General features: G+C 43.8%; 3 protein-coding genes, 1 long non-coding RNA gene and 1 pseudogene across 5 annotated transcripts; 2 read left to right on the top strand and 3 right to left on the bottom strand.

Moving 5' to 3' along the window:
• Window positions 1-4,109: 4,109 nt before the first annotated feature.
• LOC112933226 (E3 ubiquitin-protein ligase RNF138-like) lies at window positions 4,110-5,270 on the bottom strand (annotated as a pseudogene).
• A 20,428-nt stretch (window positions 5,271-25,698) lies between these two features.
• GLB1 (galactosidase beta 1) lies at window positions 25,699-107,871 on the bottom strand. 2 transcript variants are annotated; one of them, XM_072726343.1, is made up of 16 exons: window positions 107,686-107,871; window positions 86,127-86,296; window positions 84,498-84,648; window positions 83,882-83,942; window positions 81,804-81,898; window positions 74,868-75,048; window positions 72,184-72,242; window positions 70,807-70,928; window positions 70,685-70,725; window positions 65,960-66,072; window positions 52,227-52,301; window positions 49,948-50,037; window positions 46,540-46,653; window positions 45,069-45,200; window positions 43,628-43,882; window positions 25,699-26,319 (listed from the first exon to the last, which is right to left on the bottom strand). In XM_072726343.1, the coding sequence occupies exons 1-16, from the start codon at window positions 107,776-107,778 to the stop codon at window positions 26,050-26,052; spliced, it is 2,022 nt and encodes a 673-aa protein (XP_072582444.1). In that variant the 5' UTR covers window positions 107,779-107,871; the 3' UTR covers window positions 25,699-26,049. The 2 variants fall into 2 exon arrangements, with proteins under 2 accessions (XP_072582444.1, XP_025872165.1); XM_026016380.2 differs by lacking the exon at window positions 107,686-107,871 and adding an exon at window positions 86,711-89,740.
• TMPPE (transmembrane protein with metallophosphoesterase domain) lies at window positions 95,078-107,360 on the bottom strand. The gene is made up of 2 exons (XM_072726344.1): window positions 107,163-107,360; window positions 95,078-105,656 (listed from the first exon to the last, which is right to left on the bottom strand). The coding sequence occupies exon 2, from the start codon at window positions 105,545-105,547 to the stop codon at window positions 104,204-104,206; it is 1,344 nt and encodes a 447-aa protein (XP_072582445.1). The 5' UTR covers window positions 105,548-105,656; window positions 107,163-107,360; the 3' UTR covers window positions 95,078-104,203.
• Window positions 107,872-108,240: 369 nt separating the features above from the next.
• Window positions 108,241-117,394, top strand: LOC140594432 (uncharacterized). Its single transcript, XR_011995212.1, has 3 exons — window positions 108,241-108,378; window positions 117,144-117,189; window positions 117,285-117,394. It is a non-coding gene; the product is annotated as an uncharacterized lncRNA (long non-coding RNA).
• A 55-nt stretch (window positions 117,395-117,449) lies between these two features.
• CRTAP (cartilage associated protein) lies at window positions 117,450-143,751 on the top strand. Its single transcript, XM_026016435.2, has 7 exons — window positions 117,450-118,292; window positions 120,617-120,766; window positions 123,596-123,767; window positions 128,669-128,797; window positions 133,129-133,274; window positions 134,614-134,697; window positions 142,898-143,751. Exons 1-7 carry the CDS (start codon window positions 117,777-117,779, stop codon window positions 142,949-142,951), a joined length of 1,251 nt encoding a protein of 416 aa, XP_025872220.1. The 5' UTR covers window positions 117,450-117,776; the 3' UTR covers window positions 142,952-143,751.
• The last annotated feature ends 428 nt before the right edge of the window (window positions 143,752-144,179 follow it).

Here is a 144,179-nt window from a genome sequence, read left to right as displayed (position 1 = left end):
TTCCAATTTCATCATACAATTAGCTTTTGAAGTACGCCCATAAAAGGACCATGGTTTTGATGAACAGAAGGGAGGAAGGACATTCTAGTCTGATGGAAAGGCAGGTAGTGTTAAGAGCATACTGTGTGATCAGGGAGTGGTGAGTGGTCCGGGTAGTTAGAATATGGGGGGTAAGGGAGGGGGCGTAGCAGCAAAGCAGGGAAAGGTGAGACCAAAGGGAAATTAAAGACCTAAGGAGCAGCAGTTTTGAGGCTGCCTCCTGCGCTAGGCTTGAGAAGTATAGTGGATTCTAGGGTGTGTTGTCCACACCCCCTGTTCAGGACTCAAGTGCTCACAGCTACCAGGAGCATTGACGGTCAACAGCTCTCAGCCAGTCTCCTTTGAGGACTGTCCTCACTGGGGCAGTTCATATCCAGTGTCTGGATAATGAAGAAGTATAAACACTGGTCCTCTTGCCTTCATTTGGGACCACTCTGACAGGCCGGTCCAATTCTGGAGCTCTCTGGAGCTCTCCATAAGATTAGCTGGGGCCTCTGTTGCAGCTACATTGCAATGCAATTTTTCCTGTTGACTAGTCTTGCTTCCTTCATGTTCTCAGAGGTTCTCTTGTTCCCAAGAGGACTCCCCATTAAATCCCCTGTTAGTCACAGAGTCACAGAGTCTGTTTTTAGGAACCCCAGTCTAAAACGATGATCACATATAATATAAGTGGAAATTGACCTCCCAGGTGTGGGGAAATGAGAAGGCATGATCTCTGCATCGGGATGTCCTTCCATCATTGCCCTTTGGCCATCAACCCCATCTGATCCTTGGTTCCTATGTTTCCATTTGTCACTTGCACCCTCGCTCCCGTAATTTGCCTGCCTCACTCCTAGAGGCATCTCCCTCTTCACTACTGTTATGGTCATGGACCGTCTCTACCCTTGGTTGTACTACAGCCACCTGACCCGTCAGTGACTTCTGGTTCAAATGAACCAGATACAAGCTCCACCCAGTTTTGTGGTCACAATACTTTACTCCTTAAAAGCTTATAATGGCTCCAAATTCCCCTTTCAGAAAAGCAGAAATCCACCAAAGGATTCATATATTGAAACTCAATTCAGCTTCATTGTAAAGTAGATAAGGTTGGGTTTACCCCAAGAAACTGAGGTTCTGGGGAAACAGTATTGTAATCATGCAGTAGACTAACTCCACCAACAGTAACCACCACCTAACTGCCTAGCAAAATGCCTAGCACAGGGTAGTTCAATTATTTTCTAGTGAATGAGTGAATTCCCTTATCTCTTCGTTAAGCCCAGTATAGATACTGGCAATTCAAGTTTCTATTTCACTACACAAAGTTCAGCAGCCCTCTCTCCAAAATCCCCACTATGTTTCTAATAAAACTTTGGGTGACAGAGTTCAAGATTGATTGAATTGCCTCCTACTTCCAGAAATCAGTGGGTGTTCTTTGGGTCAAAGATTACTTCATTGAGACTTTTGCTATGAGCATAGTAGCAGAAGTCTGCATTTTCACCTTCTCTAGGACCTATACAATAACAGCAAGAAGAAGGAATTAAAAATTTAAAAAGCCCCCAAACTCCATTTTTTAAAATTCTTTTTAAGTAGGTTCCACACCCAGTGTGGGGCTCGAACTCACCACCCTGAGATCAAGAATCACATGTCCTACCGACTGTGCCAGCAAGGTGCCCCACAAACTCTATTTTCAATCAAACTTGGAGAGAGAGAGACTTTTCAGACTTCAAAATATATGTAACGGCTACTAAAAGCGGCCACTACGAGGCAAGAATTATGTGGAGAAGATGAAGAGAAGAACAGTCAGAGGGGCTGTGCCACAGACTTTAGAGAGCCTGCGAACACACATGTCCTGAGGGAGGGGCACATCATGAGGAGCAGGAGCTGAATACAAACATGCTTCCCAGTTCAGAGCTAGTCACTAAGAAAAGTAATATTGACTATAATCAAGATGGTATAGAAAGGTAGGAATATAATAATTTATTACCATAATTAAATATATCTGTCTCAGCTCAAAATGCTTCCTAGGGCACTCCAAGGTATTCCAGCTAAAAACGGAAGAGAAGAAAGGTGCTATCACTTCTACAAAACGTCACACTGAATATACTTGCTCCATGCTTAAGAGAAAGAAATCAGTGGTGTAAAGATTGGAAAAGACAAAATACCTAATGCCCTTCAAAACTGAATGTCAGGGATCCCTGGGTGGCGCAGTGGTTTGGCGCCTGCCTTTGGCCTGGGGCATGATCCTGGAGACCCGGGATCGAATCCCACATCAGGCTTCCGGTGCATGGAGCCTGCTTCTCCCTCTGCCTGTGTCTCTGCCTCTCTCTCTCTCTCTCTGTGACTATTATAAATAAATTTAAAAAAAAAATTAAAAAAAAAAACTGAATGTCATCAAAAACAAGGAAAGTCTAAGAAACTGTTACAGCTAAGAGGAGCCTAAAGAGAGAAGACAACTAAATGAATTAGTTCTGGAACAGAAATGAACATTAGCTAAAAACTAAGGAAATCTGAATAAGGTATGCACATTAGTTAATAATAATGTACCCATATTGGGTCATTAAGCATAAAGTATCCTGCGGGGAAATTGCAGGGGGGTATATGGGAGGTCTCTGTACTTTCTTCACAATTTTTTGTAAACTTAAAACTGTTCTAAGATATAAAGTTTATTTTTTAAATTGGAAAAGAAAAGACAAAGTATCTCTAGTTGTAATGATAGTATTAAATAACTGGAAAGCTCAAGAGAATCATCGGAAAAATATGAGTAACAAGATAATTAAGTGAGTTAATAGGGGAAAGCGCTAATACATAAAAATTGTATTTAGATTTGCAAATAACCATTAGTTAGAAGATGTGATGGAAAAACAGACCTGCATTTTGAAAGAGATTAGAAAAAAAAATCCTAATTAAGATACATATTATGTATCTGAAATATATAGGAAATAAATATATGAAAAAAAACCCTGCTTACAACACTGAACACCAAAATGATCTAGATGAAAAGGCTTACATGCTCTTCTGCAAGAAGACTCAATGTTATAAAAACATCAGATCTTCCTAAGTTAAGTGGTTAAGTTCAATGTTATTCTTCAAGACACATCAATGATTCTGTTTAAACTACATACCTTGATTTAAAATTTCCTGTGAAAAAATAAAATAAAATAAAATTTCCTGTGAAAATAAACAAAAAAGAATATTCCGAACAGAAGAGCAATAAGGATATTGATACTATAAATTACTGTGTATATTAAATTAGTTAGTTAATTAAAATAGTATGGCAATGGTCCAGAAAGTGGAGTGGGACAGAATAGGAAACCTGGTATTAAAAAAAAAAAAAAAGGAAATCTGGTATTAGATCAAAACATATATGGGAACTTAGCACATTAAAGATGGTATTTTAAATTAAACGGGGAATACAATAAATTTCTTATTTAAGGAGAGAGCCAAATGGACTGTCATTTGAGAAAAAAAATTAAGCATGATTCTTTCATCACACACATGGTTAAACCTCAAAAAGATATTTAAATGTAAAAATTGGAACAATAAAAGTTCTAATAAGAAAAACAGGAGAATTTCTTCATAATTTTCGCACAGGCAAGGTCTTTCTCAAAATTCAGAAGGCTTAAAGAAAAGATTAATAAATTCAACTATGTGAATATAAAAATATGCATAACACAAACATCACCAAAAAAGAAATCAGAAGACAAACAACAAACTGGGGAAAGTGTTTATATGCAACTGAACTTTTTTCCTAGTAAGTAAGTGGCACATGCATGTTTATGCCACTTTTCTCAGTACTTTTGTATATGGTTGAAGTATTTAATGATAAAAAATTAATTAATTAACTTGTGTCCATGCTATGGAATGTGATGCTATTAAAAAGAATGCTTTCCAGCTAGATACTTACTATCATGCAGAAATGTTCATGATGTATTAACAGCACTTTACTTTATTTTTTAGACTGAACTGCTTTTATTAATAGACACAATGAATTACTGAAACAGTGATTTTATGTGGTTTTCCTCTTAAAGACAGTACTTACAGGTACAATGATGCAGAGATGTCTATAACCTTCAGATGTCTACTTGAAAAGTTCAATATTGGCTCTCCTCATCTGATGATTCACAAATTCTCCATAATCAGACTGATGTCTTAGATTTAGATGACTAATGAAATTTTAAACAAAAATTTTAAAAAATATTTATTTATTTATTTGAGAGAGAGAGTGGGAGCAGGGGGTGGAAGGATGGAGAGGGACAAGCAGATTCCTCGCTGACACAGAGCCAGAGGCAGCGCTTGATCCCAGGACCCTGAGATCATGACCTGAGCTGAAATCAAGAGCTGGAAGCTTAACCAACTGAGACACCCAGGCGCCCCAACTCAGGAAATTTGTAGTAATCTGGCTAGAATCTCCCCCAGGAAGAGACACACAAAGAGGACACATCACAGGAACTATCTGAAACAGGCGATAATAGTTACAATGATCCAAGTAAACACTGTCTGGTAAGGTGTGATTCTTGACACAAGGGACACTTAAAGGTGGGATGCCCAGAAGAACTTGTATTCTTGGGGTGCCTGGGTGGCTCAGTCAGTTAAGTGTCCCACCCTCGATCTTGGCTCAGGTCTTGATCTCAGGGTCATGAGTTCAAGCCCTGAACTGGGCTTCACATGATGCCTGCTTAAAAAACAAAATAAAACAAACTCATTAGGGGTGGCTGCTTGGCTGACTCAGTCATTTGAGCATGCAACTCGATGTCAGGAGTCATGAGTACAAGGCCCAATGTTGGGCATGGAGCTTTTTTAAAACATTTTTTTGGGGGGGCATGGAGCTTAATAAAAAAAGAAGAGCTTGTATTCTCTTGATAAGTTTTTGTGTTATCAGATGTAGATCTCTCACTTTTATTACTGTTCCCTACTGAATCTTAAGAGATCTGAAATTTTGGAATGCTAGAGGAAACATCAAATTCATCTTATAAGATTTGTAATGATGTATCATGTGATAGAATTTAATCTGTTTTGCAAAGCATCTGCAGCTACCAGAAAACTTCCTCTTGATAATTTCAAGGTCTAAGGCCAGTTCAGGACTCTCTCTCTTCTAGGCACATTTCTATGACAGAGGGGATGATGTATTCTGTTTTCTCTTATTGCAGTCAGGAAACATCTTCTACAGAAAACATGCCGACAAGCCAGGTCCAGTAGAAATCAGTAGAATCATCTTTGGTGTGGGATGTGGCCATGGAGAGCTCCTCAGCCATAGTGGTGGGGGTGTTGGAGGGAATCAAGGCAATGGTGGCACTAGATGCTCTACTCGAACTATTAACTGCATTTAGAAAACCTGGGCAGATAAACCTCAAACTTAATTCCTAAAATGTTAGTCATTACAGAGTTCTTTTCTCCAGATTTATCAAGCTATTATTGATGTTAGCTATTTCATAGAATGAAGAATTTTGTTTTATACATTCCAGGCTTATTTCTTTAAACAAACATGGATTCCTTTCATAATCTGCCAAAAACAATAGAAATATTTCCATCTTAGAAAAAAGAAGATCTTTGTGATTATGGAAAGCTGACTAATGAACCAAAGAGAGATACCCTAAAAAGGGGGTCTCACAGGTGAGGTGTGCAGGTGGATGCTCTTCCTGATATGACGCCCACCTACAGAGATGTCAGTGCATTGAAGAAGATGCTGACGTCAGTCCCAGGGATGTAGCAGAGTTCATGGTGTGAGATATGTACAAGATAGCATTAGGAGCCTGCAGAATGTTAGCTTTTTTTGATCACACAGGAAGTAAATGAGACTATAATTGGAGCCCAACTAGGCAGGAAAAACATCTGTCATTACGCACTGTACAGCCTCCTATCCACAGTTATCTCGGTTAGAGGGATTCCTCCTAATTTTGATGACATCACCATGAAAACATCATATGCAAACAAAGTGAGCAGTGGTTCAGGTGATGCATTTTGTGGTCCAGCTGCGCTCCTCTTGGGAGAATAACTAAGGAGGAGTTAGAGAAGGTTTGTGCAGTAGACAAAGAGTGAGTTTATGAGGGAACGGGTTCAAACTGCCCTGAAAACTTCTTGAGGGTCACAGAATTGCTGAGTCATTCACTGGGAAGACTTCTAATTAAGGTGAAGCGAAGTTCATTGTTTGCGGGTCTTCCTGTTTTCCAAAACTTACTGAGATGACAGATAACATGTAATAAGAGAAATTTTTTAAAAAGATTTTATTTATTTATTCATGAGAGATACACAGAGAGAGAGGCAGAGACACAGGCAGATGGAGGAGCAGGCTCCATGCAGGGAGCCCGATGTGGGACTTGATCCTGGGACCCCAGGATCATGCCCTGGGCTGAAGGCAGGCGCCCAGCTGCTGAGCCACCCATGGATTCCCAATAAGAGAAATTTAAAAGATTGTTTTGTACAAAAGCCATTTTGGAAAATAGATTGACAATTCTTTATAAAATTGAATGTATACCTACTCTGTGATCCAAGGATTCTACACTCAGGTATCAACTCAAGTAAAATGAAAACACCAGTCTATTAAGAGACTTATTCAAGAATGTTTATAACATCACGGTTAGTGGTGAAAGACTAAATGCCTTCCCCTTTGTAAAATCAGGAACAAGACAATACATCTGTTCTTGCCCCTTCCATTCATATTGTACAAGAGGTTCTTGGTAGAAAAAAAAAAAGGCAAGAAAAAGAAATAAAATGCATTTGGATTGGAAAGGAAGAAGTAAATCTATGTCTATAAGATGACATAATCTAAGGAATCCATAAAAAAGTATTAGAACAAATAAGTTCAGCAGATTATAGGATACAACATCAATATACAAAAATCAATTACATTCTGATACACTGATGATGAATAATTCAAACATGAAATTAGAAAACAATTCCATGTACAAGGACATAGATAAATTTGACAAAAAGAAAGTACAAGATACATGCATTGAAAGCTAGAAAACACTGTGGAAATAAATTAGAGAAGCCCTAAATTGATGTAAAGACATTCTGTGCTCATTGATTAGAAGATTTGGAATTTTAAAGATCTTTCAAAAATGTCAATGCTTTCTAAATTGATTTCTAGATTCAGTAAAATCCCTATCACAACCCAAGCTGGCTTTAAAAAAAATTTTTTGGTAGAAATTGACAAGCTGATTCGGCATAGCAATGAAGGGGATCCAGAAGTGCTAAACCGGCTTTGAAAGAAAATAAAGTTGGAACACTCACACTTCTCAATTTCAAAACTTACTAACAGGCTACAGCTACTGTGATTAAGACAATGTAGTATAGCATAAGGATAGACATATAGATCAAGGGATTAGAGTTGAGAGTTGAGAAATAAACCATCATGTTTATGGTTCATTGATTGTTTGACATGGGTGTCAAGATAATTCAGTGGGGGGTAAGAATGGTTTCTTTCAACAACTGGTGTTGGCACAACCAAATATCCACTTCCAAAAGAATGAAGTTGGACCACTACCCCAGCTCCATACACAAAAAGTTAAAAGACTCCAGATCTAAATGTAAGAGCTAAAAGTGTAAAGTTTTAGAAGAAAACAAAGTTATAAATCTTCATGACCTCAGGTTAGGTAAATTTATAGAGACAAAAAGTCAATGAGTGGTTACCTAAGGCCAGGAGAAGAGGGAGATGGGGAGTGACCACTAATGGGTATGGATTTCTTTTTGGGGTGATGAAAAGCTTCAAAGTATAGATTGTAGAGATGGCTGCACAACTCTGTGAATATATTAAACATCATTGAATTGTGCATCTTGAATGATCTAGTCAAGTATACCACTCAATAATGTAAATGAAAGAATAAGTCATTTACAACATTGATATGCCTCAGAAACATTATGTTAAGCAAAAGAAGCCAAGCACAAAAAGACACATATTAAATGATTCTACATATATGAACAGGCAAAACTCATCTATGGAGAAAAAAATTACAACAGTTGCCTTTGACAAGTAGTAGAATATCAGTTGTGAAAAGAGTACAGAAGAATAAACTGGTGGTGAAGATTTCCTGTATCTTATTGGGTACTGCTGATCTAGGTAGATACATTTATCAAAATTTATTGTACTATATACACTTTAAAATACGCATATTTTATGGCATGCAAATTATACATCAATTAAAAAATATTGCAGAAAATTATAGGATTAAGTGTCTGGAAGAACTGGGAAATGAAAGCAAAGTGGCAAGCAAAGCTGATGCCTCAAGTCTGCTGGATCCTGGGACCTAAAGTTGGCAGTAGCTGCCAGAGTTCTGATCCTACAGAGTAACTCTGCTCCATACGATGGTGGGGAGGGTTTGAAGGCAGAGGCTGTATTAGGGCAGGGCTACCTCACTTCTGAAAGAAGGTGGAAGAACTGCTGATTGGCAGCTGTAGGTCTTGTAACCTGGATGATAAATACAAACGCACAACTAAGATTTGAATTTAAGCCCCAACCGATGATCCAAAGTGTGATACCCTCAGAACTGTAAGATTGGAGATTCAAACCACCAACTTAAGACTTAGTTGTAGGCTGTAAATCTAACCTACTAACTGGTAGGAGTCTTAAGCTGAATTCTCTAGGAGTAGAGTCTTAGACAGGGGTTCCAGAGAAAGCAATTTACTAGGGGCACCTCTGTGGGGAAGGGAAGAAGAGAATATTATATGGAAGCCAAAGAAGGTAAGCAAAGATGTGTTCTGTAGTAGGGTTCTCCAGAGAACTAGAACCAATAGGAGAGGGACACCTGGGTGGCTCAGTGGTTGAGCATCTGCCTTCAGCTCAGGGCATGATCCTGGGGTCCTGGGATTGAGTCCCACATCAAGTTCCCTGCATGGAGCCTGCTGCTCTCTCTGCCTGTGTCTCTGCCTCTCTCTGTGTGTCTCTCGTGAATAAATAAATAAAATCCTTTTTTTTTTTTTTAAAAAAAAGACCAGGGATCCCTGGGTGGCGCAGCGGTTTGGTGCCTGCCTTTGGCCCAGGGCGCGATCCTGGAGACCCAGGATCGAATCCCACGTCGGGCTCCCGGTGCATGGAGCCTGCTTCTCCCTCTGCCTGTGTCTCTGCCTCTCTCTCTCTCTCTCTCTCTCTGTGACTATCATAAGTAAATAAAAATTAAAAAAAAAAAAGACCAATAAGAGATCTATCATCTATCTATCTATCCATCACCTATCTAGAGACTTTTCTAAGGAATTGGTTCATGTGTTTATGGAGGCTGACAAGACCCAAAGTCTGCAGGGTGAGAGCTGGAGACCTGGAAAAACTGATGGTATAGTTCCAGGCAGAAGGCCTGCCAGGCTTGAAAATCAGGAAGAGCCAATGTTTCAGCTTGAGTCCAAAGGCAGGAAAAAAAAAAATCAATGGCCTATTTTGAAGGCACTCAAGCAGAAGGAATTTTGACTCTTTTATTCATGGGATGGTCAGCATTTTTGTTCTGTTTGGGTCTCCAGCTGGTTGGATGAGACTTACCCATACTAGGGAGGACAATCTGCTTTTCCCAACCTAGAGATTAAAATTTGTTTTGTTTTGTTGTTGTTGTTGATGTTGTATAAAATTTAATTGAGGTGAGTTTTAGAGATTCAAATGTTGATCTCATCCAGATATCTTCACCAGAATGTTGACCAAATGCCTGGATGCTCCATAGCCTAGTCAAGGTGACACATAAAATTAACCATCACAAGCTCCCTGCATTGGCTTGTTCCTAGAGGGCCCCTCAGACACAAATTGTACCACAGAATTAATCCCACTTTGAGGCAAAGGGTCTGGTCTTTTGTGTCCCCATGTTAGTGAGGCATCTTCCTAATTAAGCCAAGAGTAGCTCTCTCGGGAAGGGAGCATCTAATGCTCATAGCAGTTGGGGGGGAGGTGCACACTGGCAGGCAAAGGCTTCTGGGGGGGGGGCACCAACAACATCCTGTACAGAGGTAACCTCAAAATTCCTATACAGGGATGGAGGAGCACAGAGAGACAGGCAGAAAGAAATCTTTATAACAAACTAATAGAAAATTTCCCAGTGAAAATGAGCATGAAAACCAAAATTCCATAGTCCAAGGAAAAAATACAATTATAAAACAATGAACAAGAACAATAATCAAAACAAGAGTTCACTTGAGATGAACTCAGTATAATAGAATGGTATAGAAAATGCTTCTAAATAAATAGGCTAATTTATATTTTTGAGGAAGTAATAACACCTACTAAAATAACAAAAGATTCTAAAACATTTACTGACACCAGGAAGGGCTGATCCTACCAGAAGTGTTAAAAGAGATACACATGGGTGTCAACAGTAAACTTCCTTTTAGAACTGAACTTCATTTCTATTTTGTGACCCCAGTTCTCCCAAAGCTGAAGACATAATCTTAGTCAATTCAGTGTCCCACCTACCCCTTCTTTCTTCAATGGTATGTGGCATCACAAGTTTGGGAAAGGGTCTCTGCTCTTCATTATCTTTTGGTGTCACTACCTGCGGAGGTGCACTTCATCCTGTCTGAGCCTCAAATATCAATCCATGAAGTGACCTGCTGAGCTGACCTGCCCTTGCATCCAGGACTTCTGCAGCCTATTTATCAGACCCTTTGACACTCCTCTTGTAACAGGAAATATTCCACTTTCTCCTGCTTTACTCTGAGGCCTCAGGAGGCTTCGTGAGCCTGCCTAGACCTTCACTACTTCATGCTGCTCCAGCTGGCATGGGCAACTTTCTATTGCTCTCCACTCCATATCTGGCTCATGGGAACCCTTGGAGGTGATCTTGGTCCATGTGCAGATACTCATGCTGCCTCCACACCTGCATCCTGAGGGGGAGCTCAGGGATCTTGCTTCTTCCCCAAGCTGGGCTGTGGGAATGATGGCCTAAAAAGCCCCATTTGCTTAGATATCAAAGCCCTGGGGGGGATTGTATCACTCTGCCTAACCCCAACGGCTTGGGCGTCGGAGGTGGCAGTGCTAGGACTCTTCTCAGGACTCCGGGATCCTCACACAAATCTGACTGTTTTGATTTCCTTATGACTCTTTTCCTACTCTCTGTCAGCCCATTGAAGCCACTTGCCTCTGGGGCCTTTTCCAAAGAAGTTGGACCTGGAAGGGCAAAGGTGGGCATGTGTCATTTCAGGAATACAGACAGGACATGCTTATTTTAAAAATTATTAGAAATTCAGAGGTGGGGGCAGCCCCGGTGGTGCAGCGGTTTAGCGCCGCCTGCAGCCCAGGGCGTGATCCTGGAGACCCTGGATCGAGTCCCACGTCAGGCTCTCTGCATGGAGCCTGCTTCTCCCTCTGCCTGTGTCTCTGCCTCTCTCTCTCTGTCTGTGTCTCTATGAATAAATAAATAAAATCTTAAAAAAAAAAAAAGAAATTCAGAGGTGGGAGTAAACAAAGAAGAGGAGAGAAGATAAAAGGATGGGCAAGCAATATGGATGGTGGGAGAATGTCCTATGAAGATTGAAATATCCAGGGGCACCTAGCTGGCTCCGTCGGAAGAGCATACAACTCTTGATCTCAAGGTTGTGAGTCCAAGCTTCACATTGGGTGTAGAGATTACTTAAAAAATAAGATCTTTAAAAAAACCCTGGAATATCTAATATTCAAAACTACTGAGCTTATGCTGTTGTAGTATAGACCGCCCCTTGCCCCCAATCTCTTCAAAGCTTCTATAAAGTTCTAAAGATAAAAAGGTCCGATGTGGGTGAGGTTTTTGTGAAACTCAAGGGACTCAGCTCCACATTTGAGTCAAGATACTGCAAAAGGGTGTGTGGGATGGTGAGATCGTTCACGAACTGAACTAATTCAGTAGAAGCAGAGGCAGAATGTCTAGCCAGAGGAAATTATGAGAAAATCAGCCCTCCAAGGGTTCACAGAAACTTGGGAAGGTTTTAAAGACAGATCTTATCTAAATTTTTCAAGAGAAGGACACCTGCCCTCACATCTGTGCTAGATATGCCGGAAGGAAAGCTGGAGCCATGTAGACACCCTCTTAATCTGTGGACAGAGTCATGGCCTCACTCTTTCACCCATGAAGTATTGATTGAGAACCTACAAGGGGCTAGATGTGCTGGACTGGGTACCAATGATACAAGAATGAAACCACATGGAACTTGCGTGAGGCTCTCTTAGCAGTAAACAAACACGTACACTATTATGGGCTACCTGCCATAGAGAGGGATGTAACTGGAGAAAGAATTAGCAGCCCCTGCACAAACCAGCTGCAGGAGAACCTAGCTCTGGGAGGACATGTGGGAGCTTCCTATCTACCCTGTGCATTTCCCCTTCAGGGCTCACAGAATGTTTTGCTAGCGTGGTCCAAATCTGGAAGTCTGCACTTCTGACACTGTGTCCTGGATATTTATTCACAAGTCCTTTGCCTAATTAAACATGGGAAGTTTCTCGTCTTTGTTGGTTATTGTGATCATCATGAACTACTGCTTTGTGAGCACAGGGCTACCCTGCAGAAGCTCCACGATGACCACGTTCTGACACCAGGAGAGTACAGGTGAAGTATTAGGAACAGTATCGCCAAAACAGGAAATTGCCCATCATCTCAAAAACCTTTGGGGGAGATCACCATCTTAGTGTCCAGAGTTAAGACCAAGAACTTAATATCTGCTTCTCCCTCTGCTCTTTTTGGAGAGGGGCCTCAGTCCCAAAGAGACTGTGAGATTCTCAGCACATTTAGTGTGGAGATGCAGGGGTTTTCAGAGATTTTCTCCAAGTGGAAGTTGAAAAGAACAATTCTCCCCCACCATTTTACATAATAACAGCAATCAAAATAAAATAAATAAATGTTATAAGTTTCAGGAGTTAGGGAAGGAAATAAGCTCATCTATTGTAGATTCCTACAACAGAGGAATTCATGGGCTTCTGACACAGAAGGAATTTTTTAAAAAAAGATTTTATTTATTTATTCATGAGAGACAGAGAGAGAGAGAGAGAGAGAGAGAGAGGCAGAGAAACAGGTTCCATGCAGCGAGCCTGACGTGGGACTCGATCCTGGGTCTCCAGGATCATACCCCGGGCAGAAGGCGGCGCTAAACCGCTGAGCTACCCAGGCTGCCCACAAAAGGAGTTTTGTAACAAAAATTCCTGCAAAAAGTTTAGCTTTCTACTTCCCTTTCTTTTTAATGGGTGAACAAACCCAAGGCAAACCCAACCCTACTCTTGGAGACACCTCAGCAGAGAGAAGCAGCTCTGACCAGTGGAGGCCTTGCTTGTCCCACCGGAAGAAAAGGGAGAGAAGGCAGGGGAGAGGAGGGCAGGGGGTTGGGCCTGAGCCCTGAGCTTTTTCTGTGCTGTTGACTGGCTGTGTGACTTTGAGTCTGCATTTCCGCTCTCTGGACTCAAAGTTCTTGGCCTTCGTGATACAGATTGAAATGTGGTTATTTGGGATGTCTGGGTGGCTCAGTTGGTTAAGCATCTGCCTTCAGCTCATGTCATGATCCCAGGATGGGGAACCTGCTTCTCCTTCTCCCTTGGCTGTTGCCCCTGCTTGTACTTTCTGACTCTCTCTTTCTCTGTCAAGTAAATTAATACAAAATCTTTAAAAAATTTTTCTTTTTAAATAATAAAATGTGGTTATTTATTTTTTTAAAGATTTTATTTATTTATTCATGAGAGACACAGAGAGAGGCAGAGACACAGGCAGAGGGAGAAGCAGGCTCCCCGGGGGAAGCCCAATGCAGGACTCAATCCTGGGACCCTGGGATCATGCCCTGAGCCGAAGGCAGATGCTCAACCGCTGAACCACCCAGGTGTTCCTAAAATGTGGTTATTTTATTTTGTAGTTCCCGAAGTTCTATTTAGTTCTTTTACAAATCTGTGATGTTTCATCATAGTTTCATGTCCTACCAACATTGTTTATTGGTCTTTAAATATCGTATTTATTTTAAAATATATCTCATAATTTAATATGTGAATCCTGTATGGACCTGTTTCTGCTGGTTCGAGTTTATATTGCTTTGTTTTTGTGTGTGTATTTGATTATATTTGACTGCTCTTTGACCCTGAAAATTACTTGGGGGATGGCCTAAGATGTGGGATGAAGGTGCCCTTATTCCAAAGATGATTTTGAGTTTGCTTCTGCCAGACACAAAGGGGAATTATCAGTATTGCACGGGACTTCGGCTCATAGCCCAATGTTTATTGGACAACCTCAGTGATGCAAGTTTAGACCCCAGATCTGCACAAGGGCTGGCCTGTGCTCACAACCTCAGGGAGAGGTTGGATTGGTTACTCCTGTCTTGCTCCAATCAAGGCGCTTGTCCCTACGTCCCCTAGGACTCAGATAAGGGAAGATGATTTCCATTTGTTCCACTCACTCTAAAGATCAGAGCCAGCCAGTGTAATGTGGGTCTGGCTCCTATGGGACCTCCGAGGCTTGAAGACCCCTGGGCCTCACGAAGCCACCCAAGACAGTTTCCAGTTTCTCCGTCAGCTTACTTTGGATCGCCAAATGCAAAAATGTCTCTGGATGATTTATTTATCTCTTTCTTACCATCCCATCAGCTTTTCAGGGCTCTATGATAAAAGACTGTTCACTTCTCTTTCTATATTTTATTTTATGCATACATGTTTAGGATTGGCATATCTCCTTGATGAAGAGTAATTTAATCATTTTTATGGTGATTTTTCTGTTCTTAAAGATGCTTTCAGAATTATTATTATTATTATTATTATTATTTTTTAAAAGTTCTTTTTTTAATTTTTTTTTTAATTTTTATTTATTTATGATAGTCATAGAGAGAGAGAGAGAGAGGCAGAGACACAGGCAGAGGGAGAAGCAGGCTCTATGCACCGGGAGCCCGATGTGGGATTCGATCCCGGGTCTCCAGGATCGCGCCCTGGGCCAAAGACAAGCGCCAAACCGCTGCGCCACCCAGGGATCCCCGCTTTCAGAATTAAAGTCTGGTTTTTGTTGTTGTTGTTTGCGGGGGGCTGTCACCACACTTTGGCAACTTTGAGAGGAATGCTCTGGCTGATGGCTGCTTTGTCAGCCTGGGTCCCAGCGTGAAAACAATGGGGAACTGAGAACCCTCCCCCCAACTAATTGTCAAAGGATGTGTAGCAAGAATGAGAAATGATCTTGTTTTAAACTACCAGGATTTGGGTGTCGTTTGTTATGTAATATAACTTAGCCTATATTGACTGATACAGAAATATTCAGCTAATGCCTCAAAAATGTTATCCTCATTACACAACCATATGAGACACTTCACATCAGGTTCCCTGATACCTCTGCACGCCGTATGTTCTCAACATCATCCATCCCTGTCACTCACATGTCTGGGATTGGCCTTGTTCTCTCGTGGCTCTGGCTATCTGGAAATATGGGCAACTCCACCCAGGACACTCTCTCCACCCTTCAGGCGGCCAAATCTCATCCTTCTGGACTCAGTTTAGAGACCTGTAGCAGGGGCAGATGATGCCTGCCCAAATATCCATCGGGGACTGGTGTACCCACTCTCTAGCTTCTGCAAGCACTGGTTGCAACCTCACAGATGCTCTTTTCCCTCGTTCTTGGCTATTATTCATAAGTCCCCCAGAGCACAGCTAGTTCCTCTCCCCCATGACAGCCTGCAGCCAGTGGCTGGCTGACATGACATTGGATAATAAGTTTGGCCTCCCCTGACTCAGGGTGAGACCAACTTGGTGGTACAATGAATATGTGTGTTTCTCTGGAATTAGCAGCCTAAGCTGGCTTGCTGACCAACCTCAGACATAGGAGTGAGCCCATGCAACATTAGCAGAGCCTGGCCCAGATCGGAAGTACCCAGCAGGATTGTGAATTAAGGAAATAGTTGTTTTCTGCTGAAGTTAGTCTCTTGGCTTATCTTTTATTTCCCTGCCCATGTTTTTCCCTCACTCCCTCTCTCCTCAGAGCATCCTCTCTATAAACTGCAGGCACTGGAGCCCTTGTCTTGGGTCTTGCAGTATGACAGTGTCCCCGACTGCCTGCCTCTGCGCTGTGAACCCCTCCTGAGCAGCTCTACCCCTGTACTGTTCCGGTCATGGTGCCTGTTTCAACACCTGTTTTCAGCATGCATTGGGTCAGTCTGTTTACTCACCTCTCCTACTAACTATATATATATATATATATATATTTTAAAGATTTTATTTATTTATTCATGAGAGACACAAAGAGACAGAGAGGCAGAGACACAGGCAGAGGGAGAAGCAGGCTCCATGCAGGGAGCCCGATGTGGGACTCGATCCCAGGTCTCCAGGATCACACCCCGGGCCGAAGGCGGTGTTAAACCACTGAGCTGCCCGGGCTGCCCTCTCCTACTAACTATAAACCTCATGAAGGCCTTGTTTTATTATTATTGCTATTAATAGTAATCTATGTTGTTAAAAGAAGATTGAGAGGGACAGTGGCTCTCACTGGGTGGCTCAGTGGTTGAGTGTCTGCCTTCACCTCAGATCGTGATCCTGGGGCCCTGGGATCGAGTCCCACACTGGGCTCCCCAGAGGGAGCCTGCTTCTCCCTCTGCTTATGTCTCTGCCTCTCTCTGTGTCTCATGAATAAATAAATAATCTTAAAAAAAAAAGATTGAGAGGGGGGCAGTAAAGCAGTTACCATTTTATCCTCAACCCCGCGTATTCATTAGGTGCTCACTGATAGTTGAATGAATGAATGGAATGGCTGTTCTGGATTGAGCAAAGTGTTGCAGAACACATTGGAGATTAGTAACATTCCTTTAGAGAGTGGACCTTGGAGACTTTTCCGGTGCAGAGACTAAGGACTTCAGTGATAGAATTTCTGAAAAGAAGAAGGAGTAAATTCAGTGTAGAAAAACATGGGAGCAGAAAATGGCAGAATTTTGTTACCAGGAGAAACAGGGGCATTTGAGACTAAGATGATGTCGAAAGGTTCTACTCAGTGAGGAGGGGCTCAAAGTCTGGTTCACTACCACTGTGTGATGTGCACATTCTGCATATGCTATCTGTTAACACACAGGCACCAAGCACACTGAGCTTTTTAAGAAAATATACTTTATTTATAATTATTTGAGAGAGAGTGCACTTGTGTGAGCTGGTGGGGAAGGGGCAGAAAGAGAAGGAGAAGCATACTCCCCACTGAGCAGGGGGCCCGCCATGGGACTCTATCCCAGGACCCCGGGATCATGACCTGAGCCGAAGACAGATGCTTAACCTACTGAGCCACCCAGGTGCCCCTACCCTGAGCTTTTACACCAGGGTGGAGGAGGTGGTTATTCTCAAAAGCATCGCTCTGTTTGAATACCTGAGATGGGAGGGTCCTTCCTAGCTGGTAAGAGGCAAAATTCTGATGTGCAGAGTGGAAAAAATCAGATTGTCATCTCAGTCTCCTTTCTCCATCCTCCACTTCCGTCCTCCTGAACAATCAGAATTCCGTCTTCCACTGGGAGGTTTCTGTAGAGTTTGTAACAAGACTGACTTGAATCTGTAAACCTTAGGACAGGGTCTGGAAGATGGGTGTGTTCCAATAAACACCTGTCTATTAGCAGCTGATCAGAAATCACAGAATCTTTTACTGGAAAGACAAAGCCAGTCCTGTACCCAACTATCTCTCATCTTGTTTTCTCCCTCTAGATCCTTAGTGCTGCAAAAATTCCATCTAGTGAAAAGATTTGGTGTGTCTCTTCTAGGCCATCTCGATTTCAGAGTACAAAACCATGAAAGATTCATCAAGGTTGCTGAGGGCTCTGAGAGCAGCCTGGCTACCTGTGGTCCACTAAAACGATCTCCTCAGTGTGCTTGCTTGAGTGCTTTGCTGTCTTTGTTCTTTGCAAATGCATGTGCTAGTGTTTACTGAGGATGGCAGAGTGTGGACAGATGAGACCCATCACCAACAAAGAAAGTTCCGAGGTGTTTATCATCTCAAGGGCTCCAGCTGACGTCAGTGAGCAGCTTCTCTGGGCAGGTGCCCTCAGCCAGTGTCAACTCCAGGGAGTGCTCCCTCCAAAGAACCAGAGAAGCGACAGTCACCATGAGAAGTGATAGTGGCCATCTGACTCTTCAGCTCCAACCCATGCCATGTCTCTCTGCTCACCTCTTTCAGAGAAACCTGCTGCTCATGGAACCTTTCAGCTCAGTTCCTGGGGGGATTTGCTGAGTGTGTCAAAGAATTAAGACCAGGCTCTATTGAGGAGGGAGGCCTGGCATGGAGAATTCCTCGATTCCTGACCTGTGTCCACTGGGATCCCATACGTGCGGGCCATCCTGCTTTCCACAAACATATGTATGATGGTGGGTCATTGACCAAACCCTGAGGCCACAGCTCATACCTGGCCTCTTGGCAGCCCAGCAGCCTAGCTGAAGTAGTGTTCTGTGTTTTGAGTGTTCTCAAAGGGAATACAAAACTGTCTTCTTGCAGCCTGATCAAGCAAGGCAACCTGTCTCTGGAAAAAGAGTGGGGGGATGTGTAGGTCAGAGACTTGAATTTTAGTTTCAGTCCCCATAACTTGGGGCAAATGACAAGATTTCTTACTTCTCACTCTTCCTAAACTACAAATTGGGCTGCATATCACCTGGTTTATTTCTTCAAAAGTTTCTTTTAAAGATCCAGTGAGATACTGTATGCAAAATCAAACATTAAAATCTGTTATTCTTGTTGTTGTTGTTTTGTTACTATTATTAAAGCGCCATCAGAGTTTAGGGCAGGAGCCTAGAAAGGTCAGAGGATAACAGATATACAGACAGTAAATTCAGGACACTGCCATCTGGGTGGCTCTAATCCGAGGGCTCTAATCCCTGCATCTCTCTCTAATCCAAACTCTAGTCGGACTGGAGAGTTGCACAGCATCAGTTTCTGGGATTCTTCATAATCTCTCCAGACTCTGGATCTCCACAGGTGCTGCTTCCCTTCTGGAAGCACCTTCCTCTGTCTTCATTTTTACTCCTTCTCCTCCTCTTACTCCCCACCTGGCTCAACTCCAGGAAGCCAGCAACCCACACTCTACATCCAGTCTATGAATAGATCCAGGTATCATGGCACTCCAGTCTTGTCCTGGCCATTACCCCCGGCACAATGTCACACTGCCCACTTAACACATGTCTGTGCTCCCCGAGAGGCAAGGACACGTCCTGCTCAGTAGCACGGGGTTTGGAGTAAGTACTGAATAAACCCTGATTGAGTAAACGAAAAAAAAAAAAAGCCCGCTCTAAAGGTTAAAGCTGAGGAGCACCTGAAATGATCAGACCCCAAACCCTTGGATTCCAAAGGCCACAGAAAAGAGGACAGATGTGCCGTAGCAGCCTGAGCACACTGGGAAAAAGCTTCCATTGCTTAGTAAGAATTAAAGCAAAGTAGAAGTACATTGGCCACAGGGCACCTCTTGCTCAATCTAAATCACAAGAGGTGACCAAAGATAATAAAGGGGGAAACCAGACTGACCTTTAAGGGCAGTGCCCATCATCTCGCAGCAGCATCACTATGGCTGGTGTCTGCTTTACATAGTGGGTTTCTAGTCTGTGTTCAGAGTCACAATGTCACTTTAGTTAATACCTCATGGGACCACCAGAGGCCAGGTAACCTGCCAGAGAGAGGAATTCAATTCATTAAACACAGGGTAAATGTAGTTCCTGTGGACCAAGCACATTGCTCTGCCAGTGGGGGCTTGGGTGAAGGGTGAATGGGACTCAGCTCACACTCTGGGGGTTCTTAGATGTTTAGTGGAATGGACAGAAATGCACAAAGCTGGCTGTGCTACAACCCAGCACCGTATGTACCTGTGAGAGGGGTTTTTGTTTTGTTTTAATGGCCACACATTCATTGTCCTTCCTCCTATGGAGTGGTGGGATCTCTGTGCCCTCCCCTTGAATCTGGGTGTGCAGCAGAGTGCAGTGGAATGGTGTGACTCCCGAGTCTGGGTCTTATAGGGTCATGCAGCTTCTGCCTGGTTCTGCTGGAAAGCTTCCTCACTGGACACACCCTCTCAGAACCTGGCCGCCACCCTGAAGAAGCCAGAGCCACATGAGAAGGGCACACGTCGTTGCTTTAGTGATAATCCCAACTGAGCTTAGACTTTGAGTCATCCCAGCCTAAATGCCAGATGTGAAGGAAACTCCAGATGATTCCAGTAGCCAGCAGAGGCCCCACCTATCACAGAGCAAAGACAGGCCAACTTACTGCCTCTGTCCAGATTCTTGATCCATAGAATCACATGCGTCACAAAATAGTTATTCTGTGCCACATAAAGAAACTTAATTGAAGTGCCTAATATACAATAACAGACCACAAGCAAAACAGTACACATGATGAGAGGTGCCCTTTGGGCTAGGAATCAATATATTTTCACTAGAAAGCTCCCCTCCCTCCTTCTTCTTCCGTATAGGTTTTATTACCACAGAGCTGGAGCAGGGGTTGAGTCCTTCTTCAGTCTTGGAAGCTTTCCTATGGTGACTAGGACATTACTCAGTTCCTCTTGCTTCTTCTTGGTGTGGATGTGAGTCTGGACCTTTGCTTGATGACCTTGAGGGCCCACTTGTCCTTGAATGGCCCCACCGTGCATTGCTCGTAGAGGGCAAAGCTGAACCCCTGCTGAATCATGTCCTGCATGAACTTGGGGTGCTCAGTGAGGAGCTGTGGGCCGCTGTGCCTCAGCTTGCTCACATTCTTGGCCATCTTGTGGCCCTTGTTAAGACCCATGGCTGTGGGGTGGCACAGAGCTGTGGCCGCTACCTTTCAGTGGCTACTGTGGCTGAGGGGCCCTGCCTAGGTTTTGAGATTGGGAGTCTTTTCCATGGGGGGACCACCCTCCGCCCTCACTGCCATGTTAATGCTGGGGTGTCCTGACAGATGACACCCCTTTGCTTTCTGTGGGACCTCCTCTCCTGCTACCAGTCTGTGTCCATGTTTTATACTAGAGTGTCACCTTCCCCTTTGCATCCTTTGGCCAAGCACAGCGCCTGGTCAGGAGAACTAGGTTGAAAGGGCTCCAGGAGAAGGATGGTGTGTCCTGGAGGGCATCTCTTCTCACCTTGTCCTTCCTTCAGGCTTCCAGATGCTGGCTTCCCAGCTTCTGTGGAGGAATGGCGAGGAAAGAATCCAGCTGCCCTCCAGGAAGCCCCTACGACATGGCAAGTGCCTTCTGAGGTGCTTTTATGATTCTTGCATTGGATTTAAAACCCCTGAGATGGGGACTGACACTTAGGATGTGGGGAAATTGAGGCTTCTAAGGGAATGGATTGTCTGAGGCCATGCCAGTGCTAAGTGATGTAGTGGGAACAGGAACCTGTGTCCTGTTTCAGCTGGGGACACAGTGCTTCTGCTTTGGGAATTCAGAGGACTGAGGCTCGTGGGTGGCTCCCTCACATGTGGGAAAGCCCCCAGGGATGAAGGTAGAGTGACTGCCTGAGGGGGGATCTGTTCAGAATCTGCCCGGGGCGTTTACATGGCTGCTGTGTGTCCAGTTAACAAACATCACCGCCAGAGGTGGGGGGGCGAGGGATGACCCAGGAGGAAAAGCTCAGTCAGACTGAGCTCAGGGCCAGGGCTCAACCCCAGAGCCGTCCCCTCCTACGTCTGGACATCGACTGGACTTTCCTCACAGCCCACGAGTTACGGGCTCACATCAGGCATCTGCTGTGCCACAGACCAGACTGAGTCCCCTCCTGGTGACTAAAAGAGGGATTTCAGAAAATGACTTCTTTCCTCCGAAGGCACGAAGCGAAGACCACACAAGGCCATTTCCTATCTGTGTCATCTGACAGAGGCTACGTTGCTTGGTGGGGAAACAATGAAAAAAACCCAAGCTCAGATGAGCACTGAACAATCTCATTCTGAATAAACTGAGTCTGCTGAGAAGCGGGGGCTGCCAAGTTGACAGAGACAAAAGGAGACCCGTGAAGGGGTGGGGCGGGGAGGAGAGGGCTCGGCAGCTCCGGCCCCGCTGCCTTTGGCTCGCTGGCCTCGGAGGAGCGCCCTGCAACTGCCCGGCAGCTTCCGCAAACGCTCGACACACGCAGGACTACAGGGCTCCCACGGGGAGTGAGGACACAGGAGCCGCGGAGAATTGTGCGTGGAGGTTCGCACCTCAGTGCTGGTAGCGGCCCCACCCGGGAAACAACTTCAGAGCTCAGTGCCTGGCATCGGCAGACGCACGGTCTTGTGTCCGCACACGGCCCGCCAGCAGCCAGACTCCTGGGCACACGAGGGCACGGACGCACCTGGAACACTGGACGCGCGCGAGAAGGCCGGCCTGGAAGGCTGCGCACGGCCATCCCGGGGTAGGAGACTCCAGAGACGCAGCAAACAGATCAGCGGTGCCTGGGGTGGGAGTGGGAATGCAGACTTCCTGCGCCACAGAACTTTCTGGGGTGGAGCGCCCTAAAGCTGGACTGTGGCAATGGCTGCACAGCTGCAGACATTTAGTAAAACACATCAAACCATACCTTTATATGGGCAAATTTTATGGTATGTAAATGACTCCTCCATAAAGCTGTCTACTTAGTTTTTAAAAGGTTTTATTTATTTATGAGAGAGAGAGAGAGAGAGAGAGAGAGAGAGAGAATGAGCATGAGCAGGGTGAGGGGCAGAGGGAGAGGAAGACTCCCGGCTGAGCGGAGAGCCTGATGCAGGGCTTGATCCTGGGACTCTGGAATTGACCTGAGGTGAAGACAGATGCTTAACCTACTAAGCCACCTGGGTGCCCCTATTTACCTATTTAAGATTTTATTTATTTGAGGGAGGGAGGGAGAGAGAGAGAGAGAGAGAGACAGAGAGAGAATGTGTGCACAAGGGTAGGGGGAGGGTCAGAGGGAGAAGCTGATTTCCCACTGAGTGGGGAGTTGGATGCATGGCTTGATCCCAGGATCCCTACATCATGACCTGAGTTGAAGTCAGATGCTTAACGGATTGAGCCACCCCGGCACCCCTGATAAAGCTATTTACTTTTTTCTTTTTCTAAAGATTTTATTTATTTGAGAGAGAGTGTGAGCACAAGTGGGGGGAGGGGTAGAGGGAGAGGGAGAAGTAGATTCCCTGCTGAGCAGGGAGCCCAGTGTGAGGCTTGGTCCCAGGACCCTGGGATCATGACCTGAGCTGAAATCAAGAGTCAGATGTCTTTTTTTTTTTTTTTTTTTAAGATTTTATTTATTTATTCATTAGAGACATACACGGAGAGAGGCAGAGACACAGGCAGAGGGAGAAGCAGGCTCCATGCAGGGAGCCCAGTGTGGGACTCGATCCCAGGACCCAGGATCATGCCGTGGGCCGAAGGCAGATGCTCAACCACTGAGCCACCCAGACGTCCCTCAAGAGCCAGACACTTAACCAACTGAGCTACCCAGGCACCCCCATATGTTTTTTTTAAAGATTTGTATTTCTTTGAGAGAGAGAAAGAGGGAGCACGTACAAGTGTGAGCAGGGGGAGAGGCAGGGGGTGGAGGAAGAGGGAGGATTTCAACCACTCCTTGCTGAGTGCTGAGGCTAACATGAGGCTTGATCCCAGGACCCTGGGATCATGACCTGAGCTGAAACCAAGAGTCTGTTGCTTAACTGACTGAGCCATCCAGCTGCTCCAAGGTGCAATGGCATCACAGCGGGCACCTGCGTGGCTCAGTCAGTTGAGTGTCTGCCTTTGGCTCAGGTCTGATCCCAGGGTCCTGGGATCTATCCCCACATCAGACTCCCTGCTCAGCAGAGAGTCTGCTTCTCCCTCTCCTTCTGCCCCTCCCACCCCCCACTTGTACTCAGGCTCTCTCTCTCTCAAATAAATAAAATCTCTTTTTTTTTTATTAAGATTTTGTTTATTTATTCATGAGAGACATGGAGAGAAAGAGGCAGAGACACAGGCAGAGGGAGAAACAGGCCCCACGCAGGGAGTTGGACATTGGACTCGATCCGAGGTCTCCAGAATCACCTCTGGGCTGAAGGCAGTGCTAAACCACTGAGCCACCAGGGCTGCCCTCAAATAAATAAAATCTTAAAAAAAAAAAAAAAAAAAAGAATGGTATCATAGGTGAAACGTATGCCTCTCTGAGGTGGTCTGGAGAGCTGGATGGGACATGGAATCCAGGGTGGTACAATCTATGTTATCAAGAGCTGGTTTCCCAGAACACAACACCTTGGATTCCCTCACACTGACCAAACACTGGCTTTGGATGGAGACAGACTCAACTGGACTTGCTGCTGCCTGAGTGTGGTTCTGAAGATGGGGTGGATAGAATGGAAGAACACACTCTCGCAAGGAAACCCCACTTCACCACCTTTGTCTTCTGGAGCCTTGACAGGCTGTATCTGGGACAGTGGAGGCAACTGCCAACACACATGATGTTTTATTAGGAATGATCTCACATTTCTTTCCAGAGCTTTTTTTTTTAAATTTTTATTTATTTATGATAGTCACAGAGAGAGAAAGAGAGAGAGAGGCAGAGACATAGGCAGAGGGAGAAGCAGGCTCCATGCACCGGGAGCCCGATGTGGGATTCGATCCCGGGTCTCCAGGATCACGCCCTGGGCCAAAGGCAGGTGCCAAACCACTGCGCCACCCAGGGATCCCTCTTTCCAGAGCTTATAGCTGGGTGCAGTCCTAGAGTATCTTTTATAAGTTGTTAGTAACTAGCAATGAAAGGAGGAGTAAAGTAATGAGAACATGAGTCCACGCAGACCCTCCTTCGCCCTGCGATATGCCTTAAACATCAAGTGCAGAACATCTAGACAAAAATGCTATGGAAAATGGTCCTAAATAAAGTTCTGGTCTCAGTTTGTCTCAACCCCGGGCTGCCTCCTACAGCTGGCTCAGTCAGCCAGAGCTTTGGTACTCCTTGGTGAGTCTCACATGTTTGTTATCAGTGTCTATGAGACAGGGAAAACAGCTAGCATGAAAATATGTTGTAGATTAGTATCAAAAATCTTTCCTTTCTTCCTCCTTTAAAAACATTTACATCTTTTCTGTAAAGGATTTAAAACATGGGTGAGCAAAAAAGAAAAAGCAAACTCTCGAATGCTTACCACCCAGATACAATCAAGTAACACTTTGGTGTGTGTTGTTTCAGTCCTTTCCCGTGGGAACATAAGCATATATTGGTATTATGTGTGCAGTGTGTGCCTGGACGCCTGCACCAGACTACGTGCCTTCAAATCCTTTCTCTACCATTTACAGCTGTGTGGCTGGGTAAATCAGGGAAGATGATGATGCATTTCCTCAGTTCTTGTGAGGGACGAGTAAATTAAACATATACTGTGCTCAGAACCGGGCATGGTATCAGACAAGAGCTCAACAAATGAGAGCTACTGCCCCATGGCAGGGCATGCGTAGTCTGCAATCACACGTCCCTATATATCCATGTATGTACCCTCACTCACGTGTAGGGGTGTCTACCAACATTCGTTCACACCTATGTTGTGTGGATAGGTGCAGTTCTTATGTCTAAACACAGAGAGCAGGACCGCATTTAAGTAATCTGCTTTTTTCACACAGCATATCATGAAAATATGACATATCTACATCATCAGTTTAGTGGCCACATAGTTGTCTCCCTGTGCAGAGGTGCCAGACTATGTACAGCCTCCAGGCTGGTCATTTAGGTTTTTGCATAATGGTTTTGAGTTGCATTTATGGGCCACCTAGTAGACATCACAGAAACACAAAAGGAAGTCAAATGAGGATCAGAGAAGTAGTAGTCCACTAGATCAAACCAAGACGATTTTCCATTCCTTTGAACCGCAGTTAGTGAAGTGGCTTATTCGACCCACTCAAGTCTAGTTATGATTTAAATCAGAGCCTATAATTTAATATCTGCTCAACATGCAAAACAGTATCATCATTGAATACAAATTTTATTCAACAAAAAGACAACATGATTCCTCCAAAATAAAAATCAGGAACACCTTCAGAGCTTCCATTCCAAACTGTGTGCCACTGCCCTCATCATGCACTCATGGTGGCCCCTGCCAGTGGAGGCTTGGGCACTACCAGGCTGCCTGGAAACCTCAGGAGAAAATGCACATTCTAAATCTATTTTCCAGTTGAACTTTCCAGTGAGTGTTGGCATTACACGGGGGGATAGGTGAGGTATGTGCAAGGCTGAAACTCCCAACGGGTCACAGTGTTTCATCATCAGACATAGTCCAGTCTCAAGTCTCGATAGGACAGGTCTGGAGGGGGATGACCAGGGGTTGGAGGGGCACCGATAACCGGCCTGTCCACAAACTCCACGGTGCACACTTCTGGGCCACTGTCACCACAGGGCGCGTGCTCCAGTTCCAGCACCATGATGGTGTTTGGGGTTGATGTCACCAGGATGTGCCGTGGCACAAACAAAGTCATCTGGGGGCCCCGCGCTGGCCAATATCGACCGAGGTTAAAGCCATTAATCCACACCTGACCCTGAGAGAGAGGGAGAGAGAAAACCATCAATCCCAGCTGTACTGACAGTCCTGAGGAGTCTGATGCACGGGGCAGGAGAGGCAGGAAATGCCCTCATCAAGGCACTCTCTGGCCACAGACCAGGCCTGACACCCCGGCTCCCACCAGTGTTGGCTCCTCTACCTTGCTGAGATGACTGGCCAAGTTGGGCAGGGGCTGGAAGGCAGAAAAAAACAAAAAGTTGCCCCAAATCCCTGTTCCTGCCTCAGGAGAATATATGTTCAGTTCTTCTGACTGGTCAATATTGTACAGTACTGGACGGCACTGTGGCAGTTTCACCAGGTTTCTGAATGCTGTCCTGGGTCCCGGGGGACTGCTGCCCCCATATGCCAGCCCTTCACTGACTTCACACAGAGGAGAACTGCAGAGCTGTCCCCTAAGATGATGAGCTTTCCTCCTTCACTCCCCTTCCCAGAGGCAAGTCTTAACCATGTTGTCTGCATGCACTGGATGAGCACAGGCCCATCTGCAGCAGCTTGGGAACATGGGTTCCAGGAGCCACTGTCAAACATGGTGGGAAGGCCATGCTTGCTACCAGGAGCAGACATGATCCTACATACTTCCAAGGCCATTTCTGCAAGTAGAAACTCCCTCCCTCATAAAACTGAGAGCTAAGAAACCCCTAAAGAATAGGGTCCCCGTTTGGGTTTGTCTACACAGCTTTCACTACACGTGCTAGGGTTTGCTCACAGTTAGGACTTAACAGTTGGATGAACAAGTTGCATATTCTATTACAAAGTGTGTGGGGAGGGATCACACATGAGAAAGACAGAAAATATGAATATATGGAGATGAAGGAAGGAAGGAATAGAGGCGAAGGAGGGAGAAGTAAAGAGACTGCTATCCACAGTGGCCTGAACATACTGGGGCTGCCCTGGAGGTGCAGCCATGGTGTCACCTGCTGAGCCCTGACATCACCGTCCCTCGGCATCCTTCATGATACAGCTGCAGTCACTCACCTAGAGTGACTCAGTTGCTCACCTTGAGTATTTTTCAGCCTCCAGATGCCCCTTTTAGTGTCACTCCCTCTGAATGTCCTCCCTGGGTTCAAATCTTAGTCCTGCTACTTCCTGGCTACCAGACCTCAGACAGGTCCCACCCACGCTGGGGACTGGGGCCAGTAGAAGGGGGCAGTGCTGTCCAGTGGGCCGCATAGTGGCTGGATCCGGCCAGGGCCCAGGGAGTAGCAGTGCTCCTCACATTAACATAAAAAAGATCTTGGCACTCAGAGGCCTAGAAAAGGAGGCCAGTGATTGAAAACCATCTGTCTGTTGAATTAAGTCATTTAGAGAAAGGATGACAGTTTCACGGTTCTCAGAACTATTTTACTCTTGTTTTTACCGCGGGATATGCTATCTCAATCCTTCCTACAAGGCATCGGCAATGACAGCCTTATCAGGTTTTTATCAGCTGAAGATCTGCCGGCACCTTGTTTTTGCAGCCGAAGAGAAGAGCAGCACTTTACTTTCGAGGCCCAGGGGGAGATGAGTTCAAAGGGGGAGCAGTGCGGGGGCTCTGAGCAGCGCACACGAGGGGTGGCCTGTGCACACATGCTTTCCCAAATGTCCTGACCAAAGCCAAGCCAACTCCCAACCCAAAGACGAGGGAGATGATGTGGAGGACTGATCCCTTCTCTTGCTTAAAATTCCCTCTTTTGAGTAGCTAAGGGACTGTCCCTCACATCCCTTGTGCCAAACTGGAAAACTGGGAACCATTTCCCTGAATCCCCTTTGCCAGAGGGTTTGGGGTTAAAGTTGGTCAAAAGAGGACCCTGCCTGAGATTGGGCATGTGGAAGGGAAGCTGAGGCCATTGCTCCTGGAGGGTTGTCTCAGACACACGGCTGATGGAACCAGGGGCATCTGAGCCTATCCTCGGTCCTCCGTGTCTGGTTCATCTTCCTAAATGCTGCCTTGCAGATGTGCTGCCTCACCAGGCAACAGTGCCAAAGCCCTCCTTGTGAGCTCCCCAAAGTACCATTCTGGCAGCTAGACTTGCTTCTGAGAGCCCCCGGGCCAGCTTGACCAACATGGCAAGGCTGCTTAGTGGTATAACCCTGGGATGGGGGAAAACTAGAGGGGGTGTGCAAGGTGAGATGCCCACATACTGGAGAACTATCTGGGTGGGCGAGGAGGCAGAGTTCATACAGGAGCAGAAGGCCCTCAGTAGGCCACAGGTGATCATTTGGGGTAGAAAAGAATAACTAGAGTAGGAGGTGCTGTGTCCGGAATTAAGGAAGCAGTTAGGAGAAAAATCCTATCCACCTTGATCAGCAATGAGGAGTGACAGTTTGGGGTCATGCCTGCCTGTCATAGTGCAGCCTGTGGAGATATGAGTATTCCCTAGTAGGAGTGAGACCTCACACAAATGTGCGATGAGCTACAAAAGTGGAAGTTGGAGAGAAGCTAGGGACTCAAAGGTAGACCACCTTGCTGCTGGGCAGAGCCTCGGTTCTAGAGTTAATCAAAGAAGTGTGGGGACCTGTGAGGAGGCTGCAGGAGTCTGAGACAGCATTGATCATGACTTTCTCTAGAAGACTAATAAAGCTCTCTATTAGATTTATCTAATAGAGCTGTCAGGGAAGAGAGAATCAGAGACACTGTAGTCTGACAGTGTGGCCTTGGTTAATTCTAGAAAGCTATGAACTTCTTCAGGACAAAAATGTCTCTCCACTCCCAGCTCCTAACAGAATGGGCCTTAAGTGAAGTTTAAGGTGGCTTGGTTGCCCTTCCAGGACAGGAGAAAAACATTTGTAAAGAACCTCCAAGGAATCTGGAAAGAATGGGTTACAGGCCCACAGCTCTGAAGCACTGCAGTTCAACAGAGCTTTTTGCAATGATGGAATGTTCCACATAGCCCAACATGGCAGCTGTGTGCACATGGCAGTGGCTACCAAGGGCTTGACATGTGTCTAATGTGAGGAGGAACTGAATTTTCACTTTTCATCAATTTATATTTAAACATCAATAGCCACGTGTGGCTAGCACAGCTGTGGAACAGCGAGGTACCTGGCATTTCATTGTCAGACCACAACATCTCTGCTGCAAAATGAAAATCAGACGATTTTTGTGCGATCTTGCCTCCGACCTCCTCCCCAGAACCCTGTGCCTACTTCCTTCCCATCCCGTCTGCGCTACCGTCCCCCTTGCCCACTCGGATCCCCACGGAACTCCTCCCTGTCACCTGGATGCATCACCTTCTCCCTCCTGCAGTAACTGTTCCCAGATCCCAAGCCTTCTGATCTCAACCCCACCGTCACTTACTTCCTCAGGGAACAGGAGCCATGGTCATCCTCCTCAATCCTGTGCCTTTCTGTACAGGTCACACACTATCCCCTCAGGATCTTTTTTTCCTCCTACTTATTGTCATTGTTTGACATTTGTATCATTTGATTATTAGCTTATCTGCTCTTTCCAGCATAGATTCTATGAAGGGAAAACTTTGTCCATCTTGTTCGCAATGAGACTCCCAGCACTCAGAAGAGTGATACTCGGTATATAATCTAACAGCACCTATTAGGGAAGACTGGCTGATAATTAATTCTGCCTGGGAAGAGATTCAAGGAAGGGGTGACTTGAAGTCCTACTGAAAGAATATTCCACGCTCTTCTGCTCCCACCTTAAGAACCTTAAGAATTTTAGAGAATCCTGTTCACTGGAAGAAAAATAAAATATTTGCATTCCTCCTTGATTAGCACTGTGATTTTTTAGTTGTAAAAAATTACTTTAAAAGAATCATGTTTAAAAAGATTCTATCAACGGGGATCCCTGGGTGGTTCAGTGGCTTGGCATCTGCCTTCAGCCCGGGGATGGGGGGGGTGGGGGGGGTGGGGGGGTGGGGGGGGTAGGGCGTGATCCTGGAGTCCCAGGATAGAGTTCTGCATCGGGCTCCCTGCAGGGAGCCTGCTTCTCCCTCTGCCTGTGTCTCTGCCCCCCTCTCTCTCTCTGTGTCTCTCATAAATAAATAAAATCTTAAAAAAAAATTCTATTAAAAATATACTCACTCTGATTATTGCTTCTCTTTAAAACGTTATGTTAAAGTTATTGGGGGTAGGAGGAGAGTGTGCACATGTTAGTAAATGTGATATAAATGTAGACTCACTCTCAATACAGAGAGCCCCACTGGGGCCAAACATTTCTAGGGTGAATACCAATGGCTTCTGGGGCTTCCTGGGGCTGTCCCAATTAAAATAGTTCTATGACAAAGTCTGACTTTCTCTGACCATGGCTTGACCCCTGGTGGAGTCCCCACTCTGCTATTATCACCAAGGTGATAATAGATCCAATAAATGTTAGGTTCCTGGAAATGTGTGACCTGCTTCTTTGTTAATCAGACAAATGTGTGTCTGTCTGTTTTAAAAGTTCTCTAAACACAATTCTCTCCTAAGAACTTAAAGCAAAAATTTCAATGCTGTTTTAAAGTCACAGTTTAAAATTTTTCAAATTTGCTCCAGTGTTCCTTCAAAAACAACAAACTCTGATTGAATGCTGACTTTGTCAAACTCTGAAAGAAGTCAAAGACTATTTGAGGACTTAAAGTGGAACAGACCAAGGTCCATTTCTCAAGGTTAAAAGGCTCCCATTACACAGGATAAATGAGTAATTGTGATGTTAATTTGGGAGAAAGAAAAGAAAAAGAATTTAAAAAAAAAAAAGGTAAAATAGGGAAGGGCTTGCTTAGATAAGATGGTTAAAGAGATCTCACCACACTGCACTGCACAGAGAAAAAATTAATTCTCCCCTTTTTTTAGATCCAAAAGGGTCTGCAGCTGATGTAAACCACCCTCCCTGCTTCCTCCTTGGTCTTGGAGTAATAAATAACTGTATGATCTCTCTGTATCTTATGACAAATCCAACTAGAATTAAAGCGATGAAAACATAAAATATTAGCATAAAAGATGAATCACTTCTTCCTTTTTTCAAATCCCACACATAAATTCCTTTCCTTCTGAGGCCCCAAAGTTCTAGCCCTGCTTGACCTTTTTAGGAGCACCTCATTTAACAGTGGGCATCATGCAGTCTCATGTATCTGGAACAAAGCTAAGAAATGGTGAGCAAAACCTGATTCCAGGCAGCCTTATATGTGTTACAAAATAACATGTACTAAAAATTGCAAAGAGAACCACCCCCTTCAACTCAGAGCCTCTTTATACCTAATTTGTTTGTTACTAAAGTTTGTCACTAAATTTTTGTTACTAAATTCTTAAAACATTTAAAAATTTTATTTATTTATTTTTAAAGTAAGCTCTCTGCTCAACCTGGGGCTTGAACTCATGACCTCAAGATCAAGAGTTGCATGCTCTATAGACTGAGCCAGCCAGGCACCCTACCCTGTTTTGGTGCTAAATTAATATATATTGGTGGAAAGAAATTTGATGATCTAGTTTCCAAGCTTATTGGACTTATGACTAGGAAACAATGAATTAGGTGGAAATAGAATTTGTAGGAGGTAAAAATAACCATAAATTGAATTAGGCCATTTAAAAAAAAAACTTAAAAAAAAAATTGAATTAGGCCAAAAAAAGTTTAAAAAGCAAATCAGATTCAGAATGAAAGCAGGGTCAGCTGTGCTAAGACTTGTGACAGTTTGCAGAAATGGCTACAGTTCTCTGCAGCTCCCCCTGTCAAGAGACAGAATCTGTTCCTCCATCCCCTGAACCTGGCTGGTCTAGTGATTTGGTCTGGCCAAAGAACATGGGAGAAGTGACTTGTGATTTCCGACTTGGGCCCTAAGAAGCCTCACATGCTGGCATTCTTCCTTTGAACACTGCCAGGTGTCATATGAACGAGTCTGGGACAGCTTGCTGGATGATGAGAGAGACATGGCCCGATCTCCTCTGTCACCTCAGTGGACAGATAGCTAACATCCAGGAATGCAGCCTCCATGCTGACCAGAAGGGCATGCCCAGCTGAGACCACCAGCAGAATGGCCCTGTTTGCCAATACCTGCAGTGATGAGCTGAATGAATGGCTGTGACTTTAAACCACTAAGGTGTGATGGTTTGTTATACAGCAAAAGCTAACTGATACATATCAAGGTGTATTAGCATGCTACTTTTCAGTAAAGGAAATGATGTTTATAAACCCAATTTAAAAACCATAGAGTCATTTTCTAGTATTCAGTTCCTCTTTTACTAATCAGTCACCAGATCCTGTCAGTGCTGCCTAGTGGTGTGTGTGCCCGTCTCGGGGTGGTTGTAAATGACTCAGTAGGAGGACACACGTGAGCACCCAGCACAGTGACATGCAGTAAGCTCTCAATAAATGCAGCTGCTGGTGTTATTTCTCAAGGAGGAGCCCTTCCCACCACCCCCATTGCTACACCAAAGTCCTAGCTTCATTCCTTTTCCAGGGGCCACGTATCCAGCAGAAGAGCAGATGTCAGGGCTAATGAGGAGGAAGAGGTCTGTTTTAGATGGAGCGAGTTGGAGATGCCTGTGAGAGTGCCAACGGCAGGCCCACACTGGTGGTTGGATGTGGGTCTCTGGGTTCTCAAAAGTGCTTAGTTGGAGCTGGGAATTTGGTTGCTGGTACATCCATGAGGATGACATCCCCTGGAAGTGTGAGAAGGGGGTGCAGGATCAAGTCCTAGGACTGCGGCATAGAAGCTGACAGAGAAGCCTGGAAAGGAAACCCTGGAGGAATTTCACACAGAAGTTAGAAGAGTTTCCAGGAAGGGAGTGGTTACTCACATCAGACGTTACTTGTCAAGATGTTAAGTAAGACGAGGCTTGAGAAATGGCTGGGGGACATATCAACATGTGGGTGCTGGTGGTGTTGGTGAGAACAGCTTTGGAGGAGCGTGGGAGCAGAAGGTAGTTCCTCCCCCATGGCACTCCACTCGGAGTTAGTCCTACCAGCTGAGTCCTTTCCCAACAGCTCCAAACCTGGGACAGGTACCCCACCTCTGCATTCCCATTACAAGCACTGAATATATATGCTTTCTTTTTTTTTTTTTTTTAAAGATTGTATGTAGGGGGTCCCTGGGTAGCTAGGTAGTTTAGTGCTGCCTTCAGTCTGGGGCATGATCCTGGAGACCCAGGATCGAGTCCCACATCAGGCTCCCTGCATGGAGCCTGCTTCTCCTTCTGCCTGTGTCTCTGCCTCTCTTTCTGTGTGTCTCTCATGAATAAATAAATAAAATCATAAAAAAATAAATATTGTATGTATGTATGTATGTATGTATTTAGAGGGAGTGTGAGCAGAGGGAGGGGCAGAGGGAGAGAGAGAATCTCTAGACTCTGCACTGAGTGTGGGGCTCGTTCTTACAACCCTGAGATCATGACCTGAGCCAAAATCAAGAGTCCAATGCTTAACTGAATGAGCCATCCCAGTGCCCCTGAATACATACTTTTAACTTGCATTGCAGCCCACCTCCCAATTTGTACAGGCTTCTATGTATAGACTCAAGACCCACAGGTCTTCTATAGGATGGCCATTAGGTCTGGCAACATAGAGGAAATTATTCCACTGCACTGAATGTAGCTTTACTTATTTATTTATTTTTGCTAAGTGCCAGACTTGATGGCCACTTCCTTTTCAATGATTAGATGATTAGTAAGTACTTGAGGCTGAACATGTCTAAAACAGAGCTTCTGATCCCCACCGGCACCCCGCCTGCCCTGCTCCAGCCTTCCTACCTCAGAAACTAACCACACACTCACCCCTCCCATTACATGTAGCCTCAAACTCTGGGGTCCTCCTTGACTGCTTTCTCTGGAACACCTTACAGTATCCTTCAGCAAACTTTGCCTTTTCTTTTTGTTTTCTTTCTTTTCTTTTCTTTCTTTCTTTTAAGATTTTATTTATTTGAGAAAGAGGGTGAGAGAGAAGGAACAGGGGTAGAGGCAGAGGGAAAGGGAAAAGCAGGCTCCCTGCTGAGCAGGGAACCTGGTGTGGGGCTGGATCCCATTGGGATCATAACCTGAGATGAAGGCAGATGCTTAACTAACTGAGTCACCCAGGCACCCTGCCTTTTCCCCCCCTGCTCTGAATCTTGCACTTCACTTCATTAGTACCCAAGCAGTTTCTTATAGGATTGCCACAATAGCTTCCTACCAGGAATTCCTGCATCAAGTCTTGCCCTCCTATAATCCATTCCCACTGAGAAGTGAGCTTTTATTTTTTTTTAAGATTTTATTTATTTATTCATGAGAAACACACACACAGAGAGAGAGAGGCAAAGACACAGGCAGAGGGAGAAGCAGGCTCCATGCAGGGAGCCTGACGTTGGACTCGATCCCCGGTCTCCAGGATCATGCCCTGGGCTGAAGGTGGCGCTAAACCGCTGAGCCACCCGGGCTGCCCGGGCAGTGAACTTTTAAAGTCAGCTCTTTCATTGCTTACTCGCCACCATTGGAGTGAGAAGCCAAATTCACCAGCCCTGACTTGGCCATCCCCTTAGCTAGCCCCTCTTCTCCCACACTCCCCCCATCACGCATGGGATTTTTCTCTTTGTGGGCCTTTGCACTTGCTGCTCCCTGGCTCTGGAACGTTCTTCCTCTGGCTCCTCACATGGGTGACTGAGCACCATACTTCAGTTCTCAATGGTCACTTTCTCCTAGAGGCACGCTTGACCACTCCTTAGGTGATGGTTTCAAAATATGCCATTCTTAACACTTCTCCCTTCAAAGGGCAGAATCTAATTCCTATCCCCAAAACAGGGACTGGACTCAATGACTCTCTTTTAACTAACTGAATGTGATGAATACTATGTGACTTTCAAGGCTAGGTTATAAAAAAGGGTGGTTTCTGCCTCTTTCTCTTTCCTGGATGGCTCTGTCTGGGAAAGCCAGTCGCCGCCATGTCATGAGGACACTCAAGCAACCTATGGAGAGGCCTGTGTAGAGAAGAACTAAGGCCTCCAGGCAGCAGCCAGCACCACTGGCAGCCATGGGAGTGAGGCACCTTGGAAGTGGGTCTTCCTGAGCCAGTCAAGCCTTCAGATGCTGTAACCCTGTCTGACAGCTTGACTAGAACTTCACGAGAGAGCCTGCTCTAAAACCACCAGGCCAAGCTGGTCCCAAATCCCTGATCCACAGAAACTGTGAACTTAATAAGTGCTTATCATAGTTTTAAGCCACTAAATTTTAGGGTAAAATTTGTTACACAGCAATAGGTAACTATTATACCATATACGATAGCAACATCTTCACCTCTGTACCTTACTTTACATCACATCATCACGTTTAATTTCTTCCTACTTGTTACCAATATCTGAAATTATAGCATTCAATTTTTGAATTTATTTTAATTTATTTTTTTAAAAAATATTTTTATTTATTTATTCATGAGAGACAAAGAGAAAGAGAGGTAGAAACAGAGACAGAGACAGAAGCAGGCTCCATGCAGGACGCTCGATGTGGGACTCGATCCGGAGACTTCGGGATCACGCCTTGAGTCAAAGGCAGACGCTCAACCATTGAGCCAGCCAGGCGTCCCGTGAATTTATTTTTTATTTTATTTTATTTTTTATTTTTTTTCCGTGAATTTATTTTTAATTCAAATTATAGCATTTAATTATGAAGTCTTTCCCTGTAGCAATGCCCATGCCTATCCTGCTCACATGGTGAATGAAACCACCTTTCCAATTGTACTTTCTACCACTCCCTTCCTGACTCCTTCTGGGATGTTATCTATGACACCAGCAATTCTCTGGATACCAGCTGCAGGTCCAACAATTCAATTATGACATCATCTACCTAGAGCTGGGATCAGATCCCGTAAGACTGCCCTTACTTCAGATGCCAGTTGCAAGTCTGGGGCACCTATACTTCTGAACTACCAGCTACAACTTGGGGGTTCCTGTAACCACCTCCTTGGGTTCAATAATTTGCTAGAATGGTACACAGAACTCAGGAAAGCATTTTACTTACATTTACCCTCTCCAGGTGTACCTTCCATCACCTGAATTTGTTTACTCACCCAGAAGTTCTAGAGTTTTTACAAAGCTCCATCTCCAGCCCCCAATACCTACTCCAAGAAGTCAGAAGTTAGGGGGTGGAGCTGAAGAGTTGCAATCATTTAACTACTTGGTGTTTCTGGTGACCAGGCCCCACTGGCACTAGAAAGAACAAATGATGAGGGTGCTGGAAATTTCAAAAGCAAGACACAGAAATAATTTTAATTTATGAAGGGATTTCTGCCAGCCCTTTGTTAGAAATTCTTTTCTTTTGTGATTTTTTTTTTACATCTTGAAAGAAGGAATATTTTTTTCCTTTAAAAAATAAAATTACTTTTAGTCAGTATTCTATTTTGCTTCTTAGCTTTCAGAGAATAATTCTGGTTGAGAAGAGTGGGACATTACTCCAGCCCTCTCCTCATCATGCTCTGTTATGCACCCAACCCTACCACGAGTGGCCAACACATGCGGGAAGGCAGTGGATATTGATACGAGACTTATGTGCACCATATGGAGGAGAGATAAAGAACGCCAATCCACTGCATTGGCAGAACACTTAAGGTATGGCACACATGACACAGCTAGAACTCCGCCTATCTGAGGGAGCTTGTGGGCAGATAAGAGTTCTGTGCAGACAAAATGCTGGCCTGTGTCTCTTGGAAAGAGCAAAATTTATGCCTGACCACTTCCCACTGAAATCCCAGTTTGATGGTTGGGCATTTAACCAGAAAGCCATATCCTAATCAGAAGTGATTTCCTTAATCTCATGAATCACCCTTATCAGTGACTTTGTTCACTAAATCAAGGCAGTCTCTGTCAACTGAAGAGCACCAGCGCAGAGGCTGGCACAGGGCCGCAGAGGAGGGTGCAGGAGGGTCAGTGTGTCCAGAGGCAGGGTCTTAGGAATGGCTCCAGGTTCAGATGTCATTCTGTCCAACCCTACCCCTATCCCTCCACCTGCCAAAGTGCTCATTCTCCCAAAAGTCAGAAGAACTCAGTGCTCTGTGGAGGATGAGTTCTCTTTGTTCCACATCTGCTGATTATTCAGAACCTCAGGAGCTGGCCTAGGTCTGTCCTCATTAACAGGGACCACAGTTGACCAGAAAATAATAGAAAACAGTATGCACTGTTTTATGTGTATGTCCTCTGACCTTCAGACCCATGCAACCCTGGTCTACAAATCCCATGGATTGGCCCTCTTGTCTGCTTTATTGAGATATACTTCACACACCATACAATTCACTCAAGTGTACAATTCAGTGGCTGTGAGAACACTATAGAGCTTTGCAACCATTACTGCAGTCAATTTTAGAATATCTTCATCACTCCAAACAGAAACCCTGCAGCCTTTAGTATTCACTCCCCATCCTTCCTCCCAACCTGTCCTTTCCCTACTCTAGGCAACCACTGATTTTTCCGTGTCTATAGATTTGCCTATTCTGGACATTTCATATAAATGGAATCTTCCACATGTTTGGTTTGTGATTGGTTCCTTTCATTTAACACACTTTCCAGGCTCATCCAGTTGTAACATATATAACTACTTCATTTATTTTTACTGCCAAATAACTTTCCTTTACTATATATATAATAAACATTTTGTTTATTCATTCATCAGTGGATGGACATTTGAGCTTTTCCACCTTCTCATTGATTTTGGATAATTTGGGATAATGCTGCTGTGAACATCTGTGTATTAGTTTTTGAGTGGACATGTGCATTAGATGGGCTTTTGGGGTTCTAAGCCTTCTGACATATTTGTAAAGGGCGCATGTCTATGGACCTTCCAAACATGAAGGTGTAGAACACCCATCAGATTGACAAAATTGGTGCAGAGCCCCCGTCTGCACAAGTTCCTCATCGGCCTTGCAGGTCCTGCACCTTGCTGCCTGCCCTTCCATGTGGGCCTGCAAGTTGGGCAGATGTGGGGCTCAGGGAGCAGTTCCACTACCTACTTCTGCTCCTCATGCAAGGTCCTTACCTCTCCTTGACCTGCTCACCTGCAAACTAGAAGTAATGACAGGACATCCCACTCCACCTGCTCTTTTGGTGATTACAGAGGTAGTGTCTTAAAGTGTTGAGCACAACGCCTGGGTCAGGCACTCTTGGGTGTGACACCTTTATGACCTTGGCCAAGGTGAAACCCCTTAGACTTCCAAAGATGTCTGCTTTTCCATTTCTGCACCTTTGCATCTATCATTTTTCCACTTGAGATTCCCTCCCTGAAAACCTCCCTCTGACTCTGGGGAAGGGCTATCCACCTGTCAGGTCTGCTTCACTTGAGCCACCCCACTCTTTCATCATCCCTGTCATGGACAGGTTGTCTTTCTGCTTTGCATCTCCTGAAAGTTCTTTCTCTGAAAGCACTAAACTGATGCCGCCTGGTGAACAATGGCTTTCATCTGCCTTGGCCCTGTATCCACAGCCCCTTGCAAAGCCTCTCATCACCAACAGGGCTGCCTGAGGGCCTACACTCCTCCTACTTGCTTTTTTCCTGGGGTGGGGGTGGGGGGGTTGCTCAGCAACACAGCCACCTGTGCACCCTTCCACCGGAGAGAATTTACAGAGCAACCAGGTCCTGGGAGGTGAGCAGGATGGTGAATAAGCTGAGCACTTTTAACAAATGCCCTTTCTGAAGCTGGGTGGGTGAAACCGTGGTGCCAGCCTAAGTGTGATGAGCTCGGGTGGGGCACTCAGGTGGGCGGGGATGGTTCTTTCCTGGACTAGAGTCTAGGAAGGTTTCTTAGAGGAGTTAATGCTGGTCTTGGCAGGTGAATATGTGTTGGGTAGTGTGAGAGAGTAAAAAAAGCATGAACAAAGGACACATGTGACCCAGCAGGATACCAAGAGGAACAAGGAGACAAGGAAACCTGGGAAAAAGGAGGGAGCAAGGGAGCAAGAAGAACAAGATTGCTGGCTAAAGTGCAAAGATCCAGAGAGGGTCTGACTTTGCTTCTGGGTCTCAGAGCACCCAGACGGCACTTCTTGGTGGGAACCTGGAAGGTGACAGAAAAGACTGAAAGGCTGCTAAAATGCAGGATCCGGGCCTGGAGGAAGAAGGTGTGGAGAGGATTCAGAGCTCAGACTTCCTCCTCTGGCCACTGGGCAGGAAGTGAGGGTACAGGCAGAGATAAGTCTGACAGGAAGCTGAGGGAACAAAGGAGTTACACTTGATAGCAGTCAAGGAGGGTGAGTGGGTGGGGAAGGAGGCTGGTGGCTTGGCTTAGGGGAGAGGTGAAGGTTAGAAAGACCAGCTGGGGAAGGGGGAAGAGAGACCAAAGACTGCTAGGCCCATTGGGGGCCTCCAGGGCTGGAGAGTGCGGGGATCAGGGGCCCTGATGAGCACTCTAGAGAGCCCCCCACCTCCTGCAGTACTCAGGAACTGGTGAAGGAGCACAGACCAATGGTGGACCCACTCAAAATAGAGAATGAAGGACGCCTGGGTGGCTTAGTGGTTAAGTGTCTGCCTTCAGCTCAGGGCATGATCCTGGGGTCCAGGGATCAAGTCCCACATCGGGCTCCCTACATGGAGCCTGCTTCTCCCTCTGCCTATGTCTCTGCCTCTCTCTCTCTCTCTCTCTCTCTCTCTTTCTCTCTCTCTCTCTCTGTATCTCTCATGAATAAATAAATAAAATCTTTTAAAAAATTAGAGGATGAACAAGGAGACAGAGTGGAAGGTCAAGGGGGCCGGTTCTTTTTAAAAAAGAACAGGGATGATTTCTAGGCTGGATAGGGAAGAGCGGTGGCCTTAAGGGTGGAGAGTTTCAGGTCATCAGTAGGATCCAAGAACAAGCTGGGGAGGCATGAGAGTTTGGGGGATAGAAACACATAGCAAGAGACAGGATATCACAGCTCAAGATTCTGGAGGTATGTTCACCAAGATATACCATAGGCTCGGTCATGAAACAAGTTTCAATAAATTTAAGAAGACTGTGGAACTATCACCACAATTGAATTTTGGAACATTTCCAACACCCCAAAAAGAAACCTACTACTTGCAGTTATTCTCCATTCCTACCATCAGCCCCAGACAACCATGAAGCTACTTTTGGTCTCTACAGATTTGTCTTTACTGAACATTTGATATAAATAGAATCCTACAACATATGGTCTTTTATGCCTGGCTTCTTTTACTTAGTGTGTTTTTTCAGACTCATCCACACTGTAGCTTGTATCAGTAGTCTGTTCCTTTTTACTATGGAACACTATTCCTTTGTATGGATATACCACCTTTTCTTTACCCATTCATCAATTGATGGACATTTGAATTATATCCAGTTTGGGGTTATTATGAATTATGCTGCTCTGAATATTTGCATAGACGTCTTTAGGTAGATAAAGGTAGATTTCTCTTGGGTATACACCCAAAAGTGGAACTCCTAGTCCTATGGTAATTCTGTTTAACCTTTGAAAAAAACCTCCAAAACCATGTTCCAAAGTGTTTGTGCCATTTTACATTCCCACAAATGATGTAGGAGGGTTCTCATTTCTCCGTATCCTTGCCAACATTTGTTATTGTTCATCTTTTATTATTATAGCCATTCTAGTGGGCGTGAAGTAGTATTTCACTGAAGGTTCTGATTTATACTTTTCTGACAATTAATAATGTTGAGAGCATTATGCATCTTTTCAGGTACTTAGCCATGTGTATATCTCCTTTGGTGATATTTGAACATTTTTTGATTGGGTTGTTTACCTTCCTATTATTGAGCTGTAAGAATTCTTGATGTATTCTAGAAACAAATTCTTTGCTAGACATATGATTTGAAAATATTTTCTCCCAGTCTGTGGTTTGAGTTTTCTTTTTCTTAATGATTTCTTTTGTTTTTTTAATTTTTTAAAATTTTTTAATTTTTAAATTTTTTTAATGATTTCTTTTGAAGAGCAAACATTTTTAATTTTGATGAAATCCAATTTATCACTTTTTCCTTAAGGATCATGCTTTAGGGTCAATGTAACAAGTCTTTGCCTAATCAAAGGTCATTCAGGTTTTCTTCCTTCTTTTAGAAAAGTTTTATAGAAGAATTAAATTAGAAATCAGTAAAAGTAAGATATGCTGAAAAAAACCCCACAAATATATGGAAATTAAATAACAATTATCTATGAGGGTTTTTTTTTTTTGTTTTTTTTTTTGAGAGAGAGAAAACACAAAAAGTGGAGGGAGAGAGGGAGAGAGAGAATCTTAAGTAGGCTCCATGATCAGCACAGGACATGGGGCTCAATTCCAGGACCCTCAGATCATGACATGAGCCAAAGTCAAGATTCAGATGCTTAATTGACTGAACCACCCAGGCACCCCCAAAAGGGCACTTCTTAAGCAAATGTGTGCATCTTTTATCCTCTATTCTTCCAGCTATTTACCTACTTTTCTCCTCTTCTTCAGAGTCAAAATTCTCAAAATGAATGTTTATATTCAAGTATTCAAATTTATGTTCACAAGTTTGTTTCTTTACCTTATACTCCTTGGGAGTATATAGTACAGCCTATGGATGCTTTGCTCCACTGGCATATACTTCCTGAGGGTCCCAGTGAGCTCCTTGTTACAAAATCCAGTAGAAGAGCTTCTGTCTTTCTCACATTCATCCCCTCAGCAGTACAAATGCCGGTTTTCCTTCTCACTCTCTGCCCACCGTGTTTGTACCCCTTTTCTTTTTTTCTGTATCCTTTCTCCTCAGAGGATCTCCTCCAACCCATGTCTTCAGTGACCATCCATACACAGATGATCTTATACATACATTCCCAGCTCAGATCCATCCTCTGGCTTCTCCCTCCACAGATATCACAGCCTTCTTCCAATATCTTCTCTCAGCTATTCTCAAAGGCCTCTCAAACTCAATCTATCCAAATCCAACTCACAATCTCCCCCTCCTAGCACATGTCTTTTTCTGAAATTTCTTCTTTCAATAAATGGTACCATCTTCTCAGCCACCAAGCTGGAATGTAAGAGTCATCCAGGATATGTCCTTCTCTTTAAATCCTGATATCCAATCCATCATTACAACTCACTGATTTAACTTCACACATCTCTTAGATAGTTGATATTATCTCCATCTTGTCTACCACTATCCTAGTCTCACACTGAGACTATGGTCCAGCTGCCTAGATAGCTTCCCAAAATCCACAGGTACTCTCACCCAACCCTATTCTGCACCCTGGTATCAGAGAAGCTTGTCCCATCACAATCACATCATGGCACTCTCCTGCTTCAAAGGCTCTCAACACAAAGACAAAACTTTAATGTAGTTTAATTGGCCTAGTCCAATCTCATCTCTACCAACTTTCTAGTCTCTTCTCTGAACCACACTCCACACCTAAACCCTATATTTGGGTCCTTTACCAGTTCCTCATGCTCCTCATTCTCCCTCTAACCACATGGCCTTTGCACATGCTATCTTCTTTGCTTGGAACAAGTTTCCCTTCCCCTTTTGCCATGTTAATTCCTTTTTTTTTTTTTTTTTTTTTGTTAATTCTTTCTTATCCTTCATATCTTTGTCAAGCATGACTCTCACAGGAAAGGCTTCCCTGATCTCCCTGACAAGGTCAAATGCCCCAATTATTATCAACTCCTGTATTTCTTCTTAGCACTTATTGCAGCTGCAGTCTTGTCATTTAATTTGGGTGATTATATGATATGGGTCTGTCTCCCCAACTAGTGTGTAAGTTCCATGAGGGCAAGTCCCATAGCTGGTTTGGTTCATCGTTGTATCCTTAGCACCCAGCACAAAGCTTGGATACATAGTGGCCACTGAAAAATACTTGTTGAATGAATAACTGAGTCATGGTAAGGTCACCCTGGATGAAAATACGACTGAAGAGAAGAAGACAACAGTGAAGGAAGACATGTGAACACCTTCAAAGAATAAAGGGGGGGGAGGTGACCAGGCTGTAAAATGGCCAAGGAAGAGCTGAAGATCATGGAGATAGTGGTGGATGCCCCCAGGGTGCAGGGCTGTATGAAGGTGGGGTGTTGTGGAGTGTAGGGGGAGGCATGGACAAAAGAAAAATAAGTTCTCCCAGTGATTCATCCCTTTGCTTGGACCAAATTTTCTTCAAGATAAAGAGAAAGTATCCCTCATAATCAGTGTCCAAAGGAGCTATGGTTTTTCTTAAAGGAAGGAGGAAAGCCATCATTTTCTCAAGGAAGTTGTCAGTCAGTGAAAATGGGGCAGATGCTATACATTCAAGCTGGCAATTGCATTCCTGAAGATCTGCCATGGTTCCACTACTGAGGAATGGGTAAACTAACACAGAAAGCCCCCACTCCCAAACTGTTACACAACATCTCATTAGCAGTTCTTTTTTATTCCTTATCAGAAGCTAAAAGCAGATGTTTGAGACCTGAATTAAAACACTTTCCATGAAGACACGTACCTTGGTCCATCCAGGAAACTGGATAAAGGTGTCCTGGGGCAAGTCTGGGATCCCACTGGGAATAGAGAAGTTCCCCATATAAAAGGCCGGGAGCATGTAGTTAGACGAGCGGTGGGCAAAGGTTTTATTATGGCGGCCATTGTTAGGGCCATGCCAGCCTCCCAGGTGGCTGCGTACTGCATCCTCAGTGTCCAACGGGAAGATCATCCAGTTTGTGAGGATACTGGACCCAAGGGTCAGGTTAGAAATAAGGCCCTGTAAAGGAGAAACTGAGCAATGAGCTAGGGTGGGAAGTAAAAGGCTTCAAGTGTCTTTGTGTCCCTACGCTGAATTCTTGAGAAGAGCAAACCAGGACATGAAACACCAAGAGTAAATGAGACTCAAATTGTGTGTGTACAATTTGAGTCTCATTTTTGAGCCTGAGGCCAGAGCTTTTGACTCCATACCCCCAATCTTCAGTGTTCAGTTCAGAGTCATTGCTGGATGGAAGGAATGAGTGGAGTCAGGAATACAGAAGAACATTTAGCCACTGTAGGAAGGGCTGGGGGGACAGACTCTGCCCCTTCATATAACCAGGAGCATGGCCATTCCATTGGAGTGTGATTGCCCTGCCTCTGAGTGGCACCAACAGGGTCAGGGAATAACCCCACACATGGGTTTTGTCCTAGAGAGGGGGGTACCCTCAATCTTTCCATGTGGGGGCCTTCTCTCCTCTAGATGGTGAGCTACATGGGAGAAGCCTGTACCTCAACATCTTTGTCTGCAAGATGCTCTGCAAGGCACTTTGAGGCATGCAAAGATGTCAAAGTGCCTTGCAGAGCATCTTGCAGAGTATGACCTTACCAAACATTTGCTGAATAATGCTCTAAAAATGTTTTCCTCAGGCAAACGTTTGGGCTGGGGCTAGACACCTGGACACAGGGTAACCAGGAGGGGTAAGAGAGACCGTGCACCAAGCGAAAAGCCTTTCTATTATTCAAGACTTCGTCCTGGATTGTCCACATCCAGAAAACAGAGCCAATCAAATACTAAGCTGGCTTTTTCAGCAACAGGGTATCTTTTGAAAGCTAGGTGGGTCTTTAAAGCAAGGGAGAAGCAGGGTGCAGTAGCTTCCTCCTTCTGTTTCTTTCTACAGGGTGACTGAACCTGAACACAAGAGAAGGGTTCTCTTTGCAAAGCACAACTTTCTCATCACCTGCAGAGGAAAACAGGTCTTCAAAATAGCCCAACTTTGAAGTTGCAAAACAAATTACCGTAGATTTACCTGCCAAACTTGGCAAAGTGTGCATGCTTTTAAAAATCACTTCTTTGTGAACAGGGCTGGAGGAGAAGAATGTATATATGAGAGTTTTTAAATGGGTTTGCAGAAACTTCCTTAGGTGGCACAGGCATGGCCCCATCAACCTTTGAACCTCACTCCTGACAGTGGGGCTGCTCCTACCTTAAAATCATTGATATATCTGCCATAGTTCACACGTCCCATGTTCTCCACCAGCAGGTCCAGAGTGGCTCCAGCCTTCCCGGTTATGTTCAGAGTGATGACATTACTTCGCTCCATGACTCCCTGGGGCACCTGTGGGGTTAGAGACCAGTGGGAATTAACTGGTGTGAAAAATGCAGCAGAACCCAGCTCCCTCAGCTGTCACACTCATTTTGCTGTCTTGAAGTGTCACTGGACTCCGGAGGCAATGCTCTGAAAGCCCCTTTGCCCAAATCACCAGCCAGGTGATCAAGTTCCTCTAAACACTGCTTCCTAAGCAGGCGACTCACCAGCTACAGCTCAGAACAAGGGAAGATCTAGGCTGGCTTCCTCTGCTTTGGGATGTTTTGCTGCACATCCATTTTTAATAGGAAAGGAATGGAGAAAATTCAAGGAAGGGATTCGATTCCTATCACAGGAACTGCTTTGTATTCTTACAGCACAAAAGGCAATCATAAAAGGTGGCTTCTAAACAACGTGGAGAAATGAGACAAAATCAGATAGATGAGATAAAATCAGAGAGTTAGGTGGAGTAGTCTCACCTCAAAATACCTGATAATGGTGCATTAACCATGTAAATTGTATAATAGAGTGAGAAAAAAGCCAGGTTGTTGTTGTTGTTTTTTTTTTTTTTTTAGCAGCAACATATTCCTGACTTTTTGAAAGGGGAAGGTTTTGTTTTGTTTCTTTCTTTAAAAAAAAAAAGTTACATTGATCTGATTGACTACAATTCAGTAAGATGACCCCTAAAATGGAATTCAAGAAACAACTGCTAACACTATACACACGGGCAATATACATATTTAAATGTCCTAGAAACTTGCTCCCACTGAAATGAAAGCCTTTGATCACAATAGAATGGAAATATTTTAATTTAAAATTTCCTGAACAAATTTCTGCGGTTAGAAAAATCTCTTCCTGTGTTTTTTCACATGATTATTTCAGTGGAAGGGATGGAAACCCTCCAGTGTACCTTTGCTGTGTTGGGAGATAAAGGTCTTTGTATATTGTAGCTATAATTATAATTCTCTAGAAGAGAATTTCTTATGCAGGATGAAGGCATAGGGTTAAAGGGATCCCTGCTCCAGCATGTACCACACAGACCCTGTCCTTAAAGAGCAAAAGCCACATGGCTGATGTTCTGTGACCAGGCGGAGAGGATGGCATGGACTAGGGAGACCAGGAAGGTTTAGGAGAAGAGAGGGTACTTGAGTGTACCCCTCCGGGTTCAGATGGGCGAGGGGGTGTATTCCAGGTGGAGGGAGCATGGGTGAGGCCACATCAGCCAGCAAGGACCACAGCTGAAGGACACCAAGAGGAGCAGAGCCTGAGTTTGGAAAGGTAGTCAATAGCTTTGAATGCCACATTACCAAGCGCAGACCACACATTGCCCCACTGGGGCAGACAGGCACAGCTCAGTGACAATTCTTACCCCATCCACAGAGACATAGGCGCGGTCGCGGACTCCACTGAGGGGTGAAGACAGGGGTGTGGGGTCACTGCAGTCTTGAGGAAGTGTTGTTCGGTACATCACAAAACCGAAATACTGGTGAGAAAAAGATGTAAGAAAAACACATCACTCTTTGAAAGATAGCTTGGTTGCCTCAAATCTGTGTGAAAGTGGTGTTTCTAAAATCATAAAGAAAATGTTTCCTCAGCCTCTCACAAAAATTCAGTCTGAAAAAAGGGAACTGGCTTAAATTTTTATATCATACTCTATCAGAGTAGTAAGAGCAAGGAACCCAGAAGAACACTGTATCAGCATCCCTTCCCTACGTGAGGAAACTGGACCTTGGAACATGTTAAATGATTTGCCCAGAATCACTCAGGTGACTCCTATCATATATATCAAAAGGTCATGTTACCTCAAACACACAACACAACACAACAAAAAAAGACAAACATGGGCACTGGTTGGCTCAGGGGGTAGACTGACTCTTGATCTCAGGTTCATGAGGTCAAGCCCCACACTGGGTGTGAAGATTACTTAAAAATAAAATCTTAAAAAAAAAAAAGACAAACAACAACAAAGCCAAGAATGTTCGGTAAAACATTTTCCAGGTTCTTGGGCTAAATGTGCTTTCACATACAAAACAAGAGTCAATCAGAAACTGTTTAACGTGGAGGGCTGGGGGGTAGTGGGGACAGATATAGTGAGAGGTGGGGGTGTGACCTGTTGCTAAGTCAGAAAACAGTGGTATAGATACTGGTATCCCTGGTCTGAAAGGAAGGCCCCAGACTATCAGCCCCAGCAGCAACAGCACCCATGGCCTCAGCTGGTGATGTTCCCATTGTGGATACTAGCCAGGGTGAGTTGGATCAGACCTTGCCATACAAGAGCATCCAAAAGACATCTGGCATGACGGACAGAGAAAATGTTTCTCATATCTAGGGCCCAGAAAGCAAGGGAGTGCATCTCAGCAAATGCAAAGGTGATTTGGAGGAACTGAACACACACACACACACACACACACACACACACACACACACACACACACACCAAATACGCCAACCCATGTTCCTGTATTGCAGGAAAGGGCTGAACTCAATAAATGTCACTGGGGTCACCACCCAAGGCTTCATACACAAGGGCGCCTCCCCTCCCAGATTTCCCAAATCTCCATCTCTTGTTTTTTTTTTTTTTTTTTTTCTTTTCCAAGTAATCAAAGTGGTAAGTCCCAACTCAGAGGCTGAGGGACACACTGTGAAGGGCTTCCTAGAGGGGAGTGGAAGCTGCAGACCTCCCCAAGAAGGTAGCTGAGGCTGTGAGGTGCTGGGTGGGGCGGGGAGAGGTGGGGCAGCTCCTGCAGAGGAACCCTACTCCCTGAGCCTTGCCCTTCATGGATTTCGCTGGAAATAAACATTCACTGGTCTTGCCCCAGACTGAAACAGCCAGGGCCCAGGGAGGCCCCCAATCCTAGAGCACTGCCATGGCCAGAGGTCACAAAGCAGAAGGGTCTGGCAAAGAACAATGAGTACAAGTGTCTCTACATTAACCTGGGACTTTACTTCCTAGGTTCCAACTGTCCCAGGGACCATGCCTTGTCCGTGGTGCTCCCCTGCTAGGTGGAGAAGGTGGTTGCATTTTCTAGATGAAGATACGGATACATAGCCGGTGTTGGCTGGAACTAGAGCAGGAATTCTACCCAACGTTAATGAAAGGGGGGGGGGTTAATTACTCATTTTATTGACCACAGAGTTGTTGGAATAAACCAGAGCTGTTAGAATAAAGTCACAAGTGTAAGCAGAGTCACCGGGGGCAAAATACACTAAACTAAGATTAGAGATGTTATTGTTTTATCACCTTATTGTTCAGACACCTTCCAGAAGGGGATCTCCACAGAGGATCAGTGAAGGGGGGTCCAGATAAGTTTCTATTTCAAAAAATGGAGCTGAATTCCCAACTAAGGGTTCAAACTTAACCTCACAACAAAGGGACAAACTGACCTCATGGGCACCCTGGCACAGAGCTCTGAGAAGGACACATTGCCTTTGGCACGTTCATGCCAAAAACATGTTACTGCATCTAATCAGTGAGGGGCAGTCTACAAACAACTGGCCCAAACTCCTCAGAAATGTCCACACCATGAGAAAGAGAGAGAGTAAAAACAAGACTTAGTAACAGTCACAAATGAAAGAAGACCAGACATTCTAAGTAATTGCAATGTGTGATCATGAATTGGAAACCGGATTGAAAAATAGCTATAAAAGGACATTATTGGATACTTGACTAGAGAATGCATATTAATGTTAAAGTCCTTAAGTATGATTCTGTATTGTGACTATGAGACAGTGTCCTTTATCTCAAAAGATATATTCTGTTATATTTAGGGATGAAGTGTCAGGACATTGACAACAAAGCTGAATGGTTAAAAACAAGGCGGTTGACTGCATACATACACACAGAGGCAACTGCTAACACTTAGTGAATCCAGGTGAAAGCTGTGTGAGTGCAAATTATACTTTTCTTGCAACATTTTTAGATTTGAAAATTTCTGAAATAGAAAGCTGGGGAAAAAATTTTAAATAAATGCCTGGCTGGCTCAGTTGCTAGGACATGTGACTCTTGATCTCAGGGTCATGAGTTTCGGCCCCATGCTGGGCATGGAGGCTACTTAAAAAAATAAAAAATAAAATAAATATGAGGCAGTGCCTGGGTTAACCACATGCACACATGCATACACACTGACACACACACGTGCTCTGCTCTCTGTTCTCTTCAACAGCAGGAAAGAGAACCTAATCTATTAAGAATACAGTTCCTATACCTTGGAGCTAACAAGAACAAATAATTTGACTTTTGCATATTAAAACAGTGGTTTTCCTCTAGTAATAAAGATTAACTATATTAGAAATGCACCCAGTTTATAGCTTGCACTACAGAATTACGTTGAATCAGGTTGGGTTACTACCTATTTGAGTGATAAGAAACAGGGAGGTGGGGAGATAGGAAAGATCAGTTCACCATGCCATACTTTTTTTTTTTTTTAAGATTTTATTTATTTATTCATGACAGACACAGAGAGAGAGGCAGAGACATAGGTAGAGGGAGAAGCAGGTTCCCTGCAGGGAGCCCAATGTGGGACTGGATCCCAGGACCCGGGGATCACACTCTGAGCTAAAGGCAGATGCTCAACCACTGAGCCAGCCAGGCACCCCCCACTACACCATAGTTAAAGCTGAAGAGAGCCTGGGAATCTGTGGTGAATTCCCCTAGGATCTGATTTATCTGCCTATGGTTCTGGTCCATGCACTCAGAACTGGCTCTGCGAGGCAGTGCAGAAAGCACATTTTTTTAAGTAGAGAAAGCAAGGGTGAAGCATCACCTTTGAAGGCCTACCTGTTTCACCTGGATAAACGTCAAGGGATAAAGGCTGTTTATGGGCCCAGGCGGACACAGAACATTCAGGGCCTCCTCCACTGTCTTTAACTGAAAAGAAACCAAAACATCATTCACTCGCTGTCACCCCTCCCTGGTAACCACAGTGGAGGGTAATGCCATTTGCAAATTATCAAAGCCATCAGTGGATTTGCCCAAATCCTTGACTAGACCTAATGGTTCAGATTCCATTCTTGCTGCCCCTACCCCAGACACCCTCAATCATGCCTATCCATGAGTCAGGGGACGCTTGATGAAAAGTAGCTGATGGTAATCAGAAGGTTTCAAGCATACCTATTTGCAAATACAACCTCCTTTGTATAAAAGGCCTTTAAAATGAATGAAAACCGAGGCTCAGAGGCTGCTCCCTCTGTAAAGCCTTCCCCAGCATCCCCAAGGGAAGCAACCATGACTGTGCCTTCCTCTGAACTGATCTGGGATCTATTTACCATGTCTGCATCCATGACTAGTTGATTACGTTTGCCGTCCTTGCCAGACTGTCCGCTCCTTAAGGGCAGGGTCTGTAGGGTGCAGTGTCACCCAATACCCAGCCCATAGCAGAGACTCAATAAATGCTTAGTATATTCAGTCCAAATGACGGTGTATTCTTGTACTTCAGGATGCTTATTCTGATGCAGTAGCAAGAATGCTAACAGCTCCCAATCACTGAGTGCCTACCAAATACCAGGTCAAAGCACCCTACAGGCACACCTTGCTGAACCTTCGAGCCACCCAAGGAGGCTGCCCTCATCCCCATGTTAGGGATGAAGAGACAGGTTTTCAGAGAGATTCACTGGAGCAATGGCAGAGTCAAGATTTGCAGTGAGGTTTGGCTCCGAACCCAGGACTTCCTGTGACATGATCCTGGTCAGGAATTTTTATAAATACTTCTCGGGGTTACCTGACCTTGCTGATGTGTGGCATCAAGGAAAGCAAAATCTTAAGCATAATTATATCAATTTGGCTATTCCATGGATGTTTTTCTACCTGGACAGCTGAAGAAATTCAACTCATGGTACAAGGTTTAATCCTATAAAACCATGTCTGACATAAATTCAGTTATACGCTAATTTGCTACCTTAAACTGTATACATTTAGCTAATAATGAAAAGCTATTTCTGCTCACACAATTTTTTCCTTCATGGTAAACAGAATGTATTTTTGGTACTAAGCTCAGTTTTGTTTTCTTTCTCTCTCTCTCATTTTTTTTTCTGTATTAAATATTTGCAGTTATTTTCTGTTGCATAAAAATAAATTTCTCTCAGCTCTAAAACCAACCAACCTTTTCCTTAAGTAGCAGCAGCAATGAAAAAGTAGAAGGTGCTCCCCCTTCTGAAGTGTGATTAAAGTCTGATTAAACTAAATAAAGATTCCTATCAGGCAGACAGACCACAGTCTTTGTAGAATGTAACACACGTATCTGACACTAGGTGGAAAATGTTACAAGAGCTCAACCAACCATAATATCAAAGGGCTTCAGGAACGGAAAAATTATACAATCATGTTTGGCATTTGGTTTAAAGATAAAAACTTATGCTATTTTAGAATATCAAGATTCTTAAGAAATATGTAACTGCTCGTGTTTTTTTTTTTTTTCTTGTGAGTTAACAGATGTAGGAGTTAGGGATTATAAAAGGGGAAATCCTGAAGACAAAGATGGTCAAAACAAATTTATTTTGGCTTACGTCACTCCCAACTATGAAATGAAATCTCCCTTTTCTCTTTCCTAGAATAAAATGTCTCTAACTCCTATTTATGATTAATTTTTAGCTTTTCCCCTCAATGTCCCATTTGCCATATAAACCACAGAGCAGAAAAATTAGAATATGATTTTGAGATGGAGGGGAATATACTATCTATGAAAATGCCCGTGGTTTTGAGGACCCCCACAAAAAAGTAAATTACAGGAAAGAGTCTTACCAGCCATAACAAGGTGCTATGTTTTTCCACAAAGGCTCCTGAAACTGCTTTGGATGACTGGTAATTAAACCAAAATTACCCGAATGCTCTAAGAATGCCCACCTACCCCTGCTCATGCCCCTGGGTGCTTGCCCTGACAACCTGAACACATAGCCGCTCACCTCTCACATACCCATTTCCCCAGAAACATCACCCACCCCGTCAGTCTCACAGAAAACGGATTCACAGAAAAACAGAACCAATTCCCCAGCGTAACACTTTCACTCACAACTAACTTCCACTTCCCCACTCTCAACACCTTTGTTTATTTGCTCTCTTACCTTCTTCAGAGCAACTTTTCCATATGCAAACTTGGGTGTAGACGGAGGGATAAAACCTTCTGGTACTTTTTCAAACTATAAACCGGAGTGGAAAAAAGAGAAGATAAAAAGCTGTTAAACCCTCAGAAATACTATATGCAATTCATTTTTCAAAAGGAAACTCAAAGACTCAAACAATGGTGCCAGTGATTTTTGGAAAGGCAAAGAAACAAGAGACTTTCTCCACAACAGGGTCTGGTAAAATTTTTACTTCTAAGTATATGCCTGTGTATTTATGTTTGCATTTTAAGCTCCAGGAATCATTTAAATAATTATAGAATAAAAGATTGCAAGACAGCAAAAACGAGAAGAATGAGGTGTTGGCAGAAAGCTGGAATGGGGGAGAAAAGGAAGAAGGCCCACAGCAAGGCAGAATCTGAAGGGAGGGAGCTATAGTAGTAGGCAAAAGTGTTGCTTGCAGGTTAAATCTTATTGGTAGAGTCAAGTCTTGTATCAGTGTTAAATCTCCTGTGGTTACATAGAGCATATTCCTACCTATTCTTATAAAACACACACCGAAGTATTTAGGGGTAAAGGGTCATGACATATGCAACCCTCCAGTAATTTAAAAATCCAACGGGGTGATGAGGGGCAAATGATGAAGCACACGGGGTGTAATACTGACATGGGTGAATCTGTGTGGGATACTCGTGTTCTTTTTAGGACTTTTATTCTTAAACTCTCCTATAAGTTTGAAATTATCCTTTTTAAAAAAAAGATTTTACTTATTTATTTTTATTTATTTCAAAGATGACTTTTTAAAAAGATTTTACTTATTTATTCATGAGAGACAGAGAGAGAGGCAGAGACATAGGCAGAGGGAGGAGCAGGCTCCCTGTGGGGAACCCAATGCAGGACTTGATCTCAGGACCCTGGCATCATGACCTGAGACGAAGGCAGATGCTGAACCATTGAGCCACCCAGGAACCCCAGTTTGAAATTATTCTTAAATGAAAAACTGAAATAGAAATAAAACCTTATTAAATATTGAATATGAACACACACACACATATTTACATTGGAGTCAGAAAATGTAAGTGCCAGGTCTTAAAAGTCTGTGTCCATCTCCGTGTAGGTTGTATTATGATCTCTCAGGATACTTGCATTTCTTTCTTACTTCCTTCTTTTCTATCTCCCCTTCTCTTTTCCTTCCTTTTGGTTTCTCTTTTAAAAGTAATTTAAGAAGGAAGATAACAGACTGATATAATGAAAAGCAATAGTCTCCTGACTCAGTATTCTCTTAGTTCTATTCTTCAAAGGAAACCATTCTTTTAATTGTTCCATTTTTGTATCTTTTGATCTCTAAATAATATACTTATCTTCTATTTCTTATCTGATCTATTTAAAACATTATCATTTATTTCTTTAATATGTGAGAATTTAGCTCCATTGTAGTATTCTGGATATCCCCTCTTTCTTGCCAACATGGTTATATCTGCATTTTCAGTTTCTCCACTGGTTACCTTTATAGCTTGAAATAATATACCTTTGTTTCTTAGTTCCATCAATTAAGATTATCCTTTGTATTCATATAGTTTAAGGTAAGGCTATTTGCATCCTTCCCTGAACTCTCTTTCCCTACTCCCACTCTCAAATCATTAGCTATACTTTTACATTGTCAAGGTTAAAACAGTCTGTCCTGTACCCATACACTTCCCTTCACCTGTATATTGACTTTAGATTCAAAATCAGTCAATAGTGCTTATGCTTACATGATTATAATTATATAAACATTACTCTCTGCAAAGTAGTATATACCACAATGGCATGTTCTGTCTTGCTTAGCTTTTTGTGTTCTTCTCCTTCCCCTGGGCTTTCTAACTGCCTTTCTTTTTTCCTGTCTGCCTTTAGGTTAACACCTATAGGTTGTTCCAAATTTCCAAAGATTGTATGGAGTATCTCCAAACAGCCTTTCCCTCCATAGGAAATTCCCTCTTGGAACTCTCAAGTCTTCTTGCTCCAAGGAACTGACTCTCCTCGAGGTTTGATATTCTGGGACTTCTCTTCATTATTCTCCTGGTTTTAGCTTCTGTTTCTAGAATCTTATAACCACCTCATTTCACTGGAGCAATCACAAATAACTTATGAAGAACTAGTGTCTGGAAGGAAAAGTTTTTGAAACTCTGAATGTCTGAAAATGGCACATTTAGCTGATAATTTGGATGGCTATAGAATTCTATGTTGAAAATCATCTTTCCTCAGAAGGAACAATATGTCCTCCCTGTATCATCCAGTATGACACACACCAAGTTCATTGTTGTTTTTTCAAAGGTGACTGGCTTTTTCTCTCTAGAAGCTTGTAAGTGCTTTCTTCTCTCTGTTTTAAATTTTTCCAAGGATGTGTTTGGACATGTATGTTTTAATGTTTATTATTCTGGGCAACTCAAATATCCTTTTCTGTTTTGGAAAAAAATTCATTGATATTTTCTTTTTATCCATCTTTTTCCCTTAAAAGTAAATGAGACATACTAGATTGTCCTGATATATCTCTCACCTTTTCTCTATTTCCATTTCTGCCATCTAGTTCTAATTTCTAGGAGATTATTATTTACTTTGGGGAACTCTGTTTTGTTCCTTAATGGCTCCTTTTTCAAAGCATTCCATTTTTATGTTGTAGAAAAAAACATTTTTTTCTTAAAGATTTATTTATTCATGAGAGACACACATACAGACACACACACAGAGAGAGAGAGAGAGAGAGAGAGAGAGAGAGAGAGAGAGAGGCAGAGACACAGGCAGAGGGAGAAGCAGGCTCCATGCAGGGAGCCTGATGTGGGACTTGATCCCAGGACTCCAGGATCAGGCCCTGGGCGGAAGGCAGGTGCTAAACCTCTGAGCCACCCAGGGATTCCCCCCAAAAAGCATCTTTTCAAATGTCTCTTAAAGTTATAAATTTGAGAGAGTGTGCTTTGTTTTGCTTAAGATCTTTCATTTCTGTCCCTGAATTCCCTGTTGTATTTTGGTTATTTTTCTGTTTATTTCATTTTTGTCTTCCTTTTTCCCCTTTACAGGTTTTATGGATGTCCTCAAACATCTGGCCACCCTTGGCTGTCCATTTATATTTAATGGTAATGCAAAAGACATACCAGCATTTGATAACCATCCTCTTTATGACAGTCCTGCTCTGTGTACAGGCGCAAGGCTTGTCCAGTGGGGAACCTTGTTTTGGGGTGATTTGGGAAGGAGTAACACAAAATATGTAGGGTCTCTTCCTTCAGGCTGCACACTTTTTTTTTTAAATTCTGATTTTCTGACTGTTGAAAAGATGTTTCCCTGATAGACAGTATATTTGTAAGAGGAGTGGTAGAGCGGAGGACCTGATGGGAATATGTAGAGTTTCATTAGCCTTCCCATTTTCAGCTCTGTTTCTTTTCTTTTCTTTTTTTTAAATATAGACAAATTACGTCCACATAATGTGTCTATATATTTTTTTAATTTTTATTTATTTATGATAGTCACATAGAGAGAGAGAGAGAGAGAGAGAGGCAGAGACACAGGCAGAGGGAGAAGCAGGCTCCATGCACCGGGAGCCCGACGTGGGATTCGATCCCAGGTCTCCAGGATCGCGCCCTGGGCCAAAGGCAGGCGCCAAACTGCTGCGCCACCCAGGGATCCCTTCAGCTGTTTCATTCTGTCTCTTGTCACACATACATTTCCAGGACCCTGGCTGTCTGGGGTTCTTTAAGGGCAGTCTACACTCTGTTACCTATTTCTATAACTTCCTTTCACACTCACTGGGGACCCAGAGTTCTCATGCTACTTCCTCAATCAGCCATCTTGAACAGGGAGTCCTTTATATTTCTAATATTCTATGAATTGATATTTCTGTTAAATTTTTAAAAGAGTACATTAAAATGATCTTCATGATTCATATTAAAGTGAATGTGAGGCCAAAGAGTTATTCCTGCTGATCTCAGACAGTTAAAATGTGAGTTCTCTTCCAGCTTTGCCTTCAGTCCTAGAACACATTCACTCTCCTTTGGCAGTTTACCCACGTCTTCCTCCTCCACCTCACCTTCTGGTCAAGAAAAGCAGAAAACACAAATCCATAGAGGGGACCTGAGAGTCATCTGATTTGTTTCTGAGGTTCCCTATTCACCTGCACATAGCAGTGACCATATCGAACTCCGAAAGTCAAAGTGGATTCCAGCGGAACTAGCGCCTCAATGTTGTCTGACACATTGGAAGAAAAAGTCACTGCACAAACATTCTTCTTTAACCTTCATTCACCTAACATTGATGAAGTGCTTCTCTGCCTGTGTTGTCATCTCCTTTGCTACTCCCATAGGCCCTCAAAGCCAGTATTATATTTCCTTTTCAGAGGTGAGACTGAGAGGAACTTGCTCAAGATTATCACGAGAGTGAAGGAGTGAGCTGGGTTCCTCTCAGTCTACTGTTGTCTCTACAGCTTCATCTGACCTCCTTTATCATACAACAATAGTACAACAGAAAGTGTCTTCTAGGGGTGCCTGGGCGGCTCAGTCAGTTAAGTGTCTGCCTTCAGCTCGAGTCATGGTCTCAGGGTCCTGGGATCTAGCCCTGCATCAGGCTACCTGCTTAGGCAGGAGCCTGCTCCTCCGTCTCCCTCTGCCCCTTCCTGTACTTGTGCTCTGTCTCTTTCTCTCAAATAAATAAAATCTTTTTTTAAAAAGTCCTCTATTAATTAAACATAATTCCAAAGACAAAAACATCCCACAAATCCTTTTCTCTTCCAGTTTTCCTCCTGGACCCTCCCCTTATGCACATATACCATGTTAGGTTGGAGATAGTTTTGTAATTTGCTACTGCTACTTACCAAAAGTACGTCTGGTGTGACCAAATATCAATACTAATTTTATTTATTGCTTATTGTATTCAAATGGACATGACTATCCTTTCAATATTAGGAGTTAGATCATTTCTAATTTTTGATATTATGAATAATGTTGCAACGAACAACTTTATGTCTCTAGCATTACTTGCTTAAAAAAAATCTTTTTAATAAAGCCCCAAGTGAAGAGTTACTAGGTCAAATGATAGGAGCATTTTATATGAGTCTTAATGTAGTATATACCAGGGGGCATTTGGGGGGCTCAGTCAGTTAAGCATCTGCCTTTGGCTCAGGTCATGATCTCAGGGCTGGGATTGAGCCCCGCATCAGGGTCCCTGCTTAGGGGGGAGCCTGCTCTTCCCTCTCCCTCTGCTCCTCCTCCTGGCTCGTGTTCTCTGTCTCTTAAATAAAGAAAATCTTAAAAAAAAATAGCATATACCAAGGTTTCTACCAACTGTCTCTACTTGTTTATGCCTTCCACCCAACTGTCTGTTTGGATCTTGATTTTTTTAAGTCAGTGGTATGAGCTCATCATAATAATGGTAATAAGTTTCCATCTGTCTGTTCCAATCTTTGGTCTTTTCTTCTTAAATAAGTTTAGTGATTTTTTTCATTGGTTATCTTAGAGTAAAATCCTAATCTTCCATCCAACTAATTCAATGTTTCAGAAAATAGATGAATATTTCAAAACACTGTATCTCAGAACATCTATTTCTCCGTAATAATTTGTGCTTTAATCATAGCTTTCAAACCAATCTAAATATTGCTCCTTATCTTGTCTATTTAGCTGGACAAATTTAACACAGGAAGCTGCTCTTTTCCCAATCTAATCCAATAGATTCAATGGTGACCAACCTTTCTTTCCCCAAGATCTCTAATGTTTTTATTCATTCTCTTAACAAATTCTTATTAAGAAAGTACTTTGTGTCAGGTCCAATGTTTAGTACTGGGGATATAAACAGCTCTTAGTCCAGATCACGAGAAATGTGTGTGTAACAAATAGTATCAACACACTACTGGAAATAGAGTGTTCAAGATTTCCACACTGTAAGGCAGTGGAAGAAAACAAAATGTGACTAACTCTGCAGAGAGATAGATCAAAGGCAACTCCCCCAGAGAATGTAACTGAGGTATGTTCTCATGTTCCAGATGGAATATGGCAGAGGGAACATTATGTGCAGCAGCCAGGAGGTATCAACAGTGCTGTCCCATTCATGGAATTTTATGTACCTTCATTTTAGGGCCAGAGAGTAGCATATAGGAAAGGGAGAATTGAAAAAAAAATGAGGTTTGAGGGAAATAGGAGACCAGGTCATGGAAGGCATCCTGATCAGACAGATGGACATTTTAGAGAATTCACTCTGGAAGACAGACTAGAAAAGCCAACTATGCAGGGAAGGAAAAGACTAGTGCCACAAGAGTGCAGGCAATGTTTTAAAGTCTTACGTTTGTTACATTATATTCACTTTTTCCTCTTTAATTACCAAACATGAAACACTGTTTCCTCAAGCACCATGGATCAGCAAGAGTCCACTTGCATCTACTAACTGAGCTAATGTAATTCTATCCATAAACTAAGAAGGACAATCAATTGGCCAGTGTAGTCTGGTCTTTGGTCAAGTTTCAAACTTCATTAAGCCTTTTTTTTCTTTTAAGATTTATTTTATTTTTATTTATTTATTTGTTTGTTTGTTTATTTAGTGTGTGAGTGCAAATGTGAGTTGCGGGGATGGAGAGAAGGAGAGAGAATCTCAAGCAGGTTCCACAGTGAGAACGGAACACAATGTGGGGCTGGATCTCACCACAATCAGAGCTGAAATCAAGAGTCCAATGCTTAACCAAATGAGGCACCACCTTCCTTAAGCTTTGTAGTACTAAAGGGCACTGTGGCCATATTCACATTTCTAGTGCCCACCCAGCTCCAATGCCCCCCTCAGGAAATCCTAAGATTCGCTCCAATTATCCCAGTCCTCAACATACAACTTGGTTAATTTCTATAAAATGACCCATCTCCAAAAAGCCAGCTGGGCTTTTTATCCTTTTTTTTTTTTTTAAGATTTTATTTATGTATTCATGAGAGACACACAGAAAAGAGGCAGAGACATAGGCAGAGGGAGAAGCAGACTCCCTGTGGGGAACCTGATGCAGGACTCGATCCCAGGACCCTGGGATCATGACCTGAGCCAAGGCAGATGTTTAACCACTGAGCCACCCAGGTGCCCCAGAACTTTCTATCTTTGATAGAATTCCTCTGAAGAACTATAAAATACTCCTAAAAAATGGGTCTTAAATTCACTCGAAAGAATATAAAAATAAACTCACCACTGCCCCTCTCAGGAATTGGTAGGGAGGAGTAGGGTGCTGTCCTACAGTCTTATGGTTCATCCTCGAGGTCAAAGTGTTAACCATGCCTGGTTCAGTTTTACCCACACCAAAGAGAATATCTTAGAAAATGCAAATGTCATGAGCTTTGTCATGCTTTAAAGAATCACATGCAAAGGGCCACCTGCAGCCTTCATCACTGAGCACAGGTCTGTGTAGCTTAATGGGAAACTGTTATCCCTGGGAGCCATGTCAGTGAAAGATATTGTCCACTGACATCCAACTTACTCTTGAAACAGATTAAAGAAGAGAGCCATTCCAACTTTTTAAGTTTTTGGTAAATAAAGAGGCAGGAAGAGCTATTTATGGGGCGTTTATGATACCATTCCTTTCCTCAATGCAAGCAAATATTTCGAAAATTTTATTTACTTATTTATTTGAGAAAGAGAGTGAGAAAGCAGGGGGAAGGGCAGAGGGAGAAGCAGACTTTCTGCTGAGCAGGGAGCCTGACAAGGGGCTCTATCCCAGGACCCTGAGATCATGACCTGAGCTGAAGGCAGATGCTTAACCAACTGAGTCACGCAAGCGCCCTGAAGCAAATATTTTTTAAGCAAATATTTTGAATATCATTTAATAAACCACGTAACTGAACATCTACAAAGTTTCATAAGAAAGAGCCCACTTGGGGATCCCTGGGTGGCGCAGCGGTTTAGCACCTGCCTTTGGCCCAGGGCGCGATCCTGGAGACCCGGGATCGAATCCCACGTCGGGCTCCCGGTGCATGGAGCCTGCTTCTCCCTCTGCCTATGTCTCTGCCTCTCTCTCTGTGGCTATCATAAAAATAAATAAATAAATAAATAAATAAATAAATAAATAAGCCCACTTTTAAAGTTGTTCATTTCTCTCTCTCTCTCAAACCTAAAATACCAAAAAAGAGAAGGGAACATTTCTCAAGACTATTTCTGTTATGGGTTCATTTTATTGTACTCATTGGTTAAACACTTGGGATCCCCTGGGTTTGTCTTTGCTTGGCTCGCTGCCCTTCTCACTCAGCTCTCCATGGGCAATCTGAACCTTCCCTGGGTTCCAGCCTCCACTTCCACTGATGACTTATCCTAATGGATTTTTCCTAGAGTTTCTCCCTCTTAAGTGAGGTGCTTGTTGGATAGATACCTTCATCCAGATGTTACCAAAGGCATCTGAAGCTGAACAAATCTAGAACAGAAGTTACTTCCCCTCTCCCTTCCCAGCCTGTGGCTTCTCTGTAATCCTCTATCTTGGCCACTGACCATAACACCCATCCAGTTACCCATCCTAGGCTGTAACCTGGACAAATCCACAACTCTTCATAGTTCCTCACATCCACAGGTAGTCAGTTGCTGAATTCTACTGATTTACTTCCTAAAGACTCTTCAAATCTCTGACTTCTTCTCCATTCCCTCCTGCCCCTGCCATCATTTCATTCCTTGGTTACAGCAGCAGCCTCCTAGCTCATGTTCTGCGTCCAGAAATGTCCCAAGGGAGAGTCCTACCAGTGCATTCACATGGTCACAGATAAAATCTGCAGAAGTAATATAATAATTTAACCACAACAGGCTAAAACCCTTGTCTCCTTCTGCTCCAGCTTCTCTGTATCACATAGCCCTCTTATGTCAGGAGACTTTGGAGCTGCTATAGGCATTCTTGGAATTCAACCAAAGGAGAGCTGGGGTGATTTATTTAATCTGGGTGTAGAATATATCTACATATTTCATTGTTATTTCTATGGATAGGTAAATTATTGGTAACAGATTATGCCTAATATCCAACATACTGACTCACTTGTATATCACTTGATGGTGCTCTGAGGCACCCAGTCTCAGAAGTATGGGGGTTCTTGAGGAGACACAAGGTTTCAAATGTATGTGGCCAGAATCTGTCTGTAGAAATTTCTTCTGAATACTGCAGCTCATGTATGAAGGAACTGGAGAGAGACTGCCCCAATTTTGATAACAATTCTAACCATTTAATAGCATTATCAGTAACAAACTGGGAAATTTTCTGTTTTCTAAACCTTTAATACATACTAAAAAACAAAGTTCAATCAGCCACACCGAAGAGAAAGATTTCTGTTCTCTTTAGAGAAAAAGATTACAAATATAACAGAGACAAAAAACAGCATTGAGCCAAAAGAATGTAAAAAAAGAGGGATAGCAGATATATTTCAGTTAATAAAGCCAAAATATGCTTTAAGCTTTGTGATGTTCATGATTACTTTAATCTTTAAAAATTTTAAATTTGCATTTTTTTTTTTTTACTCATTTAAATACACACCTGGGGGTGCCTGGCTGGCCCACCAGGGGAACCTGTGACTCTTGATCTTGGGGTTGTGAGACTAAGCCTCACACTGGGTGTAGAGATTACTAAAAACAATAAATACATATTCATTTTTGTTGCCTTATCCAACACCCTTTCTGAAATACATATATGAATACATCACTTTCCTTATGTGGCTTAACAGGGCATATGGAAGAGTATTAATGTTCTTGGTGAATGTTCTCTTAAGGTGAGACTATAGCAGTGATTATTTTCAATGGAAAGAGATCAGGGAGCAAAACAGGCCCTGGGGACAGTTAAAGGTCTCTCGTAATCTAAGAGATGAATAAAACTAAATCCCTACCTCAGTCCCAACAGCAAAAACAACAATTCTATGTACATCAATATTTCAGTGTAAAATATGAAATCACAACATTTTAGGCACTCCACAGGAATTTATTGACACTACTAGACTAGGGAAGCAGCCATGAAGGAAAAAAGTGATACATTTGACTACGTAGATTCAGGATTGTTTTTTACAGAAAAAAACAATGAAGAAACTCCTAAAACTGTTAAAAATGCCATAATAATAGAACTCTTGCAAATTACAGAGAAGACAAATAGGCAAACAGAGAAATTGTGAAAGACTCGGCATAAGTAGTTCATAGAAAAAGAAACATGAATGGACAATTTATACATGATAAAGCGTACAACTCTAGTACTCATCACTAAAGAAATACAGTGCTTTCTTTTAAAATAATTCTTTATACCTATCAAATGGCAAGGTCAAAAAGTCTGATAATTCACAGTATCAGTAAAAGTGTGGGGAAAAGACTCAACCAATACAATTTCACTGAAGGGCCATTTGGTAACATCTATCAGAATGTCAGAGGTAAGCAACACTGACCAACTAGTTCCATTTCAAGAACGTTTTCTACAGCTATCCTTGAACTGGTCCAATCCTGTCTCACCTAAATGGTTGCAAAAGCCTTTTAATTGGTTTTCCTGTTCTATCCTTGTCTCCCAGAGTCTAGTCTCAACAGCAGGCTGAGTAATCCTTTAACAGCTCTGTTAACTCTACAGTGGATCTCCATTTCACTCAGTCAAAGCCAAAGTCTTACAAAGGCCCATAAGGCCCTATGGGATCAGTTCCCCATTATCTCTCTGGCCTCATCTCCTACCACTTTCCCCTTTGCTTAGTAGGCTCCAGCCACACTTGCATCCTTATTATTTCTTTAAAATGCCATGCACATGCCCACCTTTCCACTGGTGACCTTCTGTTTGAATGCTCTTGCCCTGGATGTCCCATATGGCTATCCTACCACCTTAAACTCTTCACTCCAGCTTCACCTTCTCAAGGAGGCCTTATATGTACCAAGCAGCTAAAACCATACCTGGCATATAGAAAGAACTTGCTAAATATTTATGGAATTACCCACGAATAAATAATGTGGTTCAAGTCAAATAGTTGGAAACAATTATAACAACGCCTTGTAGAGTTTTTTTAAAGAAAGAATTGAAGTGCACGAACTCTAAACCTAAGAGAACTAAACTACATGACATTAATAACATAAGAATCAAGAGGGATGCAACTAGGGTTAATGTGAGATAAAGTTTTGTGTGGTTGTATTGATTAATTTTTAAATTATTATAAGTTAAAAAAGAATGTTAAAGTTTTTTGAGAGCTGGGCATAAAGGTGAGCATACTGTATGAACCCATTTATATAAGTCAAAAAAACAAGCAAAACTGACTTATGGTGGGATCCCTGGGTGGCGCAGCGGTTTGGCGCCTGCCTTTGGCCCAGGGCGCGATCCTGGAGACCCGGGATCGAATCCCACATCAGGCTCCCGGTGCATGGAGCCTGCTTCTCCCTCTGCCTGTGTCTCTGCCTCTCTTTCTCTCTGTATGACTATCATAAATAAATAAAAATTAAAAAAAAAATTAAAAAAAAATAAATAAAAAAACTGACTTATGGTGACAGAGGTCAGAATAGTGGTTAGCTCTGGGGATAGAAGGTTCATGACTACAAAGGAACATGAGCATGGCTTCTGGGATGCTATATGTTGGTTGCAGGGGTGTTTTTACTTTGTATAAATTTACTGAGTAGGGTACTTCTGAGTTGTGCTTTTGGGGGGTACATATTTTATACTTTAGTAGGCAACCCCTAAAAGAACAGAAATAAAATGAATAACTTCTAAACTGGGAGGAGGATGCAGAGGGGACAGGGAGAGAGAAAAATAAGAAAAAAAAAAAAAGACTCAGAACGTAATCAAGGGAAGACAGAATGGAAAAGGTGGACAAATAGATTATTATAAAATAAGATAGCTCAAATTAATTGATGTGTATATCAAGAATCATTATGAATGAGAATGAATGAATGCACCAGTTAGAAAAAAAAATGCTCAAACTAGATTTTTCAAAGATCGTTATATCTTGTTAACAAGGGATATGTTAAAATAAAAGATATTGAAAGATGGAAATTAAGGTATCGTAAAACATACACCAGGTAAATATTAACCAAAATAATGCAAGATAAGCTTTATTAATATCAGACAAAAAAGACTTTAAGATAAAAAACATTATTAGAGATACAGGGTTACCACATAATGACACTAAATCAATGACACTGAAGAATTTAATCCTCAGTTTGCATACCTAATAACAGGTCTCCAAACTGACACAACTAGGGGTGCCTGGGTGGCTCAGTCAGTTAGGTGTCTGCCTTTGGCTCAGGTTATATCTCCAGGTCCTGGGATCAAGCCCCGTGCTGGGCTCCCTGCTCGGCGGACAGTCCCTCTGCTACCCCACCTGCTTATGCTCTCTTATTCTCTTTCTCTCAAATAAATAAAATCTTTAAAAAAAACAACAGACACAACTATAGAGAAATATATAAACATGATTCTTTCAATAAATGACAGAATAAACTGACAAAAAGCCAGGAAGGTTATCAAAGATATCAACAGTACAAGTATCAACAGAATGAATAAGCTCAATCTAAGGATCACGTACATAGATTACAGCCAACAATTATAAAACATACAGCCTTTTCAAGAATGCACAGAACATTCATTCATTTTGATACATGCCGGGCTTGAGGACTGGGTTCGACACCTTTCAAGGGACTGGTATCATACAAAGCACATTCTCTACCCAGAAGGCAAATATGTTAGAAACCAGCAAACTAAAAAAAATACTTAGGTTTAATAATCACTACTTTGTGCTACTTCAGAATATCTCTAGGCCAAAGAGAAATCCAAATAGGTATTACTAGAAGCAAACTATAATAAATATATCAACGCTTAGGAGATGGAGTTATAGAGGTACTTAAATGCATAACCTTAACTAGTTACATTACGGAAGAAGAAAGGCTGGGTCACAAAGCTAAGTTTCAGATAAAGGAAGGAAACACCAAAGATAGGAACAGAGACCTTTGAAACAGAACAAACATACAAGAGAGAACTTGGGAGTCATCACTAGAAATTAGATGAAACACATAGTAAATTTAAATGAAATGGACAACTGAGATGAAATGGACAAAATCTATGAGTAGTTATGTAGTGATCATATTTTTCAGTATTCTTAAAATATTTCATAATTTAACAGTTGGGCTTAAATTGAGACTAAGGCATACTTAAAACAAAAAAATATCCATACCATTTATAGGCAGAAAAATCTTTGTTTTTTAACTTCAAAACTCAGGTGACTGAGCAGAAAAATTGTGGGTTGTTTTTTTTTCACCCACAGCAGAGACAGGAAACCCCACCTGGGTGCTGTAGATGCCTCAAAAGGTCACATTAGTAGGACTGAGCAGTTCTGCTTCCAGGCCAAAAGGAAACAGCAATTACTCGCCCCAAATAAAAAAATGAAATATTGCTGACAGCTCACCTTTGCACCATGCTTCTCAAAAGCCCATGGATTTTCTCTCCTACATACTTTAGCTATGTATGTGGACATGCATTTTCTTACCTTTATTAGAAATAATTGTAATGGCTACCACTTGCTGCACAATACATGTGTCAGTCTATACTGGATGCCTTATGGATATATTCTTCTTGATCCTTATAATGCAATGAGGTGCTATGGTTCCAGTTTTACAATGAATAGACTAGTGGCTTTATCAGTGGCGGCCAAGATTCAAGGCCAGGCCATCTGATGCCTCCCTTCAGTATGTCCTTTTAAACACCAAGGAGTCACTGACAGAGCACAACAGGTCCAAAGCAGGCTCTGTCCAAGACCAGCCCACTGCAGCCCATACCAAGCACCCACCTTCTGAATAACTTCTCGCAGAGCAAAATACTTCTCAGTGAGGTCCCCTGCCTCACTCAGTGGGGCATCATAGTCGTAACTGGTGGGCTGTGCTTGGTAGGGCATGTTGGCCCCTAGAAGACAAAAACATGCCATGAGTGACTCCCGAAGCCCTTCCCCTGGGACAAGTTCTTTGGGATTTTCGGGCTTAGGGTTGTGGAGGGAAAAAATAAAAGACACATTAAGAAGCAATTGTCAGATGACACCAGAGGTGGCCCCGAGGAGTCAAAGTTTAGAGAGATGAGTTTCTTCCTGCAAGTGGCCCTCGCCAAGCACCTGACAGTCCATAAGGCACTGTCTCCACCCATTCGCTCAGCAAGAGCTCTTAGCTGGGACCCCAGCAGATATCACCACCACTGAACCAGCAGGGAAGCCGAAGCTCCCATGAAACCAGCTGTGTCTCACAACCAGTAGTGGCAGGGCTTCTGGTATGACCCACACCTCTGCCCAATAACCCCAAAGTCTGTGATCATTTTCATGTCCTCGGACCAAGGATCAGCAGAACACAACCGAGGAGTTATGGGAACACACAAAGCAGGAGATGGCTGCAGACACAGACTAAGGTCTCTGTAAGGTCTGCAGAATCAAGGGTGCTGTGGTGTCCTCTCACAACTCTTCATGAGCAAGTCATGTCCTCACCCCCCAGCTGCTGGGAGGGTTAACTGCTGATGGCTCTCACACACATCCCTCTGCTTACAGGCCTCTGCAGGGTGGCCTTGCCAAGGTTATGCCCTCCAGGGATAGCCCATATCCAATAACTGGCCAAGGGGTGCTCAAAAACCCAGTCCCTGGCTGTCCCAGCTACAGAGCTCTCTCTAGAACCAGCTGGGCCACCTTCAGAGCTGCCTCATTCCTCAGCTTCTTCTTCTGCCTAGGGCTGTCTCCAACATTCTTTAAAGGTGCTGCTCCTGGGACTGGCCCCAATAAGCTTCCTGCTGGGTAATCTCAGTCTGTTTCCCAGGGAATGAAATCCACAACAGAGACTGATAAATGATGCCAGAAAAGACTAGAAAAGTAGATGGCTTGGCAATTATTGTTCAAGGGGCACAGTCTAGAGCAGAGGCCCCTTCCCCTGTCACAGATGACATTTACAGGTAGGAGACTGGGTGCAACAGCAGGCAGTGATCCTATGCTACTACTTAGAAAAGTCATCCATGCAACATGGAGAGTTTGTGCAGATTCCTAAGCCCCACGCCCCCCAAGATTCTGAGTTGGCAGCTCTGTGGTGGGACCCGAGACTCTGCATTTCTAACAGGCCCCCAGGTAATGCTGGTGCTGCCCTCTGTGGACCAGCAAGGCTCTGCGCCAGCCCTTTCTCTTGTACTCTAGAGAGTGTTTTACAATGCAAGGGGATGAGAATAAAGTTGCTTTAGGATTCTCTTATATCCAATCTAACTCTTAAGTATAATAAGGCACAAAATCTGATAGTTCACTTGTGATGTAGTAACAAGTTCCTTCGACTGATGGCCCAGGCCACCAATGGTAGAGCCACCTTGGGTGATCCCACTGGTGGTAGAGCTGATAGAGGAGTTAGGCTGCAGATCAGTTCATCCGCCCTTCTCTGTTTCATTAGTTCTCTGCACAAATCCTACATTTCTGAAAGACCCGTACCACTCAAGCAGTTGAACTGACCCATTCCTATCACCTTTACCTTCTTATTTACTAACAGGATGCAGCAGCCTGCCAGCAGGTCCACCTGCCAGTGGGGGCACATACATTAAAGCACATCCTTTGCTGTGAGATGCAAAGAAAAATAAAACCACATCCCTTGTAGCAAAGAGCTCACCTCTTTTGTGGCCCTTTGTCTAGCTCTAATGTGGCAGTCATCTTGCCTCCCTCACTCCCCTTCCCATTTATATGCATGGTGCCACACTGGCTGCCTGCACTCTGGGGGTAGGTGCAGCCTCACTTCCCTGAGCTGAGCGCAATCAGCGGTTACCAAGTTGAACTGAACAATGGAACTCCCAGAAACAAAATCATAGGCCGAGGGAAGCCGGGCAGGGAAGCTGGCTGGTGGGTTAAAGGATGGACTGAGAAATAAAGAAGCCTTTGCTCCATTTCTACCAGCAGAATCTTTCCCTGGGCATCCTCAGACCAGCACGGGGCAGTATCATAGAGAAACAGGATGCTAACTGAGGCATCTAACACAGTAGAGTGTGAGGTGGGAAGGCCAAAGACATGGTGAGGCTTACCATTCCTCAACTCTGCACATTGTGGTGGGAGAAGTCTAGGGTGGCCTGGATCCCTCCAGGATGCCTCGCAGACTGGGATGCACACAGGCAGAGTATGGTGTGCAAGACTGCATGAGCAGATACATCTACTATGGGCAGGCTGGGCAGGGAACTCCCTGTCAGCGTTTTTTTGTTTTGTTTTGTTTTTGTTTTTTGTCTCATTGCTCTCCTCTTGGATCTGGCCCAAGGAGCAGCTGCTAAGAAGCACAGACTGGCCCTCCCCCATCTCCCGAAAGAGACCAAGCACTAGGGCAGGTCAGAGGCCCACAGGCACAGGAAGGGCCGGGGCAGGGGGCTTCAGGATGCAAGAGGTGATCCAAGGGCAGTGACCAGCCTTTCCAAGGCCCACGTTCCAGGCCAGCCCTGTCCCCTGCCAACTGAAAGGGAAATGTAGACTTTTTTGTTCCCTGCTTTTCTTATCTGTAAAATAGATCCATAATCTCTGGCACAGATGAGACTGCAATGAGGACGAAATGGGAAAACAGGCAGAAATGAGACTTTTACTGTTTATGGCAGGGTCAGGAGCAAGGCAACAGACAAAGGACAACTGCCATTTTGAGTGCTTGTTTTTACATATCTAGATTTTTAAAAAGAAGAATGTTTTGTTTTAAGTAAAATAATGCAAGATAAAAAATTATATCATGAACTGTAAAGTTCCCCCCGAAATGAGTCTTTATTCCTGGATCAGATGCTTGGCACAATTCCATGAATGGAAGGTAGGTAGAATCCTTTTCTACAGAATGAAAAGAGCATCACAAGTCTTAACTGTTTTTAATGAGAAGATGGACACACAGACATGATCTAAAACTTCAGAGAGCAGCCCTGGCATACTATGATCTTTTAAGAAGTGACATTTGAGTTTTTCAATATCTCATTTCTTGGCTCTAATAATAGTGATAATATCAGTAATGCTTGTACCAAAGTCTTCTCCTCACCCATCCCATTCTGCACAAAAGAGAGCAGTTCATTAGAAGCTGGTAGTTTCCAATGACAGATCCTAGGAGACTCAGGCCCAAATTAAGTTCCCCAAACTCAGCATTGAGAGCTGTCCTCAACGACTCAGAGAGAAAAATGTGGAGAGGGTGAGCAATGAGCCTGAGGAAAAAAACTAATATAGCACGATTGTCTGCAAAAATCAAGGGTCAGGAAGAGAATTTTGTCATAAGTTTTCTTATTAAAAATATAAAAAGAGAAAGGCCATATAGGAATTGAAAATGGTACAGTCATTTTGGGAAATACCACAGCAGTTCCTCAAATGCTAAACATAGGATTAGTTATACCATATGATCCAGCAATTTTGTTCTTAGGTATATACCCAGAAGAACTCAAATGAAGATTCAAATGAATACTTATATGTTAGTGTTCATAGTAACATTATTTATAAGGGCCAAAAAGTGGAAGCAACTCAAATGTCCAGCAATTGACAAATGGATAAGAAAAATGTTATATATCCACACAATAGAATATTATTCATCAGTAAAAAAAAAAAATAATAATAAAGTACTGACACATCCTACAGCATGGATGGACCCAGAAAGGATTACACTAAATGACAGAAGCCAATCACAAAAGATCACATATAGTATGATTCTGTTTATAAGAAATGTCCAGAATAGGGAAATCCATAAAGACAGAGAATACAAACTAGTGGTTGCTAAGGGCTGGGAGGAGGGAAAGTGGGCAGTTTGTCTGGTAAGGGGTTTCTTTTTTTTTTTTTTAATTTTATTTATTTATTCATGACACACACACACACACACACACACACACACAGAGGCAGAGACACAGGCGGAGGGAGAAACAGACTCCATGCAGGAAGCCTGACGTGAGACTCTATCCCTGGCTGAAGGCGGTGCTAAACCGCTGAGCCACCCCAGCTGCCCCTGGTAAGGTCTTTCTTTTTGGGGTAGTGAAAATGCTCTGGAATTGGATGTTGGTAATGGTTGCACAACTTTGTGACCACTAAACTGTACACTTTAAAATTATGATTTTTGTGGTATGTGAATTATATCTCAACAAAACAAAATGTTAAAAAAAAAAGATCACAGCAGAATACATGAACAAGTAAGCTATCGCCAGAGACTATGGGACCTGCCCAGCTACCTGGTTTAAAACAATAAGGTTTCTGGGGTGCCTGGCTGGCTCAGTCAGAAGAGCGTATGACTCTTGATCTTAGGGTTGTGAATTTAAGTCCCATACTGGAGGTAGAGAGTACTAAAAAAAATTAAGCAAACCTTAAAAAAAAATTTAAAAAATTATGTTTCTAAGTGTACAAATTATGTTCCTTAAAAAATCTTTTTTATGATATAAAAAAATTATATGGGCAGTTTTTATAATACTAGGAAATTTAGGAGTAAACAAAAATAGAAAATAAAAATTGTCTATAGGTACTCTGTACCCCCAAGTCAAGCACCAGAAACATGCTAGCATATGCTTTCACATGTTAAATTGTTCTTACCATTCCAATAGGCAAAATTGGTCCCACCTATGAACATGTACCTACAAGGAAACAAGAGAACATATTTCACTGTGAGCCCACAGCTGTGGAGGGTACCCTCTGTTCTAGCAATTAGCACTCACAAGTTCACATTTGCCCCACGGGCAAGTATATCATGGAGGGAGGAAGCCACCACTTCAGTCCTCACTGTTGAGTGTGGCTGGCCCCAATGATCCAACCAGCCGGTATAGAATTCAGAATTCACCTAAAAAAGAGGAAAGGACATGGAGCTCAGGATGGATTTATGACCTTCCGAAGCTGCCACTTCCCTGTAACCATCACCTTACCAACTCTACTGAAGGAAGGATGGGTGGAGAGCGGTGTATCTGTACATTTACTGCCTAACCCAAAGCTGGAGGACCAATGAGAGATTCTAGTAATAGCACTGCCCAGAATCACTTTTTAGGCACCAACAATACAGGTATTCCTGAAAAGCTGTACCTGCCACAAAATTTTGTTAGCCAAATCCTACTTTAAATAAGGCAGGGAAATTTGTTGGGCAAAAGAACTGGGTGGCAAAATATTTTAATGAAATGATCAGATCTAAGTTCACCCTTTGTATCAATCCAGATTTTCAGATCTCAGGTTGGCTTAAAGTGAGGTGGACTGTCCAAGTACTCAGCAAAGCAGGCCTCAAGTACTTCATGTTTCTCTTGAGCATTATGTTGCCACAACCTTCATCTAGAGAAGAAAGAAGAAATCTGGACATGTTCTGGGGCCTTCTTGTCTCAGGGTCTCGAAAATAGCTCCATCCAGAGTCTGTGAATGCAGACTGCCAACCAAGAAGAAAAGGCATGGGACCTCAGCCCTCAAACTGTGCCAAGAAACACAGGAGCAAGTATAGAGAAGGGAAGAGCAGAGAGCGAAGGGCTGAAGGACTATACAGATCTTCCTGGACTTTGTCATCATCTCCTCCTTCGGGCTGCCTGTCCAGCATGCCAGAGAGCCTGTGCTCACCTGGCTGCCTGTCAGAAATGCAGAACCTCAGGCCCCACCTTGGGCCTAGTAGGTCATAGTCTCCATTTTACCAAGATTCCCGTGGGATTCATAAGTGCAATAAAGATGGATAAGCTCTGTCACAAGGAGCTCTCAAGAAACACAGTGCTGAGCTCAGATCCTGGCACTGCCACTCACCAGCTGTGCCACCCTGGGTCAGTGACACATTCTCTGAGCCTTGGCAAAAATGCAGTCAATGATACTACCTGTGAGAGTTACCATCAAGGCCAAAGGGGATGAAGCATGCAAGAGCACAGCCTGATTCATGGCAGGACTGTCACATTTGTCCCCATCTGTTCCACTCCAGCACAGGGCCGCAGTTTCCAGTAAGAGCATGGCTGTGTACAGAGGGCAATGCGCCCGCAATCCCATCAGCTGCTGACCCCACGGCTAGAAAAAGTAAGGACCTATCCCCTTAGTGCAAACAACCACACCTCAACCCACACTTCACCCCCAATTCTCACCAATGGTCCTTTGGGCTCGCTCTTTCTCTGGATTTGGAAAGCAGCAGTGATGTTGGCACCTGGAAATTATGAGAGTGAGAAAAGGTCAGTCATGGGAATGATAAGAAGTAGAAAGAGTTCTTCATAGATCTTCAGCCTGAAGCCCCACCTTCCCCCACATGCCCGTGGGGACACCTCTGAGCCAGCTGTCGGCTGCACCCTGGCCAGCCATCTGACGATGCATAGGGGCCATGGAGCACTGCTTCCTCCCTGAGGCATCTCCCTGGCCTCTCCTGACTGCACTGCCTCTGAAGATCATGTCATAGGCTTGGCTCCACCAAGTTTCCCCACGGCCTGGACATGTGTTTTGTGTTCTCTTTTCACGTGGACATTGGAGCTAGATGTTCCCTATAGGACGGGTTTGCTTTGAAGACACTTCTTTGCAGCCTGGGCCGCACCACACGCACAATACTGCCCAGTAATTAACAAAGCAAAGGGAAGGACATGGTCTAATGGTGTTGACACCTCAATAACAGCATATACTCTGATTCTGAATTTGTACATCATGAGCCATTCCAGGCTATGTGCCCTTTTTAAATAGTCATCAGGACGCCTGTGTGTGGGCTTGCTCCTGGTGTCTTCTTTCTCCCCCTTCCCTTTCTAAAGGGAATGAACCTCTTCTCTCCTTCAGTGACAGAGCAACCATGGGTAGCATTTCTCTGACCAGGGCAGGAGAGACCCTGGCCCCAAGCTTCACGATCCACTTCCCACAACAGGTACCCAGAGTGGAAATGATAGCAGCCAAGACCTCCAAATAACCCCTTGCTCTCTGTAAGCCCATATTTCAAGAGAGAACATACTCATCAGGAGTGGAATCTCATTTATTTCATGGCTGTAAATGTCTCACTATTAAGCATCAGGTGGCATTCAGATCTCTCACCTCTGTTCTCATGAGCTTCCTCCTGTGACCTGACCCTGGGCACTGCCTCCATCCCACATACATGAATGAAGCTGCCATGAGCCCCACCTGCCTTGAGTACATGGGCCTTCTAGTGGTCTATCCTTCAAGCCAGTGCTGTAGCCACTGTGCAATCACCCCACACTCACATAGTGCTGACAACAAACTTGGAATAACCTTCACAATGTTTCTCCCAACCAAAAAATACTGTGCTTCTTCATCACTGTGATGGGAAGCTTGCCAAAGCAGGAGGAAACCAGCATGCCACTTCCTTTGCTGCTCTTTGTAGACAAGTTATTTCATCACCTAATGCTCTCAGCAATGCACTATGTTTCTAGAAACACTCCATTCACTTAAAGCCAGTTCTCTTCTTTTTTGCCAATGTAGAGGAATCTCTTTAAAAATGCAACTTAATGGGGTACCTGGGTAGCTCAGTTGGCTAAGTGTCTGCCTTTGGCTCAGGTCATGATTCCAGGGCCTGGGATCGAGTCCCACATTGGGCTCCCTGCTCTGCGGGGAGCCTGCTTCTCCCTCTCCCTCTCCCTCTCCCTCTCCCTCTCCTGCTCCCCTTGCTTGTGCTCACTCGCTCTCTGGCAAATAAATAAATAAAATCCTTAAAAAACATAAATAAAAATGCAACTTCAGTTCTAGGTACATCCTCCTCAAGAAAAAGCCACTATTGGGTGTGCAATGTGGGTGGAGTGTCTCATACCTCAGCCAGGAAGGCATTGGGGTCTTTATGCTACTTGAAGAGTTAACATTTATTTTGAAATAATTTCAAACTTATAGAAGAGTTGTGAGAATAGGACAAAGAACTCATGCTCCTAAAGAACCAAGATTCCCAAATTGTTAATATTATGCTACATTTGCTTTATCAGGTTCTCTCTCTGAATACACTTATTTTTTTCTGAACCATTTATGAGTAAGTTGCAGACATGATGACCCCTAAATATTCCAGTGCACACTCCCTGTGTTTAAATAAACACAATTATATAAAAAAAACAACAGGAAATTAACATGGATACAATCCTATTACATAATCTACAGAATTGATTTAAAAAATTCTATTGTCCCAATAATGTCCTTTATAGCATGGAAAGGTAGAAAGCAAGCAAAAAAGTCCAATCTAGGATCCTTTACAGGAGCACATGCTGCCTGTAGGCATCATGTCCTTTATGAAAGCTGCTCTCAAAACATTTATTACAGCTTGGAGCTTCCTGGCCATGCTGTCCGCCCCCAGAACTTGTATGTGTGGAGCCTCTGCAGCATACACAGCACTAACCAGTCAGGGAAGACAACTTATGTGGCACCTACCAAACCACCTGCAGGCCGTCACGGTTCACAGTGTTGAGTTCCACAGAAAGAGAACGGAAGTGTAGGGAAGTTCCCTGCACTCCAGGACGGACAGGTCCACACTACCCGGCCAGCAGGTGACCTGAGGTGACAGCCCTGAAAGGCAACTGCTTCAGGCAGAGCTCCTGGCACCAGCCCTAGGAGACAGGGCTCCAGGAGAGCTTACCAGCGCTAAGAATGGAGCTCTTGCCTTAAAGGGTAGATCAGCTTAAATAAAATCTGTGCAGTAGAGGAGCGCTTTATTCACGATTCCACTTTACTTGTTACTTGGTAAAGTTTGAGAAATCTCTTTCAATTTACCCCCTTAAAACCCAGCTGCCCAGAACGATTGATGGAGTTACCTGCCCATGCCTGCATGGCCTGAGCGGGGTTTTCTGTGATCACAAACACCAACCTGGTCCAAAGTCCACTGTGGCATAGAGGCCCTGCAGAGCCCCACACTGCAGAAACTTTTCATTTGCCCCATCAGTGGTGAACAGAAGTACATCATTGCCCAGGTGGTGGTGGAAGAGCTTCTGCAGGAAACGCAGATAGTCATAATCGCAGGTAAAGTAGCTGCCATATTCATTTTCAACCTGCAAATTAAAAAAGAGACAGGGAGATCAGGAGGGCCCAATATACTCATTCTCATGCAAGCTTTTGTTTGCAGACAATACCTGAACATCTGTGAGACAAGGCCCAAAGATTGCCAAAAATATTTCCTACACTTGATCCTCAAGGCTCATTTTTCAAAGAGCAACTCAGCATAAAAATTTACTTTCTACTACTTCCCGCTCCACCAAAGTAGGAAAATCAAAACGCACCATGTCACCTTTGGGTTGCAGTGATGTTCTACTCTGTACTGGATCATAGATACTTTAAATGTCACATAATTAAGAACTTCCCATGGTAAGATATTAGAAAATGGGGGGGGGGGGAATGCAAAGAAAATAGGAAAATCGTGTGTTAATTCTATTACCCAGAAATAAGTGCTGTAAGCATTCTGGCTTAGTCTTTTTTTTTTTTTTTTTTTTTTTTTAAGATTTTACTTATTTATTTGAGAGAGAGAGAGAGAGAGAATGAGAGAGAGCATGAGAGGGAGAAGCAGACCCCCCCCCCTCCCCAGGGGAAGGAGCCAGATCCCAGGGCCCAATCCCAGGACCCTGAGATCATGACCTGAGCCAAAGGCACTTAACCCACTGAGCCACCCAGGCACCCCCTGGCTTAGTCTTCCAGATTTACACACATACATACATCCTAAAGTCATTGTTCTCTGTTCTCAAAACTGGTATCATATTACTTGCACCAGGTATAGCATTAGTTTTGCACCTTGACACATTATGCAAAATGTCCACAGGAACAACGAGGGCAAATGCTGGATAAAGATTTACCATCACTTACTGATCTACTGTCAAACAGGGCGTTTCTCCTTTTGTACTTGATCACCAGTGTTCAGTCTGTGTTCAATAGCATCAGTGGTTTTCAACCAGGGGTTATTTTTCCCCCCAGGGAACGTATGACAATGTCTGCGGATATTTTTGGTTGTCACAACCCGGGGCGGGGAGGGTGGGGAGGGTGTGCTGCTGGCACCCTAGTGGGTAGAGCGGCCAAGGGATGCTTCTAAACATCCTATTTGTCAGCCTCCACAACAAAGAATTATGGCAAAAGTCCTGAGGGTGGGAGACTGCTCTGAGGCATGCATTCTTGATGGGGGAGGACAGCAGGCCCAAGGAAGTGAAAATTGATTCTCCTCTTTTTAAAATATTTTATTTATTTCTTCATTTGAGACACAAAGAGAGGCAGAGACACAGGCAGAGGGAGAAGCAGGCTCCATGCAGGGAGCCCAATGTGGGACTCAATCCCAGGACCCCGGGATCACAACCCGAGCCAAAGGCAGACGCTCAACCGCTGAGCCACCCAGGTGCCCCAAAATGGATTCTTACAGGAGAAAAGAATAGCTTACTCTTTTTTATCTGTAAAGCAGAGACATACAGTAGGTGGGAGGTATCAAAATTTCGTGGGAAGACAGAAGAAAATGTCTAAGGAGGGGTAACAATGAAATAAAGGTTAAGGCTCTTTAGGGGTAACAATGAAATAAAGGTTAAGGCTCTTTAGGGGTAACAATGAAATAAAGGTTAAGGAACATTCCTCTAATGCAACAAAACAAGTGACCTTCAACTCTACCTAATACATCAAGGAATCTCAGAGGTATAACATTGAGAGAAGGAAGCACTGCATTGAGAAATACAGCCAATGTTTCCCCCCATAGAAAATTCACAATAGTCACAACCAAACTATAAAGTCTGGGTATGGGATCCCTGGGTGGCGCAGCGGTTTAGCACCTGCCTTTGGCCCAGGGCGCGATCCTGGAGACCCAGGATCGAATCCCATGTCGGGTTCCTGGTGCATGGAGCCTGCTTCTCCCTCTGCCTATGTCTCTGCCTCTCTCTCTCTCTCTGTGTGACTATCATAAATAAATAAAAATTAAAAAAAAAAGTCTGGGTACATTTACAGGTAGTAAAAATATAAACAAAATCAAGAAACTAATGGCCACAAAGGTCAGGACAGTGGGAAGAAGTCATGAAGGACACCTGGAAAACTTCTTGGGTTCTGGTCACATGCTATTTCCTATTTCACTTGTATGGTGGTCACGTGGGTGTTGTTATCCTAATGCATCATTATACTACACCTTTGAGTTATACTTCACAATCTTACAAAAATGAAAAAAAAAAAAAAAAAAAAAAAGCCTGGCCATAAAGCTTCAACCTGCACATAATGCAAAATAAATTTTTCTGATCCCGGGGATCCAAAGTCATTAAACATAAGCACAAGAAATCATGAGCCACCCCCCCCCCCACCATCCCCACCCCCGCCAAAAGAGGCACCTGGCCTGATGGTGACTGGGGGAGATGAGTGAGGACACTTCCCTGGAGGGGCTGCCCAAGGTAGCTCTAGAGGGAAAGGAAATGATTCAGGGAAGCGGACAGGCAGAGAGGACTCCTGCAACAGGTGGCCTGTTTCTCCTAAATGGCCAGTAGCTTCGTGTGGCCTGTGGACAGTCAGGGAACAGGCATGGGGCAGTGAAGGATGGAGATGAGCTAACTGCCACCATCATTCTTTGCAGAGTACTGCTGCCCAAATAGTTTAATGAATGATGGTTTTCCCAGAGAGAGGGGATCCCTTTGATAATACTTTCATGTTACAGGTTCAAGAAGCAAAACAGACGGTAGCGAGTATGCCCAGCACCAAGAGCTTCACTGGTCATGAAACCACCTTGAAAAAGGAGCAGACTTTCTCACACTCACACAAAACTTCCCTGGAGCAACTGCTCCTGACACTTTGATTGGTCCCACAGGGGTCGCTGTGGGAATAATTGGAAGCAATGCTAAGAAAAGCTTTGCAAATACCGGCAAGATACTTTCCTCCTCATTTTCTTTTTTTCCCTTCTTTTCATAAGATCTACTTAAATGGCCATGTGTTCCTTTGTCATTTGGCCATCCAGAAGTTCAGAGCTAGTTCCAGGGCCAGTTCTAGCAAGTAGGTGGGCCTGGAGCCTCTGATCCTTGTGTTCCTTTCTGCCTACCACCACATCCCAACCCAAAGCTCATTTAGGGTCACTGATTTTTTTTTGAGTTAACTACCCATTATCAGGATTATTATTACTACCCATTATCATGATTGTACCTTAAAATATACAGGCTTGCAATAAATGCATAAACACAATTGGGCTAGGTTTTTAGAAAAAAAGGTCCACATTTGCACGGCAGCTCAGAGCTGTGGTCACGGGCACAGGCTTCGGAAGCCCAACTGTCCACATGCAAGTGCCAGCTCTGCATTTCTCAACCGTGGGGCTCCACCTATGAAACAGCTCCATCTGTGGGAGGCCCATGAGCTGCCCTCATTGGGCTGTTATGAGGATTAACTGAGTCAACCTGTGAATCCCTGGCACCCAGTAAGTGCCCAAAAAGCTAGCAACTCAGAGCACGCTCACATTCTATGTTCAAGTCAGTTAGAGAGAAACAGAGGTGGTGCATAGACAGGGAAGGTGAGAGGAACAACACACAGATGAGGGCTTGGAGGACTCACAGACAAAGGCATAGTGAGATTCAGAGGAATGCTTGATTTTTCTAGAGTAAGGGGTCAGTCAACCTTTTCAGTAAAGGACCATAGAGTAAATATTTTAAGCTTTGTGGCCACATGTCTCTCTGCACTGCTGAACTCTGCTACTGATGTGCAAAAGCAGCCACAGATCACACACGAACGGCTGGACATGGCTAGGTGCCAACATCCCTTTATTTACAAAAACAGGCTGTTGGGGCACCTGGGTGGCTCAGTGGTTGAGCATCTACCTTCAGCTCACAGTGTGATCCTGGCATCCCCACAGGGAGCCTGCTTCTCCCTCTACGTCTCTGCCTCTCTCTGTGTGTCTCTCATGAACAAACAAATAAAATCTTTAAAACAAAAAACAAAAAAACAGGTCGTCATGGGCCCTTGTTATAGAGTCACCATCTCATCCTGTAAGCTCCTTTATGAAGCAACAAGGCACTGCGGACTTCTAAAGTTGGTGATCTCACACAACATCAGGTAGAAGCAGGGCTGTTACCTCATGACAAATACCCTATAAATTGGATGAAGCAAAGTTGTGGGTGAAAGGTCCCCACTCCTAATTATTGTCACCTTGGATATTAATAGGCATTTGTGGCTTTCCTTATTTTAGGTGTGGTCTTGGTAAAAATGGAGATAAATATCCACATAGGCAAAACAGCTTAGGTGGTGCTGGTTTAGCTAATCTTTCCAGAAGAGAAGACTTGCATATATGGCTGAATCACGGTCCAGGCTGGGCTCTCTGCACCTCTAAGATAGCAATCTCATGTGCCTGTGGACACATGGGCAGGGTCTCTTCAAACTCTCCAGGCACCCAGACAGAGCACCAACACTGTGAACAGAGTAAAGCCATCACTTTGCCCTAGGCCTGAATGAAGATAGAGACAGAAAGCTCTGCATACCAAAATACTGTCTACCAACACCAACTCTCTAACCTATCGGATTCTATTCCATCCCAGAACTGCTTGGTAAGTGTGTGAGGCATACCCACGTGTGGCGTGACCTTGTGGCTGCCAGCCACACACATGGGGAGCAGAAGAGAAGGGAGACATCTGTGGTCAGAGGTGAAAGCAAACAGACTGCCCTAAGTACCTCACAAACGGAGGCACCAACAGAGATTCTGAGAGTCACGTGGATGCCAAGTACTACAACTGGGAAGGCTTCCAGACAGAGTGCCTAAGTGGACTGCAACTTAAATGCCAAGAGGCCACCATGAATTTGGTATACAGTACAAAGAATTTTGAATGATATGAAAAAATGCTTATGACATAAGACTTAAGTAAGAGAAGTCAGATAAGGGATGCCTGGGTGGCTCAGTGGTTGAGCATCTACCTTTGGGTCAGGGTGTGATCCCGGGGTTCTGGGATCAAATCCTGTATTGGGCTCCATGCAGGGAGCCTGCTTCTCTCTCTGCCTATGTCTCTGCCTCTGTCTATTGTGAATAAATAAATAAAATCTTTTAAAAAAAAGAAAAATCAGATAAGAAACAAGTCACACAGTTTAAACTGACTCTATAAAAAGAAATTTTTTAGGGGATCCCTGGGTGGCTCAGCGGTTTCGCGCCGGCCTTTGGCCCAGGGCGTGATCCTGGAGTCCCAGGATCAGGTCCTGTGTCGGACTCCCGGCATGGAGCCTGCTTCTCCCTCTGCCTGTGTCTGCCTCTCTCTCTCTCTCTCTCATTCTCTCTCTCTATCATAAATAAATAAAAATAAATCTTAAAAAAAAATTTTTTTTAAAGTCATGGAAAAGAATTCAAAGAAATCTCTCCAAAATATAAAGAGCTTTGCTTCTGGTTCCTGACATTTAAGTGACAATTATGGTTTTTCTGTTTTCTTATATTTTTTTGTACTTCCCATACTTACTTGTTTATTTAGGAATCAAGGGGCAAACGGGCAAGCAGCTGGAGGTCTGAGAGGTGGAGGAGGAGGGGGAGGAGGAGGCTGAGTCCCCTGGGAGGACCCACAGTCAAGTTTAGGTCAGCCTAGGCTGCCAAGGATGCATACAAGAAAAGCCCCCATTGCAGCCAACTTTGTACTCCTCTGGGGAGTTCATATCTGATTATACCTTTTGTGGCATTTCAAAAACCAAAAGGTAAGAAAAGTTGTGACCAAAATTAAAAGAGAGTTGGAAAGAAGCAGAGACTAAAAAATGAGAAAGACTAAAGAAAAGCTGAGGTTAAGAGAAAGGAAGAAGACCCAGTCATGCAAAGACACAGTCAAGTGGCAGCCTTGAAATCTTCGTACAGAAAAATGGGCTCCTCTGAGCTTAACCAGTACAGACTCAAGACAGGTGGAGGAGCATTCAGCGCTACCTGGACATCCCTCAGGAGCAGCAACCTGGCCTCTCTTCCCCGTGCAGTGTCGGAATGCTCACTCTGGCCAGGCCTGCCTTCTCCTTGCTTCATTCAACCTACACCTGCAGAGCAAGAAAGTGCCCATGCTCCCTTTCCACAGTGACCATGCCTATGACTGTCCATAACAGTGTTCATAAGAAGGAAATCTTGCCCACGCTTCTGTAGGGACTGCCACACTGCCACCCTTTGTTGTTTCAGGATGCAGCCAGTTTTACATGTATTCCTTGGCAAGTGACTAGTGAGCATCATTTAATGTTTTACCTATGTAATTCGGCAAACACCACAAATTGTTGCAAGTCAAGTGTCCCAATTTTTCATGTGGAAAATACTTGGCACATGATATACCCCACAATTTACCAGTCTTTGCAGAGCAAAGAACAGATGGAAGAAGGAGAGTGGGGGCAGGAAGCGGGAGAGGAACCATGGTGGCCCCAATTCACCACATCCTCTTTCCTTCCTAGCATGAACTGACAGCCTAACCAGTGCAGACACCAAAGCATTTCAATCTGTTCTGCATCCCTGCAGCCAGAGACAACATGGTACTAGAGAAAGAAGACACAGGCCACAGGATCAGTGGACCTACAGTGCCATCCTGATTCTGCCATCTGCTGCTGGGTGTCCTTGGCCAAGTCACTCAACCTCTTTGAAGTTCTTCTTTTAAAAGAGACGGTGGTTGGAATAATTGAATAGCACCAATAGGGCAGTCAGCACATTCTGGTATACAGCAGGCATTCAAATGATAATGCCTCCCCAAAATGCAACTTAAATAAAATCACCAGCTGTGGCATTGCCTCGTAAAGAAACAGACTTATAAAGCTCATATCTGCATCACTCTTGGATATACTGAGGATGGATGAAAGCCTTCCCCTACCACCTGCTCATGTCTGAGGTTACCTGCATGGTTATAATCGGCCCTCCGTTCTGATAGAGGAGAGGCTTCATCTTGGGCAGGAGGACTCCCAACCATTTGTCCACAGCTGCAAGGTAATCTGCAAAACAAGACAGGTTTAACTCCATTCCACATCCTTCTGTGCAAACAGACACAAGGCCGCCCTAGAGCTGGCAGCTGAGACCAGGATATGCTGGATTCAGCAATTACCTGAAATGCGGTAGCTGCATGCACTACAATCTGATAGAATTGTCCTGCAAAGAGCCATTTCCTCAATGAGCTCTCAGCGGACAAAGCAGTATGCACGTTATCTGTTCCCGCTACTATACACCAAGCCTGGAGTGCAGAAGGCATCCAGCCCATGTTTGTTGAATGAAGAAAAGAGTGCCTGAATGGTGTGTCTTTCTGTCATAGAAGGATGGGTTGTTTTTCCTTTTAATTTATTTTATTAATTAATTTATTTATTTATATTTAAATTCAATTTAGCTAACATATAGTGTATTATTAGTTTCAGAGGTAGAATTCAGTGAGTCATCAGTTGCATATAATACCTGGTGCTCATTATATCACATGCCCTCCTTAATGCCCATCACCAGTTACCCCATCCCATGATGCACTTCCACTTCAGCAATCCAATTTGTTTCCTAGAATTAAGTTTTGTGGTTTGTCTCCCTGTTTTCATCTTATTTTTCCTTTCCTCCCCCTATTTTCATGTGTTTTGTTTCTTAAATTCCACATCTGAGTTAAATCATGGGGTATTTGTCTTTCTCTGACTGACTTATTTCGCTTAGCCTAACACCCTCTGGTTCCATCCACATCATTGCAAATGGCAAGATTTCATCCTTTTTGATGGATGAGTAATATTTCAGTGTGTGTGTGTGTGTGTGTGTGTGTGTGTGTGTGTGTGTGTACCACCTCTTTATCCATTCATCTGTTGATGGAAATCTGGGCTCTTTCCATAGTTTGGTATTGTAGACATAGCTGCTATAAACACTGGGGGGCATGTGTCCCTTTGGATCACTGTTTCTCCAAAGAAGACATGCAAATGGCTAATGGACACATAAAAAGATGTTCAACATCGCTCGGCAACAGGAAAATATATGCCTAAACCACAATGAGATACCACTTCATACCAGTCAGAGTGGCTAAAATTAACCACTCAGGAAACAACAGATGATGATGAGTATGTGGAGAAAGGGGAACCCTCCTACACTGTTGATGGGAATGCAAGCTGATGCCACCACTCAAGAACAGCATGAGGTTCCTCAAAAAGTTAAAAATAGAACTACCCTACGACCTAGCAATTGCACTACTAGGTATTTTTCCTTTTTATTTTTTTTCTTTTTAAAATTAAGTTCTAATATATTATATATTTACATTGACAAATTATATATCTACATTGAAGTACATATTTTGTAAAGTTGCCATAAGAATGAAATGAGATAACACAAGTGGAAACTTAATAATGTATTAAGAGTGGAAAACAGGAGGGTCATATCCTAAGAAGGAAGTATATGTAGAGCATAGTACACTAGCCATTTGCACAATAAATTTAATCAATGTTAGCTGCTCCTATGACCATCTCCAACACTAGCATTACCAAGAGAAACTGAAGTCTTCTGAAGACAGAAATTCAGCTAAATGAGATCTCTGATCAATCAGGGTTTACAGCCAAAATAACTTCCAGTTGTTTAAAAAGACAAGAAAAAGACATAATTTATAGATAACTCTGTAAAAGCAGACAAATGAATTGCCATTTTGATTAGCTAGATGCTATCACCAGCCATGTAATTTATTGAGAAAGTAGGAAGAGAAAGCATTAAAGTCAGTTGGTAAACCACAAACAGGGCCAAATGCCAGTTCAAAGGTACTGGTTTATCAGCAAGATCTGGTCAAATAGTTCAAATGAGCCTTATTTCCTACATATTGAGTGTTTGCAGTGGACAGTGATTAATACTCACAGTTCCAGTAAGCTTTCAGAGGTGTTTGTACAGAAGCACCCCAGCCTTCAAAATACCTGATGCTTCTGAATAAAATGTCAAAAGACATTATAAATTCTCTCAAGACATCTGTAACAACTTACCTGGATCAGAAGAACGGAGAATAATAGATTCTTTTAATAATAGCCAAGCAGGTAATCCTCCCTACAATGGGGGTGGTGGGTGAAAAGAAGAAGACAGGAGTCATTATAAGGTCTCATGGTGGGGGTGGGGGATAGGACTTACTCTCAGCAGTGAGGAAAAAGGAGGAAAGCTTCATGGAGGAGGGGTATTCGAACTGGGCTTTCTGGTTTATAACTTTCAAGGAGATAAGAAATTATAACACACTGAAAGTCAGATGACTTCACATGAATGCAATGTTTGAAGAATCCGAGCCTTTACAAAGATCATTCCAATTAACTTCACAACTACCCCATGAGGCAGACAGCCCATACCATGAACTGCTTTTTACAATGGGGAGAGCTATGTGAGTGAGCACAGAGAGAAGGACACAGGCCTTCTGACCCTCACCGGTTCCTCTCTGCTGAGGCACCTCCTAGGGTAAAGGTCACCTGTGCAGGCTACAGTCACAGGCTCAGTGTTATCTGGAATTAGAGACTTATTTAAACTGCTCTAGCTTGCTGTCCCCCAGTTCCCTGCCCATCACCCCACCCCTGTCAGGGGCACCAGCCAGGTAGAGCCTGGCCCAGCCATACTCACCATGTCCCACTCTGCACAGATATAGGGTCCCGGCCTCAGGATGACCAGCAGTCCCAGCTCATGGGCCAGCTTAATAAAATATTCCACATCCTGCTCCCCAGAAAACTGGTACTGTCCTGGCTGGGGCTCGTGAAAGTTCCAGGGCACGTACCTGCCAAGACACACACAGTCCCTTGTTGGAAATAAGTAAAAAATCCAGATGTCCTGTGTGAATTTCTGAACTGGCAGTAGGAGTGTCAACCCTCAGACACTCACATGGCTCCCTCTGGCAAGGCCTCTGGGAAGCAGGCCTTGTCTCGAGTTTTCTCAGTGGTTATGAAAGTGAACCAAACTTGGTGGGGGACACTTTCAAGTTTATGACCCACCAAGAATGCCTATTCCTATTTAATGACTTAAAAAACCCACAGAATTACACAAACATGAATTACTACTATGTAAAGGTTATGTATGCCTGTGGAAGGTCCAGGAAAATGAAAATATCTATGCTAAGGCAATAAGAGGGATACTTATTTTTTGGAAAATGTTTTTTTAAGAATAATTTTTAAAACTCCTAACCCCTGTGTCTTCTTGCAAAAGATTTTGTCAGGAGGTAAAGCAACAAAACACTTTTAACAGTTCCCCTGGCTGCCTTTAGCAGAGGTCACAAATTGAAATAGGAAGCCACCCAGCGTGCCATCACAAAGGTCTCTTGGGTGACCCCACAGCTTTGGGGCTCTCTGGGACAGGCAGCCTCTGTTCAAACACAGGTGGGTCCTGGGTGCCCTTGGAATCTTCCTCTGCACTTCTCATCCCTTATCTTGAAGAGGCTATCAGCAATCCTCATGAGTAGTGCAAAAAACAGAGCAGCCAGCCACCCCAACATTCCCCCCCGAATTAGTCACCTCACAACAGGAGAGATGAGGCGAGATAGTTATTGAGGTCATTCTGAAACTCCAGGCTAGAGTTACCCCACAGAACCACAAAGAGAAACTGGGTTTCGGGAGTCTACCAAGATGCCCCCAAGAGCTGGGAGATGCCATGGCTGCCTACAAACTTTCAAATTCTAGAGAGACCTCTGGCCAAACATAGGCACTCGGGGAAATTTCAGCTTCACCAGCTATAAACAGGAATGAAGAAACAGCATCCTTCATGTAAAGTGCCCTGTACACAGTAAATGCTCAATCACCAGTATTCCCCTTTGCCTTTTAAAAATTTATTTATTTATTTATTTGGATTATTTATTTATTCATTCATTCATTCATTCATTCATTCATGAGAGAGAGAGAGAGAGAGGCAGAGACAAAGGCAGAGGGAGAAGCAGGCTCCTCGTGGGGAGCCTAATGCAGGACTCAATCCCGGGACCCTAGGCTCACGACCTGAGCTGAAGGCAGGTGCTCTACCACTGCGCCACCCGGTGTCCCTCTGCTTTGCCTTTTTAAGCTGATATTCATTTTATGATTTCCAGTGACAAAGTTCATGATCGGAAGATGGGCCAACGGAACTCATGCCAAGCCCCTCCCAGAGCACCAGGTTACGCTGTGTCCTGTCCTGAGGAATGAGACAGCGAGCTGCACTGAGGGATCCAGCTGCTCTCTCTCTCCAGGTATGGGTGTCTAGGCCCAGGTGAGAGCCCAGCGCCCTCTTACTTACGTCTGGATGGCATTCAGCCCAGCCATCTTCATCTTCAGCAGCCGGTCCTTCCAGTAGAAGCGGGGCACGCGGGAATAGTGAATGCTTCCTGAAATGTAGCGGAAGGGCTGGCCGTCCTTCAGGAAGCGGTTGTGGCTGTAGTCAATTGTGAATGTCCTCTGGGAAGCATTCTGCAGAGCAAGGATGGGACCACATGAGAACTCTATCTTCTGCATTTCAGAAGCTGACTTCCTGACTAGGGCAAGTGGTTCCCTGCCTATTTCATTTGTGGAATATGCAGATGGAGTTAATGCCTGGCTTCAGGGCTATAAAACAAACCATGGCTCTGTCACTGGCTAATGCACTCAGACAACAGAAATCATTGAGGAGGACCATGTGCATCAGGATCCCAAAGGGTTTGCGTTCCAGAGGCCAGCACTAATCTGACCATGGGCAGCTGAGACACAGAACTTCTATTCCCAAAGAGAAAACCCTCCTCGAGGTGACTCCTTCCTTGGTACAGCAAAGCCCAGTGTGTTGGGAATAGAATACATATGTACACACCCTCCCTCCCTGGCTGTGACTTGCTGGAGCATGGGATGTACCTCAACAGTAATGTCACTGGGCTGAAAGCAACCGATGAGAAGTCTGAAGTCCTGGCTGGTGCTCTAAATCCCGCAGTGACTAGGCACATACCTTCTCTAACCCTGTGTCTCTGCTTCCATAAAATGCAGGATGTCAGACTAAATGAACTTTAAGACAGAACTTTAAGGCTGCATCCCAATTTGTGAATCACGAACCTCATTTAGGTGATGACTGGCACTTAAAAAGTTTTTTGATCAGCACTTTTTTACTTATTTATTTTTGCTTATTTATTTTTGAAGATTTTATTTATTTACTCAAGAGACACACAGAGAGAGAGGCAGAGACACAGGCAGAGGGAGAAGCGGGCTCCATGCAGGGAGCTCGATGCAGGACCTGATCCCAGGACCCCAGGATCACGAGCTGGAGGCAGACGCTCAACTGCTGAGCCACCGAAATGCCCAGATCAGCACTTTCTTAAATGAAAGAGAATAGAAAATATCAGGGTCTTTTATTGTACACAGTAAAGACAAGTATTAATTAGTGAAAATTTGTTTTATATACATATATAAAATTGCATTTGATGTATGTCTCCCTGGGCTGCAATGAAAGGCATATTTCTAGCAAAATAAAAAAATCTAGGCAAATCAAATTTCGAGAAACACTGGGGATCAGTTCAGAAGCTAAAATGCTAGGTTTTGAAAGGGAAGCCGATGGTTAGGTAGAATGGAACACTGCCCTCTAGTGGATGGAAAAAGGCAGTGAGGGGTCACAGGTGCCACCAGGACCACAGCCTTAAAATTAATTGCTGTCCTCCATTGTTGGTAAGATTCCTTGTGCAGCTTTACGCTTTTTTTAAAAAAAAGCTTTTTTCATAGCAGCACACAGTCCATCACAGCTTTGGAGGCTTCCCTTGAAGCCATATCTGGAAGCAACTGTAAGATCATGAGTCCTAGATCACACTTGGCCTGAAATCCAATTAGGGAATTAAAGCACTGTGATGGAAAGTTTGACAACATAGAGTAGATTGCTCAGGGGAAAATGGAAAGCTTTACTGCATGTGAGCTCATATCAATAAAGCTAATCAGAAAGCAAACAAGCAAGCAAGAATCATTTCAAAAAAAAAAAAAAAAGGCCAGAGTGTCAATCTAATATCACTTTGTTGTTCTAGTAAACAAGGCTTTAACTGCAATTCAAAAGCAAGAAATTCCTGAAGAAGCTCACAAAACATATAAAAGTTACTTATATCAGATAGCCCACTTGTCTAGAGGAGGGGGCACAGAGGAGCTGATGAGGTTGCTGAGAAATGATCTTCGCAGACAATGGACTCTGGCCTTCATTCCACTCAGCAGAGCACCATACCTACATTCAAACAACCCCAGAATCCAGCCCAAATATCTCCCTACCGTCAAATATTACCAACCACCTACTATGTGCTGAATAATAATTAGAGGGAGCCACACAGATGTGGCCACAGCCTACGTGAAGCTTCCATATGGCTTGGAACAGACCAGGTGTCAACATCATGAGGCCCAGATGGTAAAGTGAGGATAAGATCATCATGTTGCACACCTTTACGTAGTACTAGCTATCAATTATACCTCCATAAAGCTGGGGTCAGAGTTAGAGTGGAATGCTGCAGTGTGTAATAGATGGCATGTAACCCGGGAGTAGGGTGTGAGGACAAATTTCCCAGAGGGAGGAACTCTGGCTCTCAACTTTGGCCACACATCAGAATCACCTGTGCAAACTTCTAAAAATAGCAAAGTCAGGCCTCACCCCCAGACATACAGATTTTAATTGATCTTGGGTGGAGGCATTAGCATTTCTTAAAACTGCCCAGATGATGATGTAATATACAGCCAGGGTTGGGAACTACTGGTTCCAGCTAAGCCCTAGGATGAGGAGGAGTTAGGCAAGAGGAAGGACACAGGCAGAGGAGACAGTGTGTGGGAAGCAGAGAAGGAACCCTGGAACCTCAGTACAGACAGTGCATGGCAGGGAGCTGAAGTGAAGATGGGCAGGGACCAGGCCAAATGAGCCCCGATGTCTACATTCATGGGCCTGGGCCAAGAGCCATGGGCCATGGAGAGCAACCCAGAAGACCACGTGAAAACATGTGTTTTCAAATGTTTGGCACTCTCGCCTTTTCCTGAAGTGGCAAAAAGGAAGCTGAGGCATGGACCATGGTGGCGGCAGTGAGGTGGGCAGTGGACAAGGAGGTGGAACCTACAGGACCAGGGGGTAGTTAGATGTAGGACAGAGGTGCTAACCTCAACAGGCTCCCACTGGCCTCGCTGGAAAAATTGGGGGCATTTAAAAAAAAGAAAGAGGCTTAAAAGAAGTATCACCTAGGAGAAAATAAAGACTATGTGGATATTAACACCTGTGAGTTACACGTACGTGATTCCTCTGCTCACTGTCAGCCTCTTAAAAATGGAACAGGCAGACATTATGTTCTTCATGTTGTGATTCAAAAGGAAGTACAGCCCCACCTAGAAGCAGTCCCAATTACCGAACAGGAACCTCAACTGAACCTTAACTACTGACAGCACAATGAAGCAAAATATGCCAAATTCAAAATGTGGGACATTCTAGAAGTCCAATGATAGAGTTGCTTCAAGAGATTGATGGCATTAAAATCAAACAAAATAAAGAGTATTAAAAAAAATAAAGAGTATTGTCATAAAATAAAAGAGAACTTAAATGGCATATGACCTAATGCAACATGGGAACCTGGTTTGGATGCTGATTCTAATGAACTGCAAAAAACCCCAATGTTGAGACAGGGAAAATCTGAAAACAGAACAGGTATTATGTGGAATTAAAAGAATTACTGTTCATTCTGTTGGGTAAAACAATGGCATGGTGATTACACAAAAGAAGAAAAAAGTTCTCATCAGTTAAAGATACATACATGACAATTTTTAAAAAAGATTTTATTTATTCATGAAAGACACAGAGAGGCAGAGATATAGGCAGAGGGAGAATCAGGCTCCTTGTAGGGAGCACCATCGGGGACTCGATCCCAGGATCACGACCTGAGCGAAAGGTAGACACTCAACCACTGAACCACCCAGGTGCCCCACATACATGGCTATTTATGGGTGGAATGACACAATCTCTGAGGTTACTACAGATGAAAAAGAAAAAGAGCAAACAAAAGAACAGAGGGCACATAAAGCAAAGGTGATCATTGTGGAAGCTGGGTATTCTCTCTTTGTTCGTTTGTGTGTTTGTTTTAATTGTAACACTGGTTAAACCAAATTGCACTTCAAAATAAAGCCTTTTTTTTTTTTTGGTTATAAGAAAAGTATGTTCATGAAAAGAGTTGTAACAAATGTCTACAGCAGCTTTGTTCATAATTGCCTAAAACTGGAAGCAAGCAAATGTCAACAAGAGAAACGATATGCAAACTTTGGCGTGTTCATATAATGGAATACTTCTCAGCAATGAAACAGAACTACTCGTGCTGCCAATAATATGGATAAATCTCAGAAAAATCATACTGAGTGAAAGAAGCCCTACACAAAAGGTCCATACTGTATGAGCCCATTTATATGAAGTTCTAGAACAGGCAAATCTAATCTATGGTGGGAAAAAAAATCAGAGTAGTTGTTGCCTTTGGGAGGGGGAGGCAGAGATTGCTTGGTAAGGAACATAAGGGAACTTCCTAGGGTAATGGTAATCTAGCTGAATAAGAGTTTCGATTATACAAATATGTACATTTCTCAATTCTCATCAAATGGTACCCTTGAGATGTATACATTTCATTTATGTAATATTTATCTTAAAAGGGGAAAAAAGGGCTGTAAACAAATATTCACCTCTAATTAATGATATAGGACATGCTGAAATACTTGGAGGGGAAAGTACACTAATGCTTGCAACTTACTTTGGAATACATCCAAAAAACAAGATGAATTGAGGGATGGATGGATGGATGGATTAGAGGGATAGATAGTAATATGCTAATGGTAGAATATGGATGGTGAGCATAAAATTCTTTCAACTCTATGTGTGAAAATTTTTCCTTGTAAAATGTGGACACAAAAAAAGTGGCGGGGGGGGGGAGGATTGGGGAAAGGTGTTCAAAAGGTACAAACTTCCAGTTAAAAGATAAATAAGCACTAGAGATGAAATGTACACCATGGTGACTATAGTTAGCATTGCTACGTGATATACTGGAAAGTTGATAAGAAGGGTAAATCCTAGGGGCGCCTGGGTGGCTCAGTTGGCTGAGCATCCAACTCTTGGTTTTGACTTAGGTCTGATCTCAGGTCCAGGGATTGAGCCCTGAGTAAGGCTCGGCGCTCAGCACAGAGTCTGCTTGTCCCTCTCCCACTGCTCCTTCCCCCTTTCATATTTATTTAAATTTTCTAAAATATTTTATTTATTTATTCATGAGACACACAGAAAGAGGCAGAGGCACAGGGAGAGGGAGAAGCGGGCTCCCTGCAGGGAGCCTGACGCGCGGGACTCGATTCCCAGACTGGGATCAGGCCCTGAGCTGAAGGCAGATGCTCAACCACTGAGCCACCCAGGTGTCCCTATTTACTTATTTAAGAGAGAGAGAGAGAGAGAGAGCGCACATGTGCACGAGCAGGGGGAGAAGGAGAAGCAGACTCTTTGCTGAGCAGAGCCCGATGCAGGGCTCAATCCCAGGATCCTGAGATCATGAACTGAGCTGAAAGCAGCCCCTTAACTGACTGAGCCACCCAGGCACCCCTCATACATAAATAAAATTTTTTAAAAATGAAAAAAAGAAGGTAAATTCTATAAGTTCTTATTGCAAAGAGAAAATTTTTTTCCTTTCTTCTTCTTTCCTTTCTTTCCTTTCCATTGTATCTATATGAGAAGATTGACTTTGGCTGAACATACTGTGGTGACCATTTCACAATATATGCAAATCAAAACATCGTGCCATACACCTTAAATTCATACAATGATGAGAGTCATTTGTCAGTAAAACTGGAAAAATAAATATAAATAAATAAAATTAAAAGGTGACTGATGAGGAGCATCTGGATGGTGCAGTTGGTTGAGCAACAGACTCTTGATTTTGGCTCAGGTCATGATCTCAGGGTCATGAGACTGAGCCCTGCATCAGGCTCAGTGGGGAGTCTGCTTAAGATTCTCTCCCTTTCCCTCTGTTCCTTCCCCTGCTTGTGTGAGCACTCCCTCTCTAAAAATAAATAAATAAATCTTTTTAAAAAAGTGGATTAATTAAATAAATTATGGTCTCTATAGTAAGGGCAGTGTACATGAATGTATGTATACACACATGATGAAGTACTATGCAGCTTCTGAGACCAATGAGATGCTCTTGTCCTTGCAGAAAGATCTTCAATACATAACGAGGAAAAAGAGAAGGCTGAGAAGTGTTTTTAAGGCATACCTCTGTGAGTTGCAGCCCTTGTGGACAGTCGTGTGTGAGCTCAGTATACACAAGACGCTCTGTGCTGACAGCATCTTAGCTCAGACCCACACCTTGGGACTTTGCGCCTTTCTGTCCCACTACAGGAGCCTGCTGACCCAGGGATCCAGGAGTGCTGGGGTGCCCATGCCCATCAGGGCAACCCTCAACCAATGAGGGTGGATAATTACATCTTTCCAGCAGACAATGCAGGAGATGTTCTGTGGACCTTCCAGGAGATCCTGGCAGAATTTTGGCCCTGCTGCCAGAGCAAGAACCATGATACATCCTTCTACAGACTTCTGCTTCTTTCCACCTGTCCCTTGTGCCTGCATTCTTAGATCACTTCTCAGATCCCTTGCACTCAAGCCCTTGTTTCATGTTTTGCTTCTAAAAGAACCCAAATAAAGACAATGGGTATCAGCAGATCCTCAGGATGTGAGCCTATACATGAATTTCTCATGTCTATTAAACAACAACAAGAACCCTATAATTGGTGTTAAGTGGGTGGTGACACTCTGCATTATGCAAATATGAATTCTAAGGTCCCTCCTGTGCTGGACTGGGAGGAGGTACAGGCAGAAGGGGAGGAGTTGGCATCTGCATTAGCTCTACCCCTGGAATGGGGTGGGATGGTAGTAGGTACTGGTAATTATAAGGATTCTGAGGCTGGCTGATCTTTAAAAATATTTTATTTATTAATTCATGAGAGACACAGAGAGAGAGGCAGAGACACAGGCAGAGGGAGAAGCAGGCTCCCTGCATTGAGCCCAATGCAGGACTTGATCCCAGGACTCAAGGATCATGACTTGAGCCAAAGGCAGATGCTCAACCACTGAGCCACCCAGGTGCCCAGAGGTTGGCTGATTTTCATTAACAGCTTTGGAAGCTTGGAAGAAAGATTGCCTGATGTGCTCAAGTCAGCATTCTGTGATGCCAGAGGCTTTATGGCCATATCTAAAGAGATTATGTCTGCAGCTATGTCTCCCAGCTGCAGGCATCAGGGAGCTGCCTGATGTAAGGCTCAGGACTGGGCACACTGGGAGAGGACCCTGAGGGGCAGAATGTAAGGCTGGATGGAGGGAAGTGTACTGACAATCTCCCGTGACCTATGAGTTACCATCTTGATAAAGGTACGTTAACCTAGTTCCTAAGCTGTTGGAACCAGACATGATATTGGCCTACAGGAAACGAGGTGGAGATGCCAGGATGGGCTTCGCATCCTGTGGAACGTGTGAGATGTTTCAAAGAGATGGGAACACAAAAATGGTGACCAAACAACCCACCATCTGATGATATTCCCCAGGACAGGCCAGAGAACACTCCCTTCAGGAAGGAATGAACTGCTGAGGAGGGCTGTGGCATCCTTGAGAAGCCCAGTGAGGCTGTCCTCCATAGGCAAGGGATGACAGAAAGTGCTGCTGTGGCACTGAGGATGACAAGACTCTGGTATAACCAGAGAGGAACCATATAATTCCCAAAACGACCAGCTAGGCCAGAGGGCAAACGGGGTGTGTTGACCAGTGGTGATCTCAGGAAAAGGCTCATAAGCCACAGCATTTCCAGTGGGTGGGATGATTGGGTAACCAGCAAGGGAGCTGCCTGGTGTGTCTAACAAGGAAAAAAAATCAAGAACTCATAAGCAAAAGGCTGATGCCAGCCGCTGCAATGGAAAATTGTGATTCCTTCTTCCAGTTCCCAGCTCTGGGGCAGCTTCCAACAGATGGCCAATTGACTGAAGGGAGAGTTGGAAGGATCCCTTGAGGAAGAACCCTGTGATGCCACTCCAGTACATCACAATGAATATTCCCCTAATCCTCCCCCAACAGGACTTGGGTACCTGCATCCTCGGAAAATGCCCCCCTCAGACCTTCTGGGGATGGTTGGATATCCCTAAGCTGATATACCAGGGTATTTCAAAATGTGATGGCATTTACCACTCTTTAGGAGACTGGGAAGAAAGGGAGCCATGGCCCAGTCCTTCTACATAGGTCCAACAAGTCAGAGGGCCTATCCTATGGTGATTTCCCTGGCCCTGAGTGCAAATTGGGATGATTTTACCTATCAGCCCCCAGAACCCACACCCACACCATAAGTCAGAGGCATTATGGAGGGAAGAGAGCCAAGTGGAAACCATCGAAGTGCCCACTCCCCACCTCAACCCAAGATAAATCTGAAGCAAGACCACAATTCCTCCTGGAACGGCAGATCCTAGTATCCCCTCTACAAAGACTCACACAACATTCTCATCTTATCCTCATTCATCTAGCACATGTAAGCCCCTGCAAATAGCAGACAGATCATGGTGGACTACTAACTGAACCAAGCAGAAGCCCAAGTGGTACCTGCTGTGTGGGTGTAGTATCATTTCCGGTACAGTGTGGCCTCTGGCATTTGGTCTGTGGCTAATGTTCTATTCTTTACAAAACCATCAGTAAAAAGGACCAAAAGCAGTTTGTTTGTAAGTGGGCAGGATAGCAGTACACATTCCCTTCTTGTCCCAGGGCCCCCTTAATTGCCCCATCCTCTCCCATGAGAGACCGTGATCATCAGCACATCCCATGGGCTGTCACGGGATCTAATACATAAACAACATCATGGGATTTGGACATAGGGGGCAGTGATAAGTCTCTGAAATGGAAGCTTGGAAAAGCAGCACAGAGTGGTAGGGACAGCTGCAGAAGCAGCACCAGCTAAGAGAGAGCTTCCAAGTATGGCTGTCATGGCTAAGGTAAATGGAAAATCTGCTTCATGGGTCCAAATGGATCCCCCCCTTAACATTTAGGAATCTGAGAGGATGCAGCCTAAAAGAGTCAGCCTCCTGGCTGACAGAAGAAGTAAGAAGTAAGGCAATGGAGAAACGTAGGGGGAGAAGGAAAGACAGAAGCTGCCCTCAGAGCTTATTCCCACAAATACAAAAACCAATCTGTGAGCAGATTCCACCTCTTCTGAATTAATTGGCACAGGAACAGAATACTGAAGAGCCACAGTTTTATTTCACATGTGCAGGATTGTGGTAGCATCAGTGTTTACAATGCATGAGGTCACAGAAAATTTATAAAAGAAAAAGCAATTGCATGCAAGGCCAAGCATATGCCTTCCCAGGACCCCTGTGTACATATGCATATGATACTGGAGAAAAAAGACAGCAGTACAAAAAAATACCCTTGAACCAATTACACATCAGAGACCTAATACTATCCAATATAACATTTTTAAAGTTACTTATTCCATTTAGATGGTTCCAGTGGTATATAAGCATATCTTTAAAGTAAAAAAAACCCAAAAAACCTAAAAAACCAACTAAACATAATACCAATATTTATGTCACCAGGTAAGGTGAACATTCCCCAGCTTTCCTAATATTCAGGACTAAAGATAATTTTATTTGCATTGCTTTATGCACATTCCTCAACTACAACAAAGGAAAGCAGCTCAGTGACATTATGAGTTATGGGTCCTGTTGACCATGTAAAGACAATATACATCTTCAAGCTCTTCGGTATGACTCTGATAAAGGACCTATTCAGTGGATCTGTATCCCCAGCACCCTTTTGCCCTTTCACTCACCCCAGAGACCCAAGAGCCTGGAGAATTCCTGACATGAGCTGCTCAGCTCCAGAGTGGCAGAGACCCAACCCTTCTAGGCTGCTGGTGCCCCAGGGTTGAGGGACAAGGGATTAAGGAGAGCAGAGAAGATAGGGATGGAAGGGTGTTTATACATATGGACTTCCCAGATCCCTCAGCTCACAGAACATAAAGACAAAGGACTATTTCAGATGACTGTACGACAAACTTCAATTGTGCTAGAGCTAAGAGCCTTCAAACATCCAGTGTCATGGAAACACGAGGCATAGACAGCCGGAAGAGGCAAAACATCCACAGTGATGGTGACAATCAATATGGATCTGGAGGAATTTGTGGATGACCTCCTATGGTTTAGGCGTTCTATTCTTATCAGTTTTATTATTTATTTATGCCTGTCTTGTTCTAAAAAGACTTCTGTCCAGCATTCCAAAAGATGGTGGATGAAGAACATAAATTACAAGGGAAGAAGAAGGAAAGTGGCCAAATGGAGGAAACATGAACACAGCTTGGGACCAGCTCCCAATCTTCCAAGACTCGCAGGCAGTTACAGTTACAATTCTGCTTCCTCAGAGAAAGGGTAAGCACATAGTCTTAAAAAAACATGAGATAAGTTTTAAAATTATAAAATAATTCTTAAAAATTAAAATCAGCCCTAAGTTGCCACACAGAAAAGAATCATTTCAAGTGAATTTGAAATAGTATTTTGACAGTGTTTAGCCTGAGGATAAAAATACATCTTAAACCACATTCAGGTAAAACAAATGAACAAACAAAACTGCATCCAGTAGAGTTAATCCTGATATAATATGTTATTGCTATTTTGAATCCATAATATATATAAGTAGGATAAAGTAAATAAGTAATAACATTGGTTGTTAGGAACCAAAATTTTCAGTGTAAAACAAACAAACACAAAACCAGAGAAAGTTAAGTAAAAACCTTTAATCAGGGTTCCGTGGGAAATCTCTGTACCCTCTATTCAATTTTGCTGTGAAACTAAAACTTCTCTAAAAAAATAGTCTGGTTTTTTTTTTTTTTTTAAAGTTCATGATTTGCCATTAAATCGGAAATACTAGTATAACTTATAATTTTTTTCTTTCTAAAAAAATTATTTCCTAGCAATAGCCACTAAAACAACTTAGAAATGACACTAGCTGGTAGCACTTGGCCCCTCTAGCACTTAAATTATGGTCTCTAAATATTTCCCACTAAAGGGAAACCAGAGCTCCTTCAAGAAACTACTTAGCCCGTCTGGGGCACAATATGTACAAAATAAGCCAAAAGCTATCAAAAACTACTATGGTCACAACAAAATGACACAGAAGCAATTTGGTTCCAACTGGCCAAAGGTGGGAGATTTTGAGCATTAAAAGGTTTATCACTTCAATGGACTGAAACACACCAGATCTATGAAAAGAGCCAAGTTCATGATACTCCCTTCCACCCCAAATAAGAGATTACTGGTCATCCTTGGAGTTTGCTGGGACATCAACTCTTTATTCTGACAACTGATGAATAAAGGGGAAGAGTCTAGAATCTGTCTTGCCTTTGATATAGCCCTTTTCAGAGTAACCAATTGATGAGGATAGAGTTTTTTTTTGTAGAACAAACAGTTTGTAAATGCAGAAGAAACGATCACATTAAAAATCACCATTTTGGGGGCTGATGGCAGGATTATATTTCTGAGTATTCCAAAACTCCTTCCGAATTCAGAACAGAGGTAAAAGAAGTATCCATTGTCTCTTGAATATATAAAAGCTAAGTAACCAACTATTCCTAGAAAGCCTTTTTAGTACTCTGGCCCACCATATTCTGTATTAAATGAACCAAACTGTAAAAAAAAAAAATCATGATTTTTGGAATCCCTAATGGAATAGTGACTTTAGGCAATAATCATCAATGACTGCTGAAACATTAGGTGAAAAGATGATGAGGAAGTTTCTAGGGAAGAATCAAGCTGACAACACTGGACCTGTGGGTCAGTCTTAGATCATTTAAAGCAATGAAGTCTTCTTGCCCAAAAAAGAAAAAAAAAAAATTGAACCTAAATCCATCCAGCCTCTAGTTGTAACTTTCCTAGATCTCTAGCTTTATCAGTTCACAGACCATATGAGGGACAGTACGATACAGTAAACAGCACCACAATTCCAAAATGTAGGAAATACTAAGATGTAATATCCAGATAACTTGAACAAATAAATGACATAAAAGGGGAGATTGCTATATAGACTTACAGAGATTTAAGAAGTATATCAGATATAATATATGGCCTTGTTATTAGATCCTGATTCAAACAAAAGAACTGTAAAGAGACATAATTCCTCAAGAAACCAAAGAACAAACTAAACCCAAAGCTAGCAGAAAGAAAGAAAGAAATAGTAAAAATCAGAGCAGAGATGAGTGAAAGACAGAACAAAAAAAACAAAACAAACAAAAAAAAAACCAAGAAAAAAAAAATCCGTGAAACTGGGCACCTGGAAGGCTCAGTGGTTGAGCGTCTGCCTTTGGCTCAGGTCATGATCCTGGGGTCCTGGGATCGAGTCCCACATCAGGCTCCTGCACGGAGCCTACTTCTCCCTCTGCCTGTGTCTCTGGCTCTCTCTGCGTGTCTCTCACGAATAAATAAAAAATCTTAAAAAAAAAAATTAATGAGACTGAGAGGTTTGTTTTTTTTTAAGATCAACAAAATGGAAAAATCTTTAGCTAGATTAACTAAGAAAGAAGACTCAAATAACTAGAATCAGAAATGAAAGAGGAGCTATTACAGCTGATGCCACAGAAATAAACAAGACTATAAAATATTAATATGAACAACTGTATACCAACAAATTGGGTAATCTAGAACAAATGAAAAAATTTCTAGAAACATACAACCTACCAAGACTGAATCATGAAGAAATGGAAAATCTGAGATCAGTAACTAGAAAGAAAATTCAATCAGGAACTGAAAATCACAAAGAAAAACCCAGGACCAGATGGCTTTGCTAGAGAATTCTATCAAACATTTAAAGAAGAATTAACACCAATTTTCTTGAAACTCTTCCAAAAAATCAAAGAGGAGAAACACTTATAAGCTCATTCTATGAGGCTAACATTGCCTTAACACCTGAGCAAGACAAGATGTAACAAGAAAACTACAGACCAATATTTCTGATGAATATTGATGCAAATATCCTCAACAAAGTACCACCAAACTGAATTCAATGACACATTAAAGGGATTGTATACCATGACCAAGTGAGATTTATTTCTGTAATGCAAGGATGGTTCCACATATGAAAATCAATCACTGCAACACACCATGTCAACAGAATAAAGGGCGAAAACCACATGATCATCTTAATTGAGGCAGAAACAAGATGTTGGTGTTGACAAGATTCAACACCATTTCAACGACCAAAACACTCAACAAACTAGGAATAGAAGGAAATCACCTCAACATGATAAAGGCCATATATGAAAATCCACAGCTAATATTATACTCCATGATGAAAGACCACAAGATTTTTTCTCTATGATCAGAAACAAGGCAAGAATGCCTGCTCTTGGGAATCCCTGGGTGGCTCAGCAGTTTGGCGCCTGCCTTCGGCCCAGGGTGTGATCCTAGAATCCTGGGATTGAGTCCCGCGTCCGGCTCCCTGCGTGGAGCCTGCTTCTCCCTCTGCCTGTGTCTCTGCCTCTCTCTATGTCTATCATGAATAAATAAATAAAAATCTTAAAAAAAAAAAAGATATCCACTCTACCCAATGTGATCTACAGATTCAATGCAATCTCTATTAAGATTCCACCATGTTTTTTGCAGAAATAGAAAAATTCATCTTAAAATTCTTATGGAATTTCAAGGAATCCCAAGTAGCCAAAACAATTTTGAAAAAGAACAAAGTTGGATGACTCGTACTTCCTGATTCCAAAAAATATTACAAAGCTACAGTAATATACAGTAAAAGAGTGTGGTACTGGCATAAAAACAGACAAATAAGAGTGCCTGGGTGGCTCAGTTAGTTAAGCATCTGCCTTTGGCTCAGGTCATAATCCCAGGGTCCTGGGATCAAATTTGATGTCAGGCTCCCTGCTCAGCAGGAGTCTGCTTCTCCTTCTGCCCTTCTCCTCACTTGTGCTCTCTCTCTCTCAAATAAAGAAATAAATAAATAAAAATCTTTAAAATAAAAAACAGACAAAGAGACCAAAAGAGTAGAGAGGCTAGAGATAAACCCTCACATATGTACTCAAATGGTCTTCAACAAGGACTCTCAGGCAATTCAACAGGGAATGGACAGATTCCTCAAGAAATAATGCTAGGAACACTGGATATCCACATGCAGCCTTAAAAAGGAAGTCTTGTCACATATTAAAACGTGGATGAACACTGAGGATGTTACACTAAGCGAAATATGCCAGTCACAAAAAGACAAATAATGCTTGATTCCACTTATACAAGGCACCTGGAACAGTCAGATTCATAAAAACGGAAAGAATGGTGGTTGCCAGCTGAGCGGGGAAAAGGAGCTATTGTTTAATGGCTGGGGTTTCCGATTTGCAAGATGAATAAACCCTGGAGATCTGGTTCATGATGATTTAAATATACTTAACACTATTGAACTGCTCATCTAAAAATCATTAAGATGATCAATTTTACACTACATGTTTATCACAATAAAAAAACAAAGACAATTGACATAATCAGGAAAAAACGAAACATGAATTCTCTACACAGTTAATTTCATTTAATCCTGCACTCAGACACAACTACTTAACCCTGAGGCAGTGGAAAAACACTTATATTGAGAGGTAGAAGACATGGCTTCCAGCCTCAGATCTCCTAATTGGGTATTAAATGATGTTAAAGAATTACTATTACCTTTATTGGGTACAGTGACATCATGGATGTACTTTTTAAAAAAGTATATTTTTTATTTGAGAGAGAGAAGTTAATTTTCCTTTTTTTCTAAAAGATTTTATTTATCTACCTATTTATTTGAGAGAGAGCGAGTGAGCGAGCGAGCATGTGCACACCGCAGGGAGAGGCAGGGGGAGAAGGAGAAAGAATCTCACTCAGACTCCCTGCTGTGCATAGAGCCCAATGTGGGGCTTGATCTCACGACCCTGAGAACACAACCTGAGCTAAAATCTAGAACTAGATGCTCAACTGACTGAGCCACTCGGGTGCCTCTGAAGTTATGTTTTCTAAGATTTGCTTTAACATATTCTAGCCAAAAAAGAAAGAGTACTAGGCAGTGGTACATGAGAAAGTACAGCAAAATAGTCATAATTATTGAAGCGGCATGATGAGTACCTGGGGATTCAGTATGCTATTCTCTCTGCTTTGTGAGCATGTTTATATTTACACAATAAAAAGTTTAAAACAAAATAAGGGGAGAAAAGGATGACATAGCATTAACATATTGAGATTTTATAACAATAGTATATTTCACATCCTATTGCTAATTTTTAAAAAGCACTATATTTCAAATTGCAGTAACCAAATTAAAAAAAGAGAAGAAACTAAAAGGAAATTGAAAGAATTTTCAAGCTTCAAGTAAATGTTCCTCACCAACTCGTCCAGCCATAAGCAAACAAAACAAGGTAAAGTGAATGAGGAACAGGGAAAGAGGTGCAAAGAGTGCCATGGAGGGTGGCCCACCAGGACCACATCTGCACAATAATGGAGGAATTTCTGTGGGGAACAGTTCCATTACATCACAGGATACAATGGATGAGAAGGTGTTGCTGAGCATTCCTGAGATGCACGCACAAGATGGACCTGTCTCACTTTTGGGAGTAGAAAGAAATCAGTCAAGCAAAGACTTCGGAAGAGGGATGAAAGGTACGCAAGATTCCACTTGAGATGGCACTTGAGAAAGAAGAGACAAAGATGAAATATAAAAAATAAGGATGGAAGTGAATTTCACAAAGCTCAGAATACTGATGTAAAAGATCTGAAATTCAAAGAGCAGTGAGATAAGTGGCATAGGAGGCAAGTCAACCACCACCAGCTGCGTCTAAGGGTGGAAGACAAATGGCATCAATTAACGTAGTCTGGTGAAATCCAGACAAAAGAGAACTGGAAAGTTAACTGGAATGATCCCCCCAAAAACGGGGTCAGGTTACAAGGAAGGGAGAGGGGTTGGAAGGGCAGTCATCCTGAGGCCGTAAGGGGTGGCCAGCCTAGGAGGGCGCCGTGGAGAAGGCAGTGGGGACATGGGAGCTGGGTGGGGAGAAGCGCTTCACCTCTCCTGGAATCCCACTATCTGCAAAATATATGAAAAGAAAGGCCAGGGACCCTTCCTCAGCTCTGAATAAGTTGTTCTCCAAACTTACTCCTGGCTGCAAAGACGATTAAACACAAGGGGATAGAAAGTAGAGAAGCCACTGACATCTCAACTCAAAGACACAGTTTAAGTTTGCCCGGAAGTCTTGCTGTCCATACCTCGACTGCCTTGCAAACAAGAAAGGTGGTCTCCAGGGTCCCCTAGGACTTTGTCATACATCAGGAAGTCAGGGAGGAAAATGAAGACTTCCTCGGGCCAGGCCCAAGAGCATGCACAAGACCCCAGCATGCCCAGGCCAAGGAAGGCAAGCCCTCAGCAGTTGCTGCTTTGACCCATCACTGGACCCTGGCCACAGGCAGCATACTACCCACATTCTCCCAGTTTGGCCCCCCGATAAATTCTCTGGGCACCCGTGCCTAACACAGTTCCTTAGCACACCTCATGTGATGTTTAAATATGAACACCATCCAGTGCTTCCTGTGTGACTGTGCCCCATGTACCTGACTTACACTGTGTCTTCATACCATCCCCGTGAAATAGTCACGAGGTAGATATCATTATCATTATAGGGTGAGGGAAACCGAGGCTCAGTGAGGTCGTCTGCAGACTTCTACCTGACCAATGAACAGCAGGGTGAGCTTCTCCAGGTAGAGTGGTGTTTGTGTTCCCTGCTGGAGAAAGCCGCTGGATCACAAAGAAGTCAACACTGAGCCGAGGTCCCCGGGTTTCTCAGTGAGGCCTCTTCTGACAGGAGACCTTACTGATTGCTAACCTGAGGGTCGAAGGGTCTCTTGCCTCTGGCACAAGGCACAAGAGGCTTGGCCAACAGGGTGAGGTCACTCCAGAGGGCCCAGAACCCAGCAGCATGGCACTATGGTTCTATGGCCAGAGCCCCGGGACAACTCTGATGGGGTCAGGATGGGGTGAGGGATGGATAGGTGGCCGTAGAAGTGGAAGTTACAGCAGGGAAGACAGTCCCAGCATTCCAGGGCCCAGGGGTAGGGAAGGTCTCAAGACCTTGCTGGAGCACAAAGCCCCACCACCCCATGCACCCTCAACTTCCCCTGATAGAAAACGAACCTCAGTTTCTCACAAAACATAGACCCAAACCCGGGGGGTGGGGTGGGCTCCACTTTCTCAACTCTTCCAATGTTACAGACATCCTACACGGGAACTAGCCAGCCCCCTTCCAGGCCCTGGCCCCTGTAGTCACAGGCAAAGTGAAATGAGCCTCAAGCAAACCCCTCCAAGAGACCATCAAGGTCTAGACCCTTGTTCATTCTCTTTGCACAGTTCAGTGCATCTGAGTCCTGCCCTCACTCGTCACAGATACTGCTCCTTAAGCACTGAACAGTGGAGAGGGAGGCAGAAGACCCAGCTTTTGGCCAAGAGTCTCTTATATACCCTGTCATGTTGCCAGTGCCCTATGTCCCTCTGCCTCAGTTTTCTTGCCTGCCTGTAAAGCAGCCTGTCCCTAACTACCTCGCCCAAGGGTTGTATAAAAGGAGACAAGTGAGACAAACCCCCCTGAATTCCTAAGCAGCAGCACCATCACCAACACCTACCACTGTGCTCAGAGTTTCTTTCTGCCCCACCCCCGATCCCAAAGGCCCAGGAGCACAGGCAGTAAAATAGCATCACCGATGGCCTGGAACAGCCCGAGCCCTGTGTCCCCATGGGTTTGGCTAATGCCCTCAATAAAGGTGACTCTGACACAACCAAGAGGGAAAAGAAAACATTCTTCCCCAGCAGCTGGAGGGACCTCCCTCTTGCCTGCTCTAGATCACCTAGCAACACTGCCCCTTCCCTGGAAAGCTATGGATCAGTGATCCTAGAGACTGCCTAAGTCCTAAAGAGGGTTTAAAAATGTCAGTGTTCCCCTCTGTTCTGATTTCTAGTGGCATCCCTTTTAGGCAAGCCCATGTGTCAGTCCAGCCTCGTGAGCTCTGTGGAGGAGGAGGGCTTACTGCACATAATCTGGAAAACAGATGCTCATTCTTACATAGGTGGCTTTAGTGGCCCCACAGATACATATGAGAAAGTAACTGGCCATCTACAGAGTAAACCAGCCTAAACTTGCCAGGCAGCCCCAGCACATATCACTGTTCAAGCCAGGCCAAGCAGGTATTGGCAGGGCTGGGCAGGAGAGGCTGGAGGGGGTAAAGCAGGCAACCTGCTCTAAAGAGGGATGGATAGCGAAGGCAAGGGCACTGAAGAGGCATCCAAGGTAGGCAAGGTCAGGTTCAAGGAGCCCGCTGCAGGATGAGCTCGGTGATCTCTGCCCTGCTACCCAATCTCATGGGTATTCCATAGTAGGCTGTGCCTGGGCTGACATACACAAATGTAGTCTGGGCCACTTGGTAGAGGCCAGCAAAGAAGGGGTTCAAGAGATAGGCTGCCACGTTCAAGGGGAAGATTTGCCCAGCATGTGTGTGCCCAGAAAGAATCAGGTTAATGTCTGGCCGGGCCTGCAGGGCTCTCTTGGCAGCCAGGGGCTGGTGCGCTAGCAAGATGGTGGTGTGGTGTGGGCTGCAGCCTCCCAGGGCCTTGACGAGGTCCATGCCATGGCCGTAGTAGTGCAGGATGTCTGCCTCAATATCGTCCACCCCGGCCAAGCAGATCCAGTCATCGCCCTCACCACCCCCGGGTTGGGCCCCTGTGGCTGAAATCTTCACATTCTCGTTGTGCAGTGGCCTGACGTTCAGGGATTCCAGCAGCGCAAACCAGTTGCTGACATCTGACGTGTAGTACTCGTGATTCCCCGTGACGAAATAGGTGCCGAGGCGGGAGTGCAGCTGGCCCAAAGGAGCCACGGCTGTACGGAGGACAGAGGCTTCGGAATCACAGAGGTCACCCACGATCACCGTGACGTCTGGTTCCAGCCTATTCACCATCCTCACGAACATTTCCATCTTGGTCCTGCCCACCGTGGGGCCCAAGTGAATGTCTGAGAGAAGCGTGATCTTGAGGCCATCCATGGAGGCGGGCAGCTGGTGGATGGGCACCCGCACGGTTTTCACAGCCGGGGGCCGGGCAGCGTTCAGGAGCCCAACCACACTGAGCACAGTGGTCACTGCCACTGCCAGGGCCGGCCGGACTGCCAGCTTCCTTGTCTTGTCGAGGCTGCCCACCACCCTACCGCTGCGCCAGGCCAACAGCTGGTAGGCCTGCTCCATGCCGCTGAGGGTACAGAGGAAGAAGAGCATGATGACGTATGCCCCAAGGCAGGAGTAGGCTGCCAAGGAGAAGAGATATGGCTCCTCGGCCACTAAAAAGAGCATGGTGAAGAAACTGGAATGGGCCAGGGCCAGAAATGCCATGACAGCCATCTTCCAAAGCTGAAACCAGGCGGACTCTGCGGCTGGGGAGTGGCTGAGGTTGCCGACTGCGCTACGCCAGATGTAGAGGGAGCCAATGAGCATGAGTGAGTTGGCAAACAGGGCGAGCTGCAGGCGGAACAGCCAACGCCAGGCCCTGAGCTCAAGGCTCCCGGCCAGATAGGAGCGGGACACGATCATGGACACGAAGATGGTGCCGGCAGCCAGGGCAGCCTTTGCACCCAGGGACAGCTGCCTGAAGGTCGCCATTTCCTTGGCTCCTAAGAGGGTCCCCTGCCAGTTCTGTGCGGGCGGGCTCTGGAAGGTGACTTCCTTAGAGAGGACAGAGGCCAAAGACAGGTTTCCAGGTCAGCTCCGCCTGCAACCAGGAACCGGCATCAGCTTTGTGGGGTATTACAGCTTTTTTGTCCCCATTCAAAATCTGAAGGCCACTCACATCTTCCCAACCCACCTTGAATCCAGGCCACTCAAGTAACAGTTGGCTGCTACCCTTTAGTATTAAAATACAGACATAGTGGATTGTAACATGGTGGGCAGTTCTCATTTTCTTACAGTTTTCTGAAAGTTTAAAAGTTTTTCCACAAACCATATGAACTCTTTTTATATAATAAGAAAAACATTATTTCATGTTAGCGGTTCTTGAAGTGTGATCTGGGGAGACCCTTGCAGGAGGTTTATTTACTCAAAATTATGTTCATAATTATACTAAGCTATAACTGCCCTTTGCATTCTCATTCTGTCACGAGTGTGTAGTAGAGTTTTCCAGAGGCTCCATGACATGTGATGTGGCAAGACTGAATGTGCCGGGCCATCATCTATCATGACAGGTGTGAAAGAGGTTTGTAAAAATGTAAGACAGTGCCACTCTTCCCCCCTGAAGTTTGAAGAAAAATACTGTTATTTTTCAAAAAACATAGTTTCTTACATATAATGATTTATTATTTCTTAACTAAACTAACAAATATTTAAATTTTTTCTGTTTTAATTTCCAGGACAGTTGGTCTGAGAACCGCTGTTCTATATACATGTAAAGGAGAAAATAATGGAAAGCCAGGCTGCTGGTATCTTTCTGAAGCTCCAGGCCCAGCAAGGACGCCTAGACACTGACATAAGAATTCCTGGGTTGAAACTGGCCTTCCTCTGTAGACTCTGGGGGCGCACGCACACATGCACGCGTGCACACACACACACACACACACACACACACAATGATGCTGCACAATCATTTTCCAGGGGGCCGCCCTTTCCACCCGCTCCTCATCCATAAACCCTGACCTCTCCCCTCCCACAACCCTCCCAGATATTGGTTAAGATCTGTCACCCCCTGTCTCCCCATGTTCTCTTCTCTTGGGGAAATGTTTCCTGGACACTTCCCCAGCCGCACCCTGGCCAGGGGTTCTCCAGCTGGGCAGCTCTCGGCCAGGACTCCCCGGACTCCCGCAGGCCTTCTACGACCCACACAGTGAGCGGGAACACCGCACACAAGGGAGGCAGAAGTCACCAAACACTCGATTTGAGGTGCCTTTTCCTCAAGAACCCCAAACCAAACTATTTTCAGCAGCTACTTTTCAATTACTTACAATTTTCAACCTTCATTTTGGATAAACGCGTGACTCTTGTGTGCCGAGTCACCGAAACCTTTTATCGAGGGACGCGATCTCCACGCGAACAGGCCCCATCCCCTCCTCCCCTCCTCCCCTCCTCCCCTCCTCCCCTCCTCCCCTCCTCCCCTCCTCCTGAGACCGCCCAGCGTCAGCCCGCCCGAGCTCGCGGGCAAGGGCAGGGCCCCCCGCCCCAGGTCCCCCGGCTGGACGCTGACCCCCCCCGGCCCTGGCCTCCGCCGCCGCCGCCGCCTGCAGCCCACCTCGTGCCCACCCTGGGCCTGCACCGCCAACCCCGGGCACCGGGGACATCAAGGCGGCCGGGGCGGCAGCGGAGGACGAGGCGTCAGGACAGAGCACACCCTGGAGCACCTCCATCCGGCGTCCCCTGCCGGCCACCCTGTCCCCGCGTCCTCCTCCCGAGCGCTCCGCAGCGCCCGACCGCGCCACCGCCGAGCCCCGCGGCCGGGCCCTGCGCTCCCCGCGACCCCTCCACCCCTCCGGGAGGCCGCAGAGCGGGAAGGGCCCGGCGCACTGCGGCGCACCCGCCCCGGCTCCGACCGGGAAGTGGGTCCGCGGGCCGCGCCGCGCCGAGCCGAGCCGAGCCGAGCCGAGCCGCCTCGCCCCGCCCCGCCCCGCCGGGAAGGACGCGCGCCCGCCCCGCCCCGCCCCCGACGGCAGGGCCCGTCCGCCGCCCGCGCTTCCCCGGCGGTCCCGGCCCCCGCCTGCAGGCCCCGGCCGGCCGCGCCCCCGGCAGCGCAGCCCTCCGCGGGGCCCGGGACTCACCCGCAGGCCGCGCGCAGAGCCCAGCAGCAGCGGCAGCAGCGGCAGCAGCGGCAGCAGCGCCCCGAGCACGCGGACCGCCGCGGGCAGCGCCATCGCCACGTCCCTCCCGGCTGCGCAGTCGGCGCGGGCCAGCGGGAGCCCCGGCACCCGGCACCCGGCACCCGGCACCCGGCACCCCGCGGAGGCGCCGCCCGCCCCGCCCCGCCCCGCCGCCTGGCCCCGCCCCGCGGCCGCGGAGCCTCGGGGAGGGCCCGGGAGGGCCCGGGAGGGGCCGGGGAGGGGCCGGGGAGGGGGGCGAGCTCCAGGGCCGCGGGCTGCCGCGTGACTCCCGGCGCGGGTTGTCCGGGTTGGGCTGGCAGGCGCCGCGGGGTTGGACTGTCGCGGGTCCCCGGGCTCCCCGGCCGCCTGAGCCCAGAAGGGGAGGCGGGCGCCGGAGGGCCGAGGGGAGGTGGACGGCTGCCCCGCAGGGACGCCGTGCCCAGACCTCCACGCCGGGGGTCCGCAAAGTGCGGCCACGGCCAACTGTAGAGCTGGTGCTTGTCGGAAATTAGAGTTCCAGGGCATCATCCCAGAAGCCCTCAACCAGAAACTCTAGGAGGGGTCCAGAAATCTGTGTTTTTACAGACTTTCCAGGTTATTCCAGTGCGTGCTGAAATTTGAGAACCACTGTGCAGGTGACGGATTCCTTTAGAGGTAAGGCTCAACTGCGACAAAATCAGTTTACAATGCCAGCCCGTGGGGCAGCCCCAGTGGCCCAGCGGTTTAGCGCTGCCTGAGGCCCCGGCTCTGATCCTGGAGTCCTGGGATCGAGACCCACGTCGGGCTCCCTGCCTGGAGTCTGCCTCTCTCTCTGTGTCTTTCATGAATAAATAAGTAAAATCTTAAAAACAACAACAACAACCCTCAAAGCACCCAGGTTTGCAGAAGTTTTACTTCGACTTCATGGTTGGGTTTTGAGACAGAAGAGAAGCGACATCTCCCACCTTTCAATTTTGCACTTGAGTCTCAGCATCCTTACAATGCAGGGAATCTGTCAAATGGGTGTGAAGTACTATTACATATTTTTACACTTGGGAAGAAAAAGCCTTTGCAGCCTCAGTTAACAGAACCTTTTGGAACGCCTGGGAGGCTCAGCGGTTGAGTGTCTGCCTTCACTTCAGGGCCTGATCCCATGATCTGAGACGGAGTCCCACATTGGGCTTCCTGCATGGAACCTGCTTCTCCCTCTGCTTGTGTCTCTGCCTCTCTCTGTGTGTCTCTCATGAATAAATAAATAAAATCTTTTTTTTTTTTTAAGAACCTTTTCCTGATTGGTTCCTCAGGAACTCTGAAAAATCCCACTTCCCTTCACTGACACTATAAGAGTTTCAGCTTTAATGGAAACTGAGTTTTAGAGGGAAATCGCTTTCATTTCTTTCCAGTTTATTTATTTAAAGTTTTTTTTTTATTTTTATTTATTTATTATAGTCACAGAGAGAGAGAGAGGCAGAGACATAGGCAGAGGGAGAGAAGCAGGCTCCATGCACCGGGAGCCCGACATGGGACTCGATCCCTGGTCTCCAGGATCGCGCCCTGGGCCAAAGGCAGGCGCCAAACCGCTGCGCCGCCCAGGGATCCCTATTTAAAGTTTTTATTTTAATTTCAGTTGGCCAACATACAGTGTTATATTAGATTCAGATGTACAATATAGTGATTCAGCTCGTCTATGTAACACCCTGCACTCATCACTACAAGTGAGCTCCTAATCTCCATCACCGCTCTGGTAACCATCAGATCTCTAGAATTAAGAGTCCGTTTCTTGCTTTGTCTTTCTTATTTTCCCTCTTCGCTTGTTTTTTTTTTTTTGTTTGTTTGTTTCTTAAATTCCACATATGAGTGAAATCATGATATTTGTCTTTCTCTGACCTATTTTGCTTAGCATTGTACTTTCTATCTCCATCCATGTCATTGCAAATGGCAAGATTTCATCATTATGGCTGAATAATATTCCATTAGATAGATAGATACATACATACATAGCTACCACATCTTTATCCATTTATCAATCGATAGACTATTGGGCTATTTCCATATCTTGGTTATTGTAAATAATGCTGCTATAAACGTAGGGATGCATGTATCCCTTTGAATTAGTGTTCTTGTATTCTTGAGTAAATACCCAGTAGTAGTATTTGCTGTATCATAAGGTACTTCTATTTATGTGTATGTGCGTGTGTATACATCATATATTTAATTTTTTCCAGCTTTATTAGTTATAATTGACAGCACTAAATTCATTTGTTTTAAATATTTTATTTTGTTAACTCCTTATTTTGAAAAATAAAATGTAAGGTTAAATTATGATATTAACACATTCTCTCCCAGACTAAACTTTAGTTAGGCTCCTCCTATCCTTGCCTGACCTGCATTGCCTGATCTTAGCAAAGAATCCTGCTAAATCAGCTTAGGGAAGATTACCTGACTCTTGACACCTGATCAAGTTCCTCATTCCTTGCCTTTGACTTCTAAGTCCTTGACCTGCCCTTAGCAAGAATTTTCTGATATCCCCTGTTGTAAAGTTTCTTCTTCAACAAACCCCTCACCTCACTCTGCTGGTCAACTATAAATCCCCAGCTGTCTTTGCTCTACTTAGAACTGAAACCTTAAAAAAAAAAAAAAAAAAAAAAAAGAATTGAAACCTATCTCTCTCCCCTATTACAACATCTTTTTTTTTTTTTTTTAACTTATTTATGAAAGGGGAAGGGGCAGAGGGAGTAGCAGACTCCCCACTGAGCAGGGAGCCTGATCCATGGGATTGATCCTGGGACCCCTGAGATCATGAGTGAGCCAAAGGCAGGCAGACTCTTTTTTTTTTTTTTTTTTTTTTTTTAAGATTTTTTATTTATTAGAGACACACAGAGAGGCAGAGACACAGGCAGAGGGAGAAGCAGGTTCCATGTAGGGAGCCTGATGCGAGACTCGATCCCAGGAGCCCAGGACCAGGCCGAAGGCAGACGCTTCAACCTCTGAACCACCCAGGCATCACAATGCTGGCAGACTCTTAACCAACTGAGCCACTCAGGTGCCCCCTCCCATTACAACATCTTGAAGGGAGTCTTCCTTACCATCTTAACAGGTGTCAGAATAATTTTTTCTTTAACATTATTTTGCACAACTTTTGGATCCTTAAAAAACCTTAATCTGGTTTTTAAACACTGGGAGAAATGACTATAAAAGTCAAGAATAGTGGTTACTTATGGGGATGAGGAACTGAGATTGAGACCCAACTCATGCAGGGATTTTTGGGGGTTTAGGAGGCAAGAGAGTTTTGTTTTTTGAACTGGAGGGCAGTTACAAGGGTTTTCTCCATAATATAAATCATTATTTTTTTGTGTCACTTTCTGTATCTTTTTAAAATAAGTTAAAAAGTTATATTTTACTTTTAAAAAGTGTTTCAAAAAAACCCTTTTCTATTGTGTAACAAAATAGCTAAAGTTCCATTTGTTCACTCCTTTCTCTTTTCCCACTGGGCATTTCCTTGAGAAACTGAGAAATAGTCACTGGCTTTCCCTTCTCAAGTTCTTCTCATGCCTAAAGCACCAACTGCTTCTCATTGTATCATGGAGTCCTTTTCAAACTCTGCAACCCTGGTCCAATACTGAGAGCAAGGCCTTTGGAAGCGGGCCCCTTTGAATTAAAATTCCAGCTATGCCTCTTAATATCTGTGTGACTGTGAGCAGGTTACTTACCTTCTCTGGACCTTTGTCCCTTCATTGGTAAAATAGGGATAATAATATCAGACTCAATGGGTAATTGGGGAAGTTAGCAGAGGTGATGACTACAAGACATTTGGCACCTATAGAATGTTAGTAGGACAATTGATGAAGTCAGAATTAGGCTTGTACGTTAATTTCTTGAGTTTGATAAGAGTACAAAATCTGAAGATTAATTAAATAATAGTTTTATATAAATTTATTGATTTTGATACACTGTGGTTATATGAGTATCTTTGTTTTTTGGAACCAAGAGGTCATCACCTTTGCAGCTCTCAAACAGTTCAGAAAAAAATGCATATATACATACATGCAGAACAATAAAGCAGATATGGTAAAATACCGACATTTGGGGAATAAAACAAGGAATCCTTTGTACTGTTTTTTCAACTTTTTTTCTAAGTCTGAGTTATTGCAAAATGAAGTTCCAAAAAAAATTTTAAGGCCTTAGCACACACACAAAAAAGTCCTTAGCACAGGGGCACCTGGGTGGCTCAGTGGTTGAGTGTCTGCCTTTGGCTCAGGTCATGATCTCAGGGCTCTGGGATGGAGTCTGGCATCAGACTCCCTGCTTAGTGGGGAACCTGCTTCTCCCTCTCCCTTTACCCCTCTCTCTGCTTGTGCTCTCTTTCCCTCAAATAAATAAATAAAAATAAAATCTATTAAAAAAGATGTGAATTTTGTATGTCTATTTTTATATCCTTTCCTAGTTATTTTTTTTTTAATTTTTATTTATTTATGATAGTCACAGAGAGAGAGAGAGGCAGAGACACAGGCAGAGGGAGAAGCAGGCTCCATGCACCGGGAGCCTGACGTGGGATTCGATCCCGGGTCTCCAGGATCGCGCCCTGGGCCAAAGGCAGGCGCCAAACCGCTGCGCCACCCAGGGATCCCTAGTTATTTATTTTTATTATATTTCTACAGTAGGATCAGTCCTTGAAACATGGAGAAAAGCACTGATAACCAGAGACAAAACTGATCCTTCACCAAAGGTCTTTTGAGAAGCACAGAGACCTCATCTATAGCCTAAGAACAATGAAGGAGAGAGAGATGTGTGGCCCAATAACACAGATAGAAACCCTGTTTTTCTATGCTAACAGAGATTTTCCCACAAAGGCATCAATCTCAACCACTTTGACCAGTTTGGTTAGTTCCCTTTATGGTCCTAGCGAAGGTTCACTATTCAGCAAATTTCAAGTCCCAATGTCAGTTCTGACCTGTATTTCAGTGTAAAAAATTAACTTTACTTTTCTAGTATTTAGAAAATTCTATTAAAACAATTGTCATATAGGGTCACCTGAATGGCTCAGTCATTAAGCGTCTGCCTTGGGCTCAGGTTATGATCCTGGGGTCCTGGGATGGAGCACCACATTAGGCTCCCTGCTCATCGGGATTACATAAACTCTCCTGATTAAATGCAGACAACTCTAGCAATTATATAAAATATAAGACACTTTTGGACCAACACAGGCCTTAGAACACATAGCCATTCTGCTCCCTCTGCTGTTCCACCCACTTGTGCTCTCTGGTTCTCTCTCTGTGTCAGATAAATAAATAAAATCTTAAAAAAAAATAATTGTAATTTGGGATAGGGTTTATATGAAATGATATATGTTAAAGACAAGGAAATGATACATGAAATGATATATGTTAAAGACAAGGAAAAAACAAAGCCTCCACTAAAAAGACATGACACTTAAAAACAATGCATGATCTCAGACCAAGGGGGGAAAATAGATAAAAAAGACATTTTGGGGACAATTAAAGAAAGTTAAATATAGACTATGGGTTAAAAAATAGTGTTGTATCAGGGCACCTGGGTGGCTCAGTGGGTTAAATGTCTGCCTTCAGCTTAGGTCATGATCCCAGGATCCTGGGATGGAGCCCTGCATCAGATTCCCTGCTTCTCTCTCTCCTTTTGCCCCCCACCCCACTTGTGCTCCCTTTATTTCTCTCTCTCAAATAAATGAAATCTTTAAAAAATAATATTGTATCAGTATTAAAAACTCTAATCTTTATAATGATACTGTGGCTATGTTCTTAGAAAATACACTGAAACATTTAGGGGCAAAGAGGTATAACTTAGTCTCAAGTGGTAATAATAATATGTATCTATTTATGTATATAATTATATACTAAACATAGTGTACACACATATTACGTGTCTATGATGAGACAGCCAATTATGGAGCAAATAAGGCAAAATGTTAACTACTGATGAATTAGGTATAGGGCATCCAAGAATTCTTATGACAAAATACAAAGTTATTTAAAAAATTAAAAAACAAACAAACAGGGGCATCTGAGTGGCTCAGTGGTTGAACCTCTGCCTTTGGCTCAAGGTGTGATCCCAGGGTCCTGGGATTGAGTCCAACATCGGGTTCCCCACAGGGAGCCTGCTTCTCCCTCTGCCTATGTCTCTGCCTCTCTCTCTCTCTCTCATGAACAAATAAAATCTAAAAATAATAACAGGGGATCCCTGGGTGGCGCAGCGGTTTGGCGCCTGCCTTTGGCCCAGGGCGTGATCCTGGAGACCCGGGATCGAATCCCACATCGGGCTCTCGGTGCATGGAGCCTGCTTCTCCCTCTGCCTGTGTCTCTGCCTCTCTCTCTCTCTCTCTCTCTCTGTGACTATCATAAGTAAATAAAAATTTTAAAAAAAAAATAAAAATAATAAAAATAATAACAAAATATATATATTAAAAAACAAAGTCTCCAGCCTACAGACATGGATAGTTAGTTCTGCTGAGTAGCAAATCCTTATCTTTCTCACAAGGACATGACATGCAAAGTCTTGAGACTTGTATTCCGGGGTTAGGTTGTGCAACCAACTGATGGGTATGGTCATGAAACAATAAAAAGGTAAAATTGTGAAATAATTGGCCAACAGTTTGTCCACAGTTCTAACAAAAGTCAGCAACTGTGTATCAGGACCTGGATCACACCATGTGGCAGTCATAAATGTGAGGATGTCCTTGTCCTCATGTCCTCAAAATACCTTCCAGGAGCCTGAGATGTCTTGAAACATAAAATGTCCCAAGTGAGACCTGACTTAGGGGAAAACATTGATGACTTTGTTTTAAACACTCTATTCTGTCTTCTTTCTGTTGCCTTACTGTCCAGAGCATCTGTTTCTCAGGATGTCTCCGCTGCACTTTATGAGGTTGTTCCTTTCTCTCTCATATTTGGGCCTGTTGTTTTTCCTTCACCAGGGCCTGTAGAGTTAGCTCACTTTCTTTGTCTGTAGCCGTGGCTCACCTCTCCAAAAGATCAGTCGTTTGTTAGTTCAGTTGAAGGTTGCAACCAGCTATGGTCAGAATGGCTATGTGTTCTAAGGCCTGTGTTGGTCCAAAAGTGTCTTATATTTTATATAGTTGCTAGAGTTGTCTGCATTTAATCAGGAGAGTTTATGTAATCTGGATTTCCAGTTTCTCTTCAAAGATCAGATCTCACAAGACCAGGCCCTCAGCCCCTTCGAGGTAACAGTAGTCAGCATAAGGCCATCCTTTAGCCAGGGTTGGTCCTTCTAGTAGGTGACAATCTCCATCCATCTGGCCCACTTCATTTTGAACATAAAGTAAATATCCCCGTGATATTTTTCATTTTGAGACTCCTAGGTCAGAGTATCAGTGGTAATGTGATCACAATACGTATAATTGCTGTATCAGAGCCATCTGAGTGATACCACAGATTTTTAAAAATTTTTATTTATTTATGATAGTCACACACAGAGAGAGAGAGAGAGAGAGAGAGAGAGAGAGGCAGAGACACAGGCAGAGGGAGAAGCAGGCTCCATGCACCGGGAGCCCGACGTGGGATTCGATCCCAGGTCTCCAGGATCACGCCCTGGGCCAAAGGCAGGCGCCAAACCGCTGTGCCACGCAGGGATCCTGATACCACAGATTCACTAATCACCTGTCTCCTGAGCCCTGGGCTGCTTGCTCCAGTCTAGATCAGTGCTATAGACTGAATGCCTGTGTCACCCCTAAAGTCATATGTTGGAAGCTAATCCACGCGATAGTATTTGATGGTATTATTTGATGGTCTTTGGGTTTTTTTTTTTTTTTACATAATTAGATCATGAGAATAGGGCTCTCATGAATGAAATTAGTGTCCTTATAGAAGAGACTTCAGAGAGCTCGTACCATGCGAGGACACAGTGAGAAGACGGCTATTCATGAACCAGAAAATAGTCTCTCACCAGAACTGAATCTGCTAGAACCTTAGTCTTGGATTTCTCAGCCCCTAGAACTATGAGAAATAAATTTCTGTGTTTATAAGCCACCCATTCTGTGGCATTCTGTGATAACAGTTGGAACAGTTTAAGATGGTTACCCAGCCTTCTTTGGGGCCCACATGGGACTCCATCCCTGTCATCATTCCAGTTCTAAGGGGACGGTCATTGAAGGCTTACTTTTCTGGCTTCTCCAGACTTTGAGTTCCCTGAGGAAAAAGTTGATAATGATCCCTTTACTGCCTTCATAGTTTTTCTTTTTTTTTCCAGAAGGTCATACAGTTGGAATCATACAGTATGTAGCCTCTTCATATTGGCTTCTTTCACTTAGTAAAATGCATTTATATTTCCTCCATGTCTGTGGCACAATAGCTCATTTCTTGTAAATGCTAAATAATGTTCCATTGCCTTGATAAATTACAGTTTCTTAATCCATTCACCTATTGAAGGACATCTTGTTTGCTTCCAAGTCTTGGTGGTTATGGATAAAGCTGCTGTCAACATTTGTGTGTAGGTCTTTGTGTGGACATAAATTTTCCACTCATTTCAGTAAATTCTAACAAATGCCATAACTGCTGGATGGTGTGGTAATAGTATGTTTAGTCTGGTAAGAAACTGCCAAACTGTCTTCCACAGCGGCTGGACCATTTTGCATTCTTACCAGCACTGAATGAGAGTTACTGCGGCTCCACATCCTTGTCAGCATTTTGTATTTTGGCCATTCTAATAGTTGTGCAGAGGCTCACATTGTTATTTTGGCCTGTATTATTGAAAAATGTCAATGGCAAAATGAGAAAAGTTGAAGAAAAGAAAAGCTAAAAGATTAGAGACCACTAAACTGAGAAGAGAGGGGATCCCTGGGTGGCGCAGCGGTTTGGCGCCTGCCTTTGGCCCAGGGCGCGATCCTGGAGACCCGGGATCGAATCCCACGTCGGGCTCCCGGTGCATGGAGCCTGCTTCTTCCTCTGCCTGTGTCTCTGCCTCTCTCTCTCTCTCTGTGACTATCATAAATAAATAATAAAAAAAAAAAATTAAAAAAAAAATAAACTGAGAAGAGAGATACATTAATTACATGATCTTGAAAACGTGCATAAAAGACATTATTAGGACAGTTGGCAAAACTGGAATAGGGAATATGGATTAAATTCTTGTAGTATTGGGAAATTTCCTAGATTTGATCATTGTCTTGTTTTTATGACCTACAAACTGAAAGATTAAGAATCAGGTGAGTTTAATGTATGCAACCTGCTCTCAAGTGATTCAGAAAAAAATATATATAGGTAAACATAAAGAAAGGAAATATGGCATAATACTAGCAGTTTGTGAATGTGGGTCATGGGTACATAGGAGTTGTTTGTACTATCTTTGCAACTTTTCTGCAAATTATTTTATTTAAAAAAAAAAAGGTTAAAGAACTAGAAAAATAATAGTTCTGCCTTTAACATTGCATCCATATCTTTTGGTGTGCACAGACGAGTTTCTCGGTCTTATTTTGAAGAGTGGAATCCCGGACTCAAGGTGTGTGCATCTTCCTCTTGATCAGCTAAATAGCTTACAGAGTGCCCTGACGTGCACATTTTTACTTTTTTCCTTCTCTCTCCCTAAAATGTCAGGTCCTTGGCAGTGCCACAGTTGTAGGCCTTGGGTCCTCAGCATCAGCCTCCCCCAGAATGCTGGTTAGCAGCGCAAGTCCTCAGACCCTCACCCCAGACTCGCGGGGCGAACCGCTCGGAGAGCGCGGCCTAGAAGTCTGCGTTTTCACCGGTCCTCCAGGGGATGAGAAAGTCAAAGGGGCGCTGTGATCCGCTCGGGCCGCTCGTGGCTTGCAGGCCGCCAGCTCCTCGCCAGCGCGCCGTGGAGCGCGGGAGCCCGGGAGCCCGGGAGCCCGGTGAGGCGGGGCAGAGCGCAGGGGCGGCGCCCACCCGGGGCGACCTCCTCGCGCCCGCAGCTTCGCCCCGACGGCCGCTGGGTGCGCAAGGGCGGCAGCACGGGGCGGGCCGAGGCCGCTGTCCCCGCCTCCCGGGCCTGGGGCTCGCCGCGTCGCGCCGTGCTCCGCTTCCCCGCGGCCGGGCCCCTTCCTCCCTTCCTCTCTGCGGCCGGGCGCGATGGAGAGGGCGCGCGGGGCGGCCGCCGCGCTGCTGGTGCTGCTGTGCGCGGGCTGTGTGCCGCGCGGCGGGCGCGCCCAGTACGAGCGCTACAGCTTCCGCAGCTTCCCGCGGGACGAGCTGATGCCGCTCGAGTCGGCCTACCGCCACGCGCTGGACCAGTACGGCGGCGAGCGCTGGGCGGAGAGCGTGGGCTACCTGGAGATCAGCCTGCGGCTGCACCGCCTGCTCCGCGACAGCGAGGCCTTCTGCCACCGCAACTGCAGCGCGGTGCCCCCGGCCCGGGCCGAAACCCAGCCCCAGCCCGAGCCCGAGCCCGAGCCCGAGCCCGAGCCCGCCGGCCTCGCCCGCTACCCCGAGCTGCGCCTCTTCAGGGGCCTGCTGCGCCGCGCGCACTGCCTCAAGCGCTGCAAGCAGGGCCTGCCCGCCTTCCGCCAGTCGCAGCCCAGCCGCGAAGTGCTGGCCGACTTCCAGCGCCGCGAGCCCTACAAGTTCCTGCAGTTCGCCTACTTCAAGGCAAGTCCGCCCGCCCGCCCCGCCCCGCCCCGCCCCCGGGCCCGCCCAGGCCCCGCCCCCGCCCAGGCCCCGCCCCAGGCTCGCGCCCCGCCCCCGCCCCGGCCCCGCCCCCAGGCCCGCGCCCCGCCCCCCCGGCCCCGCCCCCAGGCCCGGGCCCGCCCTCCGGGCCTGCGCCCCCGCCCTCCGTCCCGGGCGGCCTCGTACCGTCTGTCACCATCCCGCCTGTCCCCAACGGGCCTTGTCAAAGACGCCTCCAAATCCTGTCCCCCCTCCTTCATCTTAAATAGGGATCAAAGTACTTTATTCTGGGACAGACAGGACGTTCGCGGAACTCCCAGGCACCCAACAAGGCCTGCTACGTTTTACCTGTTGCTTGAAGACAGACTCCCTAAAACTCCTTTTTCTCGAGGAAGTGGCGACTTTCAGTAGTAAGACGCGAGGAGGCCCGAGTTGCCGGCCAGCTCCGACTAAGAAGGAGACCGAGGCCGGGCCAGGGCGGGGCTCCTGGAGCACACCCCCTGCCTGGAAGGGCCGGGCCGGCCCCGGGACTCCTCGGGTTGGCGCCCTCCGCTCTCTCCTCTAGGATTTGACACGATTGTCTCCCTCCTTCCTCGTGGCTGCCTGAATTCTGTGACTGCTGGCTAAAAATAGCACAAATTGCAGTTCTTCATCCTTGGAGTCCTTTCTCCTGGGACCCGCAAGTTTTAAGAACGGGCTGAATTCCCTGTTAGTGGATGAAGTGACTTCAACTTGGCGGGTCTTCACCACGTCATGCCAAGAAAGCCCTCTCAAAGTCCATTTTCTATTTTATAACGATTTAAAGGAATATGCTGCATTTAGTTTAATGACTACAAAAATAGATTCATAAAAAAAATTCATAGTATATTCCTGACTCTGGAGGTAGAAGTTGTTTTGTTTTTAAGCGTTTCTTTGAGTTTTGGGACTGCAGGATCTGTGTTTCATATTTCTGAAACAGCCACCTCATGTTGCATTCATAAGAGCAATAAAATAGCACAAACCTCTAAGTAGGTGAAAAGCTGAGTTATTCCCGTGCTTACACTTTTATATAAAGTGTTGGCTTTCTGAATGTTTGTCCTGGCAATAAAAAAAAAAAAAATCTTAAAATAGAACCAGGGGATAAAATTAATAAAGCTTTAGGACATTGAAAAATGATGGCTGGCTCATAAAAGCACTATATTTTAGGCAAAAAAATGACTCATTTAATTTTTTGTGTAGCTTTTTGAGTCATATAATTAAGGGGGAAATGTTTTATTTTTAAAACTGGAGAATAGTAGAAGCTGATTTCTTTTATCTACAGATGAATTTGAAACAAGTGATATGGGGGGGGCGGGGCAAGAGTATTTTCCTTTAATGCGACTAGAAGGTGAAGGTTTTCTCCTTCATTATGGTGTCTTCAAAGTTTAGGATGGTCACAGCTATTCTTCAAAACCTTTTATAAAGGTCTCATAACAATCACTTAAGTCAGTAAAATACCATCTGTCTTGGTATTTTGAGATCTCTTAAAGGACAGGAAAGGTTAAGGATTTTTATTAGCAAGCCAGAATCTTCTCTTAGTTAGTCCAACTGAAAGTCACTGAAGAAGTGATCTTAGGTGATCTTAGGTGGTGTTACTGTATGTTTTTTTTTTCCCGATATTTCAATGTTTACATTTTCTCTTCTGATATTTAGATGTTTACATTTTCTCTTCTTTTTTAAAAAACATTTTATTTATTTATTCACAATAGACACACAGAGAGAGGCAGAGACCTAGGCAGAAGGAGAAGCAGACTCCTTGTGAGGAGCCAGATGCGGAACTTGATCCCTGGACCTGGGATCACACCCTGAGCCAAGCTCAGATGCTCAACCACTGAGCCACTCGGGCACCTGAAAGGTGGTTATTTACAAAGACTAGTTAGGGTGGGTGTGTCTCCCTACCCCTGGGCCAGAAAGAGCGTGGAAGAGGACAGTTCCAGGAAACAGGAAGGAGGGAGACTCTGGAGAGGGCTACCTCGAGAGGAGCTGTGACTGTCAGTCAAGCTGACTGGCAGCCCACGGTGGCTAAAGGAAGGGAGGCAGAAGACTATGTAACCCAACTTTACCCCCTTGCTTCCCTTCAGGCTCCCACTGGGGCTTCTTACTTGTGAACCCCATCGGAAGCTGGAGAGCAACAGAGTGCAAGTCTTGATGGGCCATGGAAGTCACTGAGCCCTCAGCTGGAAGCACTGTGTTGAAATACAGGGTTATTTGAAGGACTGAGCATTCTTGTTTAGCAAAAATCGCAGCTCATCCTCCATTGAGTAGATCTCTTTCTTTGTTGTACTCAGGCGAATAATCTTCCTAAAGCCATTGCTGCCGCTCATACCTTTCTACTGAAGCATCCTGATGACGAAATGATGAAGAGAAATATGGCGTATTACAAGAGCTTGCCTGATGCTGAGGACTACATTAAGGACTTGGAAACCAAGTCATACGAGGTACATCTGGGTTTTTACATAGCAGGTAGTTGCAGTGTGAGTGGCTGAGAAAGCGGGTCTTGATGAACAGCTCTTGTCATCTTAGGACCTCTAACGATTTTTGATATCCTTGATGAATATTATGACAATGGAAATGATTGACTTCTTAGCACAAAGTTGACCCATTTGAGAATGAGATTTTACTTCCCATGATGTTCTTAAAGCCATCTTTCTTTTAAATGCTGTATTTTAGAAATAAGGTCATTTGGGGGTACCTGGGTGGCTCAGTCATCCAACTCTTGATTTCAGCTCAGGTCAAGGTCTCAGAGTTGTGAGATCAAGCCCCACCCACATCAGTCTCCTTGCTCAGCGGGGAGTCTGCTTGGGATTCTCTGCCTCCCTCTCCCTCTGCTCCTCCCCTTAGCTCCTGCTTTCTCTCTCTAAAATAAATAAATGAACCTTAAAAAAAAAAAATAAGGTCCTTTGATAATTTAGTTTTAAGATTGAGGAATAAGGGCAGCCCTGGTGGCTCAGCGGTTTAGCGCCGTCTTCAGCCCAAGGAGTGATCCTGGAGTCCTGGGATTGAGTCCCACGTTGGGCTCCCTGCATGGAACCTGCTTCTCCCTCTGGCTGTGTCTCTGCCTCTCTCTCTCTCTCTCTCTCTCTCTCTCTCTGTGTGTCTCTCATGAATAAGCAAATAAAATCTTAAAAAAAAATAAGAGAGGAATAAACTCATGTCTTGGATATCCTCTGTCCCCTATATGTATTGAGGTAGAAAAGGAATTGAAGGGCTTGGAGGACTGCTTTGACAAATTAGAGGCTACTGAAATCTGTGAATCTGCCAAAAGGAGTCTGATGGCAATGAATGAGGAAGAGTCGAACTCCTTTCAGCACTTACTGTTGTCCAGACCTATCTAGCTTGGGTGCCATGGGGCATGTGTACCAAGGAAGGGCAGGGCAGGGTTGAAAACAGATGTGTTGAAAGTGTCCATGGAGAGCTGGTAGATTCCAACCAAAGCCTGACTGTAGGGCTACCTATAGTGTGACCAGACTGGAAGTTCACTGTTTCATTGGTGGTGACCCTCAAATATAGTGTGCAGAGTCTCTATTCTGGTGGCCCTTCAGTTTTCCAGGGAAGAATTCTCCATCCCTTCTTGCCTTTTTCAGGACTCGGGAAGTGTTGTGCTTGTCCTGAGTGTCTGAGAGCCAGTCTGGGAAGAGGGGAGGGGGCCTCACAGCTGAGCCAGAGACTTCACCTGCTTTTTGGTTCTTGGCCCTGTGCCTCAACACCCACTCTGCTGTGTCTGATCCCTGACCCTCCAGCCCTCCATAGATAGAGGCTCTGGAATCAATCACCAGTTTCTGGTGAGGAGCAGTTTTGGGAAGTGGGATCCCTTGGGTGGACAGGTCGGTGTGCGAGGAAACACGGTGCTCCGACAGCCCAGTTCAGACTTTCAGCCCTGTTCTCTATTCCATGCCTAGCACCAGTCTCTGTGGTCACTAGTGCCCACAAAGCACAGGTGTGTGATGTAGTGTAGTGTGCGTGAGGGGTGTGTCACTTCCCCGCCAGATCCTCTTCTGTGATAATTTGGCTTTCTGTCCTTCCAAAAGTTGTTGCAATGTCTTGTCTGTTGCTTTCCTTTTCTGTTCTCCTGTGAAAAGGATTTCTGCCTTTTTACCTTTTTCACTGAGGTTTTCACTGGGCTTGGGAAGCAGAGCTGAGAGCCCAAGGTCAGTGTGCTGTGCCTAACTGCATGTGGCTAGCCCATTCTCTCCCTCCTTGGAGTCCTGCTGGCTGTGGTGGGGCTGCCCTTCCACGTGCCCACGGGTTCCTTCTCCATGTGTGGTTTTCTTCTAGCTGCCTGCAGTGGCTGCTCGTTTGCCCAGCCTCTAGGCCAATAGTTCAGTTCGCTGCTTTCCTTATTTCCAGGGGCTACCACCTGCTCGGGAATTTTAGGGAGATCACCCTCTTTACCTGACCCCTGAAGCCTGGTGAAAAGTTCAGGTCTGAGGGGTGGTCCTTAGACACCCCCATTTTGGAGCAACTGAAAAAACAACTCTAAATGGAATGTGCCATATTTCCAGTCCTGCCCTGGACCTTCCATGTTTTCAGGGTCGCGCATGTACCCAAGATCTCTGCTTATTTCTTGTGACACCAAGCAGCTTCCTCAGCCTTAGTTATTTCTCTCTCTGGTCCTGTCAACAATTAGCAGAAATTCTCTGAAGTTTCTACCACCTGGCACATGGCCACCCTCCCCAGGTAACTAGTACTGATGCACAGCATGCCTATTTTATACTTAACCGTTGGGGGAAGAGTATCTGCCACCTGCTCTCAAGCGTCTATCTTTTCTCTGCTTCAATTTTAAAAATCAGCTGTATTGAGGCATAACTTATTTAAAATTTATCTACCAGTTTTAAGTGTATAATTTAATGACTTTGGTCAAGGCATGCAATTGTGTAACTTCCACCATAATAACAATATAGAATATTTATATCTCACCTAAAATGTTCCCTTAGGCCCCTTTCCAGTCAAAACTGTGTCCCAAGCACTGACCTCTGGCAGCTACTTCCCTGGTTTCTGGCACTATGGTTTTTGTTTTTTTTCTTGATTTGAGTTTAATTTTATTATCAAGCATCTCCTACTTTTTGAATGAAATAAGAAGCGTACCATTGTATATAGGTTAGAAAAAGCTAGATGTGTCAGTTCCCGCTTGGTTTCATATTTAATGAAGGGTCAGTATGGTTTTCTTGGAATTAATGAGAGTGGAACTGCATGATGGTCTGGCTCTTTTTGGTTGGACAGCCTGCCTGCTCATGTGCGAGCTTCACCCGCTTCTCCGTGCTTTCCAGAGCCTGTTTATCCGAGCAGTGCGAGCCTACAATGGTGAGAACTGGAGGACGTCTGTCACTGACATGGAGCTGGCCCTTCCCGATTTCTTCAAAGCCTTTTACGAGTGTCTTGCAGCCTGCGAGGGCTCCAGGGAGATCAAGGACTTCAAGGACTTCTACCTTTCCATTGCAGGTTGGTGGCATGTTGTGTTCTACGCATACATGGGACAGCTGCCCTGGGGCACCTGCGTGCCTTCCCAGTGGCTTGGGTGACCTCCCAGGAACTTTTGAGCTTCAGTGTGAGTGGCTGGCTGGGTAGGTAATACGTACCCTTGACTCAGTAGGGCCTTCTGGCAAAATACCTGAGTACCATGTTCAAGCACAGGCCTGGAAGGGGGATCTACCAGATCAGCCCTGCTCGGTTATAGGCTTTTGGAAAAATAAAAATGGGTTGAAGAGCAACCCATGTTCAAGAGAACATGACTCATGTTCTATAAATAGTTACTGGTTTCGCCACCCTGAAGGGTGCAGTCCAGTGGTGTGTAGTACTTGTACATTGGTGTACAGCCATCACCACCGTTCATCTCCACCACTCATCACTGCATCTTCCCCAACAGACATTCTGTACCCACTGAACACCAGCTCCCCATTCTTCCCGCAGCCCCTGACAACCACCACTCAACTTTCCGTCTCTGTGAATTGGATTATTCCAGGTACCTTGGATAAGTAGAATCCTATAGTATTTGTCCTCTTGTGACTGACTTTTTCACTTAGCATGATGTCCCCAAGCCTCACAAATGGATTGTCCCTTAAATCTCTTTTCATCCATAGAATTAGATGTTTTTCCCCTGGCTATTGAATAAACTGGATCATTTGCTCTGTAGAGATTCCTATAGTCTGGATTTTGCTGATTTTATCCCTTCATCCTCTGTTCTCTGTGTTTCTTATAACTTGGTAGCTGAATGTAGAGGCTTGATCAAGCTCAGGTTTGATTTTCTTTCTTTGTGTAGGTTGGGGCACAGGACTACTTCCTAGTTGGTGCTCAGTTCTGGTGTCAAAAGGCACAGGATGTCTGGTCATCTCTTTCTCTGTAATGTCGGCAGCTGCTGGTGCTCATGCTGGACCTCACATGGCCCCTGTTAGCCAGTGTTCTGCTGCTGAGAGGTCCTTCCTTCTAGCATCCCTTCTTGCCTATGTCAGGAAGTACTCCTTACACTCAGACTAAAGGAGGGGTACATAAAGGGTGCTTACCTGGAGCTGAAGTGTTTTGACTATAGATAAAAGGCAGTTATTAAAAAAGGTAACATTTATTATGCTCTAACTAGATGCCAGGCCCTGTCCTATGCTTTTTATGGGTATTATCTCAATTTTACCATCCTGTGAGAAAGGTACTAGCTTTCTCCCCATTTTACAGCTGGGAAAGTTGAAGCTTAGAGAGCTTAAGTACTATGCTGATAGTCCTCAGGGGGAAGGGCCGGGATTTGAAACCGGGCAGTCTTGACCGTAGGCTCTTCCCTCTCACCTCCAGTGAAATAGTCTCTCCTCATGGATTACGTTGGACTTAATCTCATCCTTTATTTTCTTTTCTTTTCAAATAGGTAACATATATGCACATAGTGAAAGACACAAAAGGATATTCTGTAAAAAATAAGTCAAGGTCCTGACTTGAAGATAGATGGTACACATACATGAAGATACCTCAGGATGGATTAATTTATAGAAATGTGGGTGAAGGTGAACCCCCAGGGGACAAAATGGTACCCTGGGGCTACTAGTAGCTGAATTATTATCTTTTCTAGGCTGAAGGGGAGGAAGGAGTTGCAGGCAGTTAGAAGGAAGTCTTACTTCTATCCACATCTCTTTTACCCATTCCACTCACCCCAAAGATAACCATTTTTATTAGCTTCTGGCTTATACCTCTAAAAGTTTTTTTTTTTTTTGACATAAAATAAGCAAAGATCACTTTATCTTTGATATGCCTAAGATATGTATCTATAGCTGTATTTTTATATGTAGATAGATAATTTAGGAATCTATTTAATTTAAAATTTTTATTTTAAAATAATTTTTTATTTTAATTTTTAATTTTTTAAAAAAGATTTTATTTATTTATTCATGAAAGACACACAGAGAGAGGCAGAAACACAGGCAGAGGAAGAAGCAGGCTCCATGCAGGGAGCCCATTGTGGGATTCAATCCCAGGACCCCGGGATCATGACCTGAGTCAAAGATGATGCTCAACCACTGAGTCACCCAAGTGCCCCTTAATTTTTAATTTTTAAATAATTCCAAATGTATAGGGAGGCAGCAAGAGTAGTATAAAACTCTTATAAACTCATTACCCAGATTCACCAATTTTTCACACCGATTATGCCACATTTACATTATCATTCTCTCTGTAACTGTGTGTATGATTATTATTTTTATTTCAAAACCGCTTGAGAGTATGTTGCATACATCATGACCCTTTACCCCATAATAGTTCAGTATATTTCCTAAGAATAACAATATTTTGTATAATAACTGTAACTACAATAGTTATTAAATTCAGCAACTTAATATTGATGTAATACTTTTATCCAGTCTATAGTTTATATTCTAGTTTTGCCAATTATTCCAATAATGTCCTCTAGCAACTTTTTCTTTCTTAGTACAGTCCAGTCCAATACCACGTTTCCTATTTATTTGTCATTTTTCTTTAGTGTTCTTTAATCTCGAACAGTTCCTTGGCCTTTGTTTTTATGCCACTGATTTTTTAAAAAAATTTTTATTTATGATAGTCACACAGAGAGAAAGAGAGAGGCAGAGACATAGGCAGAGGGAGAAGCAGGCTCCATGCACCAGGAGCCCGACGTGGGATTTGATCCCGGGTCTCCAGGATCGCGCCCTGGGCCAAAGGCAGGCGCCAAACCGCTGCGCCACCCAGGGATCCCTGCCATTGATTTTTTTTTATGCCATTGATATTTTTTTAGAATATAGGCCTGTCACTTTCTAGAATATTCCTCAATTTGGGTTTTTATTACATTCAGGTTGTGCATCTTTGGCTGGAATACTACAGAAGTATGCTTCTCAGGGTATCCAGATGTGCATGGTGTCTGTTTGCCCCTTACCAGTGATGTTAATTTTTAGGCATTTGGTTAAGGTAATTTCCTGTTTCTAGCTTCTCTGCAATACTGTTTTTCCTTTTGATATTAATAAATAATTTGTGAAGAGATACTTGAAGACTAGGACAATTTGCTGTTCATCAAACTCTATCTCCACTCCTTCCCATACTACCACACACATATTGATTTAGCATATATTGAAGATTCTTGCCTGATTTTTTCCCCCATAAAGGTTGTGTGTGTGTGTGTGTGTGTGTGTGTGTGTGTGTATATATATATAAAATATATATATATTATGTATATATATAATAAGTAGACATAAGATATGTCTATTTTTTCTGTATTTTTATGTTTGTTTCTTTCCTAGTGAATAGGTACCATACTTTATACACTGTTCTGTCTCTTGCTTTTTCCACTTAGCCATATATCCTAACTAGCACATAGAGATAGTCATTCTTTTTTATTGCTACTGAGTATTCCACTGAGGGGTGGGGAAAATGATGCAGTGCAGTTTATTCAACTCTTGGACATTTGGTTGGTGCCAGTCTTTTGCTATTACATGTAATACTGCAATCAGAAACTTTAGGCTTTTTTTTTTTTTTTTAACTAAGTGGGGAGGTATGTTTTCAAAGTGGGATTGATATATAACATAAGTGGGATTGATAGTTCAAAGAGTAAATGTCTCTGTAAATTATTTAGTATTTTATTTTATTTAAGATTTCATTTATTTATTCTTGAGAGACAGAGAGAGAGGCAGTGACACAAGCAGAGGGAGAAGCAGGCTCCATGCTGGGAGCCTGACATGGGACTCGATCCTGGGTCTCCAGGATCACACCCTGGGCCGAAGGTGGCACTAAATCGCTGAGCCACCTGGGCTGCCCTATTTAGTATTTTAAATTACCATTTTGTATTCCTAGCAAAAATGTGTGAGAGTGCCTGTCCTCTACAGTTTTGCTGACAAAATGTATACCATCGTCTTGGAGCCTTTTGCTGTGAGCTGCATGAAGGGAGAAAAGGCAGGGGGCCAAGGATCATATGGGAGGATTTTAGGGACCAATCCCCAAAGTGGTAGAAGTAGCATTCATCTGTTGTTGCAGTCCACGTTTCATTGACACAACTAGTTATATGGCATCAGCCCCACTGCAAGGGAGGCTGGGAACTGAAGCCTTTGACATCTTTCTCTATTTTGATATTTAGGCCTATCTATTCTCTTTTCAAGGTTGTACAGATTCTGTTGTTTGTATGTACCATAATTGATTAATCACTATCCTGTTGATGGGCATTTAGGCTATTTCCAACTCTGTTTGGTGTTGCAAACAGTGCTTATGTGTGCCTGTGTCTAGAGAAAATTTCCTAGAAGTGCCAGAGGATATGTGCATTTTAACGTTTGATGCATTTTGCCAAATTGCTATCTAAAAAAAGTGTTCCTGTTTTGCTTCTTCCAACAGAATATGAGAGTATAAGTTTCACCATTTTCTTCTTAACACTGACTGTTATCAAATTTTAAAAATTTTGCTGATTTAAGTGGCAGGTGGTAGCTACACTTGTGGTGAGCATGGCATAACATATATACTCGTTGAATCACTATGTTGTACACCTGAAACTAATGCAACATGTGTGTCAAGCTACTTCAACAAAACAGGGTTTTTTTGTCTTTTTTTTTTTTTTTTTTTTTTGCCAACTTAGCAGTTTAACATATTTTAAGTGGGATTGTGTTTCTTAATCACAAATGAGGTTTAACATCTTTTCACAATGTTTATTAGCCATTTTTACTGTTTCTTTTCTTTGGCCATCTTTATAATGGGTGTCTGTCTTTCTCTTACTGAATTTCAGTAACTTTGTATATTAAAGATTTTAGTCCTTTTATCACAAGAGTTGCAATATTTTACCTTTATCATCTTTGCCTCTTACCTGGATCATTGAGGGGGGCAGTAGTAGTATAAGAAACTAATCAATGTACTGCTCTGAAAATTTGTGTGTATTGTTTCAGATCATTATGTAGAAGTCCTGGAATGCAAAATACAGTGTGAAAAGAACCTCACCCCGGTTATAGGAGGCTATCCAGTGGAGAAATTCGTGGCCACCATGTATCATTATTTGCAGTTTGCTTATTATAAATGTAAGTAATTATCTTCTACAACATCTTGGGCAAGATCCTTAATCCTCCTAAGGCTCAGCCTCCCATCTGTAAAAAATAGGGATAATAACTCTTACCTCTGGTTGTTGAGAGAATCTGTCAAGGTTGTGTTGATAGCCCTGGTGCTGTGCTTTGCACAAAAAGGCAGCAAGGCCTGGTGATTCAGGGCATGAACCCTGGAGCTGGACTGCCTGGGTTTAAATTTCATCTTCATCACTTACTAACTGCTCCGTGCCTCAGTTTCCTCATCTGTAAATTAGACATAATTGTACTAACCTCATGAGATTGTCATGAGGATGAAGTGAGTTGATATGTGGGGAATGCTTAGGGTATTCATACCCCAGTACATGGCATTATCTCCTCCCTATCATTAGCCTTACCATCCAGACTGAGTTTTATTCCATTTGGTCCTCCTTGGACCTGAAATTCGAGTTAATGGATCAGAACATTCCAAGGAGTCAAAGGGAAACAAATGTTAAGAGAGAGAAAGTCATTCAGAGTTCAGACTTCAGAGTATATCTCTTTGCCTTTTCCTTCTCTTCCTATAAGTGACATTGCCAAGTGCCACTCATCTGAGTGGCAGGTGCCTCAGTGCAGTGGTGAGTGCAGGAGGATCCTTCCCACTCAGGAGTGGGTGGTCCTGGGGATTCAGGGATGTGTTGTTGGGAGTGACTGGTTGACCTTGGCACCCACAACCCTCCTTCTCCACTGTGGCTGTTTTGTTCTGTGTGGAGTCCTCTCCTCTTACAATAGCCACCTGCCTTTTCCTCTCACCTCCCCTCTTTAGGATACACTGAAAGATTTGCCTGCTGAAGGTTAAAAAAGGGACAAAAAAGAAAAAATATTTTTTCTTCTCTATGTATATATAATATTTTTATTTATTTAAAAAATTTATTTATTTATTCAGTCATGAGAGACTGAGAGAGGCAGAGACATAGGCAGAGGGAGAAGCAGGCTCACCATGGGGAGTCTGATGTGGGACTTGATCCAAGGACCCCGAGATCTTGACCTGAGCCAAAGGCAGACACTCAACCACTGAGCCCCCCAGGTGCCCCTATATATATAATTCTAAATTTTGCTAATCAGGATTGTTTCTGAGAAGGCTCTGTAGCAGTCACTTACACCAGAGCTTAATGAGTGAAGGAACTTGCCTCTTTCAGCAGTGAATCTATTATTGCAACAGTCTGAACCTCACCTAAGGATGCAATGAGATATCCTGCAATGAGATCAACAGGAGGGAGAGGTGTGTCTTCAACAGGTGTCCTTCCTCTTGCACAGAGGGCAGGGGTGAATTTTTGTTTGCCACTGTAATCCTGGCACCAACTCTTAGGCAAAAGATTATTGAGCATAGAAGACAAGAAGCCTCCTCCTCCTCCTCCTCCTCCTCCTCCTCCTCCTTCTTCTTCTTCTTCTTCTTCTTTTTTGAGACAGAGAGGGAGTGAGCTGGGAGCTGGGTAGAGGGGCAGAGGAAAAGAGATACTCCCAAGCAGGCTCCATGCTGAGGCTCCTCTTCCTGTAAGTGACATTGCCAAGTGCCACTTGTTAATAAGCATGGAGCCTGACATGGGGCTCAATCCTATCATCCCAAGATCATAACCTGAGCTGAAATCAAGAGTCAGATCCCCAGCAACTGAGCCACCCAGGTGCCCCAAGTCTTATTCTATACAATCTAGGAACACCCTTTCACATGAGACACACTAAGCTCATAGAGGGTCCCCAGCAAATATTGATTTGGCTGCATTCTAGTGTCAAGGGGACAGGTCTCACTAGCAGTGTTTTTGCTTTTGAAGAGCCCTCCTTTTTATTTTTTATGTATGTATGTATATATGTATGTATTTTTATTGGAGTTCAATTTGCAAACATATAGCATAACACCCAGTGCTCATCCCATCAAGTGCCCCCCTCAGTGCCTATCACCCAGTCACACCCCCCCTGCCCACCTCCCTTTCTACCACCCCTTGTTCGTTTCCCAGAGATAAGAGTCTCTCATGTTCTGTCTTCCTCTCTTATATTTCCCACTCATTTTCTCTCCTTTCCCCTTTATTCCCTTTCACTATTTTTTATATTCCTCAAATGAATGAGACCATATGTTTGTCCTTCTCCGATTGACTCATTTCACTCAGCATAATACCCTCCAGTTCCATCCACATTGAAGCAAATGGTGGGTATTTGTCGTTTCTAATGGCTGAGGAATATTCCATTGTATACATAGACCACATCTTCTTTATCCATCATCTTTGGATGGACACCGAGGCTCCTTCCACAGTTTGGCTATTGTGGACATTGCTGCTAGAAACATCGGGGTGCAGGTGTCCCGGCGTTTCATTGCATCTGTATCTTTGGGATAAATCCCCAGCAGTGCAATTGCTAGGTCGTAGAGCCCTCTTTTTTAGTATTAGTGATTGATTAGTGCTTTCCTTCAAAAAGACTCCTAGTACAAGCTTGTTACAGCAAACATTTCAGAGATATACAGAGAAACATCCAAAGCAAACCACCCATTTGCATCCCTCCCTTCCCCCAAATTCCAGTATTAACTATTTGCTTACATTCAGCCACACTTGGAAGAACCCTGTTTTAATGAGAATTATGGAAATTATGTACATTTAACAAACTTAATTCTGGAAATTTAAAAGTATACATTAGAGAGATGGTATAATAAATTGTAGTATGCCCAAACCGAACTTCAACTTTTATCAACACTTTGCCAATCTTGGATTCACAGTTTAGAAGTTTTCTGTTGGGGCACCTGGGTGACTTAGTTGGTTAAGCATCTGCTTTTGGTTCAGGTCATGATCCCAGGGTCTTGGGATCGGGCTCCCTTAGGGGCTCCCTACTCGGTGGGGAGCCTACTTCTCCCTTTTCCTCTGCCCTTCCACACCTCTCGCTTGTGCTGTTTCCTGCTCTCTCCACCTCCCTCTTTCAAATAAATAAAATATTTAAGAAAAATTAAGTTTTCCGTGGATGAAAACATAAGCTAGTGTTGTTGTTGTTTTGAGTAAGCGGATGTTTTTATCTCATTTTCACGAAAACCTGTGTTGGCACCTTCCTGAGCTAGGCCCCGTGTTGGACTCTGAAACTTGGGGAATTATCCGTCAGGTGTTCTAGCCCTCTGAGCTGCTTCTGTGTGCTCAAAGCCAGAACACTGGGAGTTTAGAGGTGTTTCAGATACTTCCAGGCTCTGGCAGCTTACTGGTCCTTGGAATCCTCACATACTCTGAAAATCGCTCTGCATATGGAGACTGTGGCAATGACTTAACACCAGTAGAACAAAACCTCTAGCTCTGCTGGCTGCTTCGCAGAAAATCTTTGCTTTCTGAGTTTTAGATAAACAGTATGAGTAATATTTACTTCTTGAAATTAGCTTCCTGCAAGTTGGGCCTGTTGTGAACTCTGTCTAGATTATCTACCACACTGAATTTTTTGAGGGCGAGGGCAGATGTTATTTATACTCAAACCCCAGCCTCATTGGCCTTGAAATAAGTACCTCCCCCTGCCTTGTAGACCTTGTGAATAACATGTGTCCTTCAGTGATCGTTTTAAGGTTGTGGTTACAGCAGACACCCACTGGGTGGCACAATGTATTCATGCCCGCATTTTGGTCACCCTGGCCAACCAGACCTTTAGCAAAGGTAGTGGTTTGTAAATTGGAGTGTCCTGTGCCAGCATATATACAGGGGCTTGTGGTTTATCACTTCTTTCCCCTTGCCCACTCCACCCCCAAAACAAATCCCAACCCCTGCAGATCCCCTATGCTGGAAGTGCCACCATAGATGGGGCAACTCTAAGGAAGGATGCTACAAGTGGGAACCCCAGTTTCCAGGAGATGGCAACACCAAGTGACTTCAGATTTCTTCCAGCCCAGAAGGCCCACCATCTTTTGGGTTTTCTAGGTTTAGTTAGCTTTAGGCAGGCTGCCTGGATCTGGGGATTGTGGTGTCATCCAGGGGGGACCCAGGACATCCTCCCTACCTCCTTACCTCCCTACCTCCCTCAGCCCCAGGACAGTCCAGGCCTTGAGACCCAGCCTTCCCAGCTCAGGTCAGCGGAGCCTCAAGTAGAATATAGCAGACATTTCTGCAAAGGCATCTGCCTAATGAGGAACTTCTGTGTTTCAAAACTGCTCCCAGGCTGCCGTGGAGACCCAGCCTGTGACCTGCTCACCCAGGCAGGCTTCTGGTGCGTCACAAGCTTTCCCAACCAGGGGTGTGGAGAAGAGGCTTGCCCATGGATATTTCCTTTAGGAAGCTGTGTTGGCGATGGGAATTTCAGGGCACGGTTTGCTGATTCCTGTTCTCTTTTCTCCCCGGCCTCAGTGAACGACCTGAAGAACGCAGCCCCCTGTGCGGTCAGCTACCTGCTCTTTGACCACAACGACAAGGTCATGCAGCAGAACCTGGTGTATTACCAGTACCACAGGGACAAGTGGAGCCTCTCGGACGAGCATTTCCAGCCCAGACCAGTAGGTGCCTGGGCGCTGGGCATCATGTTTGCGGGCCTCCTCTTCATTCTCACTTTCAGGGGACTACTTGGAATGCATGAAAGGAAATCCTTTTTTTCCTGGGTTTTTGTTGTTGTTTTTTGTTTTGTTTTTGTCTTTTAATATTTTACTGCTCTGTTCTGATTCCCAAATCAGTAAAAACTACAAATTTCAAACATTACGAAAATGTTTTACAAACAAAGTGAAATTCATTCGAAATCCCAAACCTTTTCTTTACCCCTTGCCTTATAGCTATGTATTTGCTCATATATACAGCATGTATTTATTTATCTATATATCAGCATGTACAGAAACAGGGTCATACTTTACCTTCTGTCGTGCACCTTGCTTGTCTTCTCAACAATTCATCATGAACGTTTTTCATGTCACACTCATACACCTGCTTGTTTTTTAACACCTCCAAGGTAGATTCATTTATGGATGGGCCATCATTTAATTCACTTGATGGACAAGCTCAGCTTTTCATGTGTTGTCACTGAATTCAGGGATTATGTATTACTTTTTTTTTTTTTTAAGATTTTATTTTCTATTCATGAGAGATACAGAGAGGCAGAGACACAGGCAGAGGGAGAAGCAGGCTCCATGCAGAGAGCCCAACATGGTACTCGATCCCGGGACTCCAGGATCACGCCCTGGGCCAAAGGCAGGGGCTAAACCCCTGAGCCACCCAGGCATCCCTATGTATTACTTTTAAAAGACCTTTTCTAGTTAGTCTTTGCCCTTAACTTGTATTTTCTTTTTTTTTTTTTTTAAGATTTTATTTATTTATTCATGAGAGATACAGAGAGAGGCAGAGACATGGGCAGAGGGAGAAGCAGTCTCCCTTGCAGGGAGCCTGATGCAGGACTCGATCCTAGGACCCTGGGATCATGACCTGAGCCAAAGGCAGATGCTCAATCACTGAGCCACCCAGGCTTCCCTTAGCTTGTATTTTCATTGGGATTTTTTATATGCTGCCCTAGTTTGCCATATATAGGTTTTCCTTCATACCTCATTCCCCTGCCAACACACACACACAATCTCTCTCTCTCTCTCTCTCTCTATTTGTGTCTCTTTCACTCACTTGGGGCTGGCCACTCTTTTTTAATTGAGATATGATTCACAGAGAGTAAAATTCATGCCTTTAAAATGTACAATTTATTGGTTTCCAGTAGGTTGACAGAGTTGTACAATCATGACCACCATCCAATTTTAAACATTTGCATCACCCCCTAAAGAAATCCATACCCTGTTCCCCCCTCCTCCCAGTTCTGACATCAAAGGGTTGGTCATAGAAACTGTTCTGTTTTTGTCTGAACAGGAAGCAGTTCAGTTCTTTAACGTGACTACACTCCAGAAAGAGTTGTATGACTTTGCTAAGGAAAATATAATGGATGATGATGAGGTAAGTTTTCATGTTTAGCACATGTCTGGCCAAGAGAAAATATTACTCACATCTTTGCAGAAATCACCTGAAGGCCAAGTCATCCCTGAAACAGAAGGGGACCTTGAGAAATACAGTTTCTGTAGGCATTTTAAGAAAAATCAGAGCACTGGCAGGGGGACACAGCTTTCTTTTTTTTTTTTAATAATAAATTTATTTTTTATTGGTGTTCAATTTGCCAACATATAGAATAACACCCAGTGCTCATCCTGTCAAGTGCCCCCTTCAGTGCCCATCACCCATTCACCCCCACCCCCCGCCCTCCTCCCCTTCCACCACCCCTAGTTCCTTTCCCAGAGTTAGGAGTCTTTATGTTCTGTCTCTCTTTCTGATATTTCCTACCCATTTCTTCTCCCTTCCCTTCTATTCCCTTTCACTATTATTTATATTCCCCAAATGAATGAGACCATATAATGTTTGTCCTTCTCCGATTGACTTACTTCACTCAGCATAATACCCTCCAGTTCCATCCACATTGAAGCAAATGGTGGGTATTTGTCGTTTCTAATGGCTGAGGAATATTCCATTGTATACATAGACCACATCTTCTTTATTCATTCATCTTTCGATGGACACCGAGGCTCCTTCCACAGTTTGGCTATTGTGGACATTGCTGCTAGAAACATCGGGGTGCAGGTGTCCCAGTGTTTCACTGCATCTGTATCTTTGGGGTAAATCCCCAACAGTGCAATTGCTGGGTCATAAAGCAGGTCTATTTTTAACTCTTTGAGGAACCTCCACACAGTTTTCCAGAGTGGCTGCACCAGTTCACATTCCCACCAACAGTGTACGAGGGTTCCCTTTTCTCCGCATCCTCTCCAACATTTGTGGTTTCCTGCCTTGTTAATTTTCTCCATTCTCACTGATGTGAGGTGGTATCTCGTTGTGGTTTTGGTTTGTATTTCCCTGATGGCAAGTGATGCAGAGCATTTTCTCATGTACGTGTTGGCCATGTCTATGTCTTCCTCTGTGAGATTTCTGTTCATGTCTTTTGCCCATTTCATGATTGGATTGTTTGTTTCTTTGGTGTTGAGTTTAATAAGTTCTTTATAGATCTTGGAAACTAGCCCTTTATCTGATACGTCATTTGCAAATATCTTCTCCCATTCTGTAGGTTGTCTTTTCGTTTTGTTGACTGTATCCTTTGCTGTGCAAAAGCTTCTTATCTTGATGAAGTCCCAATAGTTCATTTTTGCTTTTGTTTCTTTTGCCTTCGTGGATGTATCTTGCAAGAAGTTACTGTGGCTGAGTTCCAAAAGGGTGTTGCCTGTGTTCTCCTCTAGGATTTTGATGGAATCTTGTCTCACATTTAGATCTTTCGTCCATTTTGAGTTTATCTTTGTGTATGGTGCAGGAGAGTGGTCTAGTTTCATTCTTCTGCATGTGGATGTCCAGTTTTCCCAGCACCATTTATTGAAGAGACTGTCTTTCTTCCAATGGATAGTCTTTCCTCCTTTATCGAATATTAGTTGACCATAAAGTTCAGGGTCCACTTCTGGGTTCTCTATTCTGTTCCATTGATCTATGTGTCTGTTTATGTGCCAGTACCACACTGTCTTGATGACCACAGCTTTGTAGTACAACCTGAAACTGGCATTGTGATGCCCCCCGCTATGGTTTTCTTTTTTAAAATTCCCCTGGCTATTCGGGGTCTTTTCTGATTCCACACAAATCTTAAAATAATTTGTTCTAACTCTCTGAAGAAAGTCCATGGTATTTTGATAGGGATTGCAGTAAACGGGACACAGCTTTCTAGGAAACCCAGGTCATTAGCACCACGTTTCCTGACAGTGAATATAGAGGAACCCATCATAGAAGTCATCCAGTGATCATTTTTTAACTTTATAAAGTCATAGTGGATTTTCAATGACTCAGTGCCCTGAAAACACTTGGAAAGCCTCATTCATCCCAGGTTTTCTGGGATATTATTATCAATCTCTTTTTTTCTTTTTCTTTTTGTAAATTCGGTCCTTGCTGTCAGTCATTTTATCATTCTCTGAGATTGCTTGAATTCCTGATTCCTATTCAGCTGTCTCTCTTTTTTTTTTTTTTAAGTTTTTATTTATTTAAGAAATCTCTACAGCCAGTGTGGGGCTTGATCTCATGACCCTGAGTCCAGTCACATGCTCCTCTTACTAAGCCAGCCGGGCTCCCCTCAGCTGATTCCTTTTCTGACAAAGACTCCACTGCTGATGGAGCAGTCATTTTGGGGTGGGGCAGCCTAGTCACAGGATAGTCCTTATTACGGGTAGTATTTAGAGAGATGTGTTTGAAACAAACCAGAACCTGCTTCCTGAGGCAACTAGGGACTTGCCAGCTTTTAGAGCTTGTTCTGACCTGACCCCTTACTTCATAGATGAAGGGCCTGGGGGACAGTAAAGTTCTATGAGCTGCTAGACCAGACTTAGAGGCCCTGAGACTCCAGGTTTTCTCTTTCACTGCCCTGCTTTTTGGTGAAGGACTTCTAAATAAGATATTATCTTGGAAAAAAAAAAAGATATTATCTTGGAATTTGTTTTCCATGCTCAAATCTGCATGGGGTGGACTCATCACTAGCATGTGCTAAATTTCCCAGGGCTTTGGTTTTCTGCCTATAAAATGGAACTAATAATGTTGACCTCGCGGGGTTGGGGAAATGAAGTACCATGTTGCATGTGGAAGTGCTTTATAGACTAAGAGGGGGTCATTGTGCTCGTGAGTCTTAGGTTGTGTTAAGAAGGAAAGCCTGAGATAAAGTCACAAGGATGCTGCAAAGGAAGGAGTGCTGGCTACATAGAAGTTTGGCTGCTCTCATTTGGAAAGTAGAGAAAAATGTATTTAGAAAAAGGAAGAGTTGAGTTCCTAATAATCCAGAGCAAGCCACTATTGCTATTTTGGTATATATACTTCCAATGTTTCCTGTACATCTTCCAAAATGTATTCATAATAAACCCATCTATAATAGATACCATGGCTATTCCACTTAATATTGTAATATGAGAAAGTACCCTTGTTATGTTTTTCTAGAACAGATTTATTGAAATATTATTCACACACCATAAATTCTCCTTTTTAAAGTACACAATATAGTGGATTTTAGTATACTCACAAGTTGTGCATCCATCACTTCTAATTTTAGGGCATTTTTATCACCCCCAAAAGAAATTGCAAACCTGTTAGTAGTCATTCCCCATTCCTTCTTCTCTGCCAACCTCTCCCTCACCTCTGTCCCCACCCCCTGGCAACTACTAATCTACTTTCTGTCTCTGGATTTGTCTGTTCTGGGCATTTCATATAAGTGGAATCTTATGCTAAGTGGTTTTCTATGACTAGCTTCTTTCACTGAGCATAATGTTTCCAGGTTCAACTATGTTGTAATATATGTTATGTTACATGTAAAATTCCCTTTTATTGCTGAATAATATTCCACTGTACATATATATCACATTTTGTTTACCGGCTCCTCTGTTGATGGACATTTGTACTGGGTTGTTTCCACTTTTTTGACTACTTTGAATAATGATGCTATATGAACATTTGTGTACATGTTTTTGTTTGGACAAAAGTTTTTAATTCTCTTAAATACCAAGAGAGTATATATGTGGAAATGGTCATACAGTAGCTCTGCAGTTAACTTGTTGGGGAATTCCAGACTGTTTTCCAAACTGACTGCACCATTTTGCATTCCCACCAGTGATGTATGAAATTTCCAACTTGCCATATCTTTGTCTGCACTCATTGGTGTTTGTCTTTTTTATTTTAGCCATTCTAGTAGATGTGAAGTAGTATTTCATTGCAGTTTTGATTTTCATTTCCCTAATGACCAATGATGTCGAGTATTTTTTCATATGTTTAATAGCCATTTGTATATCATCTTTGGAGAGATGTCTAGTCTATTCAAATTCTTTATCCAGTTTTTTAAATTGGGTTTCTTGTCTTTATTGTTGAAGTGTAAGAGTTCCTAATGTATTCTGGTTATAAGTCCTCTGGCAGATATATGAATTACAAATATTTTCTTGCAATCTGTGGGTTGTCTTTTCATTTTCTTAATGGTGTCTTGAAGCATAGGAGTTTTAAATTTTGATGAGGTCCAATGTATCTTTTTTTTCTTTTTTGTTTGTGTTTTTGGTATCAATATCTAAGAAACTATCACTTACTCCAAGATCATGAAAATTTACTCCTACTTTTTAAGATTTCTATAATTTTAAGACTTTTTTAAAAAAGATTTTTTTTTTGTTTGAGAGAGAGAGTGCACAAGCAAGGGAAAGGTAGAAGGAGAGAGAAGCAGACTCCCTACTGAGCAAAGAGCGTGATGTAGGGCTCCATCCCAGGATCCTGGCATCATGACCTGAGCCAAAGGTAGATGCTTAACCAGCTGCCCCCAGGTGCCCCAATTTTAAGACTTTAGATCTACAATCTATTTTGACTTAATTTGACATATGATGTGAGGTAGGGGTTCAGTTTCATTCTTTTATATATTGATATCCAATTTCCCAGCACCATTTGTTGAAAAGATTTTCTTTTCCATTGAATTGTCTTGGCACTCTGACCATAAATGCAAGGGTTTATATCTAGACACTGAATTCTAACTCATTGATCCAGATTTCTATCCTGATGCCAGTACTACACTGTCTTGAATACTGTAGCTTTGTACTACATCTTGAAATTGAAAGTGCGAGTGTTCTAACTTCATTCTTCTTCTAGATTATTTTGGCTATTCTGGATCCCTTGCATTTCCATATAAACAATAGGATCAGTTTGCCAATTTCTACAAAAGGCTGCTGGGATTTTTTATAGGAATTGTGCTAAATCTGAAGATCCTTTAGATAGTATTGACATCTTAACAGTATTAAGTCTTCTGATCCATTAACATGGGATATCTTTCTATTTCTTTAGGTTTTCTGTAATTTCCTTCAATAATATTTTCTTAAATTTCATTATTCTTGATGCTGTTGCAAATGGAATTTTTTCATTTTTATTATTCAATTGTTCATTGCTAGAATATAGAAATACAATTGATTCTGTGTATTAATATTGTAATTCTGCAAATTTGTTGAACTTGTTTATTCTAACAGTTGTTTGGGTATATGTGTCTGTGTGTGTGAGTGTGTGTGTCTATTGCTTAGGAGTTTCTATATGCAAGATCATGTTATTTATGAATAGAGGTGATTTTACTTCTCTTCCAATCTGGATGACATTTTTTTTTTTTTTTTTTTTTGCTAATTGCCCTGACTAAAACCTCCAGTAAAATGTCAAATAGAAATAGATAGACATCCTTGTTTTGTTCCCAATCTTGTTCAGTTTTGTGTTAGCATTAAGAGTGCTGCTAGCTGTGGGGTTTTTTTGTAGATGACCTTTGTCAAGTTGAGAAAGTTCCCCTTCTATTCTTAGTTTGTCAAATATTTTTATCATGAAGTGGTGTTGAATTTTGTCATTTGCTTTCTTCTGCATCTATTGAGAAGATTGTGTAGTTTTTGTTAACCTTGTTTGTTAATGTTTATTATAAAAATTATTTTTTAATGATTCCATGGTAGGGATTTTTTAAAGTAAAGTTTTTTGTTTTTATAGGTTTTTAGGTTGTTTCCAATTTTTTGCTTTCACAAATAACATCACTGTGACTAAATTGGTTACCTTTTTTCTGGTCATTTCCTTAGAATAAATTCCCATGGGTGGAATTCCTGGGTCTAAGACTATCAACATTTTTTTAAAAGATTTTATTTATTTATTCATGAGATACAGAGAGAGAGAGAAAGAGAGAGAGAGAAAGAGAGAGAGAGGGAGAGAGGGAGGCAGAAACACAGGAGGAGGGAGAAACAGGCTCCACGCAGGGAGCCCGATATGGGACTCAATCCCGGGTCTCCAGGATCACTCACCGGGCCGAAGACGGCACTAAACCGCTGAGGGACCTGGGCTGACCAGACTATCAACATTTTGAAGGCTTTTGATGTACAAAGACAATATGTTTAGAAAAAGTCATAGATATTATTACAAGAGAACTTTTACTTATTTGGTAAGGCTTTGTCATGTCACAGATGAGGAAATAAATTCAGAAAGGTAGAGTGACTTGCTCAAAGTTAGCTAGTTAGTAATTACCCATTAAACACCAGGCTTATTCTTGGCTTTTGTATTCTTGGACTTGACACTGTCAAGATAAAAAAAGGAGCCTGTTGGAAATCCTGGAAGTAATTAACTTATTAGTCAAAGCTCTAAAATTGTGAAAGAATTAATCCATCTCTAAAGAACAAGCTATTTTCTTTCCTATATAATATCAAATTATGGCAAGTAATTATTTGAAATAAAGTATAATCAATATAATAAAGTTCTTAGTTTAATCTTTAAAATTTCCAAAGGACAAAATACTACATTGAAACAAAACAATATGATTTAGCTACTGAAGTTAGGGGCATTCTCCTTCATTATCTTTCTGGGGTTGCAATATGTTCTTAGAGCTCCTGAAAGTTTGCACACTGATTAAAAATTTTGCAGATGCTTATTATGATTTCAGAAACTTATGAAACAGGCTGAAATAGATGCTTCAAGTTTTAGGTTCTGATGGTTTTCTTAGGGAAGGTCTAAAAATATAGATTTAATTTGCAGGATTGATTTATTGAGGGAGTGCTCTCAGGTAGGACAGACGTGAGGTTCAAGGGAAGGAGCCATGAATATATATGGTCTCAGCTGGAGTCAAGCTTAGCCTGATCCCATGGGACCTCTGGAGCATGAATTGTACCACAGAGCTCTGTGTGCATTTTGTAGGCAGCCTATCATTCTCTCCTTGGTTGTTGGCAGCCTAGAGAAGTTGGTGTGTAAACTTCCTGGTGGGGCTGCTCCTTTTGGTTAAGGTCAATTGTCCAGAGAAGGGGCAGCTATCAGCCATCAGCAACTAACACCCCCAGCATCTGGGGATAGATCTGAGAAGGTAGATCTGAGCTAGGCTGTCAGTGCCTCCACTATAACAGGCCACAGAGGGGATTATGTTTCTTTCCTCTGTATCACCTTGAGTACCTATTAGTGTGCTAAGAGCAAACAATACCATCATCCATGTCACAGCAGCCACACAGTAGGAAACAGTAACTCTGGGAACAGCTGTCATGACCATACGTATAATCCCTTTACTATATTTTCCTTTTGGAGTCCCAAAAGCAAGTGAAGAACATTGTTTTTTCAATCAGTAATCTTCCACTTACATAATCTCAGGGATGACATGATAGAATTATTTGATGAAAATAATAAGCCACCCCCTCTTTACATCTCATGTACTTGGGAGATTTCCCAACTATTCTCGGATGCTGAGATTTTATAACAAGGAAGCGTGTTAAAATATCAAAAAGAAAAAAAAAAGAAAAAAAAATATCAAAAAGAGCAAATAGACTCTTGGACTGTGATGGCGACCTCTGTGAAGGAAGCCAAGCTTTAGCAGGGGGCTGATTACTATCAGTGGGGCTGACCCTCATGGGAGTGTGACTTGGCCTCCTTGGTGATTCACTGATTTTTGGCAGTAAAGAGAATGGGTGTCATCAGCTGGGCCCAGGTGTGTTGTGAGAGAAAAGTCAATACAGAGAAGGAAATCAGAAAGTGTGTTGAATTATTTCAGGTTGAGGCTTAAGTCTGATTGCAGAAGGAGGGAGCAGGTGGGCTCCGGGTCCTGACAGTGGGCAAGTGGGTCCCACTCTACCCAAGAAAATGTCTTGTAAAGGGAGTACCTGCTTGAGCCACACTAGCACTATGCACATATACTATCAAAATCCTTCTTCCTTTCGCAGGTTTCCCACCTTCTGCGTGCTAGGTCCTCTGGAAGAAAAGCAACTTAGGTCTTGGTCCTTGAAAAGCTCATGGTCTACTGATCAAGGCAGAAAGGGAACAGATAGAGTGTTCTTGTGGAATAACTGCTAAGGGGTGGGCGATGCCAGAAAAGGGGGCACTAAAAAGGTCTTTCAGAGGGTGGCTGGATTGCCCCCTTCCCTCAGGCCATCTGTGGGGGTTCCTGAGCACTTGACTCCATATTCACATGGAGTGGAAACCAGGTCCCTCCCAGGGGTGAGTCAGGTCCTCTGGGCCCAAGCACAGTGGGGGGCAGCCCATGCAGGCAGTTGGCAGTGGCGCCTTAGAGATAGTCTCTGCTTACTAGCACTCTCAAAGTCAGATAGCCCACTTAACAGAAGTGTCCTGTTGTCTCTTACAGGGAGAGGTTCTGGAATATGTGGATGATCTCTTGGAGCTGGAGGAGACTGGCTAGTCCACAGCAAAGATGTGTCCCTTGATGTTCAGGAGACCCAGATTGTTCGTCTTCCTTTCCCCAGTACCCCACGTGGTTGATACCTCAAAACATTCTATTTACTCTGTGAAGTGAAAGAGAAGCCTCATCTCTCACTACATCCAATAAGGGGTGAGCCTGCCTCCTCCATGACTACACCTGCCTCCCCATGGTCTTCCCATGTTCACACCTGCCTTCTCCTCATTCACACCTGCCTTTCTCACCATTTTGGCTGGAAGGACAGACTTCCATTTTTTCCCCCAGAAAATCACTATCATTTTTTTAATAAGAAAAATACTCCTAAAATTAGCTCTTCCAGATTTTAGACCCCATTATCCCCATGCCCTGATCCAAGAAAAACTGTGGAAAACAAAGGCCAAACTTCTCCACACCTTAGGACAGCCTATATGTGGTCTGACCTGCACCATTTCTAGCACCCACTGAAAGGCAAGTTGGGTAGATAGTGCAGACTACAGAAATATGGATTTTTGCCCAGCACTTCTACATCTCCAAAGTCTTTTTTTTTTTCCAAAGTCTTAAAATGGTTGGTCGGCCCCCCTTGGGGACAATTGTCAGTTACAAGTCTCAGAGTTGGGAATGGAAGAAAGCAGAGGGAGTCTAGTTTCATTCATTTTTTCAATAAATATTTATTGAGTACCTACTACTCACTGGAAATACTGCACAGAATGACAGAAAAAAAAAAAAAAAACCCTTCCTCTGGAGCCTACATCCTATAAGGAGAGACAGACAACAAATAAATAAGAATAAATATATACAAACTATCAATAGTAATAATTTCTATGGAGAAAAATAAAGCAGGGAAATGAGTATGGAAGTCTGGAGAAGAGCCTACAGTTTTAAATAGGATGGTCAGGGAAGACTTCACTGAGAAGGTGATATCAAAGTAGAGACTTTAGGGATGCAAGTCTCAGGGAAAAGCATTCCAGGCAGAGGGAACCGCATAAGCAATGCTATACAGTGAGAACATGCTCAGTGTGGTGAGGGAATAGCAAAGAGGCCATGGAGAGGAGTGGGCAAGGGGAAGAATGGAAGGAGATAAGGCTAGTGCAGTGTATGTACATGGGATGGGAGAGAGGGCAGATGGCTTAGGCCATGTAAGGGCTTTGGCTCCTCCTCTGAGTGAAATGGGAGCCTTTGGAAGGTTTGGGCAGAGGAGTGCCTTGATTGACTGGATTCTTCCAGTTGCCAT

Source organism: Vulpes vulpes, chromosome 11 (assembly GCF_048418805.1).
Source record: "Vulpes vulpes isolate BD-2025 chromosome 11, VulVul3, whole genome shotgun sequence".
NCBI classification, from domain to species: Eukaryota; Metazoa; Chordata; class Mammalia; order Carnivora; family Canidae; genus Vulpes; species Vulpes vulpes.
The sequence above is the reverse complement of the archived record's forward strand: the minus strand, read 5'-3'. Positions and strand labels throughout refer to the sequence as shown.

What these genes read in the sequence shown, in the direction of transcription:
- TMPPE (XM_072726344.1), bottom strand. Translation starts at nt 105,547, where the DNA reads ATGGCGACCTTCAGGCAGCTGTCCCTGGGTGCAAAGGCTGCCCTGGCT.
- GLB1 (XM_072726343.1), bottom strand. Translation starts at nt 107,778, where the DNA reads ATGGCGCTGCCCGCGGCGGTCCGCGTGCTCGGGGCGCTGCTGCCGCTG. An exon ending in CACAGTGGACTTTGGACCAG is followed by an intron (nt 72,243 to 74,867) that starts GTTGGTGTTTGT and finishes CATAATTTCCAG; the next exon opens with GTGCCAACATCACTGCTGCT. An exon ending in CGTGGGGCAAATGTGAACTT is followed by an intron (nt 70,726 to 70,806) that starts GTGAGTGCTAAT and finishes GTTTCCTTGTAG; the next exon opens with GTACATGTTCATAGGTGGGA.
- CRTAP (XM_026016435.2), top strand. Translation starts at nt 117,777, where the DNA reads ATGGAGAGGGCGCGCGGGGCGGCCGCCGCGCTGCTGGTGCTGCTGTGC. An exon ending in TGGAAACCAAGTCATACGAG is followed by an intron (nt 120,767 to 123,595) that starts GTACATCTGGGT and finishes CGTGCTTTCCAG; the next exon opens with AGCCTGTTTATCCGAGCAGT. An exon ending in CTTCTACCTTTCCATTGCAG is followed by an intron (nt 123,768 to 128,668) that starts GTTGGTGGCATG and finishes GTATTGTTTCAG; the next exon opens with ATCATTATGTAGAAGTCCTG.